The following is a 144,179-nucleotide window of genomic DNA, read 5'->3' on the forward strand; positions in this document are numbered from 1 at the left end:
TCTTTTTTTCAATGTCTCTAACTTTTGCCTGGATCGCCCTTTCGGGTTTTCAATCCACCGAGACGCTCCTTTTTGCCTAAGTCGCCCTTTGGGGTGTTCGACTTAGCGAGCTTTTTGTTCTTCTTTTTTTTCGTTTGTAGGCGAAGTATTTCTTGACTGCATCGGAATTCACAGGACGAGTGAACTTCTTCATTGTTGTAAGTGTCAAAACATTGCCTGAAAAGGCTCTCTTGACAACATATGGACATCCATAATTTGGGGTTCACTTGCCCCTGGAATCGGGTGTGAAAGATAAGACTTTCTTGAGCACAGGGTCCCTCGGAACACACGAGGCTTGATTTTCTTGTCGAATGCTTTCTTCACTCTCTGCTGATATGACTGGCCATGACACATGGCAGTTGATCTCTTTGATTTTGATTGAACTCAGCATCAGCCAACTTGGGACTTTGAGGGTGCTTTTGTTCTTTTGTTTCTTTCTTTCTTTTTCCTTCTTTTGATTTCTTTTGATTTTTTTTGATTTTGCACCCTCTCTTTTCTCTTTTTTTTCTCTTCTTTTTTTTTTGATAATGCCCCAGTTGGCTGTTCTGCTGATTCTCGAGATGCAGCTGAGTGATCTTCTTTTCTTGCTCAAGAAGTCGGGAAATCTCGTCAGGAATCCCTTCAACATCATCTTCGTCCGCTTCGAATACAGGGAATTCAAAATTGGGAGATGACGTCCGATCATTATGTTCAATGGGTTTGAGAAACAACCTGCATAAAGATTTAGAGATGAAAAAGCTTTTTGAAAAACAAACAACACAATCGTTATGCAGATGAAAAGATTGCTTTTATTCTTGTTTTTAAAGGTTTTTTGTGATCACCAATTTCATGCAAAAAGCGAAAAGGGAAAACAATTGGAAAAACAAATGTTTAACATGAATTATTTGAATGAAAATATCATTGCCCAAAATGTTGCCAACAATGCCATCACTTCTCCTTTTGGCATGGGAGAAGGGTTTTTAAACAAAGTGATTGTTACAAAGACTTATGAACAACTGTAGGAACGCCCACAGTGACCCAATTGTGATAGATCCCTCCAGGGATGACAACCGTCAGTATCCTTTGCATCAGCAGCTTCTGTTTTCTGAACAACCCTTCTGAAGAAAAGTCGGTGCCAGCCCAGGACTTGCTATCTTCAAGCTCGATTAACACGGGGACCTAAATCCTCCAAGATCAGAGTACCTAACCTCACAAGGTCTTGAACCTTCATCTTCAGCTGGAAACAACTGTCCACATCATGACTAGGAGCTCCTGAATGATACACACAATGCTGTTCAGGCCTATACCACCACCGAGGATTGACGGGTATGGGAGGCGGGCCTCTGGGAGTGATCAAGTTCCGCTCTATCAGAGTGGGATACAGTTCGGCGTAGGACATGGGGATTGGATCAAAAATGATCTTCTTCCTCTCATTACTCGTACTGGCTTGCTGGGAAACCTGCTGCTGGGGACGATGTTGTTGATGCTGATATTGCTGAGTTGATCTTCTTTACTGTTGTTGAGGTTGGAATAGTCACAGCAGCAACCTGACGATTCTGTCCTCTGTTTGCACTTCTCCGATGGTGCACAACATTTGTTTTACTTTCTCCCCTTTTGGGTGCCCCAGAGGATGGCTTCTTAGAACTGGAAAAACTTGAAGAGCCAGGATGGCGAACCGGAGCGCGGGTTGCTCTGACATTAACAGTCTCTGCAACAAGAGGCTGTTCACTGATTCTGATCCCCCTCAATTCATCACCCACGGCATAATCATTGACGGGAATAGTGACAGAAGCATTCTCATGAACGGGTACATCCACTGGTGAAGCACGGTGGACTGGTGGAATCATGGCTTCCAGTCTCTGGGCTAAGGCACGCAGCTCCTCTTGCCCCTGAACAACTCCTTGCATCGTTGTCATGAACTGGGCCATGTTTGCCCTCATCTCGGCCAATTCTGCTTGAATCTGATCCATACTCCCCTGTTGATTCAATCTGGTTGAGTAGCGGTGCGGACGACAATCAGCAATCCTCTCTCAGTCAGGAACCAAAGTGAGGAGTCTTTCCAAACATGTCTGCAATGCAAGGATGTGCATGCTATGCATGATGTGCATGATATGGGTACTATTTTGTCATGAATGATCCTGATAAAGGATATGCGTATGCGAGTTAACTTTTTTCATGCATTACTATTCTTTGGAAAATAAACATGCTATGATGCAAATGATGGAGCCAAGACTGGCAGGAACTGGCATCTGAGGAACCATCTGAAACCCTAAAGTCGTCTGAGGAGCTGGCATTTGAACCCAAGTCTGAAGAACTGAGTCACCATCTGAGCGAGTACCCTCAAATTCAGCCTAGGGATCCGAAATAAACGGAACCCTCTGATCAATACCAGGGTCAAACCTCCGGCGTCCAGAAACATATGTCCAGAATTCATAGTCACCATCAGTACTGGGAGTCACCAACTGTACCTGTAATAATGAACAAACCCTTCCCCACTCACGGGTGTCATCTAGGCCGGGGTAAGGTCGAGAGAAACGCAGCATAAATAACCTTTCGCAGAATATCATCCTGTGCACACCCGATGTATGCACCGATAATATCCCACCAGGATCTGAACTGCTCGTGATATCAATGTTCCGCTAAGTGGCGCCATACCACCCGCTTCCCATGAATCACTCTATTCCTAGGTTTCCTAGATTTCACTCATAGCCTGGGTATTGGGCCTTTTACCTCGAGTAACTCCCACCCCAAACAGAGAAACACAGCACAACCAGCAGATGAATATGAATAAATGCAAACATTAATGCAAACAATAAATGCAAACAGTAAATGCAAATATATACAAACGAATGCAATAAATAAACACAGCACAAAGCAACCAAATCCTAATCTAGAGAGCGCTAGGAGAGACTCGCTTAGGGAAGATGGACCAGCATAGGTCAACTTCTCTTCGTCCCCAGCAGAGTCGCCAGCTGTCGCATCGCGCGAAAAACCGGCGGGAAAAGAAAGAACAACAGAGCCGCCACCGTGCGTTATTTATCCCAAAAGAGGGAAAGGAAACGCTCAGAGTAAACCTGGAAAGAACATGGTCTCGCGACCAAAGAGAATGGGTTCGGGAGTCGGTTATGCGAAGGGAAGGTATTAGCACCCCTACGCATCCGTAGTACTCTACGGGATCCACGCACAATAGAAAGGAAAATGGTTGCTAAACACTGCTCAAATACTCACACACACTGGCTGAAAGAGACACAGAGACTGACTGAAACTGACTCGGCAGGATATCGCATCCTGGGCCTACTTAGTCCATCAGGCATAGACATCAGAGTCGAAGTAGTTCGGACTGGGGGGAAACGACACATGCTCGCTAGGATATCGCATCCTATGCATACGTATCTTCTCGGACGAGAGAAGAATCAGAGCATTCGTAGCTCGGCTAACACGCACACAAACAAACAAAACACAGGCAAACGTGGAGCCCGACTGCCAATTACTGGACTTATGTCAGCATCCGAACCTAAACGCACGCAAAGAGGCAAACATGGAGCCCAAATGCCAATCACTGGACTTACATTGACATCCGAACCTAAACACACGCACACTGGAACCCAAATGCCACTCGATGGACTTACATCAGCTTCCAAGCACACAACAACACAACAAGTTGATAGGGAGTCGGGGACTCGAGCCTATAACTGTCAAGCACACACTCAAACAGACAGACAACAAATTGCTAAGGAGTCAGGCACTCGAGCCTAGCAACTGTCAAGCACACACTCAAACAGACAGACAACAAATTGCTAAGGAGTCAGGCACTCGAGCCTAGCAACTGTCAGACAACACACACAAAAAAGAAAAAGGGCGCCCGGAGAGATCAGCTCAATCTCCTGCCTACATACTTCATCTGGTATGAAGATCAGGGCGATGTAGTTCCCCTACGCAGGGATAAAGGACTAGCCTAACCAGATAACAGAGGGAGACACAACTAGGGAGACTACGACTCGAGCCTAGATGTTATCATGCAAATCATCCCTAAGTTAAGGTTTCTAGCTAACTGGCACAGGGAGCCAGCCTATCCTAAGCATGGCTTGCACAGGAAGCAAGCCACACACACACTTAACTTGCACAGGAAGCAAGCCAAGCAAAACCTACTTGCACAGGAAGCAAGTCTAAACTAAACCTAACTTGCACAGGAAGCAAGTCAAACAATCCTATCTTGCACAGGAAGCAAGTCAAACAATCCTATCTTGCACAGGAAGCAAGTCAAACAATCCTATCTTGCACAGGAAGCAAGTCAAACAAACCTACAAGCACAGATAGCACACGCTATACACAAACGAGTGGCTCAAACAAGGGTTAGGTTTTAGTCAAGGGGTCATATCAACCTCAACAAACAAACCTCTGGAATGAGGTGAGTGTTGCTCTTAACCTTGCCATTGAGGGGCTAAGGTGAAGCAGATGAAAGGTGAGTGAAGATAAGACTTCACAGCTCTTATCCCTGGCCTGGGAGAGCTCAAGACAAGAATGTGTGGGTTCAGAAAGTGGGAACCCTTCTACACATTTAAAACTGACTCAACTGTACAATGGTACAAGATCTTGGGTTTGTATCTGAAATGCATCAACACAGTGGTGTGAGCAAAGCAGATGACACACTGAATAGTGGGGGATAGATTGCATATCCCTACCTTCCACCAATTGCCTCTTCACTTAGGAGGACTTTGACTCTATGCAAGGACAAAAGTAAACAGTCACAAACATTGCCTCTTAAGGAGGACTTCAGACAGTTGCCTGGCCAAGTAACAGGCCAGGTCTTCCAGACTACATGAAGACAAAGAGACATACCTCAATGCAAATTGCTTATCAAAGCAAAAGTTCACAAGGAACTAAAAGCAACTAAAGCACCTGAAACAGTCAAGCAGATGTTAGTATACAAGTCAGAGTTAAATCAAAATGAAGCAGACATCAACCAGTCCACCCAAGCAAGTGGATGTGCAAGGCACAAGGCTTATGGCATGTGAGCCAAGCCACCTACAAAACAAAGAGGTTAGGCAATGATACTTGGGTAAGCTCAGTCAAAAGAATTGGTCTTAATGGCCATTTGATGGTCAACCTGAAAACACAAGCTCAAAGGTGAGTAACAGGACCACTAGGGCCAGCCTAGGGTCAAACATGAATGAAAAAGTCAAAACAGCAAGCAATGCCCAATCAAAATCAAGTTCAAACATTTAAGAAACAAACCCAATTGGTTTCATGTTCATATCAATCATCATCATCATTTCATGAACAATTTAGGTCAAGGTATAGCAAACAGAAGCTCATAGAAGTCAACAGAAAGACTTAACTCAAAAGCAAACCACAGCATTTCCAAAAATCACCAAATAAATCATGATCAATCCTAACACATAGCATGGTAAGCATGTCAAATTTCATCTCATTTGGACAAGTGGAAGGCAGTCAATGAAAATCAGAAAGTCAAGGCAATTTTGAACATGCTCAATGAAGTCAACCAAACATGCATCAACTTAGAAAAATCATAAATCAGAGATGGCATATGATAAATGAATGGGACTAAAACCATGGCAAAGATGAGGATGTCTAGTTATCTCATGTAAAATTTCATGTCCATCTAATAAAGTATGAGAATTTCACAAATGAAATGGGAACATGTGTCACACAAGGTCAACATTTGACTAGGCAGAGAAGGAAAATCTCAAACAAATGGAAAATTGTTCAAATAAATCCAAGAAAATTCACAAGTCAAATAGACATACAAGAGTAGGCTCATGCAAAATTTCAATCCATTTGGAGGTCAAGAAGCATGGTAATGAAAATCATGAAGTTGGACATCAATGGTGTGACACAAATTGTCACACCCTAATTCAAAAAATCATATCTCACAAACCACAAATGATAAATTCACAAACTTTACACCAAAATCACCATGAATGTGTCTAGTTTAAGCACAAAAAATTTGGGAGCCATTGGATACATTCTCATCATTTCACAATTGATTTGGCAAAGTGTACAAAATTTGGTCACATGTCACAAACCCTAAGGCCATTTAAAAACCACTCATCCAAAAATTCTGGAAAAATAATGATAAAAAAGTAGAGATCATGATGAACACAACACAAAAAATCCCATTGAATTTGGATTAAAATTGAAGCTTTTATGATTTTTGCAAGATTGGTGATTTGAATGTGAAATTAATTGAATTAATATTTGAGAAAATGGCATTTTGGTAATATTTGAAGCCACTAACTAAAACACGGTCGTTTTGGCCTTACAAATGAAATATTCCTATTGGTTAGAGCTGAAAGAGGCCATGCACGTGAGAAATGGGGAGGAAATTCTGGAAAAATGGATTTGGGAACTAGGGTTCATGTTCAAAAATCATGATTTCACAATCTTGTCCAAAAATCAAAATTGCATATATCATTGTGTTCATCAAACATCATACAACATGAATCCAACATTGTTTTCCATTAAAACCACACACAAGTCAAGAATCGAGCAAAACCACATTTTAACACAAAACTTCAAAACCATATATCTTCATGGATAAGCAATCATTTCAAAAAGTGAAAGCATCATGGCAATCAGCATGGATAGACCTACACTAAGCATGTATCAATTTGGAAAATCATGGAGCTCGAAAACTTACCAATTTGGAGGAACAGTGGTGATTCAGTTGGTATTTGGCTTGTTTGGAAGTGGAACAGTTGCCCTAGAGCCCTCCTGATGATGAATGGTGAAAAATCCTTTGACTTGTGGCTTGGAATGGAATTCAATGTTCAACCTCTTTGATGTTTTTTGGACATGAAGTTGAAAAAAATGCAAAATGAAGTTTTAGAAAAAATGTGAAGTTGACTGTGCAAAGTGTTTGAGGGATGTCAATATGACAGAAAAATGGATGGAAAATTCTTGGCCTTTTGAGCTTTTGACAGTCTTTTGAAATGCCCAACAAAATGAAGTTTGAAAAAAGTATGAAGTTGGTTGTATTGTGCTGTTATCCTGGCTGCTGTTACTCTTCTCATGACAGAAAATTATGGACAATCCTGCTCCTTCATGTTGCTTTTTGTGGTCATGAGCTTTGACAGCTTTTCTTTCAATATGCCAATAGCAAGGTGAATTTAGATGAGTGAAAAATTGGTTTGTTGCTATTGATTCATCATGACAGAAAAAATGGACTTGAAGGTCTTGTTTGATGTGTTTGTGTGGGAGAGCAAGGTTTGGTTCTTTTTGTATTTTGGACAAGGTTTGGACAGAAAAATTGCCAAGCAAGGGAAGAGCATTTGATTGGTCTGCTGCTAGGGTTTTTAAGGTGTAATGCAGGGTTGGACTGAAAGATGAAATGCAGGTAGCAGGGTCAGGTTTGGTTGGAAGTTTAGGCAGATGAGAGAAATAGCCAAAAGCAGCAAGATGGTTTGAGAGAGTGTATGAAGTTGGTTATGTTGGCTTGTGGCTGTTTTGTTCTCTTGTGTTTGGTTTTAGTTTGTTTGTTATGCTAGTAGCAGGATTTGAAGAAGCAAGGCAGGGTTGGACTGGCTTGTGGCAAGGTTGTCACTTTGATGCTTTTTGACAGCAAAAGGATTGCAAAGCAAGGGTGTATGCAGTTGGTCATGTGTTAGGCTCTTTGCTTTTGCTGCAGTTGGAGGTGGTTAGTTGTTGCTGTTGGTTTTCAACATGACAGAAAGAAAATGACCAAAAGCCCTGCTGTTTTGTGTTGCTGGTGGCTTTTGTTCAACACTTGCAATCTTGACAAAATGCCAAGCAAATCAGTTTTTTGCATCAGTTGAAAGTGGCTGGTCTGTTTGTTATGTTGGCTGCTATTCTGAGCCTTTTGACAGCAAAATGATGGGGAAAATGTGGTCTCAAGCAGGGCTCAGTTCCTTGAGTGTTTGGACAGAAGAATGAAAAGGCAAATAGCAAGATGAATGCAGTTTTTTAGAATGTGAGAGCATCAATGAAGTTCTGTGTTATGTTGGTTTGTGGCAAGGCAAGGCCTTTTCACCTTGGAGTTTTGGAGCAGGTTTTTGAAAAGGTGCAAGAAGTGAGTGAGGCTTTTTTGTTGGTCTGCTGTTGCAGGGGTTTTTTCATGACAGGAAAGTGCAGTTTTTTTTTTTGATTGAAAAATAGAAAATGCCAAGCCAAGTCAATGGATGAGTGAAGCTCTTGGTTTTGCTGGTTTTGTTATGACAGAAAAAATGCTCAAGTCTGCTGTTGGATGTTGCTGCTGCTGTCCTTCAATGACAGAAAATATGATGGAGAAAAATCTGCTGTTGTGTGCTGAATCAAAGCCAAGAAAAAAATGTTTGAATCATGTACTTGCTCTCCACTTTTTAAGCAGCTAGGGCGTGGCCTTCTCCTGTTGATTTTTAGGCTGCTAATTGGGTTCAAAATGACAGAAAAATCATGATAAATTCTGCTGTCTTGTGGTGAAAGCATGGTTCATGGATGTGGTTGTTGAAACAATGTACTTTTGCCAATGTTCAAGTAAGCTAGTATGGCCATATGTACTGTTGGTTATTTGGCTGCAAAATGAGGCTTCAAATGACAGAGAAAATGGTGCATAATGCTGCTGTTCTTTTGAGGTACAAAGCATGGCATGGTTAGTATGGAGTGGTATTGTACTTTTCTTACAATTCAAGCAAACAAGCAATGGCCTCATGTACTGCATAAAATGAGCTTGCAAACACCTTCTAAATGACATTCCTGAGCTGTTCCAATTGGCCAAATGTAGAAAAAATGTTTATATCAAAAAGTCAACTCTTGGTCAAACTTACATTTAAATGAGAAAAGTCAAAATATGCCATTTTGATTGGTGAAGTTTTGGCACATGAAATTTATATTTTTGGAAAGAGGGGATCAAATGTGACTTGTAGGAAAAAACCCCACCAAAATTGGCCAAACGGTTTGAGAGATATGGCCCTTTGAAGTTCAAGATTTTCTGAAATCGATTCGATCATAACTTGCCAACCACACATGGGAATTAAGAGTTCTAGGACTTTTTGGAAATGGGAGAACAAGATCTTCAACTTTCATGTTGGGCAAAAATTCATTTGAGGCTTGTATCATGATGTAAGTTTGAGGATCAAGACTTTCCATTTTTGGCAGTTTTCAGTTACAGGCCCAGTTTCCATTTTTGGAAATTTCTGATCTGGCTTCAAATTCTTCCATGATGGTGTTTGACATGATATATGAGGACTATTTGGCCATGAATGGGCTCTCACAAACCAAATCCAATCATCAAATCACTGATTAAATGGACAGTTGACCAACAGTTGACTTTTAGGGTTTCTGACTGATTGTGCATTGACTGATGACTTCCAAACCCTAATTCCTTGAGAACTTGACTTCAAATGATGTCCCAAGTTGTATGAACTCTTGATTATTGATCATGGTGCCCAAATTCCACAAGAATGGCCACCATCCACTGCTTTGACTGACAGTTGACTTTCTTTGACTTTTGACTGTCTGTGTATGAACTGATGATCTCCAAGCCTTCAACCCTTAACCTGAACACTTCAAATGGACCTCCAAGTCATGTGAACTTGTTGGACCAACCCCAAGGCTTTGGCTCCTTGAAAATCACCCTTGCTTGATTGGTTGACTGATCTCCTGATCAGTTTGACCTAATTTCTTGATTGGCTTGCACTTGAGGCAAAAGAGGCAATGCAATGCTATGCAATGGACCATGATATGCTATGACCTAATATGAAAATGTATGTATAATGATAGGTGCAAATTTGAGGTGCTACAGAAGGGCATAGAAGTAGTCTGAGTATTCATCCTGGTGCTACTAAAATGTATCAAGACTTGAGAAAGATATTTTGGTGGCAAGGTATGAAGAAGGATGTAGCGGAATTTGTATATTCATGTTTGACTTGTCAAAAGTCAAAGATTGAACATCAAAAGCCGTCTGGTTTGATGCAACCGTTATCTATTCCCGAGTGGAAGTGGAATTGTATCTCGATGGATTTTGTTTCGGGCTTGCCGAGAACATCGAGTAATTGTGAGGCGATTTGGGTCGTTGTGGACAGGTTGACGAAATATGCTCATTTTATTCCGATAAGGATGGATTATTCGATGGAGAGACTTGCTAAGTTGTACATCGAAAGGATTGTGTGTTTGCATGGTATTCCGTCGAGCATTTTTTCGGATAGAGATCCGAGGTTCACTTCGCGATTTTGGGAAGGTTTGCAAAGTTCTTTGGGTACAAAGTTGCGTTTGAGTTCGGCATATCATCCGCAAACTGATGGTCAAACGGAGAGGACCATTCAGTCACTTGAGGATCTTTTAAGGTCTTGTGTTTTGGAGCAAGGAGGAAATTGGGATAGTTTCTTGCCTTTGATCGAGTTTACGTATAACAACAGTTTCCATTCGAGTATTGGAATGACACCTTTTGAGGCTCTTTATGGCAGAAGGTGTAAAACTCTTTTGTGTTGGTACGAATCGGGGGAGAGTGCTGTGGTTGAACCCGAGTTGATTCAAGAGACTACAAATAAGATTAAGATGATTCAAGAGAAGATGAAGGCTTCTCAGAGTCGTCAAAAGAGTTACCATGATAAGAGGAGGAAAGCTCTTGAGTTTGAGAAAGATGAGCATGTGTTTCTTCGAGTTACGCTAATAACGGGTGTTGGTAGAGCTTTGAAGTCGCGTAAGTTGACGCCGCGTTTCATTGGTCCTTATCAGATTTCCGAGAGGATATGTGAAGTGGCATATCGGATTGCATTACCACCATCACTTTCTAATCTTCATGATGTGTTCCACGTGTCTCAATTGAAGAGGTACATTGCAGATCCATCGCATGTTGTTCCAGTAGATGGTGTTCAAGTGAGGGACAATTTGACGATTGATACATCACCTATGCGAATTGAAGATCGAGAAGTGAAGAAGCTTCGTGGTAAGGAAATTGCTTTGGTGAAAGTGATATGGGGCGGAGCCGCCAATGGCAATATTACTTGGGAACTCGAGGATAAGATGAAGGAATCGTATCCGGAGTTGTTCGTTTGAGGTATTTTCGAGGTCAAAAATCTTTTAAGTGGGGCAGAGTTGTAACAACCCAATTTTTAGTAATTATTTCTTATATTATTAGTATTTTATTTATTTGGAGTGTTAATTAATTAATTGGTTGTTAGGTAGTATAATAATCGATTATATTAATTAATTTGGTGTGTTAATTAATTATTTAGTGATATGAGAGATAATTGAATAATTAATTATATTAATTAACTTGGTGTATATTGAGTTAGTTTAATTTATTTGAATTAAATAGAGATATTATAAGACTAGGTATTATTGGGCCTAATAATTAAACTAGAGGTATCACTCTTTAAGCCCAAATATAATACTAGTATATAAGAGGTGAGGAGAGTGAGGAGTATGATTATTTTGATCATTTGACGGTAAAAGAGAAAAAGAAGAGGAAAAGTAAGGAGAAAAGGGGAAGAACAAGAGAGAAGCTAGGGTTTCCAGAAAATTGAAGAGGTAAGGGGGGAATCCTTATTATTATGGGTTAGTATGATCGGGTCAATGGGTAGAAGTATGTTTAGGTTAAAATCCCTAATTTTGTATGATTGTTTGGAATTGTTAGGTTTTGATGAGTATTCTTGATTTGTGGTGATTTGATTGTGTTAAAGCTGCAAATTAACGTTATATAATTAGAGTATTGTATGAGTTATAATTTTCTAAGCGTTTGGCTTTTTACGGAATCGAAATCGGAGGTCCGAAAGTCCTCCAACGATGAAAAATGCAGAAAATTCTGCATTCTATTTTGTGGTAACCGGTTACCCTCCGAGCGTTAACCGGTTACTTGTTAAAAATTTGCGCAGGAAGTGCAATTCTGTTTTGCGTTAACCGATTAACCAAAAGCGTTAACCGGTTAACACTGTTAAAAACCTGTTAGAAATTGTGTTCTGTTTTTCGTTAACTGATTAACCAAATGCGTTAACCGGTTAACACTGTTGAAAATTGCCAGGGAGTGCATTTTGGTTCAAATTAACCGGTTACCTATATGCGTTAACCGGTTAACACTGTTTGAAAAGTGAAAATTTGAGATTTTAAATGCTGTATTCGTTTTGGAATGAAATCTATGTGTGCGTATTTGATAATTAGTCTATATTTGTGAATGATATATTGTTATGAATGTGTATATGTACCATTGGTGGATAATTTATAGAGTTGAATTATGGTGATATGTGGAATATTAAGATGGTAGAGATGATCTTAATTGCATATGTGTTGGTATTTGTACATTCATTCATGGCATGGTCGGCTTCATGGTGGAAGCGGTGAAACTGTGGGTTCACATGGTAGCATATGTTGATCCTTAATTGGAAATAGGCGTAGTAGATGTTGATCCTTAATTGGAAATAGGCGTAGCATAAGTTGATCCTTAATTGGAAATATGCGTAGTAGACGTTGATCCTTAATTGGAAATAGGCGTAGCATACGTTGATCCTTAATTGGAAATAGGCGTAGTAGACGTTGATCCTTAATTGGAAATAGACGTAGTGACTTTGATCTTGTCCGGATCGGAAGCGTGGCTTGGATTCTAGATATTGAATCGGAAAGCGGTGAAACGTTGGGTTCACATTGAGGTACCGCATGCATATAGTCACATGTATTGCATTGAGTCACATTAGAGTCATGTGATAATTGAGTGTATGCATTGATGTGATTGTGATGTGTGTATGAGATATGGTAATTGAATTTGATGATGTTTGGATACATAACTTGGCAAAGTATATGATTATGTGATAATTGTAGTTATGTGTATTTTTGGGAATATAATATTGGATTTGAATATTATACTCCTTGAGTTTTATGTGTGCTTGAAACATGTGAAATAAATGTTGGTTAATATTATTTACATGGTTATATGAAGTGTGATGAATTCCTTTAATTGTTTATTTAATCATTGTGCTTTATTATACTTCTTCATAATGATTTGAATTCTCACCCTTCTATTGGAATGATGCTTTACACGGCATCGTGCAGATACTCCAGAGTAGTATTGCTGAAGTAAGTGGACGATAGCTCGCTCGAGATTAGCCAGAGAGTTTCCGTATTTTAGTTTGAAGACTAGGTAATGAGTCAATGCTCTGGTCATGTAACACGGGGTAGATTAGTAGTATTGAACTCATATCTTATTTGGATATGTATTATGTTACTACTTTTGAACATGTTTGATTGCAATTGCTGTTTGAGATGCCATAGTGCCAAATAGTCTGGATATGGTTTTATTTTATCTTGAGGAGATTATTGAGAGATGATCATGGTATGGGACATGAATCATTTTATGAAATACATGAGTATTCATTATTTTCCGTTGCGAACGCATATTCCTGAATATTCATGAGAATTGAAATGTGTTATTTTAAATGACTAGGGGTATTGTGTATTGCTGATGAATGATGTTGGTTTTTGAAAGCTTTTAGTTTTTGAAAACGTCGATGTGACGCCCTTTTGTTTATATGCGTGCTTATTTACTCTGATTATATATTAAGTATTTTGGGGTAGAAAAAGGGGTGTTACAAATCTCACCTCATCCTTAGTGGTTGGATTATAAGTCTTCCATGCTTATTATAGGGTTAACCCCTCACTAGCATGTTGAAGCCTTCCTCACATGGTGGATTGTTGGTTTAGGTTGAGTTTCCCTTTGATAACAAAAGACCTTAAGGCTTTTGATCAAATCAATTCATCAATCTTTGAGATTTTTACCCCGAACTACGAGGTTTTGATCCTCCTTTGTGATGGTACGTAGGCAATGGGTTCATCCATTCAAACAACAAAATTTGTAAATATAATCTATTCTCTTCTCATCCCTCCTATCTTTTGTACAAATCTTTTCACAAATACCAACCTACAACATATATTTGCAAAAAGGGTTCCCTTAGAATACTAAGGATGTTTTGGGTGCGTAAAACCTTCCCATTTCATAAGACGGCTATAAGACGGATGAATATCCATGACCTGGAAAGTGATATGGAAATCACTAGGTCCAATCTTGATCGGGAGTTCTAATTCACCAATCACAGTTTTGCGTGATCCATCAAAAGCTTTCACTACTGCTCCACTCTGCCTCATGGGAGGCCCCTGATATGAAAGTTTGGCAAGAATGGATTTTGGCAATACATTGAGTGATGACCCTGTGTCTACCAACATATTGGACAAGGCATCGTCTTTACAGTTCATAGATATATGTAAATCCAAATTGTGGTCTTTTCCCTCCTCGAGAAGATCATCATCACAGAAGCTCAAATTGTTGCAGGCGGTTATATTTGTAACAATGCTATCAAAATTCTCAATTGTGACATCGTGATCCACGTATGCCACGTCCAACACCCTTTACAATGTTTCACGGTGTGGCTCTGAATTCATCAACAAAGATAGGACATATATCTTTGATGGAGTTTGAAGCAACTGATCCACAACATTATATTCACTCCTCTTGATGAGTCTCAGCATCTCATCACCATCCTCTTTCAAAATGCCAGACTGGCTAACCAGGATAGGAGCATTATTGGTTTTCACAACAACAGGGTCAACACCCTTCACAACAGGAATAAAATTATTTGAAGAAGAAGTCCCCACGGGACTGGTAGGATTAACAACAACTCTCTTCACAACATCTTCGTGGGATTTCGGTTGAGCTGAGAAAACACGACCACTACGGGTCACTCCACTAACGTCAGAAATGCTCACGACGGAGGTTGAGGGCAACGTCACCTCCTTTTCATCTTCTAACATGACTGCATTATATTGGTACGGGACCTCTTTGTCTGACACATACGGGACATGACCCGCTGGCTTGATCACAAGAGTTGGCGACACTTTCTTCTTGCTACCATCGTACTTGAAAACAACAGGATCAGGAATTTTAAACACATGAGTGATAACATCAACTTCATCCTCATTACGATTCTGAAGTATCTCAATCATCCCTTGATCTATCATCTCTTGGATGTCCTTTCTCACTTGACGACATCCTCTCTCATTGATAGTGCACACCTGGCACCTATCATGATCATGCTCATAATGGTTGTGTTCACACAACAGCTTATGCATCTCTACTAAGGACTGCCTTATGTCATTCACATAAAGGACTTTGTACTTGCCAGGGCACCCCTGAACCATATTAACATCTGCTTTCCCATGCTCGGGCAATGGGTTCTTCTTCACATTTGGGCCTACGTCCTCAAAGAACAGTATCCCACTCCTCACTAGGTCATGTACCTTGGTCTTCAACGGAAAACAATTCTCCACATCATGTCCGGGAGCACCAGAATGATATATACAGTGAAGTTAGGGCTTGTACCACCATTGGGGATTGGCTGGCACAACAGGAGGATCACGAGGAGTTATCAACTTCCTATCGATTAAGGAAGGGTAAAGTTCAACATACGTCATCGGAATCGGGTCAAAAGTCACCCTCTTCCTCTCGTAGTTGTTGGTGCTGATGTTGTTATTGTTGCGAGGCTGGTAAGCCTGTTGTTGTTGTGGTTGTTGTTGAACTTCTCTAAAAGCAGGTGCTATGTGAGCCACCTGGTGTTGGTTAACAGTTGGGCGAACCTCTTTCCTCCTCATAGAGGATCTTCTCTTGACATGGGAAGAGACATCATGAGTCTCCCCTTCTTTCTTCCTAGCAAACCCTCCATATTTCTTTGCTGAGGAAACATCATCACGAGATAAACGTCCTTCACGGACCCCCTCTTCTAGCCTCATCCCCATATTCACCATTTCAGTGAAGTCCGAGGGAGAACTAGCAATCATGCGCTCATAATAGAAAGAGCTCAAAGTCTTCAAGAAGATCTTTGTCATCTCCTTCTCCTCCAAGGGTGGCACTATCTGAGCTGCTAGTTCTCGCCACCTCTGGGCATATTCCTTGAAGGTTTCCTTGTCTTTCAGGGACATTTCCCTCAAATGGTCCCTGTCTGGAGCCATGTCCCCATTATATTTATACTGCTTTACGAAGGCCTCGCCTAGATCTTTGAAAGTGTGAATGCTTGCACTCTCCAGCTCCATATACCACCGGAGCGCAACACCTGTCAGGCTATCCTGAAAGTAGTGAATCAGCAGTTGATCATTGTCGGTTTGGGTCGACATCTTGCGAGCATACATCACAAGATGGCTGAGTGGACATGTATTTCCCTTGTACTTCTCAAAGTCAGGCACTTTGAATTTAACAAGGATTTTAACGTTGGGCACTAAGCACAACTCAGCAGAACTTTTCCCAAAGAGGTCCTTACCCCTCAAAGTTTTCAACTCCTTGCGCAACTCAAGGAATTGATCTTTCATTTAGTCCATTTTCTCATATATATCCGGGCCCTCAGATGGCTCGGAATGATAAATAGTGTCTTCTACTCGAGGTAAGGTGTGCACAACGGGAGGTGGCACAGACAGGATCGGGCTAGATGCCGGCATAGAAGCAAGAATGGGAGAGAAACCCTCTGGTATGAAGTTGGATGGCATTCCCCAAGGGAATCAAACTGGCATAGTAGGAGTGAAATGGGCTATGGCAGCAGGCACTGTTGAAGTAGCTACCTCAGAAATGACCGTCCTCGCGGGAGGAGTTGCAGGAGTTGGTGAAGCTTGACTTTGTGCGACCAGAACTGACTCCACCATGGCAATCAATCCAGCGATCTCTTCCTTCAAGTCCCTGTTCTCTTGCTCGAGATGTTCCATTATCTTCGGATGATTTGCTCTGGTGTTATACCGGTGCGCCAGCTTGTCTTCAAAATAAATGAAGAGCAAAGAGTTAGACCATTGATCAAGAGCTCGGAACAAAACTTGCTTATGCATATGATGCATGCAATGCTTGTGCACATGATTTGTTTTTTATCAGAGGAACTTTATAGAGATATATTTGCAAACATTTGGAAAATATTGAACTTTTAAGACCTATATGGAATACTCATAACAATAATATTTGGAAACTTTTTACACCAAAGAAGTAGTACAGTTTCAGTAACCAAATACAATACAAGAGAAAAGGAGAATAAACATCCTATGGAGCCCTAGAAGCAATCGTCCAAAGCCTTCGAGATCGGAAGATAAGTTGCACAAAGCCTCTTCACCTTTCTCTCATAAGCTGCTTCCATATCGGCCTTCTCCTTGGCGAGCTGATCATACTTCCTCTTCCAAAACCTAGATGAGTGAGGAAGAAGAGAAGTAACCACATCATCAGGCTCATCAATAACCTGATGCTTTAGAAACTCTATCATTGCATCCTTATCTTTGAGTTGCTGAAGAAGTTCCTCACGCTCACGAACCCAAACACGCGACCGGTATTCCTTTCTCAACTCCTCTACTCCTTGATTAGGGAGGGTTGAAGGCCCAACCATAATAATCATAAGGGTAGGTCTCGGATACTCGTATGGCATGCGGTAATCAAGAGCTCTCTTCCTTACCCAAGAGGTGTAAGGCCCAACCATGAATAATTAGGATTTACCCATGCCTTTATTCATGCTTAAAGGAGTTCAAGAGCAACTAGGCCTCATGCCTTTAGAATGCTAAATTTGTTGAAGATCAACTAGGCCTCATGCCTTTAGAATGCTAAAATTCAAAGTTGATCTCAAAGGACTTCTCATTCAAATTTATTCTTTGTCCATTCCCCTTATTGTGTTGTGAACTTTTTGATGTTTGTTCTTGTGTGATAGGGATTCCACCTTGAGATTGTGCAAGAGGACCATTGTCATGAGTAGCCAAGTTAAGAGACAAGCCAAATGGAAATCCTAGGAGCTTGAGTTTAATTTGTTTGATTGCTTTATTGTGTGCTAAGTCCAAAGGAAATGAGCATCTTGAATCATCTTTATGATTCCAAGAAAAGGAACTCCAAGGGTTTATCTTTCCCCTCTCATCTTTATATTGCTTAGGAATAGCCCTTCTCTTCTTCTCCCCACTCTAACCAAGCCAAAAAACTTTTTTCTAAACTCTGACTTTGTTTCAAATTAGAAACCTAGGCCTTATGCCTTTGACTTTTCAAAACTCTTTTCATCAATACTCATTGTGAATAAATCTTAATCCAACTTGGACTTCATTTTGTAAATAAATCTAACTTGTAAATATAACTCACTTCAAGTTGTTTTGTGGTTCCAATGACCACCTTATTAAAACCTTTTCAAAAACATTAGTCATAGGTTTAGTTATCATAGTGGTTGATGTAAATCTCACCTCATCCTTAGTGATTGGATTATAAGTCTTCCATGCTTATTATAGAGTTAACCCCTCACTAGCATGTTGAAGCCTTCCTCACATGGTGGATTGTTGGTTTAGGTTGAGTTTTCTCCCTTTGATAAGAAAAGACCTTAAGGCTTTTGATCAAATCAATTCACTAATCTTTGAGATTTTTACCCTGAACTACGAGGTTTTGATCCTCCTTTGTGATGGTACGTAGGCAATGGGTTCATCCATTCAAACAACAAAATTTGTAAATATAATCTATTCTCTTCTCATCCCTCCAATCTTTTGTACAAATCTTTTCACAAATACCAACCTATAACACATATTTGCAAAAAGGGTTCCCTTAGAGTACTAAGGATGTTTTGGGTGCGTAAAACCTTCCCATTTCATAACCAACCCCCTTACCCAGATCTCTGACATTTTTATTAGTTTTTGATTTGAAAAACTTCTTAACTTGGATTTTGTTTGCTTTTTAGCCTTTCCTTTGGACAAATAAAAGTGCGGTGGCGACTCAAATTGTATGTTGACTTTTGGTTTAGTCAATAAACCTAAAGGTAACGAAAACCCCGCTACAGAAAAGTGGCGACTCTGTTGGGGACTTCTACTCTTCCCTAGTGGGTTTAGCCTACTTTTTTCTTGTATGTGTTGTATGTTTATATTTATTTGTGGCATATTTTTGTGCAAATTTGGGATGAATGTATTGTTTGTAATGTATGAATTACTTGATATATTAATTGCTTGTATGCTTGGTGGTTCCTTGTGAGATGAGTTTTATACCCGAACTCGAGTGCGCTTATGATAGGAGAATAACATAGTCTTGTTGACTTGTGTGGATTTATTCCTTAAAAAGTTAACTTGCAAGCCCATTCACTTGATGGAGGTCTTATTGGGATCAATAATGTCACATGAGTAGTCATGGTTAGGCATTACTCTTTCCAATATAAACCCTAGAAGCCAAGGACCTTAGATACCTAGCCCATCTTGGCCTATTTTAGGATGTAGTGCGAAGGTCGTTCAAGTGTAAGACTTGAGGCGATTGTTACGCGATACTACACTCATAAGAGTCTCTCTTGAGAATATTTTTGGAATACGAGTAGTCGTTTTATCCGATAATATCCGAAAGATGGGATGATGACTATAGGAACCTTTCTAGAACATGATTGTCAGGTTTAACCATAGTACACCCCCGTTGGGTGGTTCTTAACCGAGACTCCATGCTCGTGACTCCCAACAAACCCTTGATTCGCGGTTGATCCATTCTCGTATATCTCAACAAACCCTTGCTGGAACATCTTAATTCTATCATATAAGATGCTGTTTCGACTCGATACAGAGAATCTCATTTTTTGCTGTTTGAGATACTGCTTCATCAAATATGAAGAGTCTCATTTCAGTTTTTTAGAGATACTGCTCTAATATCCTCGGAGAGTCTTAGATTCAATTAAGGTATCTTTCCCTTGCTGGAATATCTTAATTCTATCATATAAGATGCTGCTTCGACTCGATACAGAGAATCTCATTTTTTACTGTTGAGATGTTGTTTCGTTAATATGAAGAGTCTCATTGCAATTTTTTTTAGAGATACTGCTCTAATATCCTCGGAGAGTCTTAGATTCAATTAAGGTATCTTTCCCTTGCTGGAACATCTTAATTCTATCATATAAGATGCTGCTTCGACTCGATACAGAGAATCTCATTTTTACTGTTGAGATGTTGCTTCATCAATATGAAGAGTCTCATACCAGATTTTCTTTATACTAATCTAGCATCCTGGAAAAGTCTTGAGATTTAGCTAGGGATGTCATTCCATTACTAACATATCTCGACTATGACGTCCAAGATACTGTTCTGACGACTCCCAGAAAGTCTTGGCTGTTCCATTTTACTTTAGGATAATGTCTCTTACTATTTCTCACTGCATTTTCTTCCTTGCATTTCCTAGGACAAAATTTGGGTCTTTCTTGTATTTAATTATCTCCCACCGTGAATGTACGAAGAATGCTGTCATTCTTACTTTCCGGTTCGAGGTAATTAAATAGGGGCAATTATCATACCCCAATCTTGTCCGGGTAAGAAAAATCTTTCACCAACATTCACCACCAGATGTTATAAGGCATAAGCTCTATATTAGGGTTTCTCAGCCCTAAACTACTCCAAACTCCCCATCATTTCTAAAGACACATTCAATAGTCACATGATTATTCTAAATAAAACCCTCAGTGACATCAAATTTTCAACAAATCTTTCAGTGGCATTTCATCTGTTAAGATCCTTGTACATGACTCAAGAAAACATTTGTTGCGTTTGTCTCTTACTGTTGTTACTAAAGCATGGGATGTTATGCGCATTTTGGGACTTATTGGTTAACAATGCCCATTTTAGTTTATCCATAAAATCTTTCGGTTTTAAAAAAAGGGCCCCACTCCTATCAACATATTGGAAGTTCAAAGTATGGTCCAAGTCTTCTTTTTACACATTACTAATCCAAAGTCCATTTTCTTATTAGTAAGTATTAAGAGCCATGTTCTTTTTTTATGATCACTTGTTATTAGCCCATTTTCACATCCCAAATATTTATGCCAAATTCTAAGTCCTTCATAGGTCCCTAAATTAAAGTTGCATTTTTTTGAAACATGTATATGTTTGATATAATCTATGGTCAATTGTTAGAAGGGACTATGGTAATGGACAATGTTTTAAGGCTCATTTTGGTTGAAATTGAGCTTTTAATGCTTATGGTGCGTGTTTCATGTTGCTCCTTTAATGATTATTTAAGCCAATAATAAACATGACTAAAGGGCAACCATTTGTGAACGTCCATTTTTATTTCATTGTGGCCCAAACAAGTTTTCAGCAAGACATTACTCTAAAGTTTGAACATTCTAATTAATTACTCAAATAAGGTCTTAACCTAAAACCATACAATATGTTACAAACAGTCCAAAAAATAATACGCATTATCCAAAAAAGCATAAAATGTTACAATTGAATAAACTAGATTATACTGCTATTGGAAACAGAGCCCTCCAAGGAGTGAACTGCCCAAGACCGTCGTTTGAATCAAGGCACCCTAATTCAAGCTCCCTCATGGAGCTGGCGCAACAGACTTCTTTCCAAATTTGAGGTTGTCTTGCTTGTGTGACCTGCAAAGAAATCAACTCAAGTCAAAAGTCTTATCAATAAGCACTTAAAAAGCTGGAAAATAATTGATGAATTGAAAAGGTCAATGCTTTGCACAGAGGACCGCCATGAACACCCAAAAAGGTATTTCGCTACAAGTCCAACAGTATTGAATCCACAAAATAATAATCCCATGAAATCTGGGATGAGAAAGATATCCTGACAAGTTATCTTAGGACTTAATAAACTCATCATGAAAAAAGAACATATATACCCAAAGAACAGAACATTTTTGATCAGAGAGGACGGTGAATAAAAAAGGCAAGAAATCAAAAATATTTTTTCCAGTTAACACAACCATATAACATTCAGAGAGAAAAAGAACAGAAGAAGACGAAAAAGAGTTAAAAGGAAAGAAGGGACTGATCTAAGTCGTGACGGAAAAGCTCACGTCGCCGGCGACGTAACTAGAACCAAGTAGCTTTCCTCTCCCTTTTTGCTTAAATTTCGTACGCCATTTCATTCGCCGCTATAAATAGAACAAAAACCCTTTGTTAATTTCTGTAAATCACAGTGATTGGTGGGTTTAATTTTGAAGTTAGGGTTAGGGTTTTTGAACTCTTTCTTACCGATTGTTGTGTTGAGTTTGTTAGTAGTTGAGAGTCGTGGTTAAGGATTGAGAGTTGAACGGAGATTTGAATCTCCGTCTTGGTAAGGGTATCGATCCGGTCGGAGGAGGAGCGTTTAGTTTAAACCGAGGCCGAATTCGTGTTCACCGGCAAATTTAAGGTGGGGTTAGTGTTTGGAGTTTGAACTTTGGGGTAGGGGGTCGCCGGAGAAGAAGGCGGCGCCGCCATAGTTGGCCGGCCACCATCGTCTTCTCTGGTGGGTTTTGGCCGTGGGTGGATCGGAAGTTGCAGAGCTGAAGGAGAGGTTTTAATTGAGGAGAGACACACGAAAGTGTCAAATAAGCTCTCTCTCTCTCAAGTTTGCTTTTGTATGTTGGTGAGAGGAGAGTGCATGGAGGCAAAGTGGTCTCCCAAGGGGCATGCCATGCGTGGTTGACTGCTGAGTCAACCAGGGGGTCCCGTATGGATCCCCCCCACCGTATGGTGGTGCACCCTCGCTATCCATCGCGTGATCTAAGGACCAAGTCATACTTCTTGATCTGACGGTCCAAGGCGTATCCGTGGGTCAACACGTTTGACCGGTTTTTTAGGGCCTTGTGTGATTCGTTTTGGGCCAATTCAGCTTGGGCCTGCATCTGTTTTCCTATTTGAACGTCCCCTTTGCCCATGTTTGGCTGATTCAGTTTGGGCTTGGTTTCTATCCCAAGGCCCAAACTGTTTTTATTTTAATTTTTATTTAGTCCATTTTGTTTACTTACTTGATTTAAGTAGAGTTTTATAAATTAATTAAATTTCCATTATCATTTTTAAAAATAATTAAAATTATTTGATTATCTATTATTATTATTATCATTATCATTAGTTATTTCAATTATATAATTATTCATTTTTTTTGGGATTTATGAGGTTTATTTGTGTTAATATTTATTTAGTCGTTTGTATAAGTGTTCGATTTTATATGCGTGTTGTAGTACATTTAAGACAAATCATTCCCATTCCATCAATCCAAACCAATTTAAAAAAAAAGGCAAATCAAACAATTCTCGATTCAAAGTCGAGCCCATTTTCAGACACCTTTTGTAAGTCGATCGCTTTTAAAGCATCGCCATCAACCTCACATGGCTTACTCTTGGGCTTTCTTACAATGAGACCTATTTGATTTTAATTAATCGATTAGATGAACTATTCACTAAATAAATTCAATCCATTCGTAAACATAAATTTTAAACCTCGATCCAACATCGAGTATTATTTATTAAAATTAAAATTAGAATACCTAATCACAATTAAATACTATTTCTTTTAGAAATAAAAAAGGAGATGGTTTTGAGTTTTCAACTCCTCTCCTCAATTATTTGAATACGAATTCTTTTACTCGATTAGTCGAATAATCGTAATTCCTAATCCACTTAAGCACAAACAAATCGAATCATTTTATAATAAGAAATGAAAAGGGAGATGACTTTGAGTCTTCAATTTTTCTCCTCGATTATTTGAATACAAGTTCTCTTACTTGGTTAGTCAAATAATTGTCGTTCCTCTGCAAACTCCCAAACCCCGATTAAATCAAAACACTTTCATAATAATGAAATGAAAAAGGAGATGACTTTGATTCTTCAACTTCTCTCCTCAATTGGTTGAATACGAGTTCTCTTACTCGGTCAGTCGAACAATTGTCATTTTTCCACAAACATACAACTTAATCAAATCATTTTCATAACAAACTGTACGAAAAAGGAGATGGTCTTGAGCCTTCGATTCCTTTCTTCAAATGTTTGGATATAAGTTGTCTTACTTATCCATTCGAGCACTTGTCGTTCATTCTAAAATACATCAACCATATACAACCTTATTTTCATAAATACTCAGATGAAACAGAAAATGGTCTAGAGTCTTCTATTCCCTTTCCCGATACAAGTTATCTTGCTCGATTATCCGAGTAATCGTCATCCAGTCAAAATACCTTAACTATTATTAAGTCTTTTTATAATTAAGGATAAAACAGAAAGCGGTATAGAGTCTTCTATTCCCTCTCTCGACTATTAGGATACGAGTTGTCTTACTTGACTATCCGAGTAATCGTCATCCAAACAAAATACCTTAACACATCAAATTTATCTGTTCTCGCTCTCGTGCGAACAAAACCAATCAAACAGAACATCAAACATATTAATTCAACTTGTCACTCCCGTGTGACCAAAACCCTTCTTTCAAAAAACACTATTAATCCTTTCTGATGCGCACAACAAACTAGTGCTTAAGCCTCCGCCGAGAGTAGACAAGCCAGCGTTTAGCCTTTAGAACACGATCTACACAGTTGTTCATTAAAAATAACCAACCAACCGTAGTTCCCCGAACTACAAATGCTCTGATTTCCTTATTACACCGTAAGGATACGTAGGCAGGAGATTGTTGTATCTTCGCGAGCACACTAATAAAAAACCTCCTCTCTCCCTTTCTGAGGTTCTCATCCATTTCTATTTTCAATATTTTATAATCCAAAGATAACAAACAAACATAAATTAACACTCGAAACGCAAATTAGAACTAAAAGGTTCCGGTTGAGTACAACGGACGTGAGGGGTGCTAATACCTTCCCCTTGCTTAATCAACTCCCGAACTCGAATATGGTTGCGACGACCATTATTCTATTATTCAAAAGGTTTTATCGATATTTTCCTATCCCTTTATTGGGATAAATAAAGTTCGGTGGCGACTCTGTTTGAACATAATTTTTTATTCCCGCGACCATCGCGAGGAATCGCATTTTTCGAGATGTGACGGTAATTATATTGGAACGCTTGTTGCTAACCAATGTCTAAGAGTTAAGAATCGGAAGTTTAATCCTTCCTTAAATCGAAAGAAAAGCCTTCATTAATTTTAGGAAAAATCAAGAAAGAAGGAAATCATAAAGAAATTGAACAAACTAGTTCAATTAGTCAAAGATGAAGAAACAAAACCGAAGAATCATCAACTTCATCAAACTCATATCAAACGATTCCGGTGGAATCCTTTGAAAGAATGTACTCAATAATTGAATGATCTTTAGAAGGAGTATCAAACGATTATCAACTTCATCAAACTCATATCAAATGATTAAAAAATCATCAACTTCATATCAAACGATGAAGAATCATCAACTTCATCAAACTCATATCAAACGATTAAAAATCAAATGAAGTAACATCATGTTTAAAAAACCGTGAAAAAGAAGTATCTTCAAGTGGAATCTTCGAAAGAAGAAAAGGAGGAGAGACATCAACTTTGGGGAGAAACATAAAATAACCTTCTTCCAATAAAGAATATGAAGTTTTCTTAAGGGCATCCTACGAGGAAGATAATTTTGAGGTAACTACACCTCCTTACAAATAATTGTTTAGAATTTGTACTAAGTTGGTTAAAGAAAATGATAAACTTAGAGAATGCAACTTATTTCTTAAGGGGCATTTAAGATCTCTTAAATAAAGCAATAAGTTGTCAAGATAGAAATAACTAAAATTATAAATTCAAGAGAAACATGTGAGACTTGTGTCTCTTTGAAAAAGGAAGTAATTGAATTGCATGAAACCCTAATAAAGTTTACCCAAGATAAATGTCTTCTTTAAACAAGAATGGACTAGGATTCAAAAAGGATAGAAAAATTGGTAAAGGTATATATCACAAGAAAAAGAATTGCATAGTCTATAAATGCACACACTACAAAAGAGTTGGCCATTTAAAACTAATTTATTTTGACAAATTGAAAATATCTAAAGGTAACAACCTTAGATCTTCTAGAACTAATGCACCTGGACCTAAGAAAATTTGGGTACCAAAGGTGAAGCCTTAGTGTTTTGAATGTATGCTTTGCATCTCGAAGCTTTATGGATTATTAATGAAGTTGTACAAAGAAAAGAGTATACTTCCAAGTATATAGTATTTATGAAGTCTCTGATCCAAGAATGTATTATAATGGTGAATATCAATTACAGTGATCAAAACAAGTTTCTTTCAAAATATCTTAAGGTGATCATCAGTGATCAGTTGAGTGAATGTGTCTGTAATGGACTTATCCATCTAGTTTCTTATACTAACTCTTGCATCCAACTATGTGTAGAGAATGAAACACCATAATGTGATTGGTGTTTCCCTTTAAGGGAAGTGTTTATCAAGACCTCTTGATAAAATAGGTAGTACACTATTTTAAGGTTGAATTAATCAGACAATTCCAATTAATCACTTTAAAATAGTGGGTTTAATTTTGCTCGTCTTGATAAACTATTCTCACTAACCAGAAAGATGAGTTTATAAGTGTTTTATAGAAATGAAGTGAAATAAGGATGAACAAAGGTGCATAAAAGCAATAAAAAACTAGCACAAGGCCCAAAATGCACCAAGGAGGTTGAACAACAAAAGCCCAATTGATTGACACCTTATGTCAATCATTTAGAGAAGCTTGGCGCGCTTATTTTTAGACCAAATACAAGACAAACATGTACTCCAAGGAAATACAATCTCATAATTAATGATGATCATTTAAAATCCTTCAAGACTTGATCAACCAATCGATTCGCACACCCAAACTGTAATGATTTTGTCTTGATTTTAAATCAGCATAATCTCCATTGATTAATTTTCATAAATACATGAGAAAAAAGCCACGAGATACACTATAAATAGGTATATTCTCTCACTATTTCATACATCTCAAAATTCCTCTCTTCTAGCCCCTTTCTTGCGAGTTTTCTTGCCATAAGCATCATCATGGCCTCCTCAAGTAAAAAACCCAAAGAAACACCAAGAATGAATGTACTCACCATTGGGTTAATAAATAGAAATCAAAAAGAGAAGATGATAATCCTAGGAAGTAAGGTAATTCAATCTTGGTACATGTAACCAAGCATTTTAAAGAGTCACAAACCCTATGATGAAATCTGTCAAGCCTCCCTAAAAGATTTCTTCACTTAGATACCTGATAAATTATTCCCGAATCTTGCAAGAGAATTTTACTTGAATCTAATACTTGTAGTAACCTTGTTAAGAACATATATAAGAGGAGCAAAAATAGACTTTCACAAAGATCACTTTGGAAGAATCTTTGAGCTACCTTTTGTAGGAAAGTCATACACGCTTGATAGACCTCTAGGTTTTACAATCTTCAAACACTCCACAATCCTAAATAGCCTTGTTATAAACCCTATGAAGAAAATGAAAGTCCCTTTCAAATCCATGCACTTAAAATCTAAGGTTAGAATCCTTTATTACATTATAACTAGGACTATCTATCTAAGCAATATAAACCATATATATGTCATTAGAGAATATGTAATACCCCTATGGCTTTTAACCTAAGAAATTCCAACTAATTGGGTAGAAGGGATTTTTAACCACATGATTCGCTACAAAGAGATCCAAGTAGCAGGATTCCCGTATTGGAAAATCATCATCAGGATCTTAGAGACCTTCAACATTGACACCATGGATGAAGCTGAAGACTCGACCAATAATAGGATCACCTATACTACTCTTCAAGAAATAAAATCTCTCGTCAAACATGGAGAACTATAGGATGACCCGACAATCAAGGAAGAAGAAGAAGAAGAACCAGAAGAAACCAAGATCGACAAGGTGTTGTAGATATTTCAGAACTTAGCCCATGATATGAAGAAAATCATGGCAATAGATGGTGATGCTTATTGCTCTATGTGTTTTAGAATGATTAGTTTTTAATTTATATCCAGTTTTCCATAACTTTTTAATTTTTTAATTTCCCTATAGTACTTTGAATTCCTAGAATTACAATTAATAAAATGAGTCATGTTTTTCCCTTTTCCTAAATGGTTGTATGCCAATATGTTTTCATATTTATTTTACTGCAATGCATCTTCACTCGCCTTTTTATTTAGACAAAGGGGAGAGTATACTCTCAAGGGGAGGAGAGAATGCTCTCTACTTAATCGAGGGGGAGGTTAATTACTCCAAGAAAACATGTGTTATTTCTCTTACCATCTCCTTGAGAGATGCGTTGTCATCATAAAAAAGGAGGAGAATCTGGAACCCTGTTTTGCAGGTTATTAATCTGGGAAGATCTAATGGATATATGTCTTTAATGATAACAACTACTTTTGATGATGATTACTAAAGCTTAATGATAACAACTATAGTCAAGTGTAAAGAGGTTAAAGATGCAAAATAAATTATTAGGTTTTGATGGAATTGACTCTCTGATGATGGTAACCCATGAAACATAACTCAAGTCTCATCTCAAGTGAACTCAAGCAAGCATATACAAGAATGAAGAATTTGACAAGTCTTGAAGTATATGAAATCCTTGACATGTATGAGTGAATATATTTTGTAAGAACATAAGAGTTTTCTCATAAAGTATATGGAAGATTAGAGTTGTTGAACCATGTAGTTGGCTTTGTACTATTCTATTGATTTGATATTTTGGTTTTTATCTATTATCTTTTATTGTAATGTTTTTTATGTCTTGACGAGCATATGAACTGAACCTAGGAACATAACGATTATTGACCATAACATTTGAGTTGGATCTAAGATGATTTTTTAAACTTAGTAATGAACTAAGAATACATAATTATAAGTTTGTGATCAAGAAATTAACGAGCGTTCTTGCCTGGTTTTACTTCGAATTCGCCTAAGGAATTATGGAGTTTTCGTTAAGAGAAGTGAATTATACACCAAGGAATTGAGTATAACGGTTGTGTTAATTTACCATAATTATAGAAAATCGACTTAAGATAATAAACATATTTACCAATAGTGATAATCAGTAGACTCGAAATGAAACCCGATCACTTTCTCATTATTGTATTTTATCTAAATTGTATTCGTGGAAATTATTTTGCTAAAAAAATATGACCCCCACCCCAATATTTACTTTTAAAATGCACAATTATATCCTTGTTAAATTAAGCAATCCTCATGGAGACGATTTTTAGTTTTATTACTTCGACACAATTAGTACACTTGCTAATTAGGTCCTCAATTTTTTGGTGTTGTTGTCAGGATTTATTGCAGGAGGATTGATGTCGGACACATATCTTTAGGTTTTCAATCGGATAAATTTGTAACATTTAATATAAAAAATTTCATGCTTTCGGGTTTAAGAGACAACACGTTCGATGGGCAAGTTATCAGAGATCCTTGGAAGTATTTCACTAACTTGTATGAGACTTATTTGATGTGAAAGCCGAATGATGTGGCTGAAGATCCGATAAAATTACAGTTATTTGGTTTTTATCTGATAGCTAGATCAAAGGATTGGTTGCAGTACATACCAAACAATAGGATTTAGACTTAGAAGGAATTGGAGGACAAATTTCTATAGAGGTTTTTCTCAAATGCTGAGTTTGTAGAGAGGAAAACATAAATCTCAAATTTTGACCAAGGTGAATCTGAGTCATTGTTTGATGCATGAAAGAGATTCAAACTGTTACTCTTAAGATGTATGAATCATAATATGAGTTCTAAGGAACGAATTTCACATTTTACTAGACCTCTCAAAGCTCAATCAAGAATATGTTTGGATGCCTCAATTGGAGGTACCATAAGAACTAATAATGAAGATTAGGTGAAAGAACTGATCGAAAGAATGTTCCAAAATGAGTATCACTCAAGTGATCAAACAGTTAAACTAAAGGGTGTTCTTGAATTAGATTCTAATAAATTATCATTAGCATAACTTGAGGTTATTTCAAAATAGCTAGCAACATCCGCACTCATTCTGGCAAATTGAGTCAGGTTCAGACACTAAGGTGTGATTTTTGTGGGGAAGGACATGCAAATGGAAATTGTGTACTAAAGGGGCTAGTGTTGAAGCTCAATGTGCAAGCTTTCAGAAGAATAATCCTTATTCTAACACATATAATCATGGTTGGAAGATTACCCAAGTTTTAAGTGGAGAAATAATCAAACTTTTAATTCAAACCAGGGCGTTCCACAAGTTCCTCAAGCACTATAAAGGAAACCATCACCGCTTGAATGAGCCTTGACCAACTTTATGAAATCCCTAAGTCAAGTTTTGAGCAAGTAGGAAAGAATCATGAAGCAATGTTTAAGACCCAAATAGAAATTACCAAGATTCAGGACACCATGAGTAAGATCATCGAAGCTTCCATCAAAAGTTTAGAAATGCAAATTGGTAAATCATCTAGACAAATGGCAGTCCATGCTAGTTTAAATGGGGGATTTTTTGTAAATACGGTAGACAACCCAAAAAATGAAAGTTGCAAAGCCATTGAGTAGATAAATAAAGTGGTTCCTTCAAACCTAAAGGTTAGTGATGAGAGAAAATAAATAATCAAGGGTGAGAAAAAAAATTAAAGAAGAGGTATGAGTTGAAAAAGAGGTTGAGAAAAAATCATAGGGAGAAAAAGTGAGGACAAAATCATAGATAGAAACCCACCTTTAAGAAGAACCAAGAAACAGATCCTCAATGAGTCTAACCCAGAGCTACCTTACTATGTTAAACTACCTTACCCGATCTTGAAAAATACACCAAAGAAATAAATGAAAGTGGGTCAATTCAAAAGTTTCATAAGGACGCTGACAAAAATACAAGTTAACATTTCAATATGTGAAGCTCTATAACAAATGCTAGATTATGCTAAATTCATTAAGGAGATCTTGTTGGTAAAGCATAAATTGAAGTATGACGAGAATATCGCTTTGGCGAAAGAGTACTGTGCAATAATTCAATGAAAGCTTTCACTCAAACTCACTGATCCATGTAGATTTACTATTCCATGTTCTATTAGTTCACTAACTAGTGGCCATGCTTTGTGTGATTTAGGAGCTAAAATTAATCTAATGTTACATTCTATCACGAGAAAGTTGAATTGTGGGGAACCCATGCTAACTCGGATGACTTTGACATTAGTTGACCAATTTATCACTTACCGTATGGAGTTCTCAAAGATGTAGTTATTAGAGTGGATGATTTGTTGCTTCCAACTGATTTTGAAATTCTAGTAACAGACTATCGATGTTACACTGGATGTTATGACATCCAATTCTGCGCAGACAGGTAATGTATGCAGAAAGTAAAGGTAAAAGGCAGTAAATGACACAGAGAATTGTTTACCCAGTTCGGTGACAAACACTCCTACGTCTGGGGGCTACCAAGCCAGGGAGGAAATCCACTATAAGAGGTATTAATTCAGGACTTAAACCACCAGCTTAATCCTATCACTTAAGACCTACCCAATGCAATTTCAATCTAAACTAAGACCTGAGTACCTACTCACTCCCCCTCAATCACAACAGTGATTACAACCTTTAATAATTTTAAAGTCAGTGGTGAAGATATACTTCAAACAACTCTTGATTTTGCTTAAAAGCTTTAATCAAGAAACACAGTACTCACGCTTAAAAGCTTAGAGTGACACAACAATTACAACTCAATAAACACCCTAGTCCAATGCAATCATCTAGGTGATAATTGCTTGGCTCACAAGTAAAACCTAATTCAGGACACAATAAAAGTACAACAAGGATATATAATGATATATTTACTTTTTCGCGCTTCAAACCCCTGAGTTGCTGAAAGTAGGATTGCCATCCTTTTATAATGCAGTACTTGGGCCTTGTACTTGAATTTCCTAAAATTAAGGTTAAGCAAGTTAACCTAATTTCCACACATTAGGGTGCTAACAAATAGGCTATATGTTAGGTCTCTTAATTTTAGCTCAGCTGTTAGTTTCCTGAAAACTAGTATGAGATAAATACTGAAACATAACAGAAAAACTAACTAGCCTATATTTTAGCATCTGCTGTCAGGGATGAATGTCATAACATTCAGTTTGACATCCAGAAAATAAGCTATATGCTAGGTCTCTTAATTTTAGCAGAGCTGTTAGTTTCCTGAAAATCAGCATGAGATAAATACTAAAACATAACAGAAAAACTAACTAGCCTATACTTTAGCATCTGCTGTCAGGGATGAATGTCATAACACTCAGTTTGACATCTAGAGAATGATGTCATGAATGAATGTCATAACATTCAGTTTGACATCCAGTAAATCTTGTATTAGCTAATCCTGCAACATACTACTTAAGCTTGTCATGACATTAGTCAAGACATCTAAGTACAACAAGTGTTTTAACATAAAATGCAGCCAATCAAAAACATCTATAGATTTCGTTATTCTTGACATGCCACATGACTTTGAAACACCACTAAGTTTAGGAAGATCATTCTTAGAAATAGGTAGAGCTTTAATTGATATGGAAATGGGAGATATGATTTTGAGACTCAGTAAATAACATGTTGTGTTTAATGTGTTCGAAGCAATGAAACATCATAAAGAGAATCATCAATGTTACATAATTAATATAATGGAGGAAATTGTTTAAGAGGTAGTTGCAGCAGAAACACCTTCACAACCAATGGATTGAGTCATTATTAATTCAATTGAAAAGGTTGAAGATTAATCTCACATGGAAGTAGCGAAATGTTTACTCCAACTTCAAGCTATACATACTGTGAAAGACATAAGAAGTATTGAAGAATTAGGAAGTAGTGAGAAACTGAGTCCAATACAAGTTCAAAAGGATCCTGAGTTAAAAGAGCTTCTGAAGCACTTGAAATATGTATTTTTGGATGAGAAACCATTCCATCCAACCATCATTAATAGTTCTTTATCAACTCTAGAAGAAGAAAAATTGTTGAGAGTCCTAAGAGGTAATGGAAAGGCACATGGTTGGAGTGTGACTGATTTGAAATGTATAAACCCAACTTATTCTATGCACAAGATAAAACTAGATGAAGAATTCAAGCTCGTAGTTCAACCTCAAAAAAGAATAAATCCTACCATGAAATAAGTGGTAAGAAAAGAAGTTATGAAGCTACTTGAAGAAGGTATGATCTACAGTATTTTTGATAGTTCTTGAAGAAGTCCAGTGTATGTAGTCCCATAGAAAGGAGGTATGACAGTCATTCAAAATGAAAAGAACGAGTTGAATTCAACTTGAATAGTTACTGAATGACCTATGTGTATTAATTATTGGAGGTTAAACCAAGCTACTTGGAAAGATCACTTTACATTACCTTTTATGGATCAAATGTTAGAAAGGCTAACAAGTCAAGCTTACTATTGTTTCTTGGATGGTTATTCAGGATACAATCAAATTGATGTAGATCCCACAGATTAAGGGAATATCACTATTACATGGAATTTTGGAGTGTTCTATTGTCACATGATGCCATTCAAATAATGCAATGCTCCAACAACTTTTCAAAGGTGCATGCTTTCAATATTTTCTAATATGACTGAAACTTCGATCAAGGTATTTATGGTTGATTTTTCTGCACTTGGTAGTGATTTTGATAAATGTCTTGATCATCTTAATTTTGTTTTGAAGAGGTGTACTGAAACAAGCCTAATTTTAAGTTGGGAAAATGCTACTTTATGGTAATCGAAGGTATCATATTAGGACACAAAGTATCATCAAAGGGAATAGAGGTTGATCAAGCCAAAATAGAGGTCATTGAAAAATTACCACCTCCCACTAATGTGAAATGAGTGAGGTTTTTTTTGGACATGCCAGTTTTTATCGAAGGTTCTTAAAAGACTCTTGAATATTGCAAAACCTCTTTTCAATCTCCTAGTGAAAGAAAATGATTTTGATTTTGATGATCAATGTGTAAAATATTTTTATGTTATTAAAGAAAAGTTAGTGATTACACCTATAATCATCGTTCCAAATTGGGAACTTCCCCTTGAACTTATGTGCGATGCGAGTGATTACTCAGTAGGATCAATTATTTGTCAACGCCATGAGGAATGTTTCCATGCAATTTACTATGCTAATAAAGTTTCAAACGAAAATGAAGTGAATTATAACACCACCGAAAATAATTACTAGTTGTGGCATTCACATTGGAAAAATTTCAGGCATATCTAATTGGTTCGAAAATTCGTATTTTTATAGATCACGTAACGTTGAAATATCTCTAAAAAAGGATATTCGTAGCCTAGGTTGCTTTGATGATATTGTTGTTATAAGAGTTTGATTTAGAAATAAAAGATAAAAAAAGGTGTTGAAAATGTGATAGCTGATCACCTATCCAGGTTGGAAAGTAATGAAGTGACTCGAAAGAAAAAGAACATTATTGAAGAGTTTTTGGATGAGCACTTGGATGCAATTAGTGAATAAACTTGGTTTGCTGATATAGCCAACTACAAAGCTACAAAGAATGTCCCTGAAGACTACACTTGGCAGAAAAAAACAATTCTACAAATAGGCTAATCATTATTTGTCGGACGAGCCTTATCTGTTTAAAATTAGTGATAATGGTTTGATTCACACATGTGTTATATGTGACGAGGCAAGAAACATTATGCGGCACTCTCATAACTCAAATTATGGAGACCATCATAGTGGGGAGAAACTGCAACTAAATTATTTCAAAATGGAGTTTGGTGGCCAACTTTACTTAAAGATTATAAGTTGTATGTTAAAAAGTGTCTCAAATGTCAGAAAAAAGGTAACATTTCAAAACAAGACGAAATGCCCTTTAATGGTATTTTATGTGGAACCTTATTTTATAGGATACTAATATGGAAAGATCCAATGGAGATATGTCTTTAATGATACAAACTACTTTTGATTATGACAACTAGAGTTTAATGATAACAACTATAATCAAGCATAAAGAGGTTAAAGATGCAAACTAAATTATTAGGGTTTTATGGACTTGACTCTCTGATCATGACAACCCAATGTAACATAACTCGAGCCTAATATAAAGTGAACTCAAGCAATCCTCTATAAGAATGAAGCATATGAAAAGTCTTCAAGTATATGAAAGCATTAACATTTTTGAGTGAATATAATTTGTAAAAGCATAAGGACTTTCTTATAAAGTATACGACTAATCACACACACACACACACACACACACACACACTCTCTCTCTCTCTCACACACACACACACACATACACACACACACACAAACACACACGCACAAAAAAAACATGTTTTAAAACTTATGTTTATCAAGAAAACACTTTTAAAAGTGCCTTAAAGTCATGCTATACAAGTTAGGATATGTTAGAAAAGCTATGAGTAAGTTTTTGTTCTTTCCAATCGATTGACACCTTATGGCAATCAATTTCCAATCGATTGACACCTTATGGCAATCAATTGGATCCATAAAAAAATGTGCCCTAATCAATTAGGATAGTTCCTTAATGAATAATAACGACTAAATATCTTTTCTTACCATTTTGAACTTAATAATTGATTAACTTAGGCCTACCAATTGATTAGAGCATGATGTCAATCGATTGGCTCATCATTATTGGCCATAAAACTTTTATGTTTTCTATGGAAACCTCTAGCCTATAAATGGAGGCCCCTTCCCATATATTTTTACATATAGAAACATGATTTTATTTCTCACATCTCTCTCTCTAAAAATATTTTTTGTTTACTCTCTCTCACTAAAGTTTAGCCATAGCGCTTTCGAAAAAGTCATTTTGCGAATGAGGAAGGTGTAATTCTGGAATGGTAGATTTATAAGTTTGCCAAGGAAGTTTTATTTTTACATTGGTTGAACATTTCATCCATTTAGGGATAATTTGTTTGGGTTCGAAGCTAAACCCTTAAAAAGGTTTGGTTTGGGGATTGGGTGATCAAGTTTTTGTTTAGGTTCAAAAGTATATCCCAATCAAAATTCTATAGGTTCTTGGTTATCCTGGTATACAACCAAGTTTTGGTTCAAGCTCATCCCGATATTAAAAGCTTGATTCGTTCGAGATCAACCCGATGGTAAAATCTCATAGGTTCTTGGTCAGCCCAATATAAAACCAAGTTTTGATTCAAGCTCAAGTTGGTATTAAAAGCTTGGTTTGGTTCAAGATCATCATGGTGGTAAAATCTCATAGGATCTTGGTTAGCCAGGTATAAAACCTAGTGTCAGTTCTCAAGCTCAGCCAGATGTTAAAAGCTCTCCAAGGTTCAAGATCAATCCATGATAAAATCTTTGTATGAAGTTTGAAGACTAACCGCTCCAAGTTTCTTGTGGAAAAGAGACTAACCGCTTTGATCCTTCATTTTGAAGGAAGACTCGCCACTTCTCTCCATAGTTTGTTGTTTTGTTGGAAGTAAGTGACAAACTTCATTTTACTTGTATAAGGGGGTTCAAATGTTCAACTTTTTAAAAGATCTTAATTTTATTAGATACTCTCAAGAAGAAATCTCGGGGATAAGATTAAATCTTTTTTTTACTGAGCCTATGTAATTCTCGGTGTTCTTCTCTCTTTCCTTGAATTCTTTATGTTGGTTCTATGTGTTGGCAGTAATTTTGGTAAAACCAAGAATGTTCACAAGTTGTCACATGTGTTGTCTTGACATAAGATAACATGTACCGGCAGGATGTTTAAAATGTGATTATGCAGGATTTTACTGAGATGTCAGACCCGATGTCATGACATTTGTATACAAAACATTCAGTCTGAATGTTATGTATTATGTGATTGCGTTTTTAATGCTAATCTATGCACGATTGATGAGATGATTGAACACACTATCAATCAGTAATTACAACCAGATTTACTTATTTTCCAACGAGATATAATCAGCTGTCATGAGAAGATATGAATGGAAAATAGTTTTAAGGTTTTATGATGTCCAAGCCTAGCCAATTGCTTCTATATAAAGGACATAGAAAATCTGGTTTTATACACAAGAAATAACGAACGAAATATTGAGAGAGAATAAGGGTTTTAGTCTTGTGTGGTTGTGTGAATTATAAGCCATTCAATTCATCCATAGATGATTGAATTGGTCTGATTTTTGAGTTGTAATTTGTCCACTCTAAGCTTTGAAGCATGAGTGTGTGTTTACTTGATTGAAGCTTTTAAGTAAGATCAAGTATGTGTCTTTGAAGAGTGTCTTCTTTTCATTGTAATTCTTGTTTTATATCACTGCTGTGATTAAGGGGGAGTGAGTAGGATCTCATATCTAAGAGTTATTAGGTAGAAGTCAAACGGGTAGAGATTAGGTGAAAAGACTGTAACTTGAAGTTATTTACTGAGAGTCTTTGAACTGATTCTGTTTAGTGGATTTCCTTCCTGGCTTGGTAGCCCCCAGACGTTGGTGAGTTTGCACCGACCTGGGTTAATAATTGCTTGTGTCTCTTGTATTATTGTTATTTATCTTTTATCCTGTTTGTATTGCTCAGATATTAGTGTCGTGACATTACCTTCGACATCTCATGTCTGATACCAGAATTTCAATTGGTATTAGAGCAGGCATCCTGCTCTGGTTCTGGGTGAGATCTAGGGACGTTACTTTATGGTACTATGGATAGAGACGGAGGATTTGTTCACAAACCACCTATTCTGGATGGATCCAACTATGACTACTGGAAACCTAGAATGGTAGCCTTCCTAAAATCTCTGGATAATAAGGCTTGGAAGGCTGTTTTAATAGGCTGGGAACATCCAGTTATTACTAAGGATGGAGAAGCTACAACTGATAAGAACGCTGAGGAACAATGGACCAAGGAGGAGGATGATCTAGCCCTTAGGAACTCTAAAGCATTGAATGCTATATTCAATGGAGTAGATAAGAATATCTTCAGATTGGTAAACAACTGTGAGGTGGCTAAAGATGCTTGGAACAATCTCAAAACCACTCATGAAGGCACCTCTAGATTGAAGATGTCTAGACTGCAGCTGCTCACTACCAAGTTTTAAAATTTAAGGATGAAAGAAGATGAAAATATTCATGAATTTCATATGAATATCCTTGAAATTGCTAATGCCTCAGGAGCCCTGGGTGAGAAGATGTCAGATGAAAAACTAGTGAGGAAAATACTCAGGTCACTTCCTAAGAGATTTTCCATGAAAGTGACAGCCATAGAAGAGTCTCAAGAAATTTCCAATATGAGAGTTGATGAGCTAATTGGATCCCTCCAAACATTTGAGATGGGAATGTGTGATGGATCTGAAAAGAAAGTCAAAAGCATAGCCTTCATGTCAAACACTGAGGAGAAAGAGGAGGAAAATGGTCAAGATATTGATGAAGATCTGAAAAATGATGTAGCATTGTCGGGAAGATAGTTCAACAGACTTCTGAAAAAGATGGATGTAAGGTCTAAGGCTAATGTCAAGAACATCTCATCTGACATCAGTAAATCCAACAATGCTGGAAGAAGAACAAGATCAGATGAAAAGCCCAAAGAAGGAAAAGGAGTTCAGTGCCATGAATGTGATGGGTATGGATACATTAGAACTGAATGTGGAACCTACCTCAAGAAACATAAGAAGAGTCTTGCTGCTACTTGGTCTGATGAAAGTGAAACAAAAGAGTCTGCAAATCTTGTGACTGCCTTGACTGGAAGATGGGGTTCTGATGAAGACTCAAGTGATGATGAAGTGACCTTTGATGAGTTAGCCACTACCTACAGAAAGCTATGTCATAGAAGTGAAGAAGTGTGTCAACAAGTTGAAAGTCAGAAGAAAGTGATAGCACAGCTGGAGAATGAGAAGGAAGAACATTTGGAAACCATCTCTAAGTTAAAAACTGAAGCAATATTCTTGAATTCTAAACTGGATGAGATGACAAAGTATGTCAAAATGCTAAACAATGGAACTGACACCTTAGACAAAATTCTCCAGACTGGACAAATGGTAGGAGACAAGTCTGGCATTGGGTTCAATGAATCTAAACCTGAGTGCAGTCACACTGGTAGCAAACCTAAATCCAAACCTAAGTGCAGTCACACTGGTAGCAAACCAGAGATGTCATATCATATGTCACAACCTCATAAAGGAAGACAGCAGAAAGAGAAACATCAAAGATGGAGATGTCATTACTGTGGAAAATTTGGCCACATAAAACCATTCTGCTATAAGTTGTATGGCTATCCTAGTCCTTCTCATCATCAACCTAGACCCAAACATCACATACCTGTTGTAAGACCCCAATTTTGACCCTAAGATCCCTCATGGCAAAATAACATTGCATTTGCATAGCCTCAAGGATCATGAGCATCTTGGTTCCCTTTGCCTTTGGGTGGGACTCCTTGTGATTGATTTGAGATCACTAAGCATGCTTGAATTATACATCATTGTTTCTCTTACTTTTGTTTACTAAAAAAAAAGAATAAAAATATATAATATATATATATATATTAAAAAAAAAAACGAAAAAAAAGAAAAAAAAGAAAAAAAAGAAAAAAAGAAAAAAATAAATAAATAAATAAATAAATAAATAAAATATAACAAAAATTTTTTTGGACTTGGGCCTCTCCCATTTGAGCCCACAGGTCTACAAAAACCAGGTTATAAATTCAGAGTTTCAGTGAAACAAAAGGAGGCCATTCCTATTACCATGGCAGGAAAAAGAAAGTGAGAGAAGAGCTAACAGAGTTCAGAGCAACCTCCAGAGGCAAACCCTCAGATTGCTCTGCAAACCTCACGGGTGCAACTCAATTTCAATCGATCCTCCCCAATCAGGTATGCCCTATTTCCACTACTTTATACTTTCAACCTGAAATTTTTTGATACCCTTTTAATGTATGTGTTTGACAAGAGGTTTAGGCCTCCTGCCCTTGGTTGTTTTTTGTGAGTTTTTTTGTGAATTTTAATGGCATGATTCATGTGGTTACATTTTGATTTGGGGGCAACTCTTGATTACCCTATCTTGTTTCTCTAACCTGTTTTTTGAGTTTTTTTGTGAGGGCTCACATGACTCTTGCAGAGATGGCCTGGTGTTCCACTTTATTTGTGGGATACCCCCTGGAGGTTTATTCCGATTACCTGTGCTTAATGGCTTGAGATATTTGTTTGTGACTGCTTATTCCAAAGGATGGGAGCTACTTGGATCATCAATATGATCTCAAGAGGGAACTCCTAATGTGGTTTTATTTTCTTTTCCCTTATCTCTTGTATGTTTAGGAATTTAACCCTTTTTTTTCCCATTCTAACCCAAGCCAAAACTTTTTGTGCAAACAATAACTTTTGTTTTCAACATTAGAAACCTAAGCCTTATGCTTTTGATTTTCAAACTTATTTTTCATAACACTTATTTTGAATTGAACCTTTTAATCCACTTTAACCATATTTTTGTAAATACTTTTAATTGGTAAATATAACCCATTCAAATACTTTTTGTGATTTCAATGACCACCTTCTTAATCAAACCTTTTTTTATAACCATTAGCTATTAGGTTTGAGTTATCCTTGTGGTAGATATAATACTCACCTTTATCCTTAGTGATGGACAATGAGTCTTCCATGCTTATTATAGGGTTAACCCCTCACTGGCATGTTGAAGCTATCCTCACATGGTGGATCTGTGGTTTTAGGTTGAGTTTTCTCCCTTTGATAACAAAAGACCTTAAGGTTTTTGGACCAATCAATTCACCAACTTTTTTTTTAATTTTTTTTCCCTGAACTACGAGGTTTTGATCCTAATCTTTTTTTAAGATGGTACGTAGGCAATGGGTTCATCCATTCAAACACAAAATGTAAATAAATTTGTATATTCTTTTCTCATCCCTTCAATCATGTTTGCACAAATAAATTTTCACAAAAAAAAAAAACAACAACCTTACAACAAATGTGAAAAGGGCTCCCTAGGAGTACCTAGGATGCTTTGGGTGCCTAACACCTTCCCATTGCATAACCAACCCCCTTACCCAGATCTCTGACATTTTTACTAGTTTTTGATTCGATAAAACTTTTAGGTTTTTGTTCGCTTTCTAACCATTCCTTTGGATAAATAGAAGTGCGGTGGCGACTCGACTTGTATGATTTACCTTGGATTTAGTCAATATCTCTAATGGTAACGAATACCCCGCTACAGAAAAATGGCGACTCTTCTGGGGACAAACAAATCCTAGTGGGTTTTGCCTACTTTTCATATTTGTTGTATTGTATTGTATATTTTTTTGTGTGACATATTTTTGTGCAATTTGGGATTACTGTATTGTGTGTAATGATTGAATTGCTTGATATTAATTCCTTGTATGCTTGGTGATCTTCGTGAGATGAGTTCTATACCCGGACTCGAGTGCACTTAGGATAGGAGAATGGCATAGTCTTGTCGACTTGTGTGGAGTTATTCCTTAGCAAGTTGACTTGCAAGTCCATTCACTTGGTGGAGGTTATGTTGGGATCAATAATTTCACACAAGTAAGTTGTGGTTAGACATTACTCTTTCCAATATAGACCTTAGAAGGCAAGAACCTTAGTTTACCAAACCCATCTTGGCCTATTCGTAGGATGTAGTGCGAAAGTCGTTCAAGTGTAAGATTTGATACGATTGTTACGCGATACTACACTCATAAGAGTCTCTCTTGAGAATATTTTTAGAATACGAGTAGTCGTTTCTCCGATAATATCCAAAAGATGGGATGATGACTATGGGAACCTTTTGTAGAACATGTTTGGCAGGTTTAAACCCTAGTACACTCCCTTTTGGGTGATTCTTAACCTAACTCCATGCTTGTGACTTACAACAAACCTTTGATTCATGGTTGATCCGTTCATGAATCCTTAATATCAATGGAACTTGGGTGTTGATAAGGTGTAAACCATAATCCACCAAAATGGATGATTGATATTAAGGATAATATGATCCATCCCATGACCTTTGTTTGGTGTGCTTTGCTTGATCCTTGAGTGTGATTGTTGCATTCATGCATTCATGCACCCATTTGCATCCATATCATCAATAAATAAGAAAATGTTCAAGGAACTTAAGGGGTTTATTTGCAAAATTTTCAGACATGGAAAGACAAAGAAGGAATACAAAGAAGTACAGCTTCAGGCAACCAGATTTGAAAGAGTTAAGGAATCTGACATCCTATGTATTAGATCCTTTGGGTTTCAAGGCTCGTTTTGGGAAGCTTCTTCCTCTTCTGACTACTCAGGTGGATGAAGGATTGATGAGGGTATTGGTGCAGTTTTATGATCCCTTGTACCGTTGCTTCACGTTTTTGGATTTCCAGCTTTTGCCTACCCTTGAGGAGTATGCTTACCTTGTGGGTATACCTATTCTAGACCAGTTGTCGTTCAGTGGCTTGGAGAGTATTCCTACTTCATAAGAGATAGCATACATGTTGCACATAGATGAATCTCTGGTTGGTGCTCATATGACTACCAAAGGTGGAATTCAAGGTCTCCCTTCTGAGTTCCTCATTGCTCGAGCTACTATGTATGGGAAGGCCATGAGTGAGGACGCCTTTGAGGCCATATTTGTACTTCTCATCTATGGGCTAGTATTATTCCCCAACATCGACAAGTTTGTGGATGTGAACGCTATTAGGATTTTCTCTACTCTTAATCCCGTTCCGACTCTGTTGGGCGATACCTACTTCTCTTTGCATATGAGGAATGCAAAGGGTGGTGGCGCCATTGTGTGTTGTTTGCCTCTGTTGTATAAGTGGTTTATTTCTCATTTACCTCAGACGGTCGCTTTCAAGGAGAACAAGGAATGTCTACGGTGGTCCACGAGACTTATGTCTCTCACTAATGATGATATCTCTTGGTATAACTGTGTGTATGATGGTGTGCAGATTATTGACTCTTGTGGCGAATTCTCCAATGTACCTCTTCTTGGTACATGTGGTGGGATTAACTACAATCCTGTTTTGGCACGTCGGCAGCTTGGGTTCCCCTTAAAGGATAAACCCAATAACATTCTGTTAGAGGGTGTATTCTTTCAGAAGGGTAAAGATCCCCAAGGCTCGAAAGCTAGGATGGTCCGCGCTTGGCGCAAGATTCATAGGAAAGGAAGGAAATAGTTAGGTCCTAAGAATTGCATCGCTTTGGAGCCTTACACTGTTTGGGTTAGGAAGAGGGCGTCTGAGTATCTCATGCCTTACGAGTATCCGAGACCTACACCTATGATTATGGCTGGGCCTTCAACCCTCCCTAATCAAGGAGTAGAGGAGTTGAGAGACGAAGATCGTTCACGTGCCTGGATCCGTGAACGTGAAGAGTTGCTTCAGCAGATTAAGGAGAAGGATGCGTTGATTGAGTTTCTTGAGCATCAGGTTATTGATGACCCTGATGATGTATAGACTTATCTACTTCCTCAGTCTTCTAAGTTCTAGAAGAGGAAGTATGATCGACTCGCCAAAGAGAAGGCCGATATGGAGGCAGCCTACGAGAGGGAGGTGAAGAGGCTTCGCGCATCTTATCTTCCTGTGTCCCGAGCTTTAGATGATTGTTTCTAGGGATCCATAGGATGATTATTTTCCTTTTCTCTTGTATATGATTAACAACGCTGTACTTCTTTTCCCTGATATTATTTGATGAGATATTTCCATATGTGATAAAATGCTTAATATTTCCAGAATTTGCAAATAAAACTCTAAAGTTCCTTTGAAATAAAAAACAAATCATATGCACAAGCATTGCATGTATCATATGCATAAGCAGGTTTTGTTTCCGGTCCCTTGCCCTGTGGTCTAACTCTGTGTCCTTCATTTATTTTGAAGACAAGCTGACTCACCGGTACTACACTAGAGCCAACATTTCAAGACTGATGGATCACTTAGAGCAAGAGAACCGCGAGCTGAAAGAGGAAGTGGCCAGATTGACTGCCCTAATGGAGTCACTCATGGCTGCCCATAGCCAGTCTTCTCCGACACCCTTAACTCCTCCCCAGAGGACAGTTATCTTCGAGATTGTCTCCTCTACTGTGCCCGCTGCCAGTACTCACTTTATTCCAACAGCCATGCCAACCGGGTTCCCGTGGGGGATGCCTCCTAATTTCATGCCTGAGGGTCTTGTTCCCGCCTTTGCTTCTATGCCGGCATCTAGCCCGGTCCTTGCTGTTCCTCCTCCTGTCGTGCATACTTTGCCCAGGGTAGACGACACCATCTATCATTCTGAGCCGTCTGAGGGTCCAGATGTTTATGAGAAGATGGATGCTATGAACGATCAGTTTCTTGAGCTTCACAAGGAATTGAAAACTCTCAGATGGAAGGATCTTTTCGGCAAGTCTGCTGCCGAACTCTGCTTGGTTCCAAATGTGAAGATCCCTGTGAAATTCAAGGTCCCTGACTTTGAAAAGTACAAAGGAAATACTTGTCCTCTCAGCCACCTAGTCATGTATGCCAGGAAGATGTCAACTCAAACCGATAATGACCAACTACTCATCCACTACTTTCAGGACAGTCTGTCCGGTGCCGCTTTGCGTTGGTACATGGGTTTAAACAGTGCGAACATCCGATCCTTCAATGATCTTGGCGAGGCCTTCGTCAAGCAGTACAAGTACAACGTGGATATGGCCATCGATAGAGATCAATTGAGAGACATGTCCCAAAAGGATAAAGAAACATTTAAGGAGTATGCCCAGAGGTGGCGAGAGGTGGCAGCACAGATTGTGCCTCCGCTAGAAGAGAAAGAGATGACTAAGATCTTTTTGAAGACTTTAAGTTCTTTTTATTATGAGCGGATGATTGCTAGCGCTCCTTCTGACTTCACCGAGATGATAAATATGGGGACGCGTCTAGAAGAAGGGGTCCGTGAAGAAGGCTCTTCTGCCAAATGTTATGGGGCGTTTGCAAAGAAGAAAGATGGAGAGGCACATGCTGTGACCTCCCATGAGAGACCAAGAAGACCCTCTGTGATGAGGAAGACCGAGCGTCCCGCCGGTAACCAGCACCAGGTGGCTCATATAGCACCTGTTTTCAGAGACAATCAACAATATCAGCAACAACAGCTCCGTTCGCAACAGCAGGCCTACCAGCCTCGAAACATTAATCAGACCAATACAAGTTACGAGAGGAAAAGGGTCACCTTCGATCCTATTCCTATGACGTACGCAGAGTTATATCCCTCTTTGATAGAGAGGAAGTTGATTACTCCGAGAGACCCACCAGCTATACCTGCTAACCCCCAATGGTGGTATAAGCCCGAGTTACATTGTGTTTACCATTCTGGTGCTCCCGGCCACGACGTGGAGAATTGTTACCCTTTGAAGACCAAGGTTCAGGACCTTATGAGGTGTGGAATTCTGTGTTTTGAGGACGTAGGTCCTAATGTGAAGAAGAACCCATTGCCCGAGCATGGGAAATCTGTTAACATGGTCCAGGGGTGCCCTGGCAAATACAAAGTCAAGTATGTCAGTCATATCTGACAATCTCTGGTCCAGATGCATCGTTTGCTATGTGACTACAGTCATTACGAGCATGACCATGATAGATGCCGAGTCTGCTCTGTTAACCGATTGGGTTGTTTCCAGGTGCACAAGGATGTTCAGGAAATGCTGGACGAAGGAGTCATTGAGATCCTTCAAAACAGGAGTGTTGATGAAAATGAGCCTGAGGTCAATGTGATCTCCACAGTGTTCCGGATACCCGAGCCTGTTATCATCAAGTACAATGGTAGCAAGCAGAAGGCTTCTCCCGCTCTGATCATTAAGCCTGCTGGTCCTATGCCTTACTCTTCTGAAAAAGCAGTTCCCTATCGCTACAACGCCGTAACAGTAGAGAATGGGAAAGAGGTGTCCTTGCCCTCTTCTTCTGTTGTGAATATTGCCGATGTTAGCGGTTTGACCCGTAGTGGCCGTGTGTTTTCAGCGCCGCTGAAGCCTCAAATTAATGCTGATTTTGTTGAACGCCCGATTGGGAACGCTGTGAATTCTCTGAATCCGGCACTTGCTGTTAAGCCCTCCTCCGTACTGAAAACTCCTACTTCTGTTGGCCCGAGTGGCAATGTGAAAGAAGACTGTGACGAGATGTTGAGGCTCATCAAGAAAAGTGAGTACAATGTCGTAGACCAACTTCTACAAATGCCATCCAAAATATCTGTGTTATCCTTACTCTTAAATTCAGAACCACACCGAGAGGCTCTGCAGAAGGTGTTGGATGTGGCATATGTGGATCACGATGTCACTTTGGAGCAATTCGATAGCATTGTTGCAAATATTACTGCTTGTAACAACCTGAGCTTTTGTGACTCTGATCTCCCTGAGGAGGGAAGAAACCACAACTTGGCTTTACACATATCTATGAATTGTAGAGACGGCGCCATGTACAATGTACTGGTGGACACTGGGTCATCATTGAACGTATTGCCAAAGTCCACTCTCTCAAAGCTATCATATCAAGGATCTCCCATGAGGCAGAACAGAGTAGTTGTGAAGGCTTTCGATGGGTCTCGCAAAACTGTGATTGGGGAAGTTGATCTCCCAATCAGGATCGGACCAAGTGATTTTCAGATTACCTTCCAGGTTATGGACATTCACCCACCGTATAGTTGTCTCTTAGGCAGACCATGGATTCACGAGGCAGGCGCCGTGACGTCCACCCTACACCAGAAACTGAAATTTGTGAAGAACAAGAAGCTGGTGGTGGTAGGGGGAGAAAGGGCTCTCCTGGTTAGCCATTTGTCTTCCTTCTCTTATATAGATGCTGAGGTTGAAATTGGAACTCCTTTCCAATATTTATCTATAACTGAGCCTATTGAGAAGAGAACTCCTTCATTTGCTTCCTACAAAGATGCAAAGTTGGCCATTGAGCGTGGTGCAACCACTGGTTTAGGAAAAATGATTGAGTTAGAAGACAACGAATCCCGGGCTGGCATAGGTTTTTCTTCTGGTACTTTCAACAAGTAAGGTTTATTCAAGAGTAGAGGTTTTATCCACACTGGTCTAGATGAGGAGGCTGCTGCCGTCTTAGAAGAAGATACAAAGGATTCTGGCAATTTCATCATCCCTGGAGGGGTCTGCAACAATTGGGTCGTTGTGGATATTCCAACAGTTGTCCATAAGTCAACGTAATGATCACTTTGTTAAAAAACCCTTCTCCCATGCCAAAAGGAGGAGTGATGACATTGTTGGCACATAAACACAATGATATTTTCATTCAATAAATTCATGTTAAATGTTTGTTTTCCCATTTATTTTCCCTTTTCGCTTTTTGCATGAAATTGGTGATCACATAAAACCCTAAAAAATAGAATAAAATCGATCTTTTTCATATGCATAATGATTTGCCTTGTTTGAATTCTAAATCTTTTCATATCCAAAATCATTATGCAGGTTGATTTCTAAACCCATTGAACATAATGACCCAACACCATCTCCCAATTTTGAATTCCCTGTATTTGAGGCAGAGGAAGATGATGTTGAAGAGATTCCTGATGAGATTACCCGTCTACTTGAGCATGAAGAGAAAATCATTCAGCCGCATCTTGAGAATCTGGAAACAGTCAACTTGGGGTCTGAAGATTGTGTGGGAGAGGTAAAGATTGGGGCACTTCTGGAAGAATCTGTTAAGAAGGGGTTGATTAAGTTTCTACGAGAATATGTTGACGTCTTTGCTTGGTCATATGAAGACATGCCTGGTCTAGATACAAATATTGTGCAACATTTCTTACCTTTGAAACCTAAGTGCGTGCCTGTGAAGCAGAAGCTCAGAAGAACTCATTCTGATATGGCAGTGAAGATCAAAGAGGAAGTTCAGAAGCAAATTGATGTGGGGTTCCTGGTGACTTCTATATATCCTCAATGGGTGGCCAATATTGTGCCCGTGCCTAAGAAAGATGGAAAAGTCCGGATGTGTGTGGACTATAGAGACTTGAATAAAGCTAGTCCGAAAGATGATTTCCCTCTACCACACATTGATATGTTGGTAGACAATACAGCTAAATTCAAAGTCTTCTCGTTTATGGATGGATTTTCCGGATATAACCAGATCAAAATGGCACCCGAGGATATGGAGAAGACAACATTCATCACACCTTGGGGAACATTCTGTTATCGAGTGATGCCCTTCGGTTTGAAGAATGCCGGAGCCACGTATCAACGAGCTATGACCACCTTGTTTCATGATATGATGCACAAGGAGATTGAGGTATATGTTGATGATATGATTGCTAAGTCAAAATCGGAGGCTGTACTCCCTGTAGAGGTGGAGATCCCATCAATGAGAGTCTTGATGAAAGCCAAGTTGACTGATGCTGAATGGGTTCAGAGTCGTTATGACCAGCTGAATTTGATAGAGGAGAAGAGATTGACGGCTATGTGCCATGGTCAGTTATATCAGCAAAGAATGAAGAAATCTTTTGATAAGAAGGTCAAGCCTCGTGTGTTCAGAGAAGGTGACTTTGTGCTCAAGAAAGTCTTGTCTTTCGCGCCCGATTCCAGGGGCAAGTGGACTCCAAACTATGAGGGTCCTTATGTTGTTAAGAGAACCTTTTCAGGCGGTGCTTTGATACTTACAACTATGGATGGGGAGGATTTCACTCGTCCTGTGAATTCAGATGCAGTCAAGAAATACTTCGCCTAAAAAAAATAATAAAAAGAAACTGAATAGCTCGCTAAGTTGAAAACCCGAAAGGGCGGCTTGGGCAAAAATGAGCGTCTCGGTGGATTGAAAACCCGAAAGGGCAATCCAGACAAAAGTTAGAGACACAAAAAAATAATATAATAATGATGTATGTATCCCGTTAGACTGAGTACCTCACCCTGGGGCAATTTAGGCAAAAATTAGGGATTTGGCAAGTAACTACATCCTGACAAGACCTTGTTCTACAACTGTCGTCCGTCAGAGATCCTTGCTCATTATCAGCCAAAGCTTCAAACACATCGGATTCAGAATTGGTGGAGAAATGGTCATTATGTTCAATGTAGCCCTTTTCCAATATATATCACCAATTTCAAATTTGTAAAGATCTATAGAGTCTTGCCATTTGCAGACTACCATTCTATCAAATAAATTTGAGCCTTTTATCCAATTATTGGCACTCTTATCTATTTCTATTCAACAAATGTTTTGCATGTTTTGATTAAGAAAATATCATTGTTTTAAACGATCAAATTTTTTTATAATTTGTTTTTAAACAAAGTGAACATTCACAATGACGAAAGGATACTTAGGAGATCCTCAGTGCTCTCCCAAGGGTGGTACGATCCCCAACAGGGTAAGATTTTTGTCCATATTCCTGGCATGACTGTATCTCCTCCCTCCGGAACCTCTTGTGGTTTATCCTACCAAGTGGATTGCTTGTTGAGAGTCACCTCTCTTCCCTTCAGTAGAGTAGCAATCTTTCTTCCTCAGCAGCTTGGATCTCTTTGGGCAAGAGCGGTATTTGGTGGTTGATCCCGATAAATCCTTTATCTCCTCGGATAGATTCCCCAACAGAGTTATTAGTGTGGTGGACCTTGTCTGTGATAACTCTCGTCCCCAGCTGGAATGATTGATGATTCATCCCCTGCAGAGTTCTTTGCTTCCTGGTATCTCTGATCCCCAGCAGATTGGATACTCTCCGGTGAACTTGGCTTTCTCTCTTGAGATGTAGTACCGGGTGGTTAATTCTTGGACCTGGTTGTGTTAGATATGTCTGTCTGTCAGCATACATCATACATAAACCACGCATATTCATGCATAATTATAACATTCAGGTATTCATGTTGCATTCTTTGCCATATATCGTTGTTTGTTGTCTCCTGCTATTTGGTGATATACTTCCCCAAGCAGACGTGTGTGTCTGATCTCTCCATATAGAGTCAGCTCCATAAGCAGAAAGCGTCTATCCTTTCTTCCATATTCCCCACGGGTTATATCCTCGTGGATGTTGATTGTTTTTGTTCCTTCCCAACACATATACTGGGATGGTTTTCCCCATTAAGTTATATCCTCACCGGGACAAGTCTTGATTTGGTGTGCCTATCTAGTTTGATCCTAGATCGGTCTCTTGAGACTCTTTTCCTGTTTCCCCGTGGTAAATGAATAATCGCTCAATAATTAGTAATTATTATCCCGACGGAGTCTGTGGTTCTCTACCCTCATACCGGTAGTTGTAAGTCATATTTATATGGTCTACTACCCAGTAACCGGTAGTTGTAAACCCCATTTTGTCCTCGTGCAGAGTTAAACCTTGATTGTTGTTCATCCTAACCGAAGACGGGTACTCTCTTTTGTGGTTCTCTACCCTCATACCGATAGATGTAATTCCCTCCTTGTTGGTTATCTTTATACAAAATTTGATATTGACATTCCTTAATTTTTTAGTATACCACCCAGTAACCAGTGATATATCTCTTGGATAATTGCTCTAATTACGCAATTTATCCCCAGCGGGTCATCTCTCGTTTATCTTGTTGTTGTTAGTAACGATTGTTCCTCCCCTGAATTGGTCATCATTATATACCTAGTTTCGGTATCCCGATGCCTTTTCTTTTCGGTCGATTTATCCTTTATTAACCCAGTAACCGGTTGTGGATAATCATCCATGCGAGTATATTATCTATGTTCTGACGGTAATAGATAGTATATCTCATGCACTCTTTGGTCGAAGCCTTTTGTTCTTCCCAGTTGAGTAAGATTCGTACCCCCTTTTCGGAGTCGAATGTCCATCCCATAATCGAGTTTGCTTTTTGCCCTCTTTTTGGATGATGAGTGTTTTGGGAATATTCCCCAATTCACGCCTTGATTGGTCATCATTATATACCTAGTTTCGGTATCCCGATGCCTTTTCTTTTCGGTCGATTTATCCTTTATTAACCCAGTAACCGGTTGTGGATAATCGTGCATGCGAGTATATTATCTACGTTCTGACGGTAATAGATAGTATATCTCATGCACTCTTTGGTCGAAGCTTTTGTTCTTCCCCAGTCGAGTAAGATTCGTACCCCCTTTACGGAGTCAAATATCCATCCTATCATCGAGTTTGCTTTTAGCCCTCTTTTGGATGATGAGTGTTTTGGGAATATTCCCAAATTCACGCCTTAGTTGGTCACCTATTATATGCCCAGTAACCGGTATCCCTGGTGTTCCCTCCTCTCTGCTCCCTATTATGACTTTTTGTCCTCTGTGGAGTCAGATTTTCCTGAGTTGAGATATACCTTTTTAGGTCTTCCTCAGATGATTTGGTTGATTGATATCTCTCACTCTTATACCGGTCTTAGATATTCATTCTTCCCGAGCATGTTGTATCTCACCCTCATACCGGCGATCAGATCACATGTCTCCTTGAGCTTATTACCCAGTAACCGGTAATACCTCGTCCCGTTGCTTCCCCAGGAGTGTCCTTTTAGGCATCCCCAGCGAAGTCCCTTAGTGGATTGTTTTCATCCGGATTTTTATCCGAAGTATCCGTTGTGGATAGTTTTTGTTGTATTGGCATATTCCCCAATACATGCACATTTGAGTCAGCCAGGGTCTTTCCATTGGATATTTTCCCTTTGGAATTCTGTTCCCCAAGTGTTGAGTCGTGACCTGCTCACGCATTTTATTCCCTCTCCTATCCCCATAAGAGTCCCTAGAGTCTCTGTCCCATTGAGTGTATTTCTCATATGGATTGTCAATTTCTCCGGATGTCTTTTCTTCTTTGTGGACACATATCCCCACAGAGTTCGTACTATTTGCATACATACATCTGCATCATGAGGTCTCTTAGGGACCAAAATTTGTCTATTTGTTATTATTTAAGCCCATTCTACCTCGTTGAGACGAAGATTTTAACCTTCACTTCTCCGGCTAGAATGACCTTAAATAGGGGCATCTGTAAGACCCCAATTTTGACCCTTAGATCCCTCATGGCATCATAACATTGCATTTGCATAGCCTCAAGGATCATGAGCATCTTGGTTCCCTTTGCCTTTGGGTGGGACTCCTTGTGATTGGTTTGAGATCACTAAGCATGCTTGAATTATACATCATCGTTTCTCTTACTTTTGTTTACTAAAAAAAATAAAAATAAATAAATAAATAAATAAAATATATATATATATATATATATATATATATATATATATATATATATATATATATATATATATATATATATATATATATATATATATATATATATATATATAAATATATATATATAAAAAAAAGCGAAAAAAAAAAAAAAAAAAAAAAAAAAAAAAAAAAAGAAAAAACGAAAAAAAAAAGAATAAATAGATAAAAATAAATAAATAAATAAATAAATAAATAAAATATAACAAAATTTTTTTTGGACTTGGGCCTCTCTCATTTGAGCCCACAGGTCCACAAAAACCAGGTTATAAATTCAAAGTTTCAGTGAAACAAAAGGAGGCCATTCTTATTACCATGGCAGGAAAAAGAAAGTGAGAGAAGAGTTGACAGAGTTCAGAGCAACCTCCAGAGGCAAACCCTCAGATTGCTCTGCAAACCTCACGGGTGCAACTCAATTTCAATCGATCCTCCCCAATCAGGTATGCCCTATTTCCACTACTTTATACTTTCAACCTGAAATTTTTTGATACCCTTTTAATGTATGTGTTTGACAAGAGATTTATGCCTCCTGCCCTTGGTTGCTTTTTGTGAGCTTTTTTGTGAATTTTAATGGCATGATTCATGTGGTTACATTTTGATTTGGGGGCAACTCTTGATTACCCTATCTTGTTTCTCTAACCTGTTTGTTGAGTTTTTTTGTGAGGGCTCACATGACTCTTGCAGAGATGGCCTGGTGTTCCACTTTATTTGTGGGATATCCCCTGGAGGTTTATTCCGATTACCTGTGCTTAATGGCTTGAGATATTTGTTTGTGACTGCTTATTCCAAAGGATGAGAGCTACTTGGATCATCAATATGATCTCAAGAGGGAACTCCTAATGTGGTTTTATTTTCTTTTCCCTTATCTCTTGTATGTTTAGGAATTTAACCCTTTTTTTCTTTCCCCATTCTAACCCAAGCCAAAACTTTTTGTGCAAACAATAACTTTTGTTTTCAACATTAGAAACCTAAGCCTTATACTTTTGATTTTCAAACTTATTTTTCATAACACTTATTTTGAATTGAACCTTTTAATCCACTTTAACCATATTTTTGTAAATACTTTTAATTGGTAAATATAACCCATTCGAATACTTTATGTGGTTTCAATGGCCACCTTCTTAATCAAACCTTTTTTTATAACCATTAGCTATTAGGTTTGAGTTATCCTTGAGGTAGATATAATACTCACCTTTATCCTTAGTGATGGACAATGAGTCTTCCATGCTTATTATAGGGTTAACCCCTCACTAGCATGTTGAAGCTATCCTCACATGGTGGATTTGTGGTTTTAGGTTGAGTTTTCTCCCTTTGATAACAAAAGACCTTAAGGTTTTGGGACCAATCAATTCACCAACTTTTTTTTGAATTTTTTTACCCCGAACTACGAGGTTTTGATCCTAATCTTTTTTTAAGATGGTACGTAGGCAATAGGTTCATCCATTCGAACACAAAATGTAAATAAATTTGTATATTCTTTTCTCATCCCTTCAATCATGTTTGCACAAATAAATTTTCACAAAAAAAAAACAACCTTACAACAAATGTGAAAAGGGCTCCCTAGGAGTACCTAGGATGCTTTGGGTGCCTAACACCTTCCCATTGCATAACCAACTCCCTTACCCAGATCTCTGATATTTTTACTAGTTTTTGATTCGATAAAACTTTTAGGTTTTTGTTCGCTTTCTAACCATTCCTTTGGATAAATAGAAGTGCGGTGACGACTCGACTTGTATGATTTACCTTGGATTTAGTCAATATCTCTAATGGTAACGAATACCCCGCTACACCTGTCAACAGAAAACAATGGGTTCCTAGGACCGGTGTTACAAACCTGATAGCTCACACTTCCTTCTGAGTTTCAGCCAAAGAAGACTGGTATTTTGACAGTGGGTGCTCCAGACACATGACTGGAAACAAAAACCTGCTAACTGGCCTTTATCCTCATGCCACCAGCTATGTAACCTTTGGTGATGGAGAAAAGGGTAAAATCAAGGGAATTGGTAAGCTTAACTGCCATGGAGTTCCTAATCTTAACAATGTCCTACTTGTTAAGGGATTGACTGCAAACCTAATAAGCATCAGTCAACTATGTGACCAAGGTCTAACTGTAAACTTCACAAAAACTGAATGTCTGATTACTAATAAAGAAAACGAAGTGACCATGAAAGGAGTTAGGTCTAAGGACAACTGTGATATGGCATCAAAGATTGGGTCATCTGCATCTTAAAGGAATGAAGAGGATTATATTTGTTGAAGCTGTTAGAGGAATTCCCAACTTGAAGATTGATGAAGGAAGAGTTTGTGGGGAATGTCAGATTGGAAAACAGACAAGGATGTTACACCAAAAGCTCAGACATGACACCACTTCCAGAGTGCTGGAACTCCTCCATATGGATTTGATGGGACCCATGCAGGTTGAAAGTCTTGGTGGGAAGAAGTATGCTTATGTAGTGGTAGATGACTTCTCCAGATACACCTGAGTCAATTTTATAAGAGAAAAATCTGATGTATTTGAAATCTTCAAAGATCTTTGTCTAAGACTTCAAAGAGAAAAAGAAAGTCAAGTTATCAAAATCAGAAGTGATCATGAGAAGTAATTTGAGAACAACAAATTTGCTTAATTCTGTGCATCAGAAGGAATTAGTCATGAGTTCTCATCTCCCATTACTCCCCAGCAAAGTGGTGTGGTAGAAAGGAAAAATAGAACTCTTCAAGAATTAGCCAGAGCTATGATTCATGCCAAGAAATTGCCCTACCACTTTTGGGCTGAAGCTATGAACACAACCTGCTATGTTCACAACAGAGTAACCTTGAAGAAAGGGACTCCTACTACCTTATATGAAGTCTAGAAAGGGAGAAGACCTACAATCAAATACTTCCATGTGTTTGGTAGTAAATGTTATATCTTGACTGATCGTGAATAAAGAAGGAAGATGGATCCCAAAAGTGATGAAGGAATATTTCTGGGCTACTCAATAAACAGCAAAGCATATAGAGTCTTTAATTTCAAAACAAAAGTAATGATGGAATCTGTCAATGTTGTGGTTGATGATCAACAGATTGATGTCACAGACGATGTTGAGACATCTCTAAATGATGCCCCAGCTGATTTACCAGACAAAAATAATGAGAGTGACCCTCCTCAAGCTGAACATGAAGATGACAAAATCAACAAGGGACCCTCCATCAGAATTCAGAAGGATCATCCTAAAGATCTCATTATAGGAGACCCAAATAAAGGGGTCACAACTAGATCAAGGGAAGTGATCTCACATGGGTGTTTTGTGTCCAAGATTGAGCCTAGGAATGTCAAGGAAGCCTTGACTGATGAGTTCTGGATCAATGCCATGCATGAAGAGTTAGGCCAATTCAAGAGAAATGAAGTATGGGAACTGGTTCCAAGACCTGAAGGAATAAATGTCATTGGAACAAAGTGGGTGTACAAGAATAAATCTGATGAACAAGGAGTGGTTACTAAAAATAAAGCAAGATTAGTAGCACAGGGATACACTCAAGTTGAAGGAGTTAACTTTGATGAAACATTTTCTCCTGTAGCTCTCCTTGAGTCCATCAGACTATTGCTTGGAGTGACATGTATTCTGAAGTTTAAACTATTCCAAATGGATGTGAAAAATGCTTTCTTGAATGGCTACTTAAATGAGGAAGTATATGTTGAACAACCTAAAGGATTCACAGACCCAAATCTTCCAAAGCATGTGTACAAGTTGAGGAAAGCCCTCTATGGTTTGAAACAAGCTCCTAGGGCTTGGTATGATAGACTCACAGTGTTCCTCACTAACAATGGATACAGGAAGAGAGATATTGACGAGACCCTATTTGTTAAGAATGAAGGAGGAAAACTCATGGTGGCTCAAATATATATGGATGATATTGTGTTTGGTGGGATGTCAGATCAGATGGTCGGACATTTTGTTAAACAAATGCAGTCTGAGTTTGAAATGAGCCTTGTTGGAGAGCTGACCTATTTTCTTGGGCTACAAGTCAAGCAGATGGAAGATTCTATCTTTCTATCTCAAAGCAAATATGCCAAAAAAATTGTTAAGAAGTTTGGCATGGAGAATGCAAGTCATAAAAGGACACCTGCTCCTACACATCTGAAAGTCTCCAAAGATGAAAATGGTGTTAGTGTAGATCAAAGTCTATACAGAAGCATGATAAGAAGTCTGCTATATCTCCCAGCAAGCAGACCTGACATTGCTTTTGCTATAGGTGTTTGTGCTAGATATCAAGCTGAACCAAAAGTCAGTCACATAAACCAAGTGAAAAGGATATTGAAATATGTCAATGGCACCAGTGACTATGGAATGTTGTATACTCATGGTTCTGGATCTATGCTGACTGGATATTGTGATGCTGATTGGGCTGGAAGTGCTGATGATAGGAAAAGCACATAAGGAGGATGTTTCTTCTTGGGGAACAACTTAATATCATGGTTTAGTAAGAACAAAATTGTGTGTCCCTTTCCACTACTGTAGCTGAATAAATAGCAGTTGGAAGTAGTTGTTCTCGACTGATTTGGATGAAACAGATGTTTACTGAATACAATGTCACACAAGATTTCATGACATTGTACTGTGACAACCTGAGTGCTATAAATATTTCTAAGAATCCTATTCAGCACAGCAGGACAAAACACATTGATATTCGTCATCACTTTATTAGAGAACTAGTGGAAGAGAAAGTCATAGCCCTGGAGCATGTTACTACTGAAATGCAATTAGCTGACATATTTACAAAGGATTTGGATGCTAATCAATTTGAATGTTTAAGAGGGAAATTAGGGATTTGTATCCATGAGAATTTATAGAAATTAATTTGGAGTGGAAAAGGTAATAAAAATATTGTATGCCCACTTAAAAGAAAGTGCCCCATTTATGGTAAATCATTACCTAGTATTGGAACTACCATCTATAGCATTTTCACACGCAACCTCAGCTCAACCACTTCCATCTTCCTCAAACTTTATCGACCATCTCTGTTAGGGCAACAAAAAATCTTTCACAAGGTCAACAAGATGTCACAACATCCTTCATCTTCTGGTTCTAAAAACACCAAACCTGCGCACAAAGCAAGAACACCCTCCATGGATTTTCTTCATGAAGACATTTTGGAAGTGATTCCCCTATCAGTCATCCCAGGCGACGCTCCTGGTCCATCCTCCACTGCTGGACATACTTAAGGTAACCGTTCTGATAACCCTACCTCTAAAGATGACATGCATCATACTAATCGTTGAAGGTGAGAAAAACAAGAAAGGGGGGTTTGAATTATTTTGGAAAATAAGCGCTTTTTCTAAATAAAGACCACACAAGGAATTTATACTGGTTCGCTTATAACACAAAGCTACTCCAGTCCACCCGGCCAAGGTGATTTCGCCTTCAACAAGGACTTAATCCACTAATCTTGAAAGATTGTTTACAACCAACGTCTAAGAGAAAGATCTCTTAGTCCTCTCAAGTATACAGACTGCGCAGAGTCACTTGAGGAAATAAAACAATAGATAAAAGACTGTGTAATCTAGAGTGCTTCTAAGATAAGCAAATATTACAACAGTAAGAACAAAAGAGTGTTTCACGTTCTAAGCAAAAACTTTGTGAAAGATTGAGAGAGAGAGAGAATGTTTCAGTGTATGCTTGCGCGCCTCTCAATGTTGATTGCTGTCCTTTATATAGGAGTTAAAGGACCGTTGAAATTGATGGCAGATAATTTGTCTTGAATAGGAATTAATGCCATAACTTCTGTTGTTTCTTGCCAAAACAACTTTGTCTCCCCGAATAACTTCTTTCCAAATATAGTTCCTTTCCATTTGAATTTGAAGTTAACGTTACTCTTTCTGTATTAGGAAATCCATTATCAAAGTCTGCGTGACTCTGGGAATCTTGGAATCTTGCTGTGTTGATTCGGAGCTTCTGATGATGTCTTCAGATGACGCTGAGAGCTTCTGGAATGATATACCGTTGTTCAGAGTCAGAACTTCTAGAGTGCACTTCTTCTTCAGATGCTTCTGATATTCTGCTGTTTTGCTCAGAGTTAGAACTTCTTGAGCGTGTTTCTACTTCAGATGCTTCTGATCTTCTGATAATTTGTATCTGATATGATTCTGTATCTGATGACGTCATCAGATCTCTTCCTTCTTTCCTTAGAACCCTGCACACTTAGAAACTTTTCGTTAGGGTGCCATTTTTGGTTTCATCCTTTGTTATCATCAAAATCATGGAATCTGTTGTAGAACAATTTTTGTTCTTACAATCTCCCCCTTTTTGATGATGACAAAACAAACTTAAATAGCAGATGAAACAGGAAATATCAGATCAGGAGCTCCCCCTGAGATGAGCTAGGGAGTTCAGAAGTTCTTACCAGAGCTTCCAAGCAATGAAGTTTCGATACTGTCTGCAATTTCTTAAGTCCAATGTTAGATGAATTTATTTTTAAGAAAAGCATGTTGCAGAGTGCTTAGGGTATTAGGCAATTTTCATCAGAGCTATATTGATTTCTCCCCCTTTTTGTCAGAATCAAAAAGACTTAAACAAAATAATCAAAAAGATATTATATTCAGATAATAGAGCAACAGAGACAATGGCAAGAAAGCAAACAAGCAACCATCAGAACAAGGAAAACAAGGCAACAAACAAACAAATCCTAAGTGCCTAAGGGTTGGGAGGCGGAGGCATTCTCTGAAGCAGTTGAGCCAGCATGTTCTGAATGTTGTCGTTGACGGTGTCCTGTTTGTCCATTCTGACTCTGAGTTCCTTCTGGTCTTTCTTAAGTTCTTCAAGTGTCTGGAGAACCATAGGGACAATAGTGGAGGACTCCCCCTGAGTCAGAGCACTCTGTGCTTCAGCAGCGGCCTTCGCTTCAGCTTCAGCAGCAGCTTGTGCTTCAGCTTCAGCGGCAGCAGCAGCATCGGCCAGAGCTTTGGCTTCAGCTTCCTTTGCCCTTTGGATTTCTGCTTGTCGAGCTCTTTCTTCTTCTTGTCTTTTTGCTTCTTCTTCAGCTTCTCTGGCAAGTCTTTCCTGTAGTCTTGCCTCAGCATCTCTGATGAAGTCGTTTCTGACTTGCTCAGAGATGTGCTTTAGTTTGAAAGCTTCAGAAGTCATCCAGCCAATGACTCTGTTCCAGTGTGTCCTTACAGAGTCAGGATCATCACTGATGCCAGAGTTACTGGTCAGAGACTTGACCTTCTGTACTGAAGCCCATGCGAACAACATTATGGCTTCCTCAAGGGTAGGCATGGAATGTTCAGGTTCAGGTTCAGATGTTTGGGGTGGAGAGTTTGGAGGGCTTAAGTTTAGTGTTTGAGGCTCAGGTTCAGGTTCAGCGGAAGTGTTTGGAGGGATAGTTTCAGAGGTATGAAGGTCAGAGGGCTGGAGTTCAGATGGAATGAGGGTTGGTTGTTCTGTGGATGGTGAAGTTACTTCAGGTGGAGGTTGTGTTGGTTGTTGAGTGTTTTGGTTTAGAGAATAAAGGTGGGCTAGAGTGGGAGAAGCGGGATCAGAAGGTTCTGGGTCAGAGGAGAGGATAAGGTAAGGGGGTCATTATGGGTTTGAAGATGAAGAGGTGGTTTGATTGAGTTCTTCAGCTTCAGATAGAGGTAGTGATGTATGGGCAAGATTAAATTTAGGTCGAGGTTGTGAGGTTCTGGTTGTAGAAGGTGGGGTTTCAGAGGTGGTGTAGATAGGTGCTGGGAGAGGATTAGAGGAAGCCACAGGAGGTTCAGAGGGAATAGAGGGAGCAGACTTACCAGTAGATACTTGCAGAGGCGCTGGAGATCTTGTTTCAGAAGTTTCTCCTAGCCTTGCTTTCTTTGCCTTTGAAGACTTCTTTTCAGAGGGACCTCTTTTGAACTTGACGAAGTCGGATTTTGAATCTAGCATATCATCTAGTCTGAAGTCAGAGATGTCAACTCCTTCATCCTTCAGACGCTGCATATAGTGAACGATTGCTTCTCTGGGTTCATTCTTGTAGAACCTTGCAAGACCATGTGGCAGCTTCCTCTGATCTTTCAAGGCGTCCCAAGAGGTGTCCAACGTGGGTTTGACTTGAATCTTCTTCAGAATTCCCATAGACTTCAGATTTCTGGCGTTCAGAGGCCTTCCAGTATCTATCGCCAGATCTTCCATAAGTTTGTTCTTCTCCAGATGATCTACAAGCCCATTTTTGATCAGAACATCAGACAGAAGTCTTCCCAGAGGGATGTAAGTTCTGGGTTTCATGTTGTTTCTGGTCTCCCGTACAGAGTCTCTGAGATACTTGAAGAGTAGTGCTGGGAGGCAGAGCTTCAAACCCTTGTGAATGCAATACAGAATGCACTTCTGATCTGTATTGATGTAGTCAGAGGAGTTTGATGTTGGGCGGTGATGAATGGTTCCCAGAATGATCTTGAGCCATACTCTGAGGTTCTGATGAAATTCTTCAGTAAGATCTACTCCATTCCTTTTCATGTTGTTGAAGTCTACCAGTGATTCACATAAAACTTCCAGTCCCTCAAAGGGAGTTGCCAGGTTGATATGAGGCTCACGATCAAGAACATGGGGTTCCTTGTACACTGGAGTAATGGATACGCCTGTAACTGTTGGAGTGGGAATGCTTGTGCTTTGGGCTGTGGTGCTTGATTCCATTTGTTGAGAAAAGTTGAAAACTTGTTGTTGTTGAGCATTCATTGTTGATGAAGATGAGTTGAAGATGAACTGCTTGCAGAAATGCTTCAGAGAATAGGTTTGAGAGTGAGTGAGAGTGAAAAGTGTGTGAAGTGTGAGAGGAGTGTTTAAATACCCTAAACAAAAACACATGCAAAACGACACACAAAACAGCGTTAGCACAAAAACCAAGTTAGCACGCTTGGGGGAAAAATGATTATGGCTCATTAATGAATGTCTAATCCCAACAGTATGCACACTGCTCGAGGAGATCTCAAACGTCTGGCCTTTGAATTTCTTCTGGACAGCTGTCTAGAAGTTCCAAGGTTAGACGCTAAGTGCTCCACGTGGTTTGATGTATCTGATCTTCAGGAATACCAAAGGATTGGTTCCTGGAGATTTCTAACTCAGATATCTTCTTAACTTGGTAGAAGTATCAGAGTCAGAGACAGAAGCTCATTTGTTTATGTCAGAGTCTCATTTTACATCTTCATAGGCACAATTTATTCAGGGCAATTTTGAATGTTCAGATTTTCTAAGATAAAAAGAAATCTATCTTCAGCTAAAGGCTTAGTAAATATATCTGCCCATTGATGATTTGTATCAATGAACTTCAATGTTACTATCCCTTTCTAAACATAGTCTCTGATAAAATGATGTTTTATTTCAATGTGCTTAGCTCTGGAGTGTAGAATGGGATTCTTACTTAGACAAATGGCAGCAGTGTTATCACAGAAGATAGGAATGTTACTCTCGAAGATTTGCAGATCTTCTAACTGATTCTTCATCCAGAGCATCTGAGTTGTGCACAGTGATACTGAGATGTATTCTGCTTCTGCAGTAGATAGAGCAATAGTTGACTGTCTCTTGCTGGCCCAGGATATCAGATTGTTTCCTAGGAGCTGGCAATTTCCAGATGTGCTTTTTCGTTCTAGTCTATCTCCTGCATAATCTGCATCACAGTAACCCGAAAGTCTATACTCTGATGTTTTCTCATACATCAGGCCCAGGTTAGGAGTTCCTTTCAGATATTTGAGAATTCTCTTAACTGCTGTTAAGTGAGTTTCTCTAGGATCTGATTGGAATCTGGCACAGAGACAGACACTAAAGAGAATATCAGGTCGAGTAGCAGTTAGATAGAGAAGAGAGCCTATCATACCTCGATAGAGCTTCTGACAAACCTTTTTGCTTACTTCTTCCTTTTCAAGAATGCATGTTGGATGCATGGGAGTTTTTGCAGAGTTGCAGTCAGCCATGTCAAATTTCTTCAGAACATCTTTGATGTATTTGCTTTGATGAACGTACGTGACTTCTGAAGTTTGATTAATTTGAATTCCCAGAAAGAACTTTAGTTCTTGCATTAAGCTCATTTCAAATTCTGCCTGCATTAACTCAGAGAATTCTTGACAAACAGAGGCGTTAGCTGAACCAAAAATAATATCATCAACGTATATCTGGCATATCATGAGATCATTGTTAAGGTTCTTACAGAAGAGTGTGGAGTCAACTTTTCCTCTGAAAAAATTATGTTCCAGAAGAAAATTGCTTAAACGTTCATACCAAGCTCTGGGAGCTTGTTTAAGTCCATATAAAGATTTTTTAAGTTTAAAAACAAGTTCTGGAAAATTTGGATTTTCAAAACCTGGAGGTTGGTTGACATACACTTCTTCTGATATATAACCATTAAGGAATGCGCTCTTGACATCCATTTGATATAATTTGATAGAGTGGTTTATAGCAAAAGAGACAAGAAGACGAATAGATTCTAACCTTGCGACTGGAGCAAAGGTTTCATTGTAGTCAATACCTTCTTGTTGACTGTAACCTTGAGCTACCAGTCGAGCTTTGTTTCTGACGACTTCTCCTTTCTCATTCAGCTTGTTTCTGAATACCCATCTGGTTCCAATAACGTGAGTGCCTCTGGGCTTTGGAACAAGATCCCAGACATCATTCTTTGTGAATTGATCTAATTCTTCTTGCATGGCTGAAACCCAGTCGTTATCTTGAAGTGCTTCATCACAGGACGTAGGCTCGATCAGAGACACTAGTCCTAGAGGAGTATCTTCAGAGGTCCTGAAGGTAGATCTGGTTCTGACAGGTTCGTCCTTGTTGCCCAGAATCAAATCTTCAGATACGTTGATACGACTTTTAACTTTCTTTGGGATTTCTGGGAATTTAATTTCCTCAGAGTTCTGAGTGACAGTTGCTTTTGGAGCTTTATCAGATCCTGCAAGAGTGATTTCTAAATCTGCAAAAGTTTCAACTAGCTTTGACTTTTTAGGGTCAAGCTTATCATCAAATCTGACATGAATTGATTCTTCCACAATTTTGGTTTTTGTGTTGTATACTCTGTAGCCTTTAGAGCGTTTGAGTATCCTAACATAATACCTTTCTGTGCTTTGGAATCAAACTTGTTCAGATGTTCTTTAGTGTTTAAAATAAAACAAGAACATCCAAATGGATGAAAATATGAAATGTTTGGTTTCCTTCCTTTACACAGTTCATAGGGAGTCTTATCCAGAATAGGTCTTATGGAGATTCTATTCTGAATGTAACACGCTGTATTTACAGCTTCGGCCCAAAAGTGCTTTGCCATATTAGTTTCATTGATCATAGTTCTGGCCATCTCTTGGAGTGTCCTATTCTTCCTCTCTACAACTCCATTTTGTTGTGGAGTTCTAGGGCAGGAGAAATCATGGGATATTCCATTAGAGTCAAATAATTCCTCAAAGGATTTATTTTCAAATTCCCCACCATGATCACTTCTGACTCTGATAATCTTAGAGTCAAATTCTTTTTGCACTTTAGAGCAGAAACTAGTGAATACAGAGTGAGACTCACTCTTGTGCTTTAGGAATTTCACCCATGTCCAGCGACTGTAATCATCAACAATGACTAGTCCATACTTCTTTCCATTGACTGATGCTGTTTTCACAGGACCAAATAAGTCAATGTGGAGAAGTTCCAGAGGCTTAGAGGTAGTAACAATAGTTTTCTTTTTAAAGGATGTTTTTGAAAATTTTCCTTTCTGACATGCTTCACATAGAGCATCTGAAGAAAACTTCAGTTTAGGTAGACCTCTGACTAACTCGAGTTTATTTAGCTGAGATAGTTTTCTCATGGTAATGTGGCCCAAGCGTCTATGCCATATCCATTGCTCTTCGTGAACATACATCAGACATTTAACATTTTGTTCTTTTAAATCAGAAAGATTAATTTTATAAATATTGTTTTTCCTCTTGCCTGTGAATAGGAATGAACCATTGTTTTGATTTATGACTTTACATGTTTTTTGATTAAAGATCACGTCATAACCGTTATCACTTAATTGACTTATGGATAACAAATTATGCATTAATCCTTCTACGTAAAGAACATCAGATATAGAGGGAAGAGTACCATTACCAATAGTTCCTGAGCCTCTGATCCTTCCTTTCTGATCTCCTCCGAAGCCTACGAATCCAGCGTCTTTAAGTTCCAGGCTTTGGAACATAGACTTTCTTCCCGTCATGTGTCGCGAGCATCCAGAGTCCAGGTACCATGACTGGTGTCTGAACTTTGCTGCATAGGATATCTGCAACATAAACAATCTTATCTTTTGGTACCCAGAGTCTCTTGGGTCCTTTCTGATTAGTTTTCCCAGAGTTTCTTATAACTTTGGGTTTTCCAGCATTTTCAAATTGTTGTTCTTGTGTGTGCGTATAGTGATATGAAAATGGAGATTTAAGTTGATCACTACTAGAAGTTTTATCTTCCTTAGGATCATACCCAATTCCCTTTTTATTGTTCTGACTGACTCCATAAATCATGGATGCCATAACACTCCTTCCTATCCCATTTTTCAGAAATTCTTGAAAGGCTTCTTCGTATTTATAAATTATTGTATTTGAAGTTTGTGGTGCTTGAGACAACGCTTCTTCCAATTCTAAACATTTTCTTTTTGCTCCACCTCTTTCTAATGTTAAAGATCTGATTTTATCTTCACGTGCTAGAATTGTCATCTCAAGTTTTCCACATTCTTCAAATTTTGCTTCAAGACAACCTTTTATATTTTTAAACTTTTGTTTTAATTTCTGATATGAGCTAAGAGTTTCTGACAAGCATGATTCTAGATCAGATCGAGAGAGTTCAGAAAATACCTCTTCAGATTCTTCATCTGAGCTGCTTCTGGATGTGGTAGCCATAAATGCCACATTGGCCTGTTCATCAGAGTCAGATTCTGATGAACCAGATTCACTATCATCCCAGGTAGCCATTAGTCCTTTCTTTGTCCTGAAGGTATTTTTCTTGAAACTTTCTTTTCTGGGATTGTCTTTCTTTAGCTTGGGGCATTCATTCCTGTAGTGACCTGTTTCTTTACATTCATAACAAGTAATATCTTTGTCAGTTTTACCTTTTGAGGTTGATTCTGATCGATCCCCTCTGGGTCTTGGTCTTCTGAAGTTGTTGTTCCTCTTTTTCCAGAGTTGTTTAACTCTTCTGGTCAGGAGGGACAATTCTTCTTCATCATCAGAATCTTTTGGTTCAGAGTCATCAGCATCTTCAGTTTCTGCCTGGAAAGCTTTGGTTCTGTCAGATTTGCGTCTTTCAGATCTGGACTTGAATGCTACAGACTTGTTCTTTTTCTGAGGCTCATCTTCCTCTAGTTCTATCTCATGGCTTCTGAGGGAACTGACAAGCTCTTCAAGACTGATATTGTTTAGATCCTTTGACAGCTTCAGGGCAGTGACCATGGGTCTCCACTTCTTTGGCAAACTTCTGACTATCTTTTTGACGTGGTCTGCAGTTGTGTATCCTTTGTCTAGAACCTTGAGACCTGCAATAAGAGTTTGGAATCTAGAGAACATTACCTCTATGGCTTCGTCATCTTCCATTTTGAAAGCTTCATATTTCTGGATAAGCGCCAGAGCCTTTGTCTCTTTGACCTGAGAGTTTCCTTCATGAGTCATCCTCAGAGAGTCAAGGATGTCTTTGGCTGTTTCTCTGTTGGTGATCTTTTCATACTCGTTGTAAGATATAGCATTGAGAAGTATGGTTCTGGCCTTGTGGTGATTTTTGAAGACACGCTTCTGATCTTCTGACATCTTACTTCTGGGAACTTCAACTCTATTTTCTGAGACTGGAGGTGTGTATCCATCTGTGACAATGTCCCAGAGGTCAGCATCATAACCCAGAAAGAAACTTTCAATTCTATCTTTCCAGTAGTCGAATTTCTCTCCATCAAAAACAGGAGGCTTAACATTGTAACTGTCTCTTTCATTTGTGTGGGCCATAGTTTTTCTCATTCTGGATCTCTCTACACTGTTAAGTGTTTGATTAGAAAATCAATAACAGAGCCGAAGCTCTGATACCAATTGAAGGTGAGAAAAACAAGAAAGGGGGGTTTGAATTGTTTTGGAAAATAAGCGCTTTTTCTAAATAAAGACCACACAAGGAATTTATACTGGTTCGCTTATAACACAAAGCTACTCCAGTCCACCCGGCCAAGGTGATTTCGCCTTCAACAAGGACTTAATCCACTAATCTTGAAAGATTGTTTACAACTAACGTCTAAGAGAAAGATCTCTTAGTCCTCTCAAGTATACAGACTGCGCAGAGTCACTTGAGGAAATAAAACAATAGATAAAAGACTATGTAATCTAGAGTGCTTCTAAGATAAGCAAATATTACAACAGTAAGAACAAAAGAGTGTTTCACGTTCTAAGCAAAAGCTTTGTGAAAGATTGAGAGAGAGAGAGAATGTTTTAGTGTATGCTTGCGCGCCTCTCAATGTTGATTGCTGTCCTTTATATAGGAGTGAAAGGACCGTTGAAATTGATGGCATATAATTTGTCTTGAATAGGAATTAATGCCATAACTTCTGTTGTTTCTTGCCAAAACAACTTTGTCTCCCCGAATAACTTCTTTCCAAATATAGTTCCTTTCCATTTGAATTTGAAGTTAACGTTACTCTTTCTGTATTAGGAAATCCATTATCAAAGTCTGCGTGACTCTGGGAATCTTGGAATCTTGCTGTGTTGATTCGGAGCTTCTGATGATGTCTTCAGATGACGCTGAGAGCTTCTGGAATGATATACCGTTGTTCAGAGTCAGAACTTCTAGATTGCACTTCTTCTTCAGATGCTTCTGATATTCTGCTGTTTTGCTCAGAGTTAGAACTTCTTGAGCGTGTTTCTACTTCAGATGCTTCTGATCTTCTGATAATTTGTATCTGATATGATTCTGTATCTGATGACGTCATCAGATCTCTTCCTTCTTTCCTTAGAACCCTGCACATTTAGAAACTTTTCGTTAGGGTGCCATTTTTGGTTTCATCCTTTGTTATCATCAAAATCATAGAATCTATTGTAGAACAATTTTTGTTCTTACAATCGTGTCATTAGAAATCTTGTCACGAGGATCCTTAATGAAGACTGCTTTTAGGACTCGATATGGTCACTATGAATACTCAGCAATGTTGTTCGGAGTTTCTAATTCCCCTGGCGTGTTTATGGAGTATATGAATATAACTTTCCATCCTTATCTGAATAAGTTTGTTGTGGTTTTTACTTATGAAATCCTAATATATTCCAATTCAGAAGAGGATCATGCAGAGCATCTTCGTATTTTCGTATTGTGCTTCAAGTCCTGAAAGAGAAATAATTGTTTGCCAAGCTGTCTAAATGTGAATTATAGTTACATGAAGTTAGTTCCCTGGGTCATGGGATTTCCAACGGTGGTATAGCGGTGGAACCTTCGAAAGTAGATGCAATATTATAGTGGGAAGCTCCGAAGGCAGTTACTGAGATCAGAAGTTTCCTTGGACTTGCCGATTACTAAAGGAGATTCATTGAGGGTTTTTCCAAGCTAGCGTTACCTTTGAATCAATTGTCCTAAAAGGGCCAAGCATTTGTTTGGAATATCCAGTGTGAGGAAAGTTTTAGAGAACTGAAGAAGCGGTTGACTACAACAACAATTTAAACCTTACCAGATGCAGATGAACCATTTGTAGTATATTGTGATGCATCCAAGAAGGGTTTAGGCAGAGTACTTATGTAGAGTGGTAAAGTTGTGGCTTATTCTTCCCAACAACTGAGAGTTCATGAAAATAATTGTCCTTCACATGACTTAGAGTTGGCGACACTGATTTTTGTATTGAAGATTTGGAGACATTACTTGTATGGTTATAGCATTGAAGTATTCATTAATCATAAAAGTCTAAAATATAATTTTTATCAAAAAGAGCTTAATATGAGGCAGAAGAGATGGTTATAGTAGTTAAAGGACTATGATTTTGGTCTGATTTACCACCCCGGTAAAGCCAATGTTGTAGTTAATGCTTTGAGTCGAAAGTCGCTACACATGTCAATTATGATGGTGAGAGAACTGTACTTGATCGAACAATTCAGAGATATGAGCTTAGTATGTGAGGTGGTTCCTAGTAGTGTGAGATGGGGCATTCTGAAGCTTACCAGTGATTTCCTTGATGATATCAGAGAAGCTAAGAAGTTATACATAAACTTGGTTGATCGACTATCTTTCATTGGTCAGGATGAAGATGAGGATTTTAGAGTTGACGAGAATGGTGTGTTGAAGTTTCCAAATAAAGTATGTGTGCTTGATGTGTCAGACCTGAAGCGTATGATTTGAGGAAAGTCATAGAAGTAGCTTGAGTATTCATCCTGGGGCTACCAAGATGTACAAAGATCTGAAAAAGATGTTTTGGTGGTCGAGTATGAAGCGAGATATTGCTCAGTCTGTATATGCTTGCTTGACTTGTCAGAAGTCAAAGGTTGAACATCAGAAGCCGTCTAGTTTAATGCAACCGTTAGATATACCTAAATGGAAGTGAGACAATATCTCAATGGACTTTATGACTCGATTTCCGAATACTCCAAAGGGAAGTGATTCAATTTTGGCGAACGTTGATAGGATGACTAAATCGGCTCATTTTATACCGATTAAGATGACTTTTTCATTGCAGAGGTTGGCTGAGATATATATTAACAATGTTGTGAAGATGCATGGAATTTCGTCGAATATAGTTTCCGATAGAGATCCTAAATTCATTTCTATATTTTGGGAGAGCTTACAGGAAGCTCTAGGTACTAGACTGAGGTTGAGTTCGACCTATCACCCACAGACTGAGAGAATTATACATTCTCTAGAGGATTTGTTGAGGTCTTATGTTATGGAGCAAGGCGATGCTTGGGACAATTACTTACCAATGATTGAGTTCACATACAATAATAACCATGATTATAGTATCGGCATGACACCTTTTGAGGCTTTGTATGGTAGGAGGTGTAAGACCCCATTATATTGGTATAATTTTGGAGGGAGTGTTATACTTGGACCCGAGATTGTGAAGCTGACGACTGAGAAAGTTAAAATGATCCAAGAGAAGATGAAGGTATCTCAGAGTAGGTAGAAGAGTTATTACGACAAGTGAAGGAAGGATCTTGAGTTTCAAGAAGGTGATCATGTTTTTCTGCGAGTTACTCCGATGACAGGTGTTGGTCGTGCTCTGAAGTCTAAAAAGCTTACTCCCGCTTCATTGGACCATTCAGATTACTCAGAGGATTGGAACTGTTGCTTACCGTATGGCCCTACCCCCATATCTCTCGAACCTGCATGATCTTTTCCACGTGTCACAACTCCGGAAATATGCTCATAATTTGTTTCACGTAATCTAGATGGATGATGTGCAAGTTCAGGATAATTTGACTGTTGAAGCACCCCCTCTTCGGATTGAGGATATAGAAGTGAATCAACTTTGTGGCAAGAAGATTATTTCTGTGAAGGTTGTTTGGGGAGGACCTGCTGGAGGTAGTATGACTTGGGAGCTGGAGATCCGGATGAGGAATCCTATTTGGAGTTATTTTCGTTAGGTGATTTTCGGGGACGAAAATCCTTTTAAGTGTGGGAGAGTTGTAACACCCCTATTTTATTTTAATATTTTAATTAAATATTAGGATATTTGTTTATTGCATGTGGTTTGATTTATTTTAATTAATTATGTCATTTTTAATGATTTTGGTGTTATAATGGTATTTTGGTAATTTAATAATTACCAAAATAGTTGAGTTGAGAGCGTGAGATCTAAAACTTAAGATTTATTGAGTTATTAGTTAATTTTAAGATATTTAGTAATTATTAAAATAATTATAATTTTTGGATTTAATTAAAGGTTTTAATTAAATATTTATTTAATTGGAATATTTTAAAATAATTATTTAATTAGAATGATTTTTATTAATAATAAAAAGGAACAAATTTTTGTAATGATAAATTTTTTATAGGCAACACTTGGGATTTTGGGAGAAAGTAGGGGGTGATATTCCAAATGAAATTTTAATTGGAATTATATATTTTAACGTGAGTTAGAAATTATGGTAAGATAGAAAATCTCAATTTTCCGAAATGGTACATATGAGAGTCGAGAAGGAGAGCTTGGAGAGGGAGGAACATGAAAGTGACGAGGGAGGAGAGCTTGTTATAATATATGATATGATTGTGAATTCGGTGTAAAATGTTGATTTGGATGTTTTTGGATTCATATCGTTATTAGGATCCGAGACCAAATGGAATTTTGGAAATCCCATTTGTTTACTATTTGTCGAATCAATAATGTTTATCGATTGAAATTTTGGTAACCAAATGGAATTTGCGAAAATTCCATTTGGTTACTATTTGTTGAATCGATAATGTTTATCGATTGAAATTTTGGTAGCCGAATGAAATTTGAGAAAATCTCACCTGGTTACTGTTTGTTAAATTGTTAAGTTTGTTAAATCGTTAAGTTGATCGATTGAAATTAGGTGGCCAAATGAGATTTGTGAAAAATTCCTTTTGGTTACTGTATGATGAAATTGGGGATTTGAGGCACTCTAGTTTAGGTTAAACTTAAAAAAATATTTTTTTTTTGAAAAATATCAAAAATTGGCCGTGTATAATTATTTTTTATAAATAATCACTTTTTTTTTTTTGTAAAAATCATTTTTTTATATATATCAAAAATTGATTTTTTTTGTTCCGACTCGCATAACGCTACAGAGAAGTCAAAAAATAGAAAAAGAAAACAAGTTAAAATAATTATTTAAAAAATTAATATTATTAATATTTTGTTAATAATTATTTTGATAATATCGAGTTAATAGCTATTAAGATAAAATAAATATTTTAAAAATTATTATTGATATGGAGTTAATAATTATTTTGATAATATCGATTTAATAATTATTAAGGTAAATAAATTATTTTAAAAATTAATATTGGGTTAAAAATAATTATTATATTGAGTTAATAATTATTTAGATAAAATAATTTAAAAAATTAATATTATTAATATTGAGTTAAACCACCAATTCCTATAGTTACAATAGAGTTATCACTCGTGAATGTTATCCTTTAGGGACCTTTTCGAGTTAAACTACCAATTCGTATAATTAATTTTTTTTATTAATATTGGGTGCTTTAGTGTTGTTTTGGGCTATAGAATAATCTAACAACTTTGTTGAGGTGTGTTGGAATTTGGGGTGATTATAAGTATTAAAAGTAATTATTTTGTTTTGATTAGTTCGGCGGGACTATATTGGTGGTCTTTTATTGACAATGTGTGGTTCATATGAAACTACTTTTTGGTGAATAATATTATAAATAATTTTTGATGGATTAATGTTAAAACTTTTCTTTTGTTGAAATGCATGTTTTGCTTGTTCATACTACCATGCATGCATATACATTCGAGTTAGGTGAAACTTCGGTCCATTTTGGTGGCCTCAGATCTATTTGGTGGGATCGTTGGTCTAGTTGAGAGACAGAGATGAATCTCAGTTCTATTTGGCGGGGATCGTCGATTCAGGTGAGGGACCGAAGACCATGGAAGAAATCAGTAACATACCTCTGATATCCATAAAAACTTGGTACCACATGCATATAGGTGATGGAGTTGGTACATGATAACATTGCATATGTTGAAAATGATTTTTGTGTTTGTATTGATGTTTGTATTTGTCTATTAACCTTACTGTTGTATTCGTTTATCACCCTGTTACTAAATTTCACTATTATTACTGGCAAGTGTATTCTCACCCCATGTTTGTTGTCGGGGCGTATGTGCTTCTTGGAGTACAGATAACCAGGTACATGAGTAGCTGCTAAGTAGGAAATGACGTATATGTCCCCTTTAGTTTTTATCATTGGGTCTTAGTGGAGTTGCTCTGATATGTAGCACTGGAAAGAGATGTCATTCGTTATTACGTGATATTTTTATTTTGTTGGAGTTATTGATGGGACTTTATTTTTGAACTTTGTTGAATTTCCGTTGTGTATTTGCATGACTAATTGGTTTTTGAAGATTATGGTTTGGTGACACTCTAATATTTGGTTTTAATCAAACTATTTTATTTAAATGTTCAGTCTTGGAATTAGGATGTTACAGTGATCACAATCACGGTGACTACTATAATTGTCGCGGTGGATGCTGAAAAGGCCTATGAAAGGCAATTTAAAACATTTGATCTATACAACCAACTTTGCAGTAACTTTCATTACTCTGTCCAATCTCAAACTCTACATCAATCTCACCTTTATCTTCTATTTTCTATACATTACTCAAATTTCTTTTTATTCAAGTTGAAATAGCCCCAAAATAAAGTTGTGTCTCTGGTTCATCAACCCCAGTTGCTCAATCAACTCAAGATGAGCTCATCTTCCCAAATTATCAATTCCTTTCCGAAGTACATGCAGAAAAATACCTTTAGGTGGTAGATATAATTATTCTGAAAAACAAAAACAAAATATTAAAAAACATTTGTATGCTTAAAAAATAGAAACAATTATTTTTCCAAAAATAAAAATACATATATTTTGATAATAAATAAAAAATTTCAAACAAAATTTTCTAAATTTTTTTGAAAAGAAATGTTGTTTTCTAAAAATAAAATAAAAACTGTTCCAAAAATATTTTTTTTTTCAAAAATAAAAGTAAAAAATCTTCTGAAAAAAATAAATATTTTTATTCAATTTTTTTTCTTTCTAAAATAGATTTTTTTTCCAAAAATATCTAATCTTTTTATTTTTAAAAGAGTTCAAAATATAAACTAGTTTATAAATACAAACGAGTTCTAAACTAGTTTTAAATTGAATTGAAATCATTTTAACAATTAACTATATTTTTATTGAAGTGACTATTGTAAACTGAATTGAACCATTAACGTGGTTTGGTTCATTGCAGTTCATGAACCATGAACACCTATCAACAAAATTATGCGTATAAACAAAAGCAGAAAAGACAAACCAAATAGCCAATTCATAATTTCTTTTAATATGAGTGATCTTTCGATAATACTGTTTAGTTCTTAAATGCAACACAAGCACCATTGATCCAAGAGAATACAAAGATCGACAATTAGGAAATACAAACTAAGAATCTGTACATGCATATGTATTGCGAGAGAAAAAGAGTGAATATACATTGAAAAATAAAAAAAGTGAAAAATGAATATATGTCGAACATGCTTGCAGAACATAATATTATAAAATTTCATGAATGCATTCATAATGTATGCCCTAGGAGACGAACTATCCATGAATACACTAAGGGAATTTATGATTAATTCATGGAACTTTGTTACATTACCAGAACTTTACTACAATGAATAAGAGTACTTCCTCATTCGATTTAGGTCAAAAGAAGATAGGGATGCAGTCCTTATGAGGGGGCCATATACTATTTACAAGAAACCAATGCTCCCACATGAATGGATACCCAATTTTACTCTGAAGGATGATAAGCTAAGAGTTTTGTCAATATGGGTTATTTTCCCTAACTACCACTGATATATTGGAGGTTATTTCCCCCCAATTACCATTGATATATTAGGGGGAAAACATAGGCAAAATAGCAAGTGCAGTTGGGAAACCTTTGTTAATAGATGAGTGTACAACAACAAAAATTAAGAGTATCATATGCTCGTGTATTGATAGAGGTGGATGTTACAATGGATCTTAAAAACCAGATCACAATTAGAGACCCACAAGGAGCAAAAATGACACAACATGTGGAATATGATTGGAGACTACCATTCTGCAGCATTTGTAACAAATTTGGGCATGAATGCAAGAGAAATGAGGAACTACCAAAGAGAACACAAGAAAAGAAACAAACATGGACGACCAAGGAAGAAAAACAAGGGCACTGCAACCACTATAGAATATGCAGAAAGCAACAAGACTAAGGAGAATGAAAATGAAAATACAAAAGAAGGAGAAAGTGAAGAGGAAAATTGGACACAAGTGAAGTCTCTAAGCAAGAATAAAGGAAAATACCTTATGTTCAAGACCAAGAGATTTGACTGCACAAATGGATTTGAGGCTCTCAGAGTTAGAGAATTCTCTAAAGGTTTTGACAACAAAGTCCCATGATTATAAGTTGGAATGTAAGAGGGCTTAATAAGAAGGCTTGAAGTACTCATGTAGGAGCCCACATCAGAAAACTTCATGTACACTGTATTGCTTTACTAGAAACTAGGGTCAAAATAAAGTTTGTTGAGCATGTTAGAAAGAAATTAGGCTCTGGTTGGAGGTTTGTTGACTACTACAATAAATATGATAATGGTAGGACATGGATGATGTGGAATCCTAGCAATTGGAATGTGAAACCAATTTGTATGTATGAACAGGTAATCCATAATAAGATTTATAAGATATATGGTACCTTCTCCCATCACCTTTATGTGGTGTATGCACACAATCAACTGACCAAGAGGAAAAGTTTGTGAGATGACATTAAGGAAATAAGGAGGAACATAAAGAGACCTTGGATGATTATCAGTGATTTCAACAATGTATTAAATATCACTAATAGAGTAGAAGGCAATGAGGTTCAGATGGCTGAATTTATTGACTTGGAAGGGATGATGGAGGAAACTAGCTTGTATGAGCATGAGACTGAGGGTTGCTACTTCACCTGGTCCAATAAGCATACAAATGGAATAATATACTCAAGAATTTACATGGCTATATGAAATGCTGAGTGGCACATAGACTACCCCGATAATGAGATAGAAGTCCTCAATCCTCACATCTTTGACCACTCTCCTCTAAGATTTAGGATGGATAACATTAAGAAGGGGACAAGAGAGAGCACTAGATTCAAATTCTTGAACCGTGTTACTAAAACCATGAGTTCATAAATCTTGTTAAAGATAGCTAGAGACTCAGAAACAGGGGGCCAATGTACAATCTTTGGAGGAAACTGTTAGACCTCTCATAAAGAATACTTATAAGAGGAAGGGGCACCAATAAAGCAAGATAAATGCTGTCCAATAAAGAAACATATAAAAAGTCATTTTCCTGGTATCTATAGTTGTTATAGATTCTAAGGGGCAGCAATTATTATTATTACTAGAGTAACAATTATTATTAAGAACAGTTACAAAACTTAGGCAATATAAGAAGAGAAACAAAATTGTGTTTTGATCATCCTGCAGTTGTGACTGTTAGACACTTGGGAGGTAGAAAACCAAGCTCTCGAATCTTGGCGCGTGTCCTTATATTTTGTAATATTTTCCTATAACTATTGTAAGCATAATATTATGGTCTTTGAAATTCCACCAGAATTATCATCAGTAAAGTATTCCTAATCTCTAAATTATTATGTTCAGAGTCGGTTCCTATCAACTGGTATCAGAGCAATTTCCTTCCGGGACTGCTTTATGGTATCTACGCGAGTGGAAATGGAGGCCTGATTGGAAATTCTGGAACATGGATTTGAAGGGTTGTTAGCCATACAGGAAAATATGCAAAAAATACTCAAATATGATCGCAAGGAAAGAGTTGAAACGAGTCAGCAAGTAGCAGAATTAACCGCCCTGATGCGTCGCATAATGCGAACAACACCGGGGAGTTCGAACGACAGTGATGACGAAGCTTCTGTACACACTAGCCATCCTCGAAAATGTGAAGAACGGTGGAGAAAATTGGATACCTGTTTTTGAAGGCACTTACGCCTATGGTTGGTTGAACAGGGTGGAACGTTACTTTGACCTGAAGAAGATGAGTGAGAACGAGAAATTACAAGCTGTGATGGTGGCTATGGAAGGCAAGGCACTGGCGTGGTATCAATGGTGGGAATTATCATCTCAGAATCCCACTTGGGAAGAGTTTAGAACTTCCATATTAAGAAGGTTTCAACCATCAATGATTTAAAGTCCTTTTGAATTATTGTTAAGTCTCAAACAAACAGGGACTGTGGAGGAATACCGAGAACAATTTGAAATGTGTACTGGCCCTCTAAAATGCACAGAGCCATCCTATTTGAAAGGTATTTTCTTGAATGGACTTAAAGATATTATTAGGGAAGAGTTGAAATTGCATCCAGTGGAAACATTGTCTGAATTAATGGACTATGCTCAAAGGGTGGATGAAAAAAATAATTTGCTCAACAAGAGTAACAGTGGAACAAGTTTTGGAAGTAAATCTGGTTTTGGGACCTATAATAGCACCAAAACAGTGACATAGACACCAAATTCTAAAAGTCAAAACCAGGTTGCTTCATCAATTGGTAGCACTACAAGTGACTCTAGAACAAGTCTTTCATCTAAAGGGAGAAGTTTTAGGAGGTTAACGAATGCAGAATTACAAGAGAAGTATAGGAAATGGTTATGCTATAGGTGTGATGAAAAGTTCGGACCAGGGCACATATGTGCAAATAAACAATTAAGGGTGATCTTGATGGAGGAAGGTAGTGGGGCTGACTCAGAATAAGAGGAAGAAGTACCGGAGGAAGAATCAGCAAAAGAAGTGAAAACCTTGCAATTATCTATGTATAGCATCTCAGGGCTTACTACCAAGAAGTCTATCAAACTCTGCGGGAGAATTGGAGAAAAACAAGTAGTGGTATTGATTGATTGTAGAGCCTCTCATGATTTTATTTCTTCTGTGCTTGTTAAAGAAGATAAAAGGAAAGTAGAAGAAACACCCTCTTACTATGTAGAGGTGGGGGATGGGAGAAAAATTTCTTATAAGGGTGTGGTGTCCCCAATTGAAACTCAACATTCAAGGGTTGGACATTCGACATGATTTCTTCATCTTTGAATTAGATGGAGTGGATGTGGTTTTAGGAATGGAATGGCTATCCAGTTTAGGAGAAATAAAAGCAAATTTCAAAGTTTTAACTATCTAGATCCCATGGGGTAATCTTTATCATGTGTTGAATGAAGAGTCTGAATTATTGAGGGCAACAACATCCTTCAAGTCTGTTTTAAAAGCCATGCATGATGAATCACAAGTTTTTATCCTAGAATACCAGATGTTAAAGGCTGGAACAGATTCAGTAATATCACCGCCTAGTTGGCTAGAAGGAGTTTTAAGCGAATTTGAAGAGGTGTTCTAAGAACCAAAGGGGCTACCACCGCCAAGGATACAAGGTCATGCTATTATACTCACGGAAGGAGAGAATATTCCCAATATCATACCGTACATATATCCTCATTACCAAAAAAAATGAGATCGAAAGGTTAGTAGATGATATGCTAAAATATGGTGTCATTAAGCCTATTGTAAGTCCTTACTCTAGTCCTATTATTCTGGTTTAAAAAAAGATGGAGGATGGCATTTTTGTTTAGATTATAGAGCCTTAAATAAGATTATTGTGCCTGATAAATTCCCTATTCCCATTATTGATGAGCTACTTGTGAATTAGGGGGAGCACATATTTTTTCTAAACTAGATTTAAAATCAAGTTATCATCAAATAAGGATGAAGGAAGAGGATATTCAAAAGACAACCTTTAGAACTCATGAGGGTCATTGTGAGTTTGTTGTTATGCCGTTTGGACTTACTAACGCACCTTCCACATTTCAATCGTTAATGAATGAAATGTTGAAACCATACTTGAGAAGATTTGTTTTGGTTTTTTTTGATGATATATTGATCTATAGCAAATCTAATGAGGAACATCATAAGCATTTACAAGCTGTTCTGGCGCTACTGAAGGAGCACCAACTATTTGCGAACCTGAAAAAATGCACTTTTGGCCAAACTCAATTAGAGTATTTAGGTCACATCGTTTCAGGGGAAGGAGTAGCAGTTTATCCAAAAAAAATAATTGTTATGATGGAGTGGCCCATTCATAAAGATCTCAAAGCACTAAGAGGATTTTTAGGACTCATAGGTTATTATAGAAGGTTCGTGAAGGATTATGGCAAGATAGCTAGACTGCTGACCCAATTGTTGAAAAAGGATTGTTTCCTTTGGAATGACGAAGCCCATGCCGCTTTTGAGCAACTGAAGAAATTGATGGTAGAATTACCCATACTAACAGTTCCAAATTTCTCCAAAGTCTTCATCATAGAAATAGATGCTTCTAAAAAAGGATTAGGGGTTGTTTTATTGCAAGAAGGTTGGCCAGTGGCTTTTCATAGTCAAACGTTATCAGATAGAGCATAATCCAAGTCAGTGTACGAGAGAAAATTGATGGCCATTGTGACAACCGTTCAAAAATGGAGACATTACTTGATGGGGAGGCATTTCATCATCCTTACGGACCAAAAGAGCCTCAAGTTTGTTTGTGACCAAAGAGTTATAGGAGAGGAATAATTCAAGTGGACTTCTAAGTTGATGGGGTTTGATTTTGAAATTCAATATAAGCTTGGACAACAAAAAAGAATGGCTGATGCACTCTCTAGAAGAATGAGTTATGCAGCTCTATCCACAGTCCAATTTGACGAATTAGAGGAGTGGGAGACTGAATTTTAAAAATGGTAAAAAAATTACAAGAAATCATTCAAGACTTGTTGAAGGATAACCACTATCACCCTGAATATTCTTTTAGAGATCGGAAGTTGTTTTTCAAAGGACAACTAGTGCTACCTAAAGGGTCTTCCAAAATTCCGAAGCTTTTAAAAGAATTCCATGATTCAGCCATGGGAGGACACTCAGGCTTTTTCAGAACTTATAAAAGAATTTCAACAATTCTACACTAGGAAGGAATGAGGAAAGATATTCAGCAATATGTTGCCACTTGTGAAGTTTGCAAATTGAATAAATATCAAACATTGTCTCCTGCTGGACTATTGCAACCACTGCCAATTCCTAATCAAATATAGGTTGATATTTCAATGGATTTTATATAAGGGTTACCTAAAGCACATGGCAAAAATGTGATTTTGGTGGTAGTAGACCGTCTTACCAAATATGCTCATTTCATGGCTTTAAGTCACCTTTTTACCGCTAAGGATGTTGCTGAAATTTTCATCAAAGACGTGGTTAAGTTACATGGTTTTCCATCAACCATTGTGTCAGATAGGGATACAATATTTCTCAGCCATTTCTGGTCAGAGTTGTTTAAAATGGCTGGTACTAAGTTAAAATTCAGCTCCGCATATCATCCTCAAACTGATGGTCAAACCGAGGTAGTAAATCAGTGCTTGGAAACCTATCTGAGGTCTCTCACAGGGACTCAACCGAAGCAGTGGAAAAAGTGGTTAGGATGGACAGAATATTGGTTCAATACCAACTATAATAGTTCCTTGAAATTGACTCCTTTCAAAGCTATCTATGGTCGAGACCCTCCCTATTTACTCAAGGGCTCTACCAATCCTTCAATTGTGGAAGAAGTTAATGTGTTAACTCAAGAGAGGGATCAAATGTTACATGAGTTAAAGTCTAATCTAGTGAAAGCCCAAGTTCAGATGAAAACATATGCAGACCAGTTCAGAAGACCAGTTACTCTCTCTACCGGTTATTGGGTTTATCTTAAGCCACAACCTTATAGGTTGAAGTCTTTGCTAAGAAGAGGAATGAGAAACTAAGTCCTAGGTTCTATGGGCCTTATCAAATAATCAAACAGATAGGACCAATGGCATTCGAATTGGATTTACCACCAGAGAGCAAAACCCATCTAGTTTTCCATGTTTCCTTACTAAATAAAGCCTTAGCTCCAACAAGCAATCGACAACCTCTTCCACCAATGATTTATGAGGATTTAGAACTCCAAGTATCACCTACTGCAGTAAGTGCTGTCTAGAATAATGCTAATGGCTCTACTGAAGTACTTATTCAATGGCAGGACCTACCAGAATTTGAAGCTACATGGGAACCCGTGGAAGTCATCAAAAAGCAATTTCCTTCATTTCACCTTGAGGACAAGGTATATCTTTTAGGGGGAGTATTGTTAGACCTCTCATAAAGAATACTTATAATAGGAAGGGGCACAAATAAAGCAAGATAAATGTTGTCCAATAAAGAATACATATAAACAATCATTTTCCTGGTATCTATAGCAATTACAGATTCTAATGGGCATCAATTATTATTATTACTAGAGTAACAATTATTATTAAGAACAGTTATAGAACTTAGGCAATATAAGAAGGGAAACATAACTATGTTTTGATCATCCTGCAGTTGTGAGTGTTAGACACTTAGGAGGGAGAGAACCAAGCTCTCGAATCTTGATGTGTGTCCTAATATTTTGTACTATTTTCCTATAACTATTGTAAGCATAATATTATGGTCTTTGAACTTCCACCAGAATTATTATCAGTAAGTATCCCTATTCTCTAAATTATTCTGTTCAAAGCCGGTTTCTATCAGAAACTTATGAGGTTACATCCAAGATTCAGGCCCCTTAACAAATAAGTGACAACCGGGGTAAAAAACATCCGGGATAGTAGAAGCAATATGGAGCAAGCCCAAAAGTTATTAACATGAGATCTTTTTAGCCAAGATCATATCCAAAATGTTAAGTTTTGGACTGATGAAATCATAAAAAATACAATGCTTGAGGAGAAGATCCTAATGCAAAAATCTAAAGTTGATTGGATCAAGCTAGGTGATGGAAGCAACGTATATTTAATGCTAACATGAAGGATAAAAATAAACAAACCACCCTGCATAGTTTGGAGGACAATCAAGACAATAATTTGATTGAGTTTAAAGACATGGAGAAGGAAATGTTTAGACTTTATGGGGAGTTGATTGGTACCTCTTCAGTCATATGTTGCAAGTAGGTATTGAGATGATTAGAAGAGGGGCTCAACTTAAAAGAGAGAAACAAGAAGACCTGACCAAACCAGTCACTAAAATAGAGATATGGAAAGCCTTGCAAGACATTGGTGACAATAAATATCCTGGTATTGATGGGTTTAATGCTAATTTTTTCAAGAAAAGTTGGTCAATGATCAAAGGCGATGCGATCCATGCAGTAATGGAGTTGTTCAATCATAATAAGATGTATGCAATCACCAATTATGCATTAGTCACTTTGATCCCTAAAACCAAAGAAGAAAAACTATGAAGGAGTTAAGACCTATATCTTGTTGCACTACCATTTACAAGATTATCTCCAAAATCTTGACGATAGGCTTAACAAAGTGATTAGTACCATAAAGGATTATAGTCAGTCTGCTTTTGTCCCTGGCGGGAACATTCAGGAAAATATCATAATTTCTCATGAATTACTTAGACGTTACAATAGGAAACAAGTCTCTTCAAGATGCATTGTGCAGATGGACTTACAAAAGGCATATGACACCGTGGAATGGACAACCCTTGGGACCATAATGAGAGAAATGAACTTCCCTATAAGATTTATTAGATGGATTATGGTGTGTATTAGCATAATCTCTTACATATACACTATCAATGGCCAAGTGATTAGGATATTAAAATCTAGGAGGGGCCTCAGGAAAGAAGACCATGTATCTCCTCTTCTGGTTGTGTTGATCATGGAGTACCTCCACAAATGTCTTACTAGATTACAAGAAAATCCAAATTACAACTATCATCCCAAGTGTGCCAAGCTTAAAATAACAAATATGTATTTTTCAGATGATTTATTATTGTTCTCTAGAGGGGATGTCACCTCTATGCAGTTCATGATAAAAGTCTTCAAGTATTTCTCAGACTCAACTGGATTAGAGGCTAACCCTACAAAGTGCAAGGTGTATTTTAGAGGAACCACCATGCAAGAAAAAATGAAAATCAGAAGTGCAACTTGGTTTGATGAGGTATATCTCCCCTTCAAATATCTTGGAGTCCCTCTTATAAGTAGAAGACTCAACATCCAGCAATGTCAGCATTTGATTGAAAAATATTAGTCAACAAAACTGTTAAGCTACGCAGCAAGGTGCTAATTGGTTAGAAGTTTTACCTTTGCAGTGACTGCTTATTGGATGCAAGTTTTCCCCTTACCCAAGAAATTAATCAAGCATGTGGAATCTATATTTAGGATGTTCCTTTGGAGAAGGAAAGATGATGGTAGCAGGAAAGTGTAAGACCCCAATTTTGACCCTAAGATCCCTCATGCTATCTCATCATATGCATTGACATTGGGATCACAGCTTGGCATTCTCCTTACCCCTCATTCATTGGGTTTGCATTGGGAGAGGTCACCAAGCACTTTAGATTGTATCATACTTTGTTTTTCTATATTTACTAACCAAAATACCAAAAATATATCAATATATAGTTTGTTGCTTTTGTAGGTAGTATACACGCTCACCTATGCTCTATCAAGTTCATATCTAGGGTTTGAGACCCTCAATGCAATAAGCTCAATAAAGAATTGGTTTAAATTGGATCTAGACATCATATATGAATCCCCATGATCTTCACATGTTATTTTGATCAAGAAATCATCAAGAGTTTGGAGTTGGTTTGCCTTGGAAACCCTAATTCATCTAGGTATCTTTTGTGACTTCTTCAACAAGTTTCTTCAATAATTGATCAAATATTTCAATGTATACTTCAAATTACATCATCTTATGTATATATGATCCTACATGAGTCCCAAAAGTCAAGAGAATGTCAAGCTAGCAAGTTGGTTCATGGTGGTTGACTAGAGAAAGTCAACTGGTCAAAATTGGGGTTCCCTAGACCCTACATTTTTTGTAATATGAAAATGATTCTAAGAGAAAAGTTACTATAAATGACATTATAAACAACTTTCATGTTGAAGTCAAGAGCCAGGTTTGCTTGGAAAGTTGTTTTTTATGGTGAAAGATTATAGGTCATTTTGTCTAAATCCTAGTTTGGATGTCAACTTCCCAAGACCATAACTTGCTCAATTTTTATGAGATGAAATCCATTCAAATTGAATGATCAAATTAAATATGTCTTATCAACTTTGATGTATGGAGTAAGTTCAAATTCAACTGGAAAATGCATGTGCCAAGAGGAAACATTATAGGTCATTTTGGGCCAATACCATTGAACAAGTGATTTTCCTCAACTTCTAAAATGCATAACTCCTTCATGCCAAATCCAAATAAGGTCAAATTTGTGACCAAATGGAAGGAGTTTGAAATAGATACAACTTTTATGAAGGAACTTTTCTCATTTGAAGTCCATAGAAAAAGTTATTCAAGGTGGAAGAAGTGAACATTTGACTTGGGACTTAGAAAATTTTCAAATATGTTTGATTTCCCAAACTTCCACCTAAAAATTCATCATGATCCATGCTTCAAATGGGAAAGTGTTAAACATGAAAGTTGTTCCCCTTGATCTCACCTTTCTAAAACATCCAAGATTATCTCATTTGGATCAAAATTGAAGGGCTTGAGCATGGGTGTAAGTTAAAGCACCATTTGGATAATTTCAAGTTCCAATTTCCACACACATTTGCATGAGCTTCTAACATGATTTCAGCATGAAGTACATTGAACTTTGGAATAGATGGAATCATCTCATGGGCCTAATTCACGCCCATGCATCCATGCAAGGAAGAATTTGAAATTTTGCAAATTTGGAAGTGTGAAAATATCATTCACATCGGCTATAAATAGGACCCTTCATGATTAGAAATAGGAGCCCTCTTGCCCAAGCTTTGACCCTCTTCTTCCCAAACACCATTGAAAGGATAATCTTGAAGGTTTCTTGAGAAACCGAGTTTCAATTCTCCTTTTGTTTTAGGATTGAAACTCCAAGAGTTCAAACTTTTTAACCGTCCAAATCATCTTCTGCAAGCTTCTAGAGTCAAGCCAAGCCAAATTGGAAGCAAGATCAAGCTAATCTGAAGCTCCTCGAAGGTGACATTTCAAAAACTTTTCTTCTTCGATTCTCCCTCATTTCTCATCCATTTTGACTGATTGTTGGTTTGCTGAAGTCTTACCAATGTAAGTAACAAGATTGAGTTACTTTGAGGTCAAATCGAAGCAACTCAGTTCATGATCCTCAAAATTCAAATCCCTGTATCTTTTCATATACTTGGAATTGGACAAAATTGAGGCCAGATTCGAGATCCCGGGCATTTTTTCTTTAAATCTATGTCTTGCTTTTTCATCTTGGTGATGGTTGATGGTTGACCAGTCCGGTGAGGTCCACCGGAGAAGAAGACCCGAGCTCTGACTCCGGTGATGAGTTGTCTTGCATCTCAACCATATGATCCTTTTAAAACGTTTTAATCTCATGCGTTGCTTTTGCATACCAAGCCTATGTCGCGTTGACTGTAGCGCACCATGGAACATGCGCTACCATCCATCTGATCTGCCATCTCAATTAATGAGGGAGATCAGATGACCCTCCTTTTTTTGAATTTCTAAATATTTATTTTAATTGCTTATTTTTAATTAATTCATATTAATTTCATTATTGATCCAAAAAATATGGGACTTTCACCAAAAAAATTCAAATATTTTTCTCTTTCATTTTCTGAATTAAAATTATTTTTTGGATTAACATTGATATTTTTCATGATTTAATTGTTTTTGTGCATATTTTTAATTGTTTAAAAATACTTCTGACTTTTCAAAAATAATGAAAATTTTTCTCCAAGGTCCTTTGACCTTGTTTGACCTATGATAATCTCTTGGCCATTTATTTGGTGTTTTGAAGAGATATTCGGTTTTTGATAAAACATAATTTAATTTAATGCATTTTAGTTTGATTTTTAATTGTTTAATTGTGAGAAAATTATGCTGAGCCATTTTTTATTGACTTGTGAAGTTTGACTTTGTGTTTGGGCCTTGGTCAAGGTTGGTTTGACTTTTGTTGGATTAAAATCATTGGATTTAGGGGATTGATGAAATGTACATTTGATCTCCCAAAATGAATGAATGATTTTAATTTGATAAAATTCCTCCCATGACCAATTTGTGTTTGTCTCATTTCCCCTCCCTCTTCATCTTCAATCCCATTCTATCACATCCCTTCCATTGGTCAATGACATCTCAATATCCTAAGGTTAATTGGTTCATCAATAACTTCATGTTAGATGAACCAATACAAGTATGGATGAGATTAAGTTCATCCTTTGATCATTTTCTTTTTTATGTGTGGTATGTTTTAGGAGTATGGTTCATTATACCATATCTCTAACATGCATTAACACCAAAATTTCTATTGCCCGACCTCAGATGGTTATGACTTTTACATAAGTCCAATTAGGATTGCTTAACATAACGCTAAATTTTGACTCAAAGGCATAACATTCTAGTAAGTGAGATTGTAAGTCTCCCCCCTTTAATGGTATTGTATGGAAACTTTGCCTTTTTTCCTTCCTTTGGAAGATGTCTTGGTTCAAGGGTCCATGCTTGTGAATAGAGGGTTGAGTGTTCTCCAAAGAATGACTTAAACAATTGAAAAGAAAAACTCCACTAACATCTAATCAACTAACATATGACTAACCTTTTAATTACAAGTCATTTAATTTATGAAATTTAAATTCAAGTCATTTACCATTTCATTTTCCATTTTACATACCATTTAACTTGTTTATGTTTATGCCATTTTCACTTTGCTCACTTGAGCCATATATTGTGATTGTATATACTTGTTTGTGTATCTTGTTTGTGTTTGTGGTCTTAGGACCTTAAAATACTTAATAAACAACAAAAACCCTAAAAAATATTTGTGTGGACTGTTAGATTTGATCTGAGCTTTGGATTTAGAATTAGGAAACATTCCCTATGCAAAAGGACTTGGCCAATGCCAACATTTCTGAAACCAAGTTCTTGTGATTTGAATTTTCATCTGATGCAAGTGTTGAGATCCACACGAGTTCATCTGCTATATGGTTTTGATGCAAATGTTACTTTGAACCTGTCTCTAATACTTTATTCTGAGTCATTCAAGGAGTATGTCATATGATACATGGGAAGATTATGAAGAAGACTATGAAGTTGCTAGCTTGGATGTGGCTATCTTAATTTGACGCCTTACTCTTTATCTTGCTTGCTTATTGATATTGCTTGATTTAAAGTCCAAAGGAAAAGTGGGTTTCTGTTTGACATTCTTGTTTACTAGATTGCATCCCATTGGTCAGATCTTTTCAACTCTTAACTTTTAAATATTTTCTTATGATTAGTCTCTCCATCTCCTCCCACTTATTAAGTTTAAAATCTATCCCTCTTTTCAAAAACCTTCTTTGCTTGTGATTTCAAACTTAGACTTTATTGCAAATTAGAAACTTTGGCCTTATGCCATTGCATTTTTACACTCTTTTCTTAATCAAACTTGTAAATGAACTTAACCATATTGACTTAAAATTTCAAAAGACAAAAAGAATTAACACTCATGCAAACTCTTTTAGGCCCTTTATGCCTCTTTTTAAACTTAAATTTTTGTTAAAAGCAATTCACTCACTTTGAAATTGATACCACGAACTACGAGGTTTTGATCCCTCATTTTTATGTTGATACGTAGGCACAAGTCCGAAGGTCTTGTCAAACACAAAAATATAATCAATGAATTCTTTTCTCACCCCAACACTCTATTTTTTTCTCAAGCATCTTTTATACCAAAACACATACACACATAAAAAGGGCTCCCTAGGAGTACCTAGGACACTTTAGGTGTTAACACCTTCCCTCTGTGTAACCAACCCCCTTACTTGTAATCTCTGGCATTTTATTAGTTTTGATTTGAAAACTTCTTATCTTTGGGTTTTGTTCGTACTTTTCCCTTTTCCTTTGGAAACAATAAAAACGCGGTGGCGACTCTGGTTTTATTGACGTTAAGTTTATCCATAGCTTAATGGTCATGAAATTACCACTACAAAAATTAAGTGGCGACTCTGTTGGGAAATTAGTCCTCAGTGGGATATATTTGTGTATTTGATGTTTGTATATTTGTTTGTGTGATATAATATGCTTGTTGTGCTTGGTGATCTCTAAGTGGTGAGATAAGTTCTAACCCGAACTTGAGTGCAATTAAGATAGGAGGATGGTATAATCATGTTTGACTTGTGTGTAGTAGTCCTTAACAAGTTGGCTTGAGACCCATCTATTTAGTGGAGACCCTTTTGGAGCTATTGATGTCACACAAGTTATTTGTTGTTAGGCATTACTTTCTCTGATTTGGGTCCGAGAAGCTAAGGACCGTAGAAGATTTAACCCAACTTGGCCTATTTAGGACGTAGTGCGGAGACTGTTCAAGTGTAGACTTGATAACAGTTGTTACGTGATACTACACTCAGACGAGTTTCTCTTGAGAATATTATGGATTGATGAGTCAGTCATCCTAACCTATAATATCCGATAGATGGAATTAAGACTCTAGGAACTTTTTAGAACATGATCTACAGGTTTTTATCCTTAGTACACTCCTTTGGGATGGTTCTTAACCAGACTCCATGCTCGTGACTCACAACAAACCCTTGATTCTTGGTTGATCCAATCAAGTTTTGTCAATATCAATGGAACTTGGGTGTTGACAAGTTGAAAACCATAATCCACCAAAATGGATGATTGATCTTGACAATGACTTGATTCATCCCTTGACCTTTGTTTGTTTGCCTTGTGTGTGATCCCTTATTTGTGATTGTTGCATTCATGCATCCATGCGCATCATAACATTCATCACACGAAAAATAACTTCAAGGAATTGAGGTTTTATTTGCAAATATTTTCAGACCATGGATTATGGACGAAGGAACACTAAGAAGTACAGTTTAGATGTCCCGACTTGAAAGAGCTAAGGAAGCTATCATCTTTTGTATTAGATCCCTTGGACTTCAAGAAATGTCATGGGAAGCTTCTATCTGTATTATCTGCTGATGTTGTTGAAGGACTCTTGAGTGTGTTAGTTCAGTTTTATGACCCTCTTTACCGCTGCTTCACTTTTCCCGATTATCAGCTTGTGCCTACGTTAGAGGAGTATGCCCATCTCTTGGGAATACCTGTTTCTGACAAGTTGCCCTTTAGTGGATTGGAGGAGATTCCCAGATCTCATCTTATAGTTGAAGCTCTTCATCTGAAGAAGTATGAGATTGAGGCTCATTGGGTGAAGAAAGGAGGAATGTTTGGGTTGACTTCTGAGTTTCTCATAGGGAAAGCTACTGCTTTTGCTCAAGCGGAAGTGGGGATGCTTTTGAAGCCATCTTTGTGTTGCTCATCTATGGTTTGACTTTGTTCCCTAACATTGATGGTTTTGTTGATGTTAACACCATTAGAATATTCTTAATTGGGAATCATGTGCCTACTATGTTAGGTGATATGTACTTCTCTTTGCATCTAAGGAATTCTAAAGGTGGTGGAACTATTGTGTGCTATATTCCTCTTCTGTACAAGTGGTTTATTTCACACTTACCTCAGACGCCTGCTTTTGTGGAGAACAAACAATGTCTACGATGGTCTCAAAGACTTATGTCTCTCACTAATGATGATATAGTTTGGTATGAATTTGCATTAAGTAGCTTGGATATTATTGATAGTTGTGGTGAATTCTCTAGTGTTCCTCTCATTGGTACACAAGGAGGAATCAACTACAACCCTGCTTTGGCTCTTCGTCAACTTGGGTTCCCCTTGAGAGACAAACATAATAACACTAAGTTAGAAGGTCTTTTCTATCAAGAGGGTAAAGATACCCAACATTTGAAGCAGAAAATGGTGCATGCTTGGCATAATATGCATAGGAAAGGAAGATTCGAGCTTGGTCTGTGCAACTGTGTAGCTTTGGAAGCTTACACTCTTTGGGTGAAGAAGAGAGCTTTGGAACTGAAGATGTTGTATGCTTGTGAAAAACCTACGTCTATGGTTGTGGTTGATCCATTAACTCTCCCTAATCAATATATAGAGGAGTTGGAAGACGTACTCGCCAAGATGAAGCAAGAGAAGGATGTGTGGGAAGAGCGGTTCCATGCTTTGAGCCAAAAGCATGAGGAGTTGCAGCTTGAGTCTAAGGACAAAGATGCACTTCTTGAACTTCTTGAAGACTGAGCAGTGAAGAGACAACGAGAGCCAGAGGATCCATCTCCCTCTAGTATGCCTCATATTTCCGGTGCTTGGAAGAAGATTGTTAATTAGCTTGTCCTCGAGAAGGCTCAGATGAAGACTTCTTGAGTTCGAGATTCGACGCATCCGAAGGAAGTATGCGCCTACAGCCAGATCATCTGACACTGTTGTTAGGGGATCCTTAGGATGATTAGTTTCCTTTTCTCTTGTACTTGTATTTTGGTTTTTGAAAATTGTACTCGGTATAATCCTTCCAAAATTATATGAATAAAAGAGATTTTTTATGGTCAATCAAATTGTTATTATATACTTGCAAATAAGTATGTCCCTTGAAAATAAAAACAATCAAAACATTGCATTTCATGCATCATTTGCATAATAGGTTTTCTTCTGCCAGATGTCTTATTGGTTATTCTTCTGTGCTTCAGCCAAGCTGACTCACCGATACAACACTCATGCCAATCAATCGAGAATTATGGAACATTTGGAACAATAGAACCGAGAGTTGAAGAACGAGATTTCTCATTTGACCGTCATGATGGAGACTGTTTTAGCTGCTCAGAATCAATCTTCTCCAACGCCTGCAACTCCTCCTCCTCAGAGGACTGTCATCTCAGGGGTTGCTACCTCAAATGTTCCTGCCACTCAGTTTGCTGCGACTATGCCTGCCGGATTCCCGCGGGGAATGCAACCGAACTTTGTGCCTGAAGGGTTTGCGCCTAATTTTGGTTCCATGCCGGCATCTAGCCCGGTCATGTCTGTTTCGCCTCCAGTTGTTCACACTCTGCCTCATGTCGAGGACACCATCTATCATTCTGAGCCGTCTGAGGGTCCGGATGTTTATGAGAAGATGGACAAGATGAAAGATCAATTCCTTGAGTTGTGAAAGGAACTGAACTTTTCTTAGTCGAATGTCAAGATCCCGATGAAGTTCAAAGTCCCTGACTTTGAAAAGTATAAGGGAAATACTTGTACACTTAGCCACCTCGTCATGTATGCCAGGAAAATATCAACGCAAACTGATAATGATCAGTTACTGATTCACTATTTCCAAGATAGTCTGACTGGTGCCGCTCTAAGGTGGTACATAGGGTTGGATAGTGCAAGTGTTCGCACATTCAATGATTAGGGCGAAGCTTTTGTGAAACAGTATAAGTAAAACATGAACATGGCGCCTGATAGAGACCAGCTGAGGTCTATGTCTTAGAAGGACAAAGAGACATTCAAAGAGTATGCCCAGAGGTGGAGAGAGCTTGCTGCTCAGATCAATCCTCCGTTGGCAGAAAAAGAGATGACCAAGATTTTCCTTAAGACCCTGAGTTTGTTTTATTACGAACGAATGATTGCTAGTGCCCCTAGTGATTTTACTGAAATGGTAAAGATGAGGATGAGATTAGAAAAAGGTGTCCGGGAGGGACGTTTGTCTAAGGAAGAGGTATCATCGAGCAAGAAATATGGAAGCAGTTTCTCCAGAAAGAAAGAAGGTGAAACCAATGCAGTATCTATGGGGAGGCAGAGGAGGCCTCATGTTAAAATAAATCTGCAACCGCATCAGCATCATAATCAAGTTTCATCCGTTATTCCAGTGTTTTCAAACAATCAATCAATGCCAGTTCAACAACAACGTCAACAAGAAAGAACAAACAACTACAATAACAACACCAATAATAATAAACAACAACAGAATTTCAAGAGGAAGAAAGTCTCTTTTGACCTTATTCCTATGTCATATGCCGAACTTTATCCATCTTTGGTTCTCAAGAACCTACTTCAGCCAAGAAATCTGCCTCAAATTCCAGAACCACTTCCATGGTGGTATAAGCCAGAGCTCTGTTGCGCCTTTCATCAAGGAGCTCCCGACCATGATATTGAAAATTACTACCCGTTGAAGTATGAGGTCCAAAAGCTAGTAAAAAGTGGGATGATGTCCTTTGAGGACCGCGCACCAAATGTAAAAGCTAACCCATTGCCTGCTCATGGTAATTCCTCTGTTAATATGGTAGATGGTTGTCCGAGAGAGTATAAGGTTTATGATGCTCGTCATATCTGACAATCTTTGGTCGCAATTCATAAAGATGTCTGCTTGGTTAGTGATTGTGAGCATGACCGTGATGGTTGTGTGATTTGTAGTGTAAACCCTCGAGGGTGCATCATCGTCAAAAGGGTCATTCAGAGATTGATGGATGAAGGGCTTATCCAAGTTTGTCAGTCAAGGGAAGTAGATGATGTCAACAAAATTGTTCCTGTGTTTAAAACCCCAGAGTGGGTAGTGATTCAGTTTGGTAGCAGCAGCGGTAACAACGTCAATAGATCGGTATCACCGTTAGTGATACAGTTAGCGGGTCTAGTCCTGTATGCATCCGATAGAGCTATTCCAGACTAGTATTATGCTACCATGTTGGAGAATGGTCAAGAGGTTCCGTTGCCTACAACCAATTATGTTGTGAACATTGTTGATATAGCAAAGGTGACCCGTAGTGGTCGTGTTTTTGGACCCGTCTTTCCAAAAGAGGTGATAGAAGATGTGTTTGTTGGTAAGAAGGTTGATGTGCGCGTAACGAACCCGATTAATACTCCAAAGTGCTAGTCTGGTGAATCCAGCAATTTGAAGCCTAGTGATAATGATGAGGTACTGAGATTGATAAAGAAAAGTGAATTTAATATGGTGGAGCAGTTGCTCCAGACTCCGTCAAAGATTTCAGTGTTGTCTCTGCTCATGAATTCTGAAGCGCACATAGAAACAATGCAAAGAGTGTTGGAGCAAGCCTATGTAGAGCATGGTATAACTGTGGATCAATGTGACCACATCGTGGCTAACATCACTTCCTGTAACAACTTGAGCTTTTGTGATGAAGAACTTCCCGAGGAAGGCAGAAATCACAATCTAGCACTGTATATATCGATGAATTGCAAGGAAGATGCGTTGTCAAATGTGTTGGTTGATACCGGTTCTTCTCTGAATGTACTCCCCAAGTTAACTCTATCAAGGCGCCCCGATGAGGTATATCGGCGTGATTGTCAAAGCTTTTGATGGTTTTCACAAGACTGTTATAGGAGAAGTGGTTCTTCTAATTAAGATAGGTCCGAGTGATTTCCAAATTACTTTTCAAGTGATGGATATCCACCTGGCCTACAACTGTTTTTTGGGAAGGCCATGGATTCATGAGGCTAGAGTGGTTACATCCATTCTGCACTAGAAGTTGAAATTTATAAAGAATGGCAAGCTTGTCACTGTGGGTGGGGAAAAAGCATTGTTGGTGAGTCACATGTCGTCTTTTTCGTATGTGGAAGTTGAGGATGAGGTTGGAACTCTGTTCCAAGCTCTATCTATTGCTGAAGTGAAGAAAACGGGGGCACCCATGTCCTCTTTCAAAGAAGCTCAAAAGATTATTGAAGATGGCAGTTCAGATCAGTGGGGTCGTATGGTAGAGGTCGTCGAGAACAAGAACCGAGCCAGATTGGGATTTCAGCAAGGGTCGTCTTATGTCATAACTGAAGATGTGCAACCTAGTTTCCGTAGCGGAGGGTTCATCCATGGTAATGAACAACATTTAACTGTTGTGATCGAGGGTGATGAAGATGAAGACTGCACCCATTTTGTGACGCATGGAAAGGCTTGCAACAATTGGATCACTGTTGATGTTCCTGTTATTGTCCATCGCTCTAAGTAATTTGTTTTTATCATTTTAGAAAAAATCCTTCTCCTATGCCTAAGGGAGAAGTGAACATTGTTGGGCATATTTCAAATTAATCCTCAATAAAATGCAATTCTATTCATCCACATCTATGATGTTTTTAATTTTACTTTTTGCTTTTCTGAAAATGGTAATCACATAAAACATAAATAAACAAATAATAATTATCCATCTGCATAATATTTGGTCAGAATTCACTTCTCTAAAATCAAAATATCAAATAATTATGCAGGTTGGTTTCCAAACCCATTGAATACAATGATTCTACTCCTTTTCCAAACTTTGAATTCCCTGTGTTTGGGGATGAGGAAGAAAATGATGAAGAAGTGTCTGATGAATTGTCTTGTCTACTTGAGCATGAGGAAAAAGCCATTCAGCCATTCGAAGAGAAGATTGAGTTAGTCAACTTGGGTTCCGAAGATGAGGTGAAGGAAGTCAAGATTGGGTCTCAACTGTGTCCAGAGGTTAAGAAGGGGTTGATTGATCTTCTTCGAGAGTATTCAGATGTGTTCGCTTGGTCCTATCAAGACATGCCTGGTTTGGATTCTGAGATTGTGGAGCATAGATTACCATTGAAGCCAGAATGCCCGCCAATCAAGCAGAAGTTGAGAATAACTCATCCTGATATGGCAGTGAAAATCAAAGAAGAAGTACAAAAGCAGATTGATGTCGGTTTCCTTGTTACTGCTGAGTATCCGCAGTGGGTGGCCAATATTATGCCTGTTCCAAAGAAGGATGGAAAAGTCCGTATGTGCGTTGATTACAGAGATTTGAACAAAGCTAGTACGAAATATGATTTTCCTCTGCCACACATTGATATGTTGGTAGATAATACAATTAAATTCAAAGTATTTTTGTTTATGGATGGATTTTCCGGATATAATCAGATTAAAATGGCACCTGAAGATATGGAGAAGACCACACTCATTACACCCTGGGGAACATTCTGTTATAGAGTGATGCCTTTCGGTTTAAATAATGCTGGTGCAACATACCAAAGAGCTATGACTACTCTTTTTCATGATATGATACATAAAGAGATTGAAGTCTATGTTGATGATATGATTGCTAAATCCAGCGATGAAGAAGAACATGTTGAGCATCTGTTGAAGCTATTCTAGCATTTGAGGAAGTACAAACTCCGCTTGAATCCCAATAAGTGTACATTTGGTGTTCGTTCTGGTAAGTTGTTGGGCTTTATTGTCAGCGAGAAGGGTATTGAAGTTGATCCTGCCAAGGTCAAAGCAATACAAGAAATGCTTGTGCCCAAGACTGAGAAGCAAGTCAGAGGTTTTCTCGGCCACTTGAATTAAATCTCAAGATTTATTTCACACATGACTGCCACATGTGCACATATATTCAAGCTTCTTCGGAAAGATCAATCTTGTGATTGGACCGAGGATGTCAGAAAGCTTTCGACAGTATCAAAGAGCATCTGCTTGAGCCTCCGATTCTGTCTCCGCCTGTTGAAGGAAAACCGTTGATCATGTATTTGACTGTGCTTGAAGAGAGTATGAGTTGTGTTCTAGGTTAGCAAGACGAAACTGGTAAGAAATAATATGCGATTTACTACCTCAATAAGAAATTTACTGATTATGAGACTCGGTATTCTATGCTAGAAAAGACTTGTTGCGCATTAGCTTGGGCTACTAAGCGCCTGCGTCAGTATATGTTGAATCATACCACTTGGTTGATATCCAAAATGGATCCAATCAAGTATATTTTTGAGAAACCTGCTTTAACTGGGAGGATTTCCCGTTGGCAGATGTTGTTATCCGAGTATGATATTGAATACCGATCTCAAAAAGCTATTAAGGGTAGTGTCTTGGCTAACCATTTACCTCACCAACCGATTAAAGATTACCAGTCAGTACAGTACGATTTTCCTGATGAAGAGATCTTGTACTTGAAGATGAAAGATTGGGATGAACCATTGCTTAAAGAAGGACCAGAGCCTGGTTCCCGTTGGGGCATGGTATTTGATGGAGCTGTTAATCAGTATGGTAATGGCATTGGGGCAATGGTTATTACTCCTCAAGGAACGCATTTTCTGTTTATATCCAGATTGACTTTCGAGTGTACAAATAATATGGTTGAGTATGAAGCTTGCATTATGGGGCTTGAAGAGGCCATTGATCTCAGAATCAAGTATCTTGACGTCTATGGAGATTCATCTTTGGTTGTTAATCAGATCAAAGGTGAATGGGAGACAAATCAACCTGGTTTGATACCGTATAGAGATTATGCGAGTAGGATTTCAACTTTCTTTACAAAGGTTGAGTTTCATCATATCCCTCGAGATGAAAACCGGATTTCGGATGCTCTTGCAACGTTGGCTTCAATGATTGTGGTAAAGTTCTGGAATGAAGTTCCCAATTTGACTGTGATGCGTCTTGATAGGTCAACTCATGTGTTTGTTATTGAAGAGATCAAAGATGAAAAGCCGTCGTATTTTGATATCAAGTGTTTTCTCCAAAGTCAGATTTACCCGCCTAGGGCATCTTTGAAAGATAAGAAGACTTTGAGGAGATTAGCTGGCAACTTCTACCCGAATGATGATGTGCTTTACAAGATAAACTTCGATATGGTTCTGCTTAGATATGTGGATAGACACGAAGCAGACTTGTTGATGACTGAAGTCCATGAAGGTTCCTTTAGTACTCATTCCAATGGACATGCTATGGCAAAGAAGATGTTGAGAGCAGGTTACTATTAATGACAATGGAATCTGACTGTTGCAAGTTTATGAAGAAATTCCACAAGTGTCAAATCTACACAGATAAGATTCATGTTCCACCGACATTGTTTAATGTTATTTCCTCCCCATGGCCCTTCTCCATGTGGGGAATCAATATGATTGGCATGATTGAGCCCAAAGCTTCGACATTGTTTCATTTTGGTGGCTATTGATTACTTCACAAAGTGGGTTGAAGCGGCATCGTATGCGAATGTAACCAAGCAAGTTGTTGTGAGGTTTATCAAGAATCAGATTATATGCCGGTATGGTATGCTGAGTAAGATTATTACTGATAATGGATCGAACTTGAACAATAATATGGTTGAAGCTCTTTACGAAGACTTCAAGATTGCACATCATAATTCTTCTCCCTACAGACCTAAGATGAATGAGGTTGTTGAAGATGCAAATAAGAACATCAAGAAGATCATTCAGAAGGTGTTTATAATGTACAAGGATTGGCATGAGATGCTCCCATTTGCTTTGCATGGGTATCGTACATCCATCCGCACTTCAACAGGGGCAACCCCTTTCTCACTTGTTTATGGTATGGAAGTTGTGCTCCCGGTAGAGGTCGAGATCCCGTCACTACGTGTACTGATGGGAGCCAAGTTGATAGAAGCTGAATAGTGTCAGACCAGATATGACCAACTGAATTTAATTGAAGAGAAGAGGTTAACTGCCATGTGTCATGGTCAGCTATATCAACAGAGAATGAAGAAAGCTTTTGATAAGAAGGCCATACATCGTGTGTTTAGAGAAGGTGACCTTGTGCTCAAGAAGATTCTATCTTTCAAGCCAGATGCTAGGGGCAAATGGACTCCCAATTATGAAGGTCCGTATGTTGTTAAGAGAGCCTTTTCAGGTGGTGATTTGATTCTTACAACTATGGATGGTGAAGAGTTCACTCGTCCTATGAATGTCGATGCAGTCAAGAAATACTTCGCCTAAAAAGAAAAGAACAACTCGCTAAGTTGAAAACCCGAAAGGGTGGCTTAGGCAAAAATGAGCGTCTCGGTGGGTTGAAAACCTGAAAGGGAGATCCAGGCAAAAGTTAGAGACATAAAATAGAAAATTTATCTTGAAAAATTGAGTACCCCGCCTTGGGGAAATTTATGCAAAAATTAAGGATTATGGCAAGTAACTGTATCCTGTTGATCTTCAGTCTTGAAGATATTCTTGAGCACGATGTTTGGTTCTGATTCTCAACCAAGGCCAAGAGCACAGTGGATATTAAATTCTCTAGAAGGCTTAGTGATCATTATATTCAATATAGCCCTAAAATGCAAGTTATCCAATTAAATAAAAGTTAAGTTGTTATCCAATTGTTTCTACTCTTGTTTATTTCAGCTAAATAGAATTAAATTTTTATGATGATCATTTTGAAATTGAATTTTAAAAATCAAAATCTTGTTTTCTTAAATAATAAAAGCAGATACTTAAGAGTAATCGATTTCATTTAAGGAATATCAACAGCGGTCTGAGAGCAGGTGAGTCCTAAAATGCAAAAGCATTGTTGATTTTCCCCAAGCAGTTGGTGTGATCTTTGTTTCCTCCCCAGCAGCATTTCAACATCTTCAACTGAGTTTTATTGGTTTCCCCAGCTGAGTTTGTAATTGCCTCCTTTGTTTTGGTGGTGCATTTTCTTAGCAGTTTGCATAGATCCAACACAAGATTTTGTTTCCCCTCAAGTCGCCAGCAGATTTCAGTTAGCACTGATTCTTGAGCAATATTTCTGGTCTTTTGTAAGGTTATCTCCCATTTGATATGGTGTTGACCTAAAATTCCCCGCAAAGTTTGGATGGTGCAGATCCTCGGCAGATCTTTCCCTTTTCCCCAACCAGGGTTGAGCCTTTGAGATGGATAATTCGTGTTCGTTCTTTACCTCTCTTTCTCGAATTGATTCCCTCCTGTTAAGATTGGTTGAGTGTTGTATTGATGATTCAGATCGGTGACGTTTGTATCCTTTGTAATTGTTTTGTCAGCGTAATCATCATATATACATATGCATATACATTCATAGATTTCATTATTACATCATTACACTTTGTGATTCATTATTTCTCTGATCCTCTGCTATGGTGGTATCCTTTCCCCCGCACAGATTCGGTGTGTCTGTCCTCTTTCAATTGTAGAGTGTCATCCCCTTAAGTAGAAAGAATTTAACCTTTCTCATTCCCCACTGAGTTATTTCCTCGTGAATGATTATTATTTCAGCTTCCCCCCCAGTTGATTATCTGGATGGAATCACTCCCCCTGAGTTATATCCTCATTGGATTGAGTCTTTGATTGACCTTTTCTTTCTAGATCTTGCCTAGATAGATGCTTTTAGGTCCCTTGAGAGTCTATTACCCAGTAATTGGTAATGTTCTTCTCGATTTGCGAGTACTTTAATTTTGCCCAATACCCGGTAAAAATAATCTATTTCCTTTATTCTCCCCAACGGATCCGTTTTCACGTTTCCCCAGAAAGTCTATCCTTGATATGTTCATCTTAGCTGATGACAAATTTTCTTTCATTTTTGAGCCTATCCTTGATATGTTCATCCTAATTGATGATGGATATTCTCTCTTTTTGGTATTCTACCCAGTAAAAAGATAGTTGTAATCCCTATTTCCTTCCCTAGAGGGCTAATTCTTGATATGTTCATCCTAACCGATGACATGTTTCCTCCTCTTTGCGGTTTTCTGCCTAGTAACCGGTAGTTGTAAATCCTGCTTCCCCTTTGCGAAGTTTATCCTCGATATGTTCTGTTGATTCTAAGTGTTGGCAGCAATTTTGGTAAAACAAAGAGTGTTCACAAGATGTCATGTGTGATGTCTTAACATAAGATATCCTATGTACCTGTTGGAGTTCAAGAACATGTGCATGCAGGATTTTTTCAGAATGCCACATACAATGACAAGGCTTCTGATATGGATGTACTTGATGGAGCTTAAATGAAAGACATGTTCATGCAGGATTGTTTCAGATGACATACACAATGTTATGGCATCTGATATGGCTGTACCTGCTGGAAGTTATAAAAGGAATTATTGGATTATGCAGGATTTTTCCAGGATGTCAGACCCGATGTCATGACATCCTGTACACAGAACATTCAGTATGAATGTCTGGTGTTTTGTGATTGCACAATTAATGGCAATCTTTGGATGATTGAAGATATGGCTAGCTGGCGCATTCAATCATGGATTACAACCAGATTTACTTATTTTCCAAGGAGATCTATACAGCTGTTATAAAAAGATTTGATTGGAAAATAGATTTAGGGTTTTCAAGATGTCCAAGCCCAACTGAAAGCTTCTATAAAAAGGGACTTAGAAAACCTGTTTGAACACACAACCAAGACTGAGCGAAATATAGAGAGAGAGCTAGGGTTTGTGTCTGTTTAGTCGAAAGACTTGTAGGTCATTCAAGTCATCCATTGATGATTGAATTGGACTGATTTGTGGTTGTAATTTGTCACTCTAAAGCTATTAAGCAAGAGTGTGTTTCTACTTGATCAAAGCTGTGAAGCAAGATCAAGTGTGTGTCTTCTTGATCAAAGCTTTGAAGCAAGATCAAGAGTGTGTCTTCTTGATTGAAACTGTAAAGTAAAATCAAGAATGTGTAATTGAAAAGTATTTTCTTTTCACAAGGGATTGTTGTTTAAGACCACTAGTGTGTGATTGTAAGGGAAGTGAGTGGGTTCTCATATCTAAGAGTGCTTAGGTAGAAGTTGCACGGGTAGATATTAGGTGAGAAAGACTGTAACTTGTTGAAGTGTACGGATAGTCTTTGAACTAATTCTATTTTAGTGAATTTCCTTCCTGGCTTGGCAGCCCCCAGACGTAGGTGAGTTGCACCGAACTGGGTTAATAATTTCTTGTGTTATTTGCTTTACCATTCTGTTTATTTATCCATTATGTGTTGACAGATATCACTGTCGTAACATTATCTTCGACATCTTATATCTGATACCAGAATTTCAATTGGTATCAGAGCAGGCATCCTGCTCTGGTTCTGGGTGAGATCTAGGGGCAATACTTTCTGGTACAATGGAGAGAGATGGAGGATCTGTTCATAGGCCACCAATCTTGGATGGTTCTAACTATGACTATTGGAAACCTAGAATGGTAGCGTTTCTGAAATCCCTTGATAACAAGGCTTGGAAAGCTGTGCTAACAGGTTGGGTGCATCCTGTCATTACTAAAGAAGGAGAAGCCACCACTGAGAAGAAGCCTGAAGAACAATGGTCCAAGGAGGAGGATGATCTTGCTCTTGGAAACTCTAAAGCCTTGAATGCAATATTCAATGGGGTAGACAAGAATATTTTCAGGCTGGTAAATAGCTGTGAAGTGGCCAAAGATGCTTGGAACATTCTCAAGATCACTCATGAAGGCACCACTAGGGTAAAGATGTCTAGACTTCAGCTGCTCACCTCCAAGTTTGAAAACTTAAGGATGAAAGAAGATGAAAACATTCATGAATTTCACATGAGTATCCTTGAGATTGCTAATGCTTCAGGAGCCCTGGGAGAGAAGATGACAGATGAAAAGTTGGTGAGAAAAATACTCAGGTCCATCCCTAAGAGATTTGCAATGAAGGTGACTGCCATAGAAGAGTCTCAAGACATCTCCAACATGAGGGTAGATGAGCTAATTGGTTCCCTCCAAACCTTTGAGTTAGGATTAAATGATGGTGTTGAAAGGAAAACAAAGAGCATTGCCTTCATGTCAAACACAGAAGAGGATAAGAGTCAGGAGGGTGATGAAGATCTGGTCAATGAAGTAGCAATGTTGGGAAGGCAGTTCAATAAACTGTTGAAAAAGATGGATGTAAGATCAAAGGCAAATGTCAAGAACATCTCATCTGACATCAGTAAATCCAACAATGCTGGAAGAAAAGCAAGATCAGATGAGAAGCTCAAAGAAGGAAAAGAGGTTCAGTGCTATGAATGTGATGGGTATGGACACATCAGGACTGAATGTGGAACCTACCTCAAGAAACAGAAGATGAGTCTTGTTGCCACATGGTCTGATGAGAGTGATACAGAAGAGGCTGCAAATCTTGTGACTACTTTGATAGGAAGATGGGGGTATGATGAAGACTCAAGTGATGGTGAAGTAACCTTTGAGGAATTGGCCGCTACCTACAGAGAGTTGTGTCAGAAAAGTGTAGAGCTGAACAAATAGGTTTTAAACTAGAGGAAAGAAATAACTCAACTTGAGAATGAGAAGGTAGAATACTTGGAGACCATCTCCAAATTGAAAACAGAAGTTGTGGCTCTGAAGGTCAAGCTAGATGAAAGTCAACAAGTTGAGAGCCAGAAGATAGTAAAACTGGAGAATGAAAAGGCAGAACATGTGGAAACCATCTTCAAGTTAAAAACTGAAGTTATGCTCTTAAACTCAAAACTAGAAGAGACAACCAAGTATGTAAGGATGCTAAACAATGGATCTGACTCCTTAGACAAGATTCTCCAAACTGGACTAATCATAGGAGCCAAATCTAGAATAGGGTACCATAAATCTAAGGCTGAAAGTAGTTACACTGGTTGCAAGCCTCAAGCTAAACCTAAATGCAGCAATAGTAAGAGCAACCCTAAGATGTCACAACATATGTCACATCATCAGAAGAGAAAACAGCAGAAGAGCAGGCACCAAAGATGGAGATGTCATTACTGTGGGAAATTTGGACACTCAAGGCCCTTCTGCTATAAGTTGTATGGTTACCCTGCCCCTGTTCATCAACAGAGTCACTATCAACCCAGACCCAAACAGCACAGGCCTATCAACAAGAAGCAATGGGTTCCTAAGACTAATGCTACAAGTCTAATAGCTCACCAAGAAGAGTGGTATTTTGATAGTGGATGCTCTAGACACATGACTGGAAACTCAGACTTGATAACTGATCTTCACCCTCATGACTTAAGCTATGTAACCTTTGGTGATGAAGCAAAAGGTGAAATAAAGGGGATAGGCAAGCTTGAGTGTCCTGGAGCTCCTAAACTTGACAATATTCTACTGGTCAAGGGCTTGACTTCAAATCTGATAAGCATCAGTCAGCTAGGGGATCAAGGTCTGAATATCATCTTCACTAAAACTGAATGTCTGATTGTTAACAAAAATAGTGAAGTGATTATGAAAGGAATCAGGACCAAAAACAACTGCTACATGTGGAGCTCTCAAATGGATGAACCCTCTAAGATGAGTGCAGTTGCGAGAAGAACCTACAAGGGAAAGGAAAAATGTCAGACAAGGATGTTACACCAAAACCTAAGACCTAACCTCAAAGAAGAGAAGGTCATGATGGCCCAAACACCTGAACATATGACTGATGGTATGAAGTCTGAAGGTAGTGAGAGCTTTGCTGGAACTGAGACACAAGGGACTATGTGTGCAAAGAAAATTGAGATAAATAAGATATCAGTTGAAAGCAACAATGCTCAACCAGGATGGATGAAATTACTGATAATTATCTACAATGTCACACTCGATGCTATGACATTGTATTATGACAACCTGTATGGTACACCTATGTCCAAAGACCATATTCAGCACAGCTGGACCAAGTACATTATTTGCTTTCATCACTCATGTAGAAAATATATGGAAAACAAACTCATAGTTCTACAGCATGAAATGCAACTAACCAACAGGACTGCAAAGGATTTGTATGATGTCCAACTGAAATATGAAAAGGGAAAATTAGGGACTTGGTTTCTTGAGAAAATATGGCAATTAATGTGGAGTGGAAAAGGTAACAAAAATATTGTCTGCACAATGAAAAGAAAAATCCACATTAATAATGAATCATCTCCTAGTATTGGAAATAGTATCTATTTCATTTGCACGCTCTGCCTGAACACAATTCTTTCCATCTTCATCAAACTACTCAGAGAACCTCTGCTAGGGCAAAGAAAGTTTTCCCAAAAGTTCAACAACATGTCTCAACATCCATCAACATCTAGCTCAAAACCCTTTCATACTAGAACTTCCTCCATGGAATTTTTAGATGAAGATTTGATGGACGTAACTCCTCTGCGCATGATACCAGGTGACGTTCCAGGCTCCCCTTCCATGGCCGGAGCTAAGCAAGGTAACACTCCTGAAAAATCTCCTGATAAAGAGGACATGCACTCTACTGATCGCATCATAAGAAACCTAGTTACTAGGATACTGAATGAAGAGCATGGAGTCAAGGACATTTTTACCCCTTTGACCAGAAGGGACCCCTCTCCTGAGGTGGAAACCTAAGCTGAGAAAGATGATGACTCATCTAAAACAGAAAAGGAAATAGCTGCTGAGGGACTATGTTCTCTTGGAAAAAACTTACCGAGTATGTCCCCTAATACTGCTCAGGACATTGAGGAAGAAATGTCTGAGGAAGAAGATGACACATTGGTCAATCTTGTGAAAACAAGTGTAGCAAATAGACTGAGAAAAAGGAAGAGTATGGCTGAGATAAGGACAGGTAGGAAAGAGAAAAGGGTTGCTGGTATAGGTCCCTCCAAATCTTGGAGTAAAGTAGAGGTTAGGAAGAAGAAAGATAGTGAGAGTTCTGAATCTAATGAGAATGTCGAAGACAATGTCCCAGACATCTCCTCTGACAAAAGAAAGGCTGTAAAGAAGTCTTCCAACAAAGTAGCTGCTGAGCACCTAGACAAATGGAGGTTTGTCACTCAAAGAAGGGTAGATGTTGAAAGAGAATTGGGGAAAGAGACTGTTGAAGTGAAGGAAGTAATGGAGTTAATCAAGGCAGCTGGTCTTATGAAAACTGTGACTGCTCTGCCTCAATGCTATGAGGGGCTAGTCAAAGAATTCATTGTAAACATTCCTGAGGAGAGTTATGAAAAAAGAAGCAGAGAGGTCTGCCAAATGGTTGTTAGGGGTAAGTGTGTGAAACTTTCACCAACCATCATCAACAGGTTCCTAGGGAGAGGAACTGATGGAGGGGTAGATCTAGAGACCACAGATAATGAGATCTGTAGGATGATTACAGTTGGCCAAGTTAAGGAATGGCCTAGTAGGAAACACCTATCAGCTAGTAAACTAACTGTCAAGTATGCCATCTTACACAAGATTGGTTCAGCAAATTGGGTACCTACTAATCACATATCTACCATCTCCATTGCTCTTGGGAGGATCATTCATGCCATTGGAACTAAGATAAACTATGATTTTGGAAAGTTTGTGTTTGATCAAACCATCAGACATGCCTCCACCAATGCTGTAAAGTTGCCCATTGCATTCCCATCTATCATCTGTGGCATCATCCTGAGTCAACAACCAGGAATTCTAAGTGCTAGTGATATTCCAAGCAGGAGAAAGACCCCTCTATTAATTCACTATAAGCTTTTTGAAGGTAGTCATGTCAATGATGTTGTCATGACATCTGCCAGAAGGGAACCTGCATCTCAAGGGAGCCTAATTGACCAACTAAGAGAAACCTGCAAGGAATTGGAGAATGGTATGAATGTGGCCAAAGCAAGAAAAGAAGTTTTGGAAGCTATTATTTGTAGCCTGGAGAAGGAAGAAATAGAGAAGGCTGGGAAGGACTCAAGTACAAGATCAAAATCCCAATCCAATGGAAGTTCTGGAAGCTCAGAAAACTCTGAAGGTGCAGGTGAAGATACAAGTGAAGGTGAAGATGATTCTTCTTCTTCTGATTAATGGTCCCTGACTGAATTGAAGATTGGGAGGTGTGGTGAAAGCTGGGCTGCTGTTTGGAAGGTGTCGTGTAACACCCCAATTAAAATAAGATAATTATTTAATTTAAATTAATATTTTATTTATTAATTTAATTGAATAATTGGAAGTTTGGATTATTATCATTATTTTGGAATAACAATTATTGGGTTATTATTTTGTTGGAATAAAATAAGTTGGAATAATAAAAAGTCCTAATTTTTGGAAAAGGGTTTTCACGTGAAAAAGGAAAAGAGAAGCGGCTGAAAGAGAAAAGGCAAAGAGGCAGAGCAAGAGAAGAGGAAAAGCTTGAAGCTAACGGAATTTGCCGGATTGACTCAGGTAAGGGGGGTTTATCATCGATTAACGGGTATTATGGGATGATATGTACTGGGTAGTAATAAACTATTGTTTTACCTCTAATTAGATTGATGTATGCTGAAAATGGTGAAATATTGGATGAACGAAATCGGGATTTTTGATCGAAGGAATTCGTAGAAATTATATGTAGTGATGTTAGGATTTGTGAAATCGAATAGGGGATGATTCGGGTTAGATGATATGAGTAATATTGTGTGAAATTTGGACTGTGGAAGAGTGAATTGGATAGATCTCGTAGCAGAGAAAGCCATTGCAGATCTGAGAGTTCTGGTTTCTGGTCATACGCGTATGGCACTAGGCAATACGCGTATGAGATGGCTGGTACGCGTATGGCACTAGGCAATACGCGTATGGATGAGGAAGATGATGTTTTGAACGTGTTTTGGTCTCTGTTGGTACGCGTATGGGAATGTGATACGCGTAGCATACGCGTATGGGCGTAGGCATTACGCGTATGGATTTGGTCAGGCGTGGGCAATACGCGTATGGGCATAGGCAATACGCGTATGGGCAGAATTGTGATTTTTCTGTGCTGTTGTTATGCCGTTTTGGTTGTTTAGGCTGAGTGATGTACTTAGCTGATGTATGATGTAGCAGGGATCATTTTCCGTTGTTTTGAGTAGTATAGGTATTAGTAGAATGTGCTAATACTGTAATTGATTATGTGGCATGATGTGATATGCTTTTGTGATAAAATGTATTAATGATGTGTGATGATAAGCATGATGCTGTGAATGTATCAGTTATGTATGCATTTGTGAATAGACTGTTTTATGGCTTAGAGTGTGAGCTTATGTCTATTCTTGAATTGTTGCTGTTGTTGTTGCATTGCTAGGTGATTAGCATGCTTATTCTAGCCTTTGGGGCTGTAGCTAATTCCCATGGTGAGGAATTAGTGAGTGAACCCTGGTGGGTTTGTTGTTGATGTTTGCATGCTAGATGATTAGTGTGCATAGTCTAGCCTTCGGGGCTGTAGCTAATTCCCATGGTGAGGAATTGGTGAGTGAGTCATTAGATCTCAAATGAGTGGGACTAGTGAGCTTAGTAGCCGTATCTGGATTTGATCGGTGAGCTTGAACTGTATGTTCAAGAATAGTCGGTACCGCATGTGTGGAGTCTCATTGCATAATGAATGTATGGCATATAATATGAATGGATGTATTCCAGTATTATATGTGTGTTGTGTGTTGTGATTGTTGATGTCGAGTATGGTTGAGATTATACATATGCTATATGTTACTGTTGAATATGATGTTTGAACGGATATTGCCGTTGTTGAGTGCGTAGTCTGATTAGGGTGAATTGATGTGTTATTTACTTAGCATTACATGTTGTTCTATAATGCTTATTATATTGATTGAGGAACTCACCCTTACAACTATTTTTCAGGTAACGAGCAGTGAGTTGAGTAGAAGCTAGTGCTATGGAGTCTAGTGTCGTCCTTAGTGGGTCATGCTCTGGTAGATGTGACATCGGGAGGGGATGTTTGACTATGTTTTAATTTAGTTGTTGACCAACTTTACATGTAATGTAGTACATGATTTGAATGTCGATGTTTTGTATCCGCTGCGAATTATGCAAAAGAGTCTTATTTTGATTTAATAAATGAGTATGACAGGATATTTTGATAATTGTTGTGAAATGATTGTGTGACACCCTTCGGGGCATAATTACTCTGATTGATATGTTATTATTTTAATTAGAAATTTTGGGGTATTTAGAAGGGTGTTACATTAGTGGTATCAGAGCATAGTCGGTCGAGTCGAGTCGTAATTATTTTGTTTCCCCTGTACGGTATAGGTGTTGTGTAACCTATCAGTACTCATTGTTTTAGTTTGTTTGGGTTCTCAGAATAGAGATGGCTGGAAGAGGTAGAGATGATGCTGCAATTGCTGAGGCTCTGGGTATGCTAGCTGGAGTACTTGGAGGAAATCCGAATGTTGTGGGAATGGGAGCTGCTCGTCAACTGAGTGAGTTCCAGAAGAACAATCCTCCAATGTTTAAGGGAGCATACGATCCAGATGGCACTCAGAAGTGGTTGAAGGAGATCGAGAGAATCTTCCGAGTAACTGAGTGTGCCAATAACCAGAAGGTCAGGTTCGGTACGCATATGCTGTCAGAGGAAGCTGATGATTGGTGGGTTGCTACCCGCACTGAGTTGGAATCTGCTGGAAATGCTGAGATCACTTGGGCTGTGTTCAGAGAGAGATTTCTGAGGAAGTACTTTCCAGAGGATGTCAGAGGAAAGAAAGAAATAGAATTCTTGGAATTGAAGCAGGGTAACCGGTCTGTTACTGAGTATGCTGCTAAGTTCACAGAGCTGTCAAAGTATTATACTCCCTATAGTGAGGCTACTGGGGAATTTTCCAAATGTGTGAAGTTTGAGAACGGGTTGCGTCCCGAGATCAAGCAGGCGATTGGATATCAGCGGATCAGGGTGTTTTCTGATTTGGTTGACTGTTGCAGGATTTTCGAGCAGGATTCCAAGGCTAGAGCAGAGAGCTATCAGCAAAGGGTTGATAGGAAAGGTAAGAATCAGATTGATCGTGGAAAACCGTATGCAGCTGGCAAAGGTTTCCAGCGGCAGAGTGGGATGAAGAGGCCTAGTGGGGGAGACTCTAGTGCTCCTGTTAAGTGTTATAGATGTGGTCGGGCTGGACATCGTGTTCATGAGTGTACCAGTGCTGAGATGAAGTGTTTCAAGTGTGGAAAAGGTGGTCATTTGGCTGCAGAGTGTCGGTTGAAGACTGTGACTTGTTTCAACTGTGGAGAAGTGGGTCATATCAGTCCACAGTGTCCTAAGCCGAAGAAAGAGAATCAGTCAGGAGGCAAGGTCTTTGCTTTATCGGGTTCTGAGACTTCTGCAGATGATCGTTTGATCCGAGGTACGTGTTATATTAATGGCTTTCCTCTTGTAGCTATTATTGACACAGGTGCTACTCATTCCTTTATATCTTTGGATTGTGCTGTGAAACTTAAGTTAGAGATATCTAAGATGCTTGGAAGTATGGTGATTGATACTCCTGCGAAGGGTTCAGTGACTACTACTTCAGTTTGTTTGAGTTGTCCTTTGAGTATTTTTGGTAGAGACTTTGGGATAGACCTTGTGTGTCTTCCACTAGTGCAGATTGATGTTATCCTGGGTATGAATTGGTTGGTGTTTAACCGAGTTTCTATCAACTGTTTTGATAAGACTGTGATATTCCCTGAGATTGAAGAAGGAAAGGATTTGTTTCTATCAGCGAGGCAGGTGAATGAGGAAGTAGCAGATGGGGCAGAGTTGTTTATGCTGTTAGCGACTTTGGAAGCTAAAGATAAACTGGTGATTTGTGATATGGCTGTGGTGTGTGATTTTCCTGATGTGTTTCCTGAAGAAGTGAATGAACTGCCGCCAGAGCGTGAAGTTGAGTTCTCGATTGATTTGGTACCTGGTACTAGACCGATATCGATGGCTCCGTACCGTATGTCTGCTGTTGAGTTAGCTGAATTGAAGAGTCAGTTGGAAGATCTGTTGGATAAGAAATTTATTCGTCCGAGTGTGTCACCGTGGGGTGCACCAGTGTTGTTGGTTAAGAAGAAAGAAGGTACTATGAGGTTGTGTGTGGACTACAGGCAACTGAACAAAGTGACGATCAAGAATCGGTATCCTTTGCCGAGGATTGATGATTTGATGGATCAATTGGTTGGTGCGAGTGTGTTCAGCAAAATAGATTTGAGATCTGGGTATCATCAGATACGTGTGAAAACTGAAGATATTCAGAAGACTGCTTTCAGAACAAGGTATGGACATTATGAGTATTCTGTAATGCCTTTTGGTGTGACTAATGCGCCTGGAGTATTTATGGAGTATATGAATAGGATTTTCCATCCGTACCTAGACAAGTTTGTGGTAGTGTTTATTGATGACATTTTGGTGTATTCGAAATCTGAAGAAGAGCATGCTGAGCATTTGAGAGTGGTTTTGGGAATTCTACGAGAAAAGAAGTTATTTGCTAAACTGTCTAAATGTGAATTTTGGTTAGGAGAGGTTAGTTTTCTTGGTCATGTGATTTCAAGAGGTGGTGTTGCTGTTGATCCTTCTAAGATAGAAGCGGTATCTAAGTGGGAAGCTCCGAAGTCTGTTGCTGAGATTCGAAGTTTTCTTGGTTTGGCTGGTTATTATAGGAAGTTCATTGAGGGATTTTCTAAGTTGGCGTTACCGTTGACGATGTTGACTAGAAAGGGGCAAGCGTTTGTTTGGGACTCAAAATGTGAAGAAGGTTTTCAAGAGTTAAAGAGAAGGTTAACTACTGCTCCTATTCTGATATTACCAAGTTCGTTGGAACCATTTGAGGTTTTCTGTGATGCTTCATTGTTGGGTTTGGGTGGTGTGTTGATGCAGAATAAGCAGGTTATAGCTTATGCTTCGAGACAGCTAAGGGTTCATGAGAGGAACTATCCGACGCACGATTTAGAGTTGGCAGCTGTGGTGTTTGTTCTGAAGTTGTGGAGGCACTATTTGTATGGGTCAAGATTTGAGGTTTTCAGTGACCATAAGAGTTTAAAGTATTTGTTTGATCAGAAAGAGCTGAATATGAGGCAGAGGAGATGGTTAGAATTTCTGAAGGATTATGACTTTGGTTTGAATTACCATCCGGGTAAAGCAAATGTAGTGGCTGATGCATTGAGTAGGAAATCATTGCATATGTCTATGTTAATGGTTAGGGAATTGGATTTGATTGAGCAGTTTAGAGACTTGAGTTTGGTGTGTGAGAGTACTCACAATAGTGTTAAATTGGGGATGTTGAAGTTAACGAATGGTATTTTGGATGAGATCAGAGAGGGTCAGAAATCCGATATGCTTTTGGTTGATAAGCTGACTCTAGTGAATCAAGGTCAAGGTGGTGAATTCAGAGTTGATGAGAATGGTGTTTTGAGATTTGGTAATCGGGTGTGTATTCCGGATGTTACTGAGCTTAAGAAGAGCATTCTTGAAGAAGGACATCATAGTGGTTTGAGTATTCATCCTGGAGCTACGAAGATGTATCATGATTTGAAAAAGTTATTTTGGTGGCCGGGAATGAAGAAAGAAATTGCGAGTTTTGTTTATTCCTGTTTGACTTGTTAGAAGTCAAAGATTGAGCATCAAAAGCCGTCTGGGCTAATGCAACCGTTGGCTATTCCAGAGTGGAAGTGGGATAGTATCAGTATGGATTTTGTTTCTGGTTTGCCGAGGACAAGTAAGAATTTTGAGGCTATATGGGTAATTGTTGATAGATTGACGAAGTCGGCTCATTTCATTCCGATCAGAATGGATTATCCGTTAGAGAGATTAGCCGAGTTGTATATTGAGAAGATTGTAAGTTTGCATGGCATTCCGTCGAGTATTGTTTCGGACAGAGATCCTAGATTTACATCGAAATTTTGGGAAGGTTTGCAGAGAGCTTTGGGAACTAAGCTGAGATTGAGTTCTGCATATCATCCGCAGACTGATGGTCAGACTGAGAGGACGATTCAGTCATTAGAGGATCTTTTGAGAGCTTGTGTTTTGGAAAAGGGAGGTGCTTGGGATTGTTATTTACCTTTGATTGAGTTTACCTACAACAATAGTTTTCATTCGAGCATTGGTATGGCACCGTTTGAAGCCTTGTATGGTAGGAGATGTCGGACACCTTTATGTTGGTATGAGTCCGGTGAGAGTGCTGTGGTTGGACCGGAGATTGTTCAACAAACTACGGAAAAGATTAAGATGATTCAGGAGAAAATGAGAATTTCTCAGAGTCGTCAGAAGAGTTATCATGATAAGAGGAGGAAGTCACTTGAGTTCCAAGAGGGAGATCATGTGTTTCTTCGTGTTACTCCGATAACTGGTGTTGGTCGAGCTTTGAAGTCGAAGAAGTTGACACCTCGATTTATTGGTCCTTATCAGATTTTGGAGAGGATAGGAGAGGTAGCCTATCGTATCGCTTTACCGCCATCGCTTGCGAATTTGCATGAGGTTTTTCATGTGTCTCAGTTGAGGAGGTACATTCATGATCCGTCGCATGTAGTCCAAATAGATGATGTACAGGTGAGAGATAACCTGACTGTGGAAACGTCACCTATGAGGATCGAGGATCGAGAATTGAAGCAGTTGCGGGGTAAAGAGATTGCCTTGGTGAAGGTAGCTTGGGGAGGACCAGCAGGTGGCAATGTGACTTGGGAACTTGAGAGTCAGATGAAGGAGTCTTATCCTGAGTTGTTCGCTTGAGGTATGTTTTCGAGGACGAAAACTCTTTTAGTGGGGGAGAGTTGTAACACCCCAATTAAAATAAGATAATTATTTAATTTAAATTAATATTTTATTTATTAATTTAATTGAATAATTGGAAGTTTGGATTATTATCATTATTTTGGAATAACAATTATTGGGTTATTATTTTGTTGGAATAAAATAAGTTGGAATAATAAAAAGTCCTAATTTTTGGAAAAGGGTTTTCACGTGAAAAAGGAAAAGAGAAGCGGCTGAAAGAGAAAAGGCAAAGAGGCAGAGCAAGAGAAGAGGAAAAGCTTGAAGCTAACGGAATTTGCCGGATTGACTCAGGTAAGGGGGGTTTATCATCGATTAACGGGTATTATGGGATGATATGTACTGGGTAGTAATAAACTATTGTTTTACCTCTAATTAGATTGATGTATGCTGAAAATGGTGAAATATTGGATGAACGAAATCGGGATTTTTGATCGAAGGAATTCGTAGAAATTATATGTAGTGATGTTAGGATTTGTGAAATCGAATAGGGGATGATTCGGGTTAGATGATATGAGTAATATTGTGTGAAATTTGGACTGTGGAAGAGTGAATTGGATAGATCTCGTAGCAGAGAAAGCCATTGCAGATCTGAGAGTTCTGGTTTCTGGTCATACGCGTATGGCACTAGGCAATACGCGTATGAGATGGCTGGTACGCGTATGGCACTAGGCAATACGCGTATGGATGAGGAAGATGATGTTTTGAACGTGTTTTGGTCTCTGTTGGTACGCGTATGGGAATGTGATACGCGTAGCATACGCGTATGGGCGTAGGCATTACGCGTATGGATTTGGTCAGGCGTGGGCAATACGCGTATGGGCATAGGCAATACGCGTATGGGCAGAATTGTGATTTTTCTGTGCTGTTGTTATGCAGTTTTGGTTGTTTAGGCTGAGTGATGTACTTAGCTGATGTATGATGTAGCAGGGATCATTTTCCGTTGTTTTGAGTAGTATAGGTATTAGTAGAATGTGCTAATACTGTAATTGATTATGTGGCATGATGTGATATGCTTTTGTGATAAAATGTATTAATGATGTGTGATGATAAGCATGATGCTGTGAATGTATCAGTTATGTATGCATTTGTGAATAGACTGTTTTATGGCTTAGAGTGTGAGCTTATGTCTATTCTTGAATTGTTGCTGTTGTTGTTGCATTGCTAGGTGATTAGCATGCTTATTCTAGCCTTTGGGGCTGTAGCTAATTCCCATGGTGAGGAATTAGTGAGTGAACCCTGGTGGGTTTGTTGTTGATGTTTGCATGCTAGATGATTAGTGTGCATAGTCTAGCCTTCGGGGCTGTAGCTAATTCCCATGGTGAGGAATTGGTGAGTGAGTCATTAGATCTCAAATGAGTGGGACTAGTGAGCTTAGTAGCCGTATCTGGATTTGATCGGTGAGCTTGAACTGTATGTTCAAGAATAGTCGGTACCGCATGTGTGAAGTCTCATTGCATAATGAATGTATGGCATATAATATGAATGGATGTATTCCAGTATTATATGTGTGTTGTGTGTTGTGATTGTTGATGTCGAGTATGGTTGAGATTATACATATGCTATATGTTACTGTTGAATATGATGTTTGAACGGATATTGCCGTTGCTGAGTGCGTAGTCTGATTAGGGTGAATTGATGTGTTATTTACTTAGCATTACATGTTGTTCTATAATGCTTATTATATTGATTGAGGAACTCATCCTTACAACTATTTTTCAGGTAACGAGCAGTGAGTTGAGTAGAAGCTAGTGCTATGGAGTCTAGTGTCGTCCTTAGTGGGTCATGCTCTGGTAGATGTGACATCGGGAGGGGATGTTTGACTATGTTTTAATTTAGTTGTTGACCAATTTTACATGTAATGTAGTACATGATTTGAATGTCGATGTTTTGTATCCGCTGCGAATTATGCAAAAGAGTCTTATTTTGATTTAATAAATGAGTATGACAGGATATTTTGATAATTGTTGTGAAATGATTGTATGACACCCTTCGGGGCATAATTACTCTGATTGATATGTTATTATTTTAATTAGAAATTTTGGGGTATTTAGAAGGGTGTTACATGTCGCATCACGCGAAAAACCGGCGGGAAAACAAGAACAACAGAGCCGCCACCGTGCGTTATTTATCCCAAAAGAGGGAAAGGAAACGCTCAGAGTAAACCTGGGAAAAGACATGGTCTCGCGACCAGAGAGAATGGGATCGGGAGTCGGTTATGCGAAGGGAAGGTATTAGCACCCCTACGCATCCGTCGTACTCGACGGGATCCACGCACAATAGAAAGGAAAATGGTTGCTAAACACTGCTCAAACTCACACACACTGGCTGAAAGAGACACAAGAAAACAAAAGAGACTGACTCGGCAGGATATCGCATCCTGGGCCTACTTAGTCTATCAGGCATAGACATCAGAGTCGAAGTAGTTCGGACTGGGGAAACGACACATGCTCGCTAGGATATCGCATCCTATGCATACGTATATCCTTTGGACGAAGGAGAATCAGAGCATTCGTAGCTCGGCTGACACGCACACAAACAAACACTGGCAAAGGCAAACGTGGAGCCTGAATGCCAATCACTGGACTTACATCAGCATCCGAACCAAAACACACACAAAGAGGCAAACGTGGAGCCTGAACGCCAATCACTGGACTTACATCAGCATCCGAACCAACAAACCCACACTGGAACCCGAATGCCACTCGATGGACTTACATCAGCTTCCAAGCACACAACAAGACAAAACAAAGACACAGGCGCCTGGAGAGATCAGCTCATCTCCTGCCTACGTACCTCATCTGGTATGAGGATCAGGGCGACGTAGTTCCCCTACGCAGGGATAAAGGACTAGCCTAACCAGATAACAGAGGGAGACACAACTAGGGAGACTACGACTCGAGCCTAGATGTTATCATGCAAAATCATCCCTAAGTTAAGGTTTCTAGCTAACTTGCACAGGAAGCAAGCCTATCCTAATCATGACTTGCACAGGAAGCAAGCCACACCTAACTTGCACAGGAAGCAAGTCAAACTAAACCTCACTTGCACAGGAAGCAAGTCAAATTAAACCTAACTTGCACAGGAAGCAAGCTAAAGCAAACACATAAGCACAAGTAGCACACACTATATGCAAGCAATGGGCTCAAACAAGGTCAGGTTTTAGTCGAGGGGTCATATCAACCTCAACAAACAAACCACTGGAACTGGGTAGTGTTAACTCTTAACCTTGCCATTGAGGGGCTAAGGTGAAGCTGATGAAAGGTGGGTGAAGATGAGACTTCACAGCTCTTGTCCCTGGCCTGGGAGAGCTTAAGACAAGAATGTGTGGGTTCAGAAAGGGGGAGCCCTTCTACACATTTGAAACTGACTCAACTGTACACTTGTACAAGATCTTGGGTTTGTATCTGCAATGCATCAACACAGTGGTGTGAGCAAAGCAGATGACACACAGAATAGCAGGGGATAGATTGCATATCCCTTGGGTTCTGCCAATTGCCTCTTCACTTAGGAGGTCTTTGACTTTATACAAGGACAAAGGTAAACAGTCACAAACATTGCCTCTTAAGGAGGACTTCAGACAGTTGCCTGGCCAAGTAACAGGCCAGGTCTTCCAGACTACATGAAGTAAAGAAGTTATACCTCAATGCAAATTGCTTATCAAGCAAAGCAAAGCAAAAGTTCACAAGGAACTAAGCAACTAAAAGTACCTGAAACCAGTCAGACAACATTAGTACACAAGTCAAAGTTAAATCAAAATGAAACAAAGGTCACCAGTCAACACAAGCAGATAAATGTGCAATGCACAAAGCTCAAGGCATGTGAGCCAAGCAACCTACAAAACACACAAGTTAGTTCATGATAAACAATCAAACTTAATCAACTCGTATTGATCTCTTTGAAGCATTTGTTACTTAACCTGAAAAAACAAGCTTAAATATGAGTAACAAGACCACTAGGACAAGCCTAGGGTCAAAAGGAGACAAAAATTTTAAAACAGCAAGGGACAAGTGCCCAAAGTCAAGACAAATCAATCAAGAAGCAAACCCAAGTGGTTTCACATTCACATCATTCATCATTATCATTTTATAAGCAAAAGAAGTCAAAGCATGGCATATGGAAGCTCATAGAAGTTAACAGCAAGACTCAACTCAAAACCAATCATAAACATTTCAATAAATCATCAAATAATTCATGATAAAACATAATCCATAGCATGATATGCATACCAAATTTCAGCTCATTTGGATGAAGGGAAGTTGGTCAATGAAAATCAGAAAGGCAAAACAATTTTGAACATGCTCAAAGAAGTCAACCAAACATGTACCAACTTGAATAAATCATAAATCAGTTATAGCAAATGATAAATGAACGGGACTAACACCATGATCAACCTTAAGATGTCTACTAATCACATGTCAAATTTCATGTCCATCTAATAAAATATGAGAATTTCACAAATGAAATGGGAACATGTATCACAAAAAGTCAACATATGACCAAACAGGGGAGAAAAATCTCAAACAATTAGGAAATGCCACAAATAATTCCAAGAAAAATCACATGTAAACTAGACAAACTCAAGTATTTTCATCCAAAAATCCAATCCAATTTGAGGTCAAGAGGCATGGTATCAAAAATCATGAAGTTGCACATCAATGGTGTGACACAAATTGTCACACCCTAATTCAAAAATTCATAACTCAACAACCAGATAAGATAAATTCACAAACTCTAAACCAAAATCACCATGAATGTGTCTAGTTCAAGCACAAAAAATTTCAAGGCCAAAGGATAATGCATCATTATTTCACAAATGATTTGGCAAAAGGTACAAAAAAGGAACACATGTCACAAACCCTAGCATCATTTAAAAACCAACCATCCAAAAATTCTGGAAAAAATATGATAATTAACTAGAGATCATGATGAATACAATGCAAAAATTCCCATGAATTTTGGATTACAAATGAAGATGCTATGATTTTTGTAAGCTGATGCATCCAAGTGAAATAATTATTGAAGAACAAATGAAATAAACATGATTTAATTGAATAATTGGAACGGAGTGGCAGACTTGTAAATATGTTGCAACTTAAATAAAACGGTGCGTATGGAACATCCTGCGTGGCCCAGAAATTTGGAGGAACATGCAATGTGCAAGCGAAACGTGTTTCTGGGCAGGAAGCTAGGGTTCGTACGCTACAGTAAGCTTCATCTTCATCAATCAAATTCGAAAAAAATATTTTCCAGAAATTCGAAATAAATGCATCATCATGACCAGCAAACAACACACATCAACATTCCAAAAGCCATTTTCTATGAATCAAGCCCAGCATCATGAATCGAGCAAAAACATATTGGAGCAACAAACTTTAAATCATCATAACTTTCAGAATAGCCAACCATTTTCAATGATTCAAGTTTCAAAATGACCAGCACAACACACTCTGTCATAAGCATAGCATAGTTTTGTAAATAGAGAAACTCGAAAACTTACTTGATCTTGAAGAAAATGATGAAACAGGTGTTGTTTGGATGTATTGGCTCAAAACACATGCTCCACTAGCTTCCACAAGGTGAATGGTGAAGAAAGTTTAGCTCAGCAACCCTTGAAATGGCTTAACTCGAAATCTGCCATTGATGAGCTCCTTTAATTCAGTCCATGAAGGAAGCTTTACAGTTGTGGAATGAGGTTGGCAAATGGTTCAATAATGATGATGAAGGATGCAAGGCTAACCAAGGCTCGAGTTCCTTTGAGGTTTTGGTCAGAAAATACAAGAATGAGAAAAATGGTGTTTTAGAGAAAATGAGATGTTCTGTTTGTAAATGGTGGCTGCTAGGGTTTAGATTGGCAGAAAAGAATGAATATATATGCTGTTTAAGGTTGCTAAGTGGAATGCTAAACACAATTAGCTCAAATGAAGTAAGTTTTGTCATTTGCTAAAATTCCACCAACTTCACATGGGGTGTGTATGCTGCACGAATTTGGGCTTGCAAACATGTCCCAAATGACATTTCAGAACATTCCCAATTGGCCAAAATGATTAAAAATGATTATTTGGAAAAGTCAAATTTCAACCTCACTTGAAATTAATTCAAGCAAGTCCAAAAAGGCCATTTTGAATGGTGATGTTTTGGTGCATGATGATGACATTTTTGGAAAGAGGGGATCAAATGTGACTTGTAGGAAAAAACCCCACCCAATTTGGCCAAATGGTTTGAGAGATATGGCCTTTTGAAGTTCAAAAATTTTTGAGATTGAATTAATCATATCTTGCCAACCATACATGGGAATTGAGAGTTCTTGGACTTTTTGGAAATGGGAGAACAAGATATTCAACTTTCATGTTGGGCGAAAATTCATTTGAAGCTTGTATCATGATGTAAGTTTGGGATCAAGAAGTTTCCATTTTTGGCAGTTAAAATTACAGGTCCAGTTTCTATTTTTGGAAATTTCTGATTTGGCTTCAAATTCTTCAATGATGATGTTTGACATGATATATGAGGCCTATTTGGACATGAATAAGCTCTCTCAAACCAAATCCAACCAACAAAACCATAAAATCAGTCACAGTTGACCAAGTTTGACTTTTTAGGGTTTCTGACTGACTGTGCATTGACTGATGACTTCTGAACATCCAATCCTTGACCAAAACACTTCCAAAGGACCCCTAGGTCATGTGAACATGTTGGACCAACCCTAGGGCCTTGGCTCAATGGAGATTGTACTTGCTTGATTGATTGACTGATCTCCTGATCAGTTTGACCTAATTCTTCTGATGATCTTGCACTTGGGCAAAAGGGACAATGCAATGCTATGCAGTGGACCATGTTATGTTATGACCTAATATGAGAATGTATGTACAATGATAGGTGAAAATTTTGAGGTGCTACAGCTGCCCCTATTCAATCAGCTGGGAACCCGAAGGGATGATAGCAACGGCTGTCAGACTTTCAGGGTAAACAGGGATTGAATACCAAAGAACCGTAGAAATTTGCACCGACTGGATATAATACAAGAAGAACCACGTTATTTACTGATGACAACTGCATGACGACTTCAGAAAAGCAACACCATTTACCGATGGTTGGAAATTGGAAACTTGATATTTACCGATATCAACTTCAGCAAGACCATTTACCGATGGCTGCTGCAAAGAAACTTGACATTTACCGATATCAACTTCAACTCGACCATTTACCGATGGCTACTGCAACTGGGAATCCGATATTTACCGATATCGAAGAAAACATGGCCATTTACCGATGGCGGATAAAACTGGGCATTCAATATTTACCGATATCGAAGCATACAGGGCCATTTACCGATGGCGTCTCCACTTCAGCAAGACCATTTACCGATGGCTGCTGCAAAGAAACTTGACATTTACCGATATCAACTTCAACTCGACCATTTACCGATGGCTACTGCAACTGGGAATCCGATATTTACCGATATCGAAGAAAACGGGGCCATTTACCGATGGCGGATAAAACTGGGCATTCAATATTTACCGATATCGAAGCATACAGGGCCATTTACCGATGGCGTCTCCACTTTGGGAGGAACAAAATCTTTGTGGTGTAATCAGACAAGACGTTTACCGACGACTTCTGGGGATCTTGATTTTATCAACAAGGAAACAAAGCATGACCAGACATTTACCGATGACTGGGATGAGACTCGACGTTTACCGACATCGAAAGATGATGTTTACCGACATCCAAAAACGACCAGACATTTACCGATGACTGGGGAACACTTCACTAAGGGAAAAAACAAATATTTGCAACTGGAAACCAGATAGGACATTTACCGATGACTCTACTGGGGATCTCTAGCTGGGGATTATCAGACATTTACCGATGACTGCAGAAAAGACTCGATGTTTACCGACATCGAAAGATGATGTTTACCGACATCAAAAAAATGACCAGACATTTATCGATGACTGGGGAGAAAACCCGATGTTTACAGACACCGAAACAATGGTGTTTACCGACACCAAAAATGATGACCAGACATTTACCGATGACTGGGGAGAATACCCGATGTTTACAGACACCGAAACAATGGTGTTTACCGACACCAAACAAAGAAACACACGTGGGTGCTGGCATGACACTTACTGGTATCACAAGAACGTCATCTTAGATATGTCAAGGCAAGGTTGACCACTTGCTGGGGGTCTCACTGGGGAGAAACAAACTTTCTGTCACCAACGGGGGAGGTAATAAACTTCTGTGGGGATATCAATCCTGAATGCTGTCAAGAGCAACTGTAGTAGACTTGTTGTGCTGATGTTTGAATGAAATGATCCGCCTCTGCCGGGGATACGGTCTGGTGAGGTTAACACATGAATGCATATGTTTGAATTTTTCTTTGGCGTAATGCTCCATATTGAATGGGAATGCTACGCAGTTTGAGGATGCAATGATCACTACATGCAAGATGCAAAAATGATGAAAAACTCCGGCTGGGGAGCCAAAAATGATCGGGTACTCCAACTTTGCGGGGAGACTCTGCAGGGAGAGCAACGACTTCTCACTCATGTTGGAGAATAGCACTGCTGCTGGGGGGAAGGTAAACTCCGCTGGGGATATCCTTCAGTCCACAGATAGGATAAATGTTGGAGATAAATTCAATGAACCTGCCTCACTCGGGGAGGAAATCGGCAAATACAGGCCTGCTGGGGATAGGCAATCCTTAGATCTGTTGGGGAATAGAAGGCACTATCCACAGACGTCTCCGCAGGGGAACATAGCTCTGATAGCTTCCAAACTTGCTTGGGGAAAATATGCTGCTGAGGAAACGTCCTCACAGATGCCAACCTGAAAAACAGCACAACAAAATGCCCCCAGGGGATACATGGACAAGATACGCTCAAGTGTCCTCAACATTCAAAATGATTTTCAAATGTTTTATCTTTTTGCACGTTATTGTGTAGCCTTCATGTTCTTATATGCAATGCTTATCAAAAATTCGGACATTTTTGCAAACAAAACAGTAAAAATAAAAACAAAAGAGCCATTTATCTGAATAACGACTTTTATTGATTGAAAATGCGCCTGAAAAGGCAAATACATTGGGAGGCAATTCCTAGAAAGAGGTAATTGCGCATAAAAGGAAAAATCTATCCTAATGGCAATGTGAACACGGCATCCACTATTTCCCAATTCTGTTATAACTCACAGATCATCAGTTTTCCTCCCAACTCCTTGCTTTCTGAGAAGAATGACTGGACGGATCACATCTTTCGAGATGGCAGACGACAAAGCTTGATGAAGTACAGACAACTCAGACTGTAGTCTTCGCTTTAATCCCTCTTTTGGCTGGATCGCCCTTTCGGGTTTTCAATCCACCGGGATACCCATTTTTGCCTAAGCCGCCCTTGCGGGTTTTCGACTTACCGGGTGTACAAATTCTTTTCATTTTATCCCTAATTTTTGCCCGAACCTTTTCTTTCTGTTTTTGGTTCGCCGGGATGCCCTTTTTTTGCCTGGACTCTTTTTCTTTTTGTCCAGCGGGTCAATTTATGCGAAGTATTTTTTGACTACATCTGAGTTAACAGGAGACGGAAAATCTTCACCATCCATAGTTGTAAGCATCAAGGCTCCACCGGAGAATACCTTTTTCACAACATATGGACCTTCATAATTAGGAGTCCACTTGCCCCTGTTATCTGCACCGGGAGGGAGGATCCTCTTCAAAACTAGATCACCGATCTGATAGCTTCGAGGACGCACTTTCTGATCAAAGGCTCGCTTCATCCTTCGCTGATACAACTGTCCATGGCATACAGCTGCTAGCCGTCTCTCTTCGATAAGGCTCAACTCGTTAAACCTTGTTCGAATCCACTCGGCTTCGTCCAGCTTGACATCCAATAAAACTCTCAGAGAAGGAATCTCCACTTCAACAGGTAGGACAGCTTCCATACCATACACAAGGGAGTAAGGGGTTGCCCCGGTCGACGTACGTACTGAGGTACGGTACCCATGCAAAGCGAAAGGCAGCATCTCATGCCAATCCTTGTACGTAACGACCATCTTCTGCACAATCTTCTTGATATTCTTGTTCGCCGCTTCTACAGCACCATTCATCTTCGGTCTGTAAGGAGAAGAATTGTGATGTTCAATCTTGAAATCTTTACAAAGCTCTTTCATCATCTTGTTATTGAGATTCGAACCATTGTCAGTGATGATTCTCTCAGGAACTCCATAACGACAGATGATTTCTTTCTTGATGAACCGGGTAACCACTTGTTTGGTAACGTTAGCATAGGAAGCTGCTTCCACCCATTTGGTGAAATAGTCAATCGCTACCAAAATGAAGCGATGTCCATTCGAAGCAGTAGGCTCAATCTTCCCAATCATATCAATGCCCCACATGGCAAACGGCCAAGGCGAATTCATGACATTCAGAGGGCTTGGTGGTACATGCACCTTATCAGCATAAATTTGACACTTATGGCACTTCCGAGCATACTTGAAACAATCGGATTCCATAGTCATCCAGTAATAACCCGCTCTCAACAATTTCTTAGCCATTGCATGTCCGCCGGCATGAGTACCGAAGGAACCTTCATGAACTTCCTGCATTAACATGTCCGCCTCGGGTCTGTCCACGCATCTGAGCAAGACCATGTCAAAGTTTCTCTTATACAGCACATCATCCTGATTCAAATAGAAGCTTCCAGCTAGCCTTCTCAGGGTTTTCTTGTCATTCTTCGACGCACCTTCAGGATACTCCTGAGTCTTGAGGAAGTTCTTGATGTCATAATACCACGGCTTCTCATCAATCACAACAGACTCGGCTGCAAACACATACGCAGGCCTCTCGAGTCGATTCACCGCAACATGTGGCACATGATTCCACCAATGAACTTTGATCATAGACGACAAAGTAGCCAAGGCATCAGCCATTTGATTCTCATCCCGGGGGACATGATACAACTTCACCTTCTTGAAGAACGTCAGTATTCTTCTGGTGTAATCTCTATACGGAATCAAATGCGGCTGATTCGTATTCCAATCTCCATTGACTTGATTGACCACTAGAGCGGAATCTCCAAATATATCAAGAGTTTTGATCCTCAGATCAATGGCTTCTTCTATCCCCATGATACAAGCCTCATACTCAGCTTCGTTGTTGGTGACGTCAAACGTCAATCTGGCAGAAAAGGGTATATGAGCACCTTTGGGATTGATCAATACTGCCCCAACACCGTTACCATTCATATTCACAGCCCCATCAAACATCAGTGTCCATTTGTCATCCGGATCCGGTCCCTCCTCGACAAGAGGCTCTTCGCAATCTTTCATCTTAAGATACATGATGTCTTCATCAGGGAATTCAAACATCATAGGCTGATAATCTTCAATCGGTTGCTCGGCGAGGTAGTCTGACAGAATACTACCTTTGATGGCCTTTTGTGACGTGTACTGAATATCATATTCTGTTAGAATCATCTGCCAACGAGCAACGCGTCCGGTGAGAGCCGGTTTCTCAAAGATGTACTTCACTGGATCCATCTTAGAAATCAATAAGGTAGTATGGTTCAACATATACTGCCTCAGTCGGCGAGCAGCCCAGGCCAAAGCACAGCAAGTTTTCTCGAGCAGTGAATATCTTGTTTCACAGTCGGTAAACTTTTTGCTAAGGTAGTATATGGCATGCTCTTTTCGACCAGACTCGTCATGCTGTCCCAATACACACCCCATCGAGTTCTCAGTCACTGACAGGTACATTATCAGAGGTCTCCCTGGAACTGGAGGTATAAGGATTGGAGGTTTCTGTAAATACTCTTTAATCTTGTCAAAAGCTTTCTGACAATCATCATTCCACTTGATCGCTTGATTCTTTCTTAGCAGTTTGAAAATTGGTTCACACGTGGCAGTTAGGTGAGATATGAACCTTGCAATGTAGTTCAATCTCCCTAAAAACCCACGGACCTGCTTTTCCGTTTTTGGTTCAGGCATCTCTTGAATAGCTTTGACTTTCGCTGGATCAACCTCAATCCCTTTCTCACTGACAATGAAGCCTAAAAGCTTCCCTGATCTCACCCCAAACGTACACTTGTTCGGATTCAACCTCAGCTTGAACTTTCTCAACCGGTCAAACAGCTTCTGCAAATTAACCAGGTGCTCCTCTTCTGTCTGCGACTTCGCAATCATATCATCTACGTACACTTCAATTTCTTTGTGCATCATGTCATGAAAAAGAGTCGTCATTGCCCTCTGATAGGTAGCACCAGCATTCTTTAGCCCAAATGGCATCACCTTATAGCAGAACGTGCCCCAAGGTGTAATGAATGTCGTCTTTTCCATGTCCTCTGGCGCCATCTTGATCTGATTATATCCAGAGAAACCATCCATGAAAGAGAATACCGAGGATTGAGCCGTATTATCAACCAATACATCAATGTGAGGTAATGGGAAATCATCTTTCGGACTCGCTCTATTCAAATCCCGGTAATCGACACACATTCTGACTTTGCCATCCTTCTTCGGCACAGGAACGATGTTGGCCACCCATGGGGGATAACTTGTAACAGCCAAAAAACCCGCATCCCACTGCTTCTGAACCTCTTCCTTGATCTTAGTTGCCATATCAGGACTCGTTCTACGAAGCTTCTGCTTGACCGAAGGACATCCTTCTCTAAGAGGTAATCGATGCACCACAATGTCTGTATCCAACCCAGGCATATCTTGATATGACCAGGCGAATATCTCCACATATTCTCTCAGCATCTCAATCAGCCTCCTCTTGACAGAGTCCTCTAAAGCAGCCCCAATCTTGATTTCTCTTTTGGCGTCCTCAGTACCCAAATTAACAACCTCCAACTCCTCCTGATGAGGTTGGATGACCCTTTCCTCCTGCTTCAGCAATCTGACCAATTCTGCAGGGAGTTCACAGTCTTCCTCACTCTCCTCTTCAGCTTGGTAGATGGGATTGTCGAAATCATACTGAGCCATAACAGAACTGTTCATAGTGAATGCCATAAGATCGCTTCTGCATGTTTAATGCTTTGTTTTAGAAAAAGAGTTCAATAAAGTCACAAAAAACAAAAACATTGCCATTTTTATTGTTTTTGAAAAAGGATGAAAACAAAAAATAGAAAGACAGGGATCACAAAGTTTGATTGCAAAAAATGTCCTTCATTAATGATAATCATTAAAACATGATGAGGCCCTACAATGAATCACTACGCCTTGGGCAGATCGTAGGATTTTCATGCAAAATGAAAAAACAACAGAAAATTACTCTGTCAGAAGAGTAACTTGAACCACTTCTTCAGCCGTCCAGTTGTTGATAGACCCCCCTGGTGCACACGGGCGAACCCAGTTGTCCAGATCACAATCACTGTCACAGTCTTCACTACCGGTTGCAGAGACGTCGCCATGATTCATCAGCCCAGCGCTGGTAAAGGTACTCGGACCCGCTTGACCATTCTGCTCTGCTTGGAGAGGCTCATAACCAACGCCAAATTTGTCTTCTTTGACAGGCAAGTCCACCATCTTGCCCCAGCCTTCAGCTTTGCCAGAATCAACAACCTCCTTAGCCTGCTTGTAAGAAGTAATTGAAGCACCTGGCTTCCTCTGCTCAGCGTACGCCACTTTCTCAAGAGCCACAGTCTCAAACGCCTGGCATAAGGTTTCGTGGATCTCGCCATCCACCTCAACATATTTGAACGAGGATAGATGACTCACCAGAATCTCTTCTTCACCGCACACGGTCACAATCTGACCGTTCCAGACATACTTGAGCTTTTGATGGAGAGTCGACGAGACTGCCCCTGCTGCATGAATCCATGGACGCCCCAATAAACAACTATAGGCGGGCTGGATGTCCATAACATAGAAGATGATATCGAATACCTCAGGACCTATCTTCACAGGCAAGGTAACTTCCCCACACACAGAACGTTTGGATCCGTCGAAAGCACGAACGATCAGGTCACTGGGAGTAAGCACAAACCCTTCCACATCAATCTTCTTCAGAATCTGCTTAGGCAGCACATTCAGCGACGACCCGGTGTCTACCAATACGTGAGACAACACTGCCCCCTTGCACTCCATGGTGATGTGCAAGGCTTTGTTATGGTTTCGCCCTTCAGGCGTTAAGTCCAGGTTGGTGAATCCTACACCATGCCTGGTGCTCACATTGGCCATCACACCCTCCAGTTGATTGACAGAAATCTCCTGAGGCACGTAAGCCAGATTCAACATCTTCAGCAAGGCATTACGGTGTGCCTCAGAGCACAACAACAGTGAAAGTATAGAAATCTTGGACGGAGTTTGATTCAACTGATCTACAATCTTGTAGTCACTCTTCTTGATTATTTCATAAACTCCTCCACGTCTTTCTCAAATGAGCCCTCGGGCGCTTCCTTCTGGACAGGTTCTTCCTCAACCACAGCTTGCTTACCCTTTGCTTGGCGAGAGCCTCAGCATTATTGTCCTCAAAGGCTGCGGTGCGAACAGACGACCGCTTCTGGTAAAACCTCCTGGACCCCCTACATTATCCACAGCCGGACCAACAGTTGCAGGAACTCTATTCGGTAAACCAATTGTCACTGGAGCTTGATTCACTGGTCTCGTCTGACTTTCAGCCCTTCTGTTACTGCGGTAAGCATTATCATACTTCCACGGCACGGCTCTACTATTCTCAACAGCCCTTCTTCCAGACGCAACGATAGTAGTTGGAGCACTGATGGTTACAGGCACGGAAATGGTAACTGGGGTACCATTTGTTGCAGGTGCACTAACGACCCTTTGTCCACGTCCTTCAGACGGTTTAAAGTAAATGGTGATAGTTGACACTGTCCCACGATCTTTTACAGCCCTACTGAATTGCAAACAACCCTCATCCATCATACCCTGGATACCGGCCCTTAACTGGTCGCAACCATTCTCAGATTCTGCACAGCCCAAACAATCCTCATCACAGCCCGAGTAGACACCCCCATTCAGCAGACGGCCCTTCACAACTAGCAGAGAAGTCTGAACATCATCAACATTAACAACCAGATCTTCAGCTTCTTTCCCCTCAATATTGTTCACTCTATGCCCACCATGCTGAGGCATAGGGTTGTTTACGACGTTAGGCACTGGAGCGAAGTTGATCGCCTTGGCATCGATCAAATCTTGGACCTTGTGCTGGAGAGCCCGACACTTCTCAGTATGATGCCCTGGTGCCCCAGAGTGAAAGTCACAACGGACGTTGGCGTCGTACCCAGGAGGCAATACTGTAGGCGGAGCCATTGTACGCAACTCAACCAACCCCAACCTGAGTAGTTCGGGCAGCAGTTCGGCGTACGACATGGGTAGCGAATCAAAACGTCGATCAGGCATCCTTTGTCTGGGCTGATACGGACGTTGCTGTTGTTGTTGTTGCGGTTGTTGAACTCTTTGTTGTTGTTGTTGACGAGGTTGAGGTGCCGGAATGGTCACTGCAGCAACCTGACAGTGTTGACTTCTGTTCTGATCTCTGCGGTATTGAACAGCATTAGTTTCACCCTCTCTTCGACGAGGTGCCCCAGCAAACGGCTTCTTAGAAGAAGAGGAACCAGCATCTTGGATCTTCCCAGTTTTAATCAAGCTCTCAGTCCTCTCTCCACAAATGACAACATCAGAAAAACTACCGAATGGGCAGCTCCCCATCCGGTCCATAAACACACCCTGAAGAGTACCGATAAACATATCTGTCAACTCCCTCTCCAGCATAGGGGGTTGAACTCTAGCAGCCAGTTCACGCCACCTCTGGGCGTACTCCTTGAAGCTCTCTCCGGATTTCTGACATAGACTCTGCAGCTGAGTCCGGCTAGGCGCCATGTCCATGTTATGTTTATATTGCCTCAAGAAGGCCTCACCCAGATCCCTCCAGCATCGGATCGAATCTCTCTTTAATTCCATGTACCAGTCCAAAGAAGCCCCAGATAGACTATCTTGGAAAAAATACATCCACATCTTTTCATCATCGGTATACGCAGAGATTTTTCGATAATAAGCCTGCACATGGGTGCGAGGGCAAGAAGTACCGTTGTATTTATCGAAGGACGGTGCTTTGAACTTGTAAGGGATTCTCAAACCTTCCACCAACCCCATATTGGTAACATCAAAACCGAGAGAATTTTGACATTCCATAGCCCGGATCTTCTCAGCAAGGGCATCAACTTTACGATCCCTCTCATCAACCCTTCCCAGAACGTCTTCGTCTTCACTGAGCAGAGTGAACATATCCTCTTGTCTGTCAACAATCGGAGCAGGATTACGGGCCGGGGCACGGACTGCTCTGGCATTAGCGGCATCTGGAGCAATAGGTTGACCGTTGATTCGAATTCCCCCCAACTCATCACCTACAGCATAGTTGTTGATGGGTACAGCAGCAGCAACATTGTTATCATTGACCGGGCCTCCCTCTGGCGGAGCATGGTTGACCGGTGGAATTGCAGCCTCTTGTCTCTGAACCAGGGCTCGAAGTTCTTCTTGACCTTGTGCAACCCCTTGCATCATATTCATAAACTGGGCCATGTTAGCCTTCATCTCAGCCAACTCAGCTTGAACTTGATCCATACCTCTCTGTTGATTCAGTCTTGTTGAGTAGCGGTGCGGACGTTGATCAGCTATCCTACCTAAAACAGGAACCAGAGTGAAAAGTCACGACCAAGAACACCTGTTATGCAAAATGATATGAGTATGGTGCTAATGATGCGTATGATGCACATGATATGTTCATTTCTCAGGCATTCAAAGAGCCTGAGTCACCCTCAAAAGATGGTAACCTGCAGCAAGAACAACACAGAAGCACAGAAACAACATACACAAGAGTGATGAGTACAAGGTGAAACCAACAACCTCATCTATATGAGTAACAGGATCATACAACAAAGTCGACAAAGAAAATCCAAACAATCGGAGTACAACAATGAATCCCATCCAACAAGCCTGGAGGTGATTCTCAACATACATATCAAAGATACAAGCTAAGACAAACGGCCTCCCGGAATGAGAGTCTTCAAGTACTGACACTGGTCTATCAACAGGTCACATTCTGAACATTCTGGCAAAAGAGTGATCTTCTCCTTCAGTTGTCGTCTAAGCTCTACCACTTCTCCTCCAAGGTGGTTCTCTGATGCCTGTCTCAAGTCTACTTCCTTCTTCAACTGGATGTCTTTATCTCTGAGTTGCTTCTCCAAGTCTCTGATCTTCTTCTGATAGCTGGCCTCAACCCTCTGCAGCCTCAAGCACTCCCGATGTTCTGCATCTAACATGCTCTCCATCTCCTCGTAGGATCTCTTCTTGCTTCTCAGTCTGCTAGCATCTTCTTCTCGCACTCCTCTGAGTTGATGAGCCAAGTTCAACCTATCAGCTTTGGCTTTGTACAGCTCCATCTGGGTATCTTGCTCCTTCCCTCTCAAACGGCGATTCTCCATCAGGGCTTGCTTGTAGTGCTCCGCAGGCACACTCTCAGCAAGGATCAAAGGTGGTTGCTCCTGCAACGGCTCCATCCTATCGTAGGGTAACAACAAAGTTTCTACTCTCTCCTTGACCCAATCAGTGTAATCGGGCATAGCAACGGCAAACTTCTTCCCTAAGACAGATCCATCCTTCACACCAATAGACTTCCAAGCTCTCCCTATCTGCTCCAATCTGGCTGGGTCACTCTGCTTCTCAAAATACACACTTTCAGCTACCTCAGCCTCAAGTGGTCTTCCCTTCATCACGAACCCCAACTGGAGAAGAGAAAGAACCGGGTTGTAATTGATGCAACCCCTAGTCCCTACGAGTGGCACATTACGGAATCCTCCACAGCTCATAATGACGTTACGCACATCCATCCGGTAAGATTGCCACCTGATATCATAGGAGGTAAGAGACATAACCCTCTGAGTCCACTTATGCGTGCTCTGAGCATCCACAAAAGGTCCACTGACTGGCAGGAGAGACAAGAACCATCTGAGCAAAAGCGGGAGACAACACCTGATAGCCCCACCCTTACCATGCCTACTGTGAATAGCATAGTAAGTGTCAGCTAACAGAGTAGGAACTGGATTTCCTCCAATGAAAATACTGACTGCAGCATAGTCAACAAAATTGGGCATACTCGGAAACAGGACGATCCCATAGATCATGACGGCCAACTGAGCATGAAAGGCTTCCCAACTTCCCTTCTTTGCTTCTTCTCTAGCTACCCTCAACAGAAACTTCAAAGGCAATCCTACAACATCCCCACTGGACTTCCAACTATCGCTGACTTCCTTGATACCCAAATGGAGAGCTCTGGCAACAACTCCGAAATCAACCTCCTTGGGCACATCCAAGAAAGGAACCTGATACCGGACCGGGACACTCAGCAGAATGGAGTACTCCTCAAGAGTAGGCGCCAACTGATAATCTTGAAAGGTGAAACAATGAAGCTCTGGGTCGTAGAACTGTAGAAGAGTCTGCAACGGCACCGGATCGACTACCATCTTCAACAGTGTCAGAATATCTCCATACTGGTCGACAAACCCCTTCTGGTTACTACTGGTCATAAGGTTACTCAACTCAATCAGAGACGTCAAAGGTTCACGGTGAAAGCTGTAGGAACAAGTCTTCCGCTTCAACCCTGGGACTGTTGCCATCTCTATCAGTGAACAAGCTCTGGAATGTACCTGAGAAATGATATGCATGCAGGGATTAGTTTTTTTTCTTTTCTTTTTCCCCTTTTTTTTTTTTTTTATTGCGTATTTTTTTTGAAAATAAACATGCTATGATGCAAATGATGCAGACACGACTGGTTGGCTGTGTCTCTCAGAACACAGGATCAAAGCTTCGGCTTGAACTCGGAACCACAAATTCATCTGAAACCCAAAGTCATCTGAGATCCCAAACTTCTGGACCAATAGTCACCAACAGGATCACAAGTCACCAACAAGTCACCAACAAGTCACCAACTGTACCTGTAATAATGATCATTCCCTCCCCACTCACGGGTGTCATCTAGGCCAGGGTGAGGTCGAGAGAAACGCAGCATAAATAACCTTTCGCAGAACATCATCATATACACACCCGAAGTATGTAACGATAATATCCCACCAGGGTCTGAACTGCTCGTGATATCAATGTTCCGCTAAGTGGCGCAATACCACCCGCTTCCCATGAATCACTCTATTCCTAAGTATCCTAGATTTCACTCATGGCCTGGGTATTGGGCCTTTTACCTCATGTAACTCCCACCCCAACAGAGAGAAACAGACAACCAGCCAGCCAGGTAAATAATGAATGAATGCAAACATTAATGCAAACAATAAATGCAAACGATAAATGCACATATATACAAATGAATGCAATAAATAACAGCCAATAGCAACCAAACCCTATCCTAGAGAGCGCTAGGAGAGACTCGCTTAGGGAAGATGGACCAGCAAGAGGTCAACTTCTCTATATCCCCAGCAGAGTCGCCAGCTGTCGCATCACGCGAAAAACCGGCGGGAAAACAAGAACAACAGAGCCGCCACCGTGCGTTATTTATCCCAAAAGAGGGAAAGGAAACGCTCAGAGTAAACCTGGGAAAAGACATGGTCTCGCGACCAGAGAGAATGGGATCGGGAGTCGGTTATGCGAAGGGAAGGTATTAGCACCCCTACGCATCCATTGTACTCGACGGGATCCACGCACAATAGAAAGGAAAATGGTTGCTAAACACTGCTCAAACTCACACACACTGGCTGAAAGAGACACAAGAAAACAAAAGAGACTGACTCGGCAGGATATCGCATCCTGGGCCTACTTAGTCTATCAGGCATAGACATCAGAGTCGAAGTAGTTCGGACTGGGGAAACGACACATGCTCGCTAGGATATCGCATCCTATGCATACGTATCTCCTTTGGACGAAGGAGAATCAGAGCATTCGTAGCTCGGCTGACACGCACACAAACAAACACTGGCAAAGGCAAACGTGGAGCCTGAATGCCAATCACTGGACTTACATCAGCATCCGAACCAAAACACACACAAAGAGGCAAACGTGGAGCCTGAACGCCAATCACTGGACTTACATCAGCATCCGAACCAACAAACCCACACTGGAACCCGAATGCCACTCGATGGACTTACATCAGCTTCCAAGCACACAACAAGACAAAACAAAGACACAGGCGCCTGGAGAGATCAGCTCATCTCCTGCCTACGTACCTCATCTGGTATGAGGATCAGGGCGACGTAGTTCCCCTACGCAGGGATAAAGGACTAGCCTAACCAGATAACAGAGGGAGACACAACTAGGGAGACTACGACTCGAGCCTAGATGTTATCATGCAAAATCATCCCTAAGTTAAGGTTTCTAGCTAACTTGCACAGGAAGCAAGCCTATCCTAATCATGACTTGCACAGGAAGCAAGCCACACCTAACTTGCACAGGAAGCAAGTCAAACTAAACCTAACTTGCACAGGAAGCAAGTCAAATTAAACCTAACTTGCACAGGAAGCAAGCTAAAGCAAACACACAAGCACAAGTAGCACACACTATATGCAAGCAATGGGCTCAAACAAGGTCAGGTTTTAGTCGAGGGGTCATATCAACCTCAACAAACAAACCACTGGAACTGGGTAGTGTTAACTCTTAACCTTGCCATTGAGGGGCTAAGGTGAAGCTGATGAAAGGTGGGTGAAGATGAGACTTCACAGCTCTTGTCCCTGGCCTGGGAGAGCTTAAGACAAGAATGTGTGGGTTCAGAAAGGGGGAGCCCTTCTACACATTTGAAACTGACTCAACTGTACACTTGTACAAGATCTTGGGTTTGTATCTGCAATGCATCAACACAGTGGTGTGAGCAAAGCAGATGACACACAGAATAGCAGGGGATAGATTGCATATCCCTTGGGTTCTGCCAATTGCCTCTTCACTTAGGAGGTATTTGACTCTATACAAGGACAAAGGTAAACAGTCACAAACATTGCCTCTTAAGGAGGACTTCAGACAGTTGCCTGGCCAAGTAACAGGCCAGGTCTTCCAGACTACATGAAGTAAAGAAGTTATACCTCAATGCAAATTGCTTATCAAGCAAAGCAAAGCAAAAGTTCACAAGGAACTAAGCAACTAAAAGTACCTGAAACCAGTCAGACAACATTAGTATACAAGTCAAAGTTAATTCAAAATGAAACAAAGGTCACCAGTCAACACAAGCAGATAAATGTGCAATGCACAAAGCTCAAGGCATGTGAGCCAAGCAACCTACAAAACACACAAGTTAGTTCATGATAAACAATCAAACTTAATCAACTCGTATTGATCTCTTTGAAGCATTTGTTACTTAACCTGAAAAAACAAGCTTAAATATGAGTAACAAGACCACTAGGACAAGCCTAGGGTCAAAAGGAGAAAAAAAGTTTAAAACAGCAAGGGACAAGTGCCCAAAGTCAAGACAAATCAATCAAGAAGCAAACCCAAGTGGTTTCACATTCACATCATTCATCATTATCATTTTATAAGCAAAAGAAGTCAAAGCATGGCATATGGAAGCTCATAGAAGTTAACAGCAAGACTCAACTCAAAACCAATCATAAACATTTCAATAAATCATCAAATAATTCATGATAAAACATAATCCATAGCATGATATGCATACCAAATTTCAGCTCATTTGGATGAAGGGAAGTTGGTCAATGAAAATCAGAAAGGCAAAACAATTTTGAACATGCTCAAAGAAGTCAACCAAACATGTACCAACTTGAATAAATCATAAATCAGTGATAGCAAATGATAAATGAATGGGACTAACACCATGATAAACCTTAAGATGTCTACTAATCACATGTCAAATTTCATGTCCATCTAATAAAATATGAGAATTTCACAAATGAAATGGGAACATGTATCACAAAAAGTCAACATATGACCAAACAGGGGAGAAAAATCTCAAACAATTAGGAAATGCCACAAATAATTCCAAGAAAAATCACATGTAAACTAGACATACTCAAGTATTTTCATGCAAAAATCCTATCCAATTTGAGGTCAAGAGGCATGGTATCAAAAATCATGAAGTTGCACATCAATGGTGTGACACAAATTGTCACACCCTAATTCAAAAATTCATAACTCAACAACCAGATAAGATAAATTCACAAACTCTAAACCAAAATCACCATGAATGTGTCTAGTTCAAGCACAAAAAATTTCAGGGCCAAAGGATAATGCATCACTATTTCATAAATGATTTGGCAAAAGGTACAAAAAAGGAACACATGTCACAAACCCTAGCATCATTTAAAAACCAACCATCCAAAAATTCTGGAAAAAATATGATAATTAACTAGAGATCATGATGAATACAATGCAAAAATTCCCATGAATTTTGGATTACAAATGAAGATGCTATGATTTTTGTAAGCTTATGCATCCAAGTGAAATAATTATTGAAGAACAAATGAAATAAACATGATTTAATTGAATAATTGGAACGGAGTGGCAGACTTGTAAATATGTTGCAACTTAAATAAAACGGTGCGTATGGAACATCCTGCGTGGCAGCCAGCGATTGGCTTCATGGCCCAGAAATTTGGAGGAACATGCAATGTGCAAGCGAAACGTGTTTCTGGGCAGGAAGCTAGGGTTCGTACGCTACAGTAAGCTTCATCTTCATCAATCAAATTCGAAAAAAATATTTTCCAGAAATTCGAAATGAATGCATCATCATGACCAGCAAACAACACACATCAACATTCCAAAAGCCATTTTCTATGAATCAAGCCCAGCATCATGAATCGAGCAAAAACATATTGGAGCAACAAACTTTAAATCATCATAACTTTCAGAATAGCCAACCATTTTCAATGATTCAAGTTTCAAAATGACCAGCACAACACACTCTGTCATAAGCATAGCATAGTTTTGTAAATAGAGAAACTCGAAAACTTACTTGATCTTGAAGAAAATGATGAAACAGGTGTTGTTTGGATGTATTGGCTCAAAACAGATGCTCCACTAGCTTCCACAAGGTGAATGGTGAAGAAAGTTTAGCTCAACAACCCTTGAAATGGCTTAACTCGAAATCTGCCATTGATGAGCTCCTTTAATGCAGTCCATGAAGGAAGCTTTACAGTTGTGGAATGAGGTTGGCAAATGGTTCAATAATGATGATGAAGGATGCAAGGCTAACCAAGGCTCGAGTTCCTTTGAGGTTTTGGTCAGAAAATACAAGAATGAGAAAAATGGTGTTTTAGAGAAAATGAGATGTTCTGTTTGTAAATGGTGGCTGCTAGGGTTTAGATTGGCAGAAAAGAATGAATATATATGCTGTTTAAGGTTGCTAAGTGGAATGCTAAACACAATTAGCTCAAATGAAGTAAGTTTTGTCATTTGCTAAAATTCCACCAACTTCACATGGGGTGTGTATGCTGCACGAATTTGGGCTTGCAAACATGTCCCAAATGACATTTCAGAACATTCCCAATTGGCCAAAATGATTAAAAATGATTATTTGGAAAAGTCAAATTTCAACCTCACTTGAAATTAATTCAAGCAAGTCCAAAAAGGCCATTTTGAATGGTGATGTTTTGGTGCATGATGATGAAATTTTTGGAAAGAGGGGATCAAATGTGACTTGTAGGAAAAAAACCCCACCCAATTTGGCCAAATGGTTTGAGAGATATGGCCTTTTGAAGTTCAAAAACTTTTGAGATTGAATTGATCATATCTTACCAACCATACATGGGAATTGAGAGTTCTTGGACTTTTTGGAAATGGGAGAACAAGATCTTCAACTTTCATGTTGGGAGAAAATTCATTTGAAGCTTGTATCAAGATGTAAGTTTGGGATCAAGAAGTTTCCATTTTTGGCAGTTAAAATTACAGGTCCAGTTTCTATTTTTGGAAATTTCTGATTTGGCTTCAAATTCTTCAATGATGATGTTTGACATGATATATGAGGCCTATTTGGACATGAATAAGCTCTCTCAAACCAAATCCAACCAACAAAACCATAAAATCAGTCACAGTTGACCAAGTTTGACTTTTTAGGGTTTCTGACTGACTGTGCATTGACTGATGACTTCTGAACATCCAATCCTTGACCAAAACACTTCCAAAGGACCCCTAGGTCATGTGAACATGTTGGACCAACCCTAGGGCCTTGGCTCAATGGAGATTGTACTTGCTTGATTGATTGACTGATCTCCTGATCAGTTTGACCTAATTCTTCTGATGATCTTGCACTTGGGCAAAAGGGACAATGCAATGCTATGCAGTGGACCATGTTATGTTATGACCTAATATGAGAATGTATGTACAATGATAGGTGCAAATTTTGAGGTGCTACAGAAGGCTGTTATCTTTACTGTTTTTTTTAGTATGGTTTTTGTGGCAGTCCTTATTGATGCATGTTATGTAATATTTAGGGCTCTTAAGGAGTTCCTTGGATTTATTCATTATTCCAACTATCACAGTTGTGTTTAATGATGGTGTGTACTTCCTGAATATTTTGTTTTAACATGCTTAATGTTATAACATCTGATCTAACAGTCTCTGCTAGGCTAATAGACATTTATTTTGTCTCATTGGTCACCTTTGGTCAATTTTGACTAAAAAGGGGGAGAAGTGCTGATGTTGAAGTTGTATGTGGCTGGACAGAAGGACAGCTATTATTGAAAGAAGTGCACAGGTGCTACAACAGAATGTTGTTCTGTTTACAGATGTCAAACAGGATGTCTGATATGGTGCACAAGTGTTGATGTTGAAGCAAATGTCAGTATGACATTCTGGCTGGTACAGGTGCTGGAGTTACAGTAGCTGTTATTTGATGAATGCACAAATTTAGGGGGAGAAGAAGTACCCTCGTGCATTGTGCATTTGTGTGTCTTACTAGTTGCATCCATAACTAGTAATTCTGTTGTTTGTTGCACAGATTTAGGGGGAGGAGAAGTACTCTTGTGCATGTGTGTATTACTAGTAGCCATAGCTAGTAATTGTTTTGCTTCTGCTACTGATTAAACTTCTGTTATGTTGTTTAACTGCTGATAGTTTGCCTTGTGAACAAAAAGGACAGATATATGTTTTAGCCAAAATTAGCCAAAACTTCTAAGTGTTGGCAGCAATTTTGGTAAAACAAAGAGTGTTCACAAGATGTCATGTGTGATGTCTTAACATAAGATATCCTATGTACCTGCTGGAGTTCAAGAACATGTGCATGCAGGATTGTTTCAGAATGCCACATACAATGACAAGGCTTCTGATATGGATGTACTTGATGGAGCTTAAATGAAAGACATGTTCATGCAGGATTGTTTCAGATGACATACACAATGTTATGGCATCTGATATGGCTGTACCTGCTGGAAGTTATAAAAGGAATTATTGGATTATGCAGGATTTTTCCAGGATGTCAGACCCGATGTCATGACATCCTGTACACAGAACATTCAGTATGAATGTCTGGTGTTTTGTGATTGCACAATTAATGGCAATCTTTGGATGATTGAAGATATGGCTAGCTGGCGCATTCAATCATGGATTACAACCAGATTTACTTATTTTCCAAGGAGATCTATACAGCTGTTATAAAAAGATTTGATTGGAAAATAGATTTAGGGTTTTCAAGATGTCCAAGCCCAACTGAAAGCTTCTATAAAAAGGGACTTAGAAACCCTGTTTGAACACACAACCAAGACTGAGCGAAATATAGAGAGAGCTAGGGTTTGTGTCTGTTTAGTCGTAAGACTTGTAGGTCATTCAAGTCATCCATTGATGATTGAATTGGACTGATTTGTGGTTGTAATTTATCACTCTAAAGCTGTTAAGCAAGAGTGTGTGTCTACTTGATCAAAGCTGTGAAGCAAGATCAAGTGTGTGTCTTCTTGATCAAAGCTTTGAAGCAAGATCAAGAGTGTGTCTTCTTGATTGAAACTGTGAAGTAAAATCAAGAATGTTAAATTGAAAAGTATTTTCTTTTCACAAGGGATTGTTGTTTAAGATCACTAGTGTGTGATTGTAAGGGAAGTGAGTGGGTTCTCATATCTAAGAGTGCTTAGGTAGAAGTTGCACGGGTAGAGATTAGGTGAGAAAGACTGTAACTTGTTGAAGTGTACGGATAGTCTTTGAACTAATTCTATTTTAGTGAATTTCCTTCTTGGCTTGGTAGCCCCCAGACGTAGGTGACTTGCACCGAACTGGGTTAACAATTGCTTGTGTTATTTGCTTTACCATTCTGTTTATTTATCCATTGTGTGTTGACAAATATCAGTGTCGTAACATTACCTTCGACATCTTATATCTGATACCAGAATTTCATGTTCATCTTAACCGATGATGAATATTCTCTTTTCGGTATTCTATCCACTAACTGATAGATGTAATTCCTAATTTTTCCCAGTAGTCTATCCTTGATATGTTCATCTCAGCTGATGACGGATATTCTTCCCTTTGAGTCTATCCTTGATATGTTCAATCTAACCAGTGACAGATATTCTCTTTCTATGTGGTCTTATGCCCAGTAACCGGTAGTTGTAAATCCTATTTTGGCTTTTCCCCAGCAGGTGGTTATTCTTACCCAGTAACTGGTAATGAATGCACCTCCTGGTTGCCCTCAGCGAGTCATCCTTGATATGTTTACCCTAAATGGTAACGGATGTCCTTTCTGACATATTTTGTTATCTCCTTACCCAGTAACCAGTAGTGGATAATGTACTTTTGTTACTCCTATGTTGAAGTTCTTTTCTTCCCCAGTCGAGTTTGAGTGCATATTTCCTCAATGGAATCGCCGTCCCTTATTTGGTTCATGCATTTCAGCTTTGTCTGATCTACTTGTTTCCCCTGCAGATTTTCCCTTTTATCCCTGGCTGAGTCTTTCCATTGATTTACTTTGATGGAATCCCTCGTGTCCCCTAGCAGTTTTAAGTCGTAGCCTAGCCTACGCATAACTTTTTAACCCCCAGAGTCTCTGTCTCTCTAGTGAGTTTTCCTTGTGGAATGCATTATATACTCCTGTGGACTTTCAGTTTCTCTGGATTTCTTTTCCTTTGTGGCAACATTTTCCCCACAAAGATTATTTTTAACGTTCATATCATATGCATCATGAGGTCTCTTAGGGACAAAAATTTGCTTTTATATTGTTATTTAAGTCCATTCTACTGAGTTGATACGAAGATTTTAACCATCATCTCCTCAGCTAGAACGCCCTTAAATAGGGACAGTTGTAAGACCCCAATTTTGACCCTAAGATCCCTCATGTTATCCCATCATATGCATTGGCATTGGGATCACACCTTGGCATTTTCCTTACCCCTCATTCATTGGGTTTGCACTGGGAGAGGTCACCAAGCACTTTAGATTGTATCATACTTTGTTTTTCTTTTTTTACTAACCAAAATACCAAAAATATGTCAATATATAGTTTGTTGCTTTTGTAGGTAGTATACATGTTCACCTATGCTCTATCAAGTTCATATATAGGGTTTGAGACCCTCAATGCGAGAAGCTCAATCAATAATTGGTTTACATTGGCTCTAGACATCATATATGAATCCCCATGATCTTCACATGTTATTTTGATGAATAAACATCAAGAGTTTGGAGTTGGTTTGCCTTGGAAACCCTAATTCATCTGGGTATCTTGTGTGACTTGTTCAACACGTTTCTTCAATAATTGATCAAATATTTCAAGGGATACTTCACATTACATCATCTTATGTATATATGATCCTACATGAGTCCCAAAAGTCAAGATAATGTCAAGCTAGCAAGTTGGCTCATGGTGGTTGACCAGAGAAAGTCAACTGGTCAAAACTAGGGTTCCCTAGACCCTATCTCCTACAATATTTGTCATATGAAATTTATTCTTAGAGAAATGTTACTCTAAATTACATTAAAAACAACTTTCATGTTGAAGTCAAGAGCTATTTTTGCTTGGAAAGTCATTTTTTATGGTGAACGATTATAGGTCATTTTGTCTAAACCCTTGTTTGGTGGTCAACCTCCCAAGAACATAACTTGCTCAATTTTTATGAGATGAAATCCATTCAAATTGCATGATCAAATTCAATATGTCTACTTAAACTTTTATGTTTTGAGGAAGTGCAAATTCAACTGGAAAATGCATGTGCCAAGAGGAAACATTATAGGTTATTTTGGGCCAATACCATTGAACAAGTGATTTTCCTCAACTTCTAAAATGCATAACCCCTTCATGCCAAATCCAAATGAGGTCAACTTTGTGACTAAATTTAATAAGTTTTAAAGATATACAATGTTTATGAAGGAATTTTTCTCATTTGAAGTCCATAGAAAAAGTTATTCAAGGTGGAAGAAGTGAACATTTGACTTGGGACTTAGAAAATTTTCAAATATGTTTGATTTCCCAAACTTCCACCTAAAAATTCATCATGATCCAAGCTTCAAATGAAAAAGTGTTAAACATGAAAGTTGTTCCCCTTTATCTCACCTTTCCAAAACATTCAATATGATCTCATTTGTATCAAAATTGAAGGACTTGAGCATGGGTGTAAGTTAAAGCACCATTTGGATAATTTCGAGTTCCAATTTCCACACACATTTGCATTAGCTTCTAACATGATTTCAGCATGAAGTACGTTGAACTTTGGAATAGATGGCATCATCTCATGGGCCTAATGCACGCCCATGCATCCATGCAAGGGAGAATTTGAAATTTTGCCAAATTTGGAAGTGTGCAAATATCATTCACATTGGCTATAAATAGGAACATTCATGATGAGAAATAGGATCCCTCTTGCCCAAGCTTCGGCCCCCTTCTTCCCCTAACACCATTAAAAGGATAATCTTGAAGGTTTCTTGAGAAACCGAGTTTCAATTCTCCTTCTGTTTTAGGATTGAAACTCCAAGAGTCCAAACATTTTAACTGTCCAAATCATCTTTTGCAAGCTTCTAGAGTCAAGCCAAGCCAAATTGGAAGAAAGATCAAGCTAATTTGAAGCTTCTCGAAGGTGACATTCCAGAAACTTTTCTTCTTCGATTCTCCCTCATTTCTCATCCATTTTGACTGATTGTTGGTTTGCTGAAGTCCTACCAATATAGGCAACAAGATTGAGTTACTTTGAGGTCAAATCGAAGCAACTCAGTTCATGATCCTCAAAATTCAAATCCCTGTATCTTTCAATATACTTGGAATTGGACAAAATTGAGGTCAGATTCGAGCTCCTGAACATTTTTTCTTTAAATCCATGTCTTGCTTTTTCATTTTGGTGATGGTTGATGGTGGACCAGTCCGGTGAGGTCCACCGGACAAGAAGACTGGAGCTCTGACTCCGGTGATAAGTTGTCTTGCATCTTAACCATATGATCCTTTTAAAACATTTTAATCTCATGTGTTGCTTTTGAATACCAAGCCTATGTCGCGTTGACTGTAGCACACCATGGAATGCGTGATATCATCCATTTGAGCTGCCACCTCAATTAATGAGGGAGATCAGATGACCCTCCTTTTTTTGAATTTCTGAATATTTCTTTTAATTGCTTATTTTTAATTAATTCATATTAATTTCATTATTGACCCAAAAAATATGGGACTTTCGCACAAAAATTTCAAATATTTTTTTCTTTCATTTTCTGAATTAAAATTATTTTTTGGATTAATATTGATATTTTTCATGAGATTTTTTCTCTTTCACTTTTCAAAAATAATGAAATTTTTTCTCCAAGGTCCTTTGACCTGGTTTGACCTATGATAAAAATCTTGACCATTTATTTGGTGTTTTAAAGAGATTTTAGGTTTTTGATAAAACATAATTTAGTTTAATGCATTTTAATTTGATTTTTAATTGTTTAATTGTGTCAAAATTATGTTGGATTTATTGACTTGTGAAGTTTGACTTTGTGTTTGGGCCTTGGTCAAGGTTGATTTGACTTTTGTTGGATTAAAATCATTGGATTTAGGGGATTGATAAAATGTACATTTCATCTCCCAAAATGAATGAATGATTTTAATTTGATAAAATTCCTTCCATGATCAATTTGTGTTTGTCTCATTTCCCCTCCCTTTTCATCTTCAATCCATTCTATCCCATCCATTCCATTGGCCAATGACATCTCAATATCCTAAGGCTAATTGGTTCATCAATAACTTCATGTTAGATGAACCAATACAAGTATGGATGAGATTAGGTCCATCCTTTGATCATTTTTTTTTGTGTGGTATGTTTTAGGAGTATGGTTCATTATACCATATCTCTAACATGCATTAACACCAAATTTTCTATTTCCCGGCCTCAGATAGTTGTGACTTCTACATAAGTCCAATTACGATTGCTTAACATAGCGCTAAATTTTGACCCAAAGGCATAGCATTCTAGTAAGTGAGATTGTAAGTCTCTCCCATTTCATGGTATTGTGTGGAAACTTGGCCTTTTTTCCTTCCTTTGGAAGATGTCTTGGTTCAAGGATCCATGCTTGTGAATAGAGGGTTGAGTGTTCTCCAAAGAATGACTTAAACAATTGAAAAGTAAAACTCCACTAACATCTAATCAACTAACATTTGACTAACCTTTTAATTACAAGTCATTTACTTTATGCAATTTAAACTCAAGTCATTTACCATTTCATTTTCCATTTTACACACCATTTAACTTGTTTATGTTTATTCCATTTTCACTTTGCTCATTTGAGCCATATATTGTGATTGTATATACTTGTTTGTGTATCTTGTTTGTGTTTATGGTCTTAGGACCTTAAATATTTAATAAACAACAAAAACCCTAAAAAATGTTTGTGTGGACTCTTAGATTTGATCTGAGCTTTAGACTTAGAATTAGGCAACATTCCCTATGCAAAAGGATTTGGCCAATGCCAACATTTCTGAAACCAAGTTCTTGTGATTTGAATTTTCATCTGATGCAAGTGTTGAGATCCACATGAGTTTATCTGCTACATGGTTTTGATGCAAATGTTACTTTGAACCTGTCTCTAATGCTTTATTCTAAGCCATTCAAGAAGTATGTCATCTGATACATGGGAAGATTATGAAGAAGACTATGAAGTTGCTAGCTTGGATGTGGCTATCTTAATTTGATGTCTTACTCTTCATCTTGCTTGCTTATTGATATTGCTTGCTTTAAAGTCCAAAGGAAATGTGGATTTCTATATGACATTCTTGTCTATTGAATTGCATCCCATTGGTTAGATCTTTTCAACTCTTCACTTTTAAATTTTTGCTTAGGATTAGTCTCTCCATCTCGTCCCACTTCTTAAATTTCAAATCTCTCCCTCTTTTCAAAAACCTTCTTTACTCGTGATTTCAAACTTAGACTTTATTGCAAATTAGAAACTTTGGCCTTATGCCATTGCATTTTTACACTCTTTTCTTAATCAAACTTGTAAATGAACTTAACCATATTGACTTAAAATTTCAAAAGACAAAAAGAATTAACACTCATGCAAACTATTTTAGGCCCTTTGTGCCTCTTTTTAAACTTAAATTTTTGTTAAAAGAAATTCACTCACTTTGAAATTGATACCACGAACTACGAGGTTTTGATCCCTCATTTTTATGTTGGTACGTAGGCATAAGTCTGAAGGTCTTGTCAAACACAAAAATATAATCAATGAGTTCTTTTCTCACCCCCACACTCTATTTTTTTCTCAAACATCTTTTATACCAAAACACATACACACATAAAAAAGGGCTCCCTAGGAGTACCTAGGACACTTTGGATGCTAGCACCTTCCCTCTTTGTAACCAACCCCCTTACCTGTAATCTCTGACATTTTATTAATTTTGATTTGAAAACTTCTTATCTTTGGGTTTTGTTTGTACTTTTCCCTTTTCCTTTGGAAACAATAAAAGCGCAGTGGCTACTCTGGTTTTATTGACGTTAAGTTTATCCAAAGCTTAATGGTCATGAATTTACCACTATAGAAAGTCCTTGTGGCCTGGGATAAGCTTTTTGACCCCAAGAATGCAGGGGGGTTGAATATTACCTCTTTGACTAAATGGAATCAAGCATCAATGCTTAAGCTCCTCTGGAATCTTCAGGAAAAAACTGACAAGTTACGGGTCAAATGGGTTGATGAATACTATGTTAGAGATGAAATATAATGCAATGACAAGCTCCAACCAACTGCTTTTGGATTCTTAAAAAGATTTTGAAGTTCATGGATCTTTTCTTCAAAAATATTGATTAGGAGGAGTTTGTAAAGAAAGGAAAATATAGATCTGTTATCATGTACAAGAAGCTCATAGGAGATAAGGAACAAGTTAACTTGAGAAGAATCATGAATACAAACTGTTCCAAACCAAAGGCTATATTTACTCTATGGATGAAACTCGTGTAAAGGCTACCTAAGAAGGATAGATTGAGAAAACTTGGATTTAGAACTGATGAAGACTGCAGTTTCTGTCAAGAGAAAGAAACTATCGACCATCTTTTCTTTGAGTGCAGCGTGACAAGTAAAATATGGAATGATATTTTGAGTAGAATTGGGCTCAAGAGTAATAAGAGAAGTTGTGATAGATAAGAATAATGGCTTATTTGTGAAGCACCAAAGAAAGGTTGGGGTAGGAAACTGTTGAAAATTGCAGTAGCAGAAACCATCTACACCATATGGAAAACAAAAAATGATCAAATTCTCTTGCAGGCACAAATGGATAAAGATATTACAACTAACATCATGAGGACAATTATGATAAGATGTAATATGAGCAAGAATCTTAGTAAATATGTAGAATTAGGAATTTTTGAACTTTGATTAGTTTGTTTGTCATTTTGTTCTTGAGTTGAGTTGTAGCTCTGCCTAGATCCGTTAGATCGGCGTGTATTAACTATTTCATGGAAATAAAATTTATTCTCTCTCCAAAAAAGAAATTCATTTCAAGTTAATAATTAATTGTTTAAAATTAAATTTTAAACTCATAATTTATTAATGTATTATTAGAGAAATTTGATTCTCATCGTAATGTGTATATAAATTTAATAACTAAACCACATTATTATCATTATGGGTCACTTTTGTTTAGAATTTTGTATGGTTTTGTTTATTTGGAAATCCAACCACAATCTAATAGATTGTAATCAACTCAAAAAAACATTTTTCAAAAGGTTATAAAAAGTTTCACCAAACATATTGATCGTACAATCGATGAATTTAATAATTTGAAAATGAAAAGTAAAAGAGATTGAGAGAGAGAGAGAGATTCAGAGAGAGAGATTGAGTACACAAGGATTTGTTTAAGAAGTTCCCTAATCGACCTCTCTATGGGTACGCCTTCCCTTAATTCCTACTCAAATTCAGATAGTTAAAATTAACCTTACTTTGCAAAAGTCATTTACAAGAGAAATGTAGCAATACAACCCTACAAACTTTATATTTGATGTTGATTCTAACACTTTCTCTTCCCTTGATCTGAGTTTGATCAAGTCACCCAACAATACCAATTTGATACGCCGTCTCACGCTACTCCTTTGCAAGAAACCCCCGTTCTTTAAAGCTTTCACTTAATCGAATCAAAATTGTGAATTATTATAGCCCAAGTTTTACCAAGATGATCCACCGTCTCACGCTAATCTTTTGCAAGAAACCCACGTTCTTCAAAGATTTCACTTGATCGAATCTAACTTTGATAGTATTGTCCAAAACCTTCAAATCCCCAATTGATCTTGAAGGAAAATCCCAACTTGGTTTTCTGATTTGAAATCCCCAAAGATCCTCAACCCAATTTACAATTCAACAACCTAAATTGGACGCTATCAACATTGATTCTAGATGGCACCAAAACAAAATATGATTATGTGTAGTTTGTTTGTGCATATACATAGAACGTAGGTTGAAGATGAAGAGAACTATTTGATCTTCCTTGTTTCGTTTATGGTTTTCTCAAAACCACACATTGAAAATGATGCATGTATAAATTATATATATGTGTGTATGTGTGAGGCAAAAGGAATGCAAGAGGTTTAGATTTTTTTTTTAAAGATTTTTAATGTA

This window comes from Lathyrus oleraceus, chromosome 5, assembly GCF_024323335.1.
Source record: "Lathyrus oleraceus cultivar Zhongwan6 chromosome 5, CAAS_Psat_ZW6_1.0, whole genome shotgun sequence".
NCBI classification, from domain to species: domain Eukaryota; kingdom Viridiplantae; phylum Streptophyta; class Magnoliopsida; order Fabales; family Fabaceae; genus Lathyrus; species Lathyrus oleraceus.